Here is a 109,808-nt window from a genome sequence, read left to right on the forward strand (position 1 = left end):
CTTGTGACTTTAATGTTATGCTAATATCAAGGATAGATCAATAAACAGTGGCACTGTGTCAATAGGGTCATTCTACACACCAATCTCCTCAATGGAAGAGGTAAGGCAGAATGTTATCTTCAATCACCATTTGCTTTCATTATATGGATAAAAGATGAAAAGTGAAAGTGTAACAGTGTCTTAAGGCTAACAACTCCTTTTGTGTTCCATGTAAGAAAGAAAGTCATAAGGGTGAGTAAATGATGAGAATTTTCAATTTTGTGTGAACTCGTTTTTAAGTCAATCCCTTACTGGATTGGGTAATTATGATGTAGTTTAGTCATTATTCCTCACATGTGAAGTCTTTCCAATGCAGAATGAATACGGAGGTACCTGAGATGATGACCTCAGAGAAAGACTGAGTGCTGTGTTTAGATAATGTGCATATTTCTCTCAGAGGTCGAGGTGAGCCATCGCAATGTTTCATTTGCAAACCAGTGAAGCGTGTGGAAAAGGGCAAAGTGGCTGTAGAGAAGGAAATGTCACAGATGAGATCCACTTAGGAGGCGCTCAGATGCTTTATATTGCCGATGGAACCGTAAGGTTTCAAAACTCTCACTTGACCCTTTTGCACACTTGAGAGTCATTATTTATCTTTGGCATTATTATTGGTCTTCAGCTGCAAACTGCAGATAACTACTATTTGGATTGATCACAGAAAATCATAAAAAAATATCAAGCTTTGTAGCCTACAGTTAGTGGATGATTTACCAGGGTTAATATACTTTTGAATTTTGTATTTTTTCTTAATATATTATTTTCCATTTGCTCTAACATTGGTAACATTTTACAATAATGTTCTATTTGTTAACGTTAGATAACATGGGGGCCTGTGTAGCTCAGCGAGTATTGATGCTGACTACCACCCCTGGAGTCCTAAGTTCGAATCCAGGGTGTGCTGAGTGACTCCAGCCATGTCTCCTAAGCAATCATATTGGCCTGGTTACTAGGGAGGGTAGAATAACATTGGGTAACCTCCTCGTGGTCGCGATTAGGGGTTCTCACTCTCAATGGTGTGCGTGGTAAGTTGTGCGTGGATCGCAGAGAGAAGCATGAACCTCCACATGCTGGGAGTTTCCTCGGTGTCGTGCACAACGAGCCTCGTGATAAGACGTAATTATAAATAAAATAATGTTTTTTTCACATCAACAGGGTTTCCTTTTCTTTTTTCATGTTTATGACTGGCATATCAGATGGTTTATATTTGGTCAATGTGTAACTCATATAGTGCAATAATGTAAGTATGTCATGTACACATGCAAATTCACTCATATTTAACCACTTGCATATGTACATACGTCATTTTATGTTATATGTCCTATTTATATATATATATATATATATATATATATATATATATATATATATACATATATATTTATATATCTATTACCTTGTTTTATATTCTGTCTAGCTGTAATGAGCATACTTGGCAATAAAGCTCATTCTGATTCTGAAAATGTTGTATAAATATCGGTGGCCAGAACGTAGGTGCATCCCTATTTTTGTCAAGTTTAGTATTTTAGGGTTGACAAAGTTCATGTTTAAGCAGGTATTATTTAAATTTTAAATGATCATAAAAATTCTCAGAGTCGTCCAATAATGTTGACCATGTTGTCACATTTTCATGTTTAATGATGGCGAGTTGTCAAGGTTTCAAATTGTATCAAATACTGTGCATCAGAAACAAATTAATTTGTGGTCATCTTTATTTTATTTTATTTTATTTTAATAGTCATTATTCAATGTATTTTAGTTCAGATTGTTTTTTAAATGTTTTTCTACGTTTTCAATTATTTTTTAACAATAACATTTTGAAGTATTTTTCTCACTCTCTAGTAAGAAATAATGTTCAGATCTTGGTAGATATCACCGATATCCATCACAAAGGGAGACTTTAATTTCCTGTAAATGATGGGAGTAGTTTCTCCAACCAGAAAGCATTTGACTTCCTGCCTTGTGCAAGCAAACCCAACAAAAGTCACCTTCCCACTAAAGTGTTAGAAACTGAGACAGTCCTGTCAGTGGAACACAGACAATCTGAATGATTGATATGCATGTCATTTTTCACAGATACATATGGCAGTCTTTTTAAGGACATGCCCCTAGCTGTGAAACTTCAAAAGTTAGTCATTTTGACTGTCTCTTATTAGTGTCGATTTGTGGTGTGACTATCCTGAATTCTCCATTTCTTGTTTCATGCTGTGACTGTCAGCACGACTTAAGCCGATTATTACGCCTAAAACGGCTATCCTTATAAGCATAAAAAGGCTGTGTTGCAACAAACAACTTCATCATACTTCTGCATACTACACACTTTCAACTGCAAGTTTGGGTTTAGAAAACACGTTCTTTACACTACTGTGCTGTATTATTCTTTAATCTGTATGGTTCTTCAATCACCTCTCCAATAAATACGTAAAACAACAGTGAAAACATTGAAAACATCACAAAATACAGCAAAGACTCCTCTGCAGCAGATGGAGCATCACAAAGCAGTCGTTGGGTGTATCCAACGTCAAAAAGAGCATATTTTGAAAGGCTAGAGGAATTGAGTCTCGACTGTGCACAAAACAAAACAGCAGGCAGAATAAAGAACCATGCCCTAGGTTTAAAAATAAATTTGCCTATACTAATTGTGTCTGCATGGTCCTTATATTCATATATCATCATATGGTAACAGATGCACAGCATTAAATACATAAATATCTTTTTTTTTATGTCTGTGTATAACTTTAAAGCTGAAGTGTGTAATTTCCTCGACTACCATACGGAATTGCTCAAAATAAATCTGTTTTCAAACAGATTCTAGAAAACATCCAGTCGGGCTAAACAGGCCACTCAAATAAACAGAAGAATGTTTTAATAGTGCCACAGAGCCACGCGGTTTACACTTTTAGGTGAAATCAACCTACAAATAGCTTACTTATGTTAACTCGGCATATTAGGATAGGATACAAAGAATTTTTACAAAAATTATACAAATCAGCTTTAAGTGTAAAAAAGAAAGTATGGTTGAATCCCTTTAACCAGTATGCTGCTCCGAGATCAGTGCAGCTGTATGGCATGGTGGACTCTCTTCTCTAGTTGGTCTGCGGTGGGCCTAATATCAGGGTCAGAAGCTAGCATGTCCAGCAGTAGGGCACACAATGCGGGATCTGGAGGTGGCGGCAGTGGCGGAGCACGTCGCGCTCTCAAAGGGATGATCAACTGCAGGTCTGGATTCTGACACAGCGCCTCACCTAACGGAGTGAGCCAGCGGCCACGCATTACATACGCACCTATAAAAACATGGTAGATTCATAAATAGAAAACAAACCTTATGCATAATTAATTTTCAAGCATTTTACAAGTGAAACTGGTCCTTCACTTGTTCCCTTTGTGAAGTGCTTTGATCTCCCAAATGCTTTTAATTTAAATGCAAATTAATTTAAGTGGCAGCAAAACCAGTACTGCACATTTTTTTCAAGGCATTTCACTGTCTAGGAAACGCACATGAATGCATATTCATTATTATTCACAAAAGTGCAAAGCACACCCACCACACAGCAAGGTTAATGAATGAAAAGATGTTAATTGCCCTTATATAAATAGGTTGAGACATTTGACCTTTTTTGTTTGCCTGGTAGCAGTGCACACACTTGACTGGTTAGAGTAATTACGGAGAACAGCCTCAATGGCTTATGCACTCCATCCAAAGCCTGCATCTTCACACCACTTTAGATTGTCTCAGGTATTACACATCAAGTTAATTTTCGCCAATCTTAAGTGGTCGACCTAGTTGGACAAGAGCAACAGAAATAGCCACCAGCCTGCCAATGCTAGTGAAATGAGGCTGGCAAAAGTGACAATTTCTATTCCTGGGCTGTGTGATGTTGCTCTGACAACCACAGGATGGTGGTTTTTAATCAGCCATCACAGGTTCATTCAGTATTATCCTATTGCATAAGTTTCTGTTTCTTTTAAATCATAAAAATAAAAGCATCATGGATCCAAATTGATTAGATGGAATACTAAGACTGCAAGACATTAAAACACATTAATGGGGTAATGCCAAATAAATTAAATAATTTTTTCTTGACTCACCCAGTTGTTCTTGATTGCTGCCATCCTCCAGGAAAGTGATTCTCTCCAGTACGGCCCAAAAAAGCACACCAAGAGAGAAGATGTCAGCCTGTGCTGTATAACTACGGCCTGCCCACACTTCTGGAGCCATGTAGAAGTCTGATCCACAGGTAGAGGAAAGAGCCAATCTACTTTGCACACCATCTGTAGGATTGTCCACCATCTTGCTAAGGCCAAAGTCTGCCACCTGCAATACATTGGGAGGAAATAATAATGTTGCAGAAAATTCTTGCAGATGAGGACCATAACTCAATAGAACTTTTAAAAGAATTGTATTCACAGGGCTTAACAAAAAGGATTTTTTTTACTTGCGTTTTTGTACTTGCTCTGCCAATATATTTAATGGCCACAAGATGACAAATTATATATTTTAATTTAGCAAAATGTTTTTATCATTTCCAGCCCATTCTTATTGATGGTTCCAAGATTATTAACATTAACTTGGTGACAAATCTAAAAAAAGCTAACTTTGCAACATTTGGCTATTCTTCTTTACTGATGAAGCCTGAGATGTGTAATTGTATGCATGTTATATACAACTGTATATATAATTGTAAATAAAGCATTGCGTCATGCCTTATATTTGACAGATATTTAGAGCCCAAATGATCTGTCTCTTCGAAACAGGGCATTTATTGTCTGTACTTGCACTGATACGTTTAAAAACTCATTATTTCAATCTACAGAATAATTTAACCCAATGCAATTTTTTTTATCTGTAAGGTTATTGTTTTACTAGATCCTTTTCATTTGATGCTGAGAGATACCATGTCTCTATTAATTATCAGAAAGAAGAAAAACAGAGCACTGAGCAATAATCTAGATGTATTAAATCATAAACTTTCATGAAAACAAGATCTTGTAAAATCTTCCTTCAATCTTGTTAAATGTTCTCCATACAAGCTAAATTGTTAATAGTGTTTTCGTTACAGGGCTATCAAAGCCTTTGCAGGGGTTTTCCTGCATTTACATTTTTAAAACAAATGTTTTAATATTTGATACTGTAGGCTTATTCTGTTATTCTAGTCAATATGGTCAATAATAACGAATATAGCCTATGTAACATAAAATGCAATTAAGTTATTTATTTTTAATATTAAGTGCAATCAACCAACAATTATGTACTCAACCAATTTTGCATGTATTTGATTGACCATGTGCATAAGCTACCATGTTCAAAAGTACTTTTGCAGTGCTTCTGATGTTATTTATCGGAGCCAAGTCATTACTAGAACACTGGAACAATTTTCATGCCTTCTAATAAAAATTCAATAAAAGAGAATAGGAAAAAAGACAATGTGACTTAAGTTGTATAAGATATTTCAAAAGCAAAATGAAAGCTTGTAAAAGTGCAAATCAGCGCCATGAAAACTGCACTTGGTATGACTAAAATTCCCCTTAAGTCACAGGCATTCTAACCAACATTGTTTGTAGTAGATGCGTGTTTAACACTGTAGTAAAGGGCTGAAATATATGTGAAATTATTTTTGCATCCTTTCTCTGAAAGTACCTTGATGACTGGTCCTGTTTTCGTAAGACAGACAAGAACATTATCAGGCTTAATATCACGGTGCACTATTCCATGCCTGTGCAGGAAAGCAATGGCACTGCTGAGCTGCTGAACTACCATGTGGTTACACTCTGCATCTGGCAGCCTGGACAGAATGTACTGGTTCAAATCCCCTCCCTCACAGTACTCCATCACCAACCAAAGGGCAAAGCAGCACCTGGGGATCTCCTCTGTGCACACCAGTCTCCTCTTTGACCTGGACGAATTTCTTGTTTTACTTTTTGAGTCTTTGTCCACCACTCTCCCTTTGAGAGCACTTTCTACCAGGTCTAAAGGCAGCCTCCCTGATCTCAGGGGCTGGAGTGTCCTCGGCCCTGTCTGTATGTGGCAGTTGTATAGAGCGATGACATTGGGGTGGTTTCGTGCAGTGATTCTCATAGCCCAGAGTTCCTGCAGGTATAGCTCTATACTTTCAGGGCTACAACATGGTAGACGTTTAATGGCCACTGTATCACCCCTATCGCCCCACCAGCCTGTCTCCGACACACGTCCCTTGAATACCACTCCGTAGCTGCCCCGTCCCACCTCTTGCTGCAAAGTGTAGATATAATCCATTTTAGCAGCCTTCTTTGTCCTCTGCATCAAATGGGAAATTTACTGGTAGTTTCTAGTGTTAATTTTTTTTGTTCAATTGTTCTGTTGAGATGTTAAAAACATAATTTAATGTAATCACAAAAATGCACATCAACATTCAAAGCAATATGTGATAATAATAATAAAAAATCTAATCAAACCAAACATAAAAATATATTTAAAAGCTTATTGTACCATCTAAGATTTAAAGGAATATTCTGGGTTCAATACAAGTTGAGCTCAGTCGACAGCATTTGTGGCATAATGTTGGTTAACACAAAAATGTATTTTTACTCCGAAATATCAAGGTTACAGTAAGGCACTTACAATGGAAGTGAATGAGGGCCAAATTTTTAACATTAAAATACTTGTCTTGAACCCGGAATATTTGTTTAAATAAAAACACCACACCCCATTGTTGCTAAATGTTTTTGGCTGCTGAGAGCTGGCGAAGACCTTATTTTGACACAATTTCAACTGTACAAGCAGGCTATACAAGGCTGTAAACTTTACAGCGTTTTTAGGTTTAGGTCTTATTGAACAGTTCCATGATTTGCCTTAGTTAGTATATGCTTATTAATCTTCTCTTATGTAAACAGTCGGATCGAATTACTATCAAACTACTTTAGCATTCCCACTCCTGTTGCTCTTAGTTTTTTTTTGCCAATAATCTAAAAATAAAAATAAACTTACCCATAAAATTGCGGCACGCGGGTATAATCTTGTAATTCAAAAGCGTTTTATTTCTTTCCTCACATAAATCACTATAACGTGATAATAACGTGCGCTCTAAAAACTCATAACGCAAGTCAAATGTAAACAGCATTTCCTTAGTAACACTTCTGGGATTTTTAGATCTTCCCGCTTCAAGTGATGTTCTGCGTTTCTATTGGTCAGATGACGCTTCAGGCGACAGAGTTCACCAATAAGATACGAGAACGCCAATATCTACTCAAAAGTGGCCAGTCAAACTCGCTCATCTACGTTACGTGTAAAGAGAATTGTTGGCCTCAAACTATGAGGAAACGAGAAAAAAAAATAAAAGATAAGAAAATTATTGGAAGAAACGTCAGTGATAAACAGGCTCTGTAAAGTGGAGGCGCAAAGCGTGAGTTTATAGTCCATATATTAGGGGCCGTTCTGTCTCTGCTCTTTTTCTATTTTTTTCTCTGTCGATGTAATCATGTGCTATAGTGATGGTAAGATCTGATCATATTACTGACTAGCATCTTTGAGTCTCATTCAGCAAAATGAACGAATCTTTATTCAAGTCATTTCGTTCATTTAAGCAGAATTAAATTAAAATATTACATTTTCAATAGCCAAATCCCCACCAACATGTCTACTTATGCAAACTTTGATTATAGTACCAATAAGGAAAAATTGATAATGCCAAAGACAAATTCTGAGAAACAGGCAGATTACGTGTCATCGTTATTTTGTCACGTGACAGCCTTATGTGCATAGTGTAAACGCGTGACAAAAGAACTAACGACTCGAATCAGATGACTCCAGAGGTGAACTAATCATTTCTGTTTCCTGTGAGAGCAATGCTTAGCGTATATGGCTGTCACGTGACAAAAGAACGAACAACTCCGACCAAAGACTTGAGATGTGAATGAATCATTTCTGTTTCCTGTGTGAGCAATGCATAGCATATATGGCTCTCAAGTGACAAAAGAACGAATAACTTCGACCAAAAGACTTGAGATGTGAACTAATCATTTCTGTTTCCTGTGTGAGCAGTGCATAGCGTATATGGCTGTCACGTGACAAAAGAACGAACAACTTAGATCAGATGAATCGAGAGGTGAACTAATCAATTCTGTTTCCTGTGTGAGCAATGCATAGCGGATACGGCTGTCACGTGACAAAAGAACGAACAACTCGAACCAAAAGAGTCGACAGGTGAACTAGTCATTTCTGTTTCCTGTACAGAAACAAAACCTATGCGGTTTTCATGTAACATAAGAATGGGGGATGCGCAATGCACATGCGCGGCCAACACAAAATTATCGAATCACTCTCTAAGACTTCTCGTTCTTCTGAATCACATAAAAGATCCATTCAAAATGAACTAATCATTCATTAACAACAGTTGTCAAACGCTTATTTAGAACTAGTAGGGTTACAACCCATCCTGTAAAATACGAGATCGTCCCATGTTTAAAGATAAAATTATGTGTCCCTTATTTAATCAATACGGTATGTGATTTGTCCCGTATGGTCCCGCTGGTCAGAATGTGCAACGGTGAAATTGTTCCAGATCACTAATTTAAGATTTATATAAATTGGAAAATGTGAGTAAAGGACCATCTAAAAAGTGTAAAACAGTTTTTTTTTTTAATATATAAATGTTCAATAAAATCAAACAATGTATACAATCACTGAGTCATAAAGACAAGGCGAAGGAAGAAAAACAAATATGTATAAACCAACCAAAATGTATACATAAATAAGATAAAGGAGACAAACAATTGAAAAGAGAAAAATAAATATATTTTTAACATAAAAAATATGTATTTTTTTTATAAGTCAGGGGTCAAGAAAGTTCTAGTTTCAGCATATAAGAAAGCAGTGGTGGGCCATGCATTAAAAGTGTAGGCCTTCAGTGTGATTCATGCCATTAAGAAAACACAGTTTCACAATGAATAAGACACCCTATGCCTTTGGGCATCATACATTATGTCGCAGCTAACTAATAATACCAATTGACATTTTAAAAACACGCACGAAAGCCAGAACTTGAAATGACACAATGCTAAATCAAACCTAATTTTAACTGCAGCATGACTGTTTTGTGAAATGAACGTCTCCCAAATAGATATTCAAAAATCATAATTTTTCATATGAATCTACCAAGGAGATCTATAATACCTGGAAAAATCTTATCTAATAATATTTGCGATTTAAATGTTGCTTGCAATAAATTTAGTTTCATCAGGGTACACGGTTATGCTGCGTTCCATTCAAGTTGGGTGTGGGATATTCCTTCTTGATATCTCCGACCATAAATGCATTCCATTCCCCGATATTCGGAACTGCAATGCTCCAATTAGCTTAGTAGGGGTTTGACTCTCATTACATGTCTCCTAGCAACCCAACTGATAAACAATGCTGCAGCGGTAGCATTTGTGCTTCAGGTGTACAATTATCAAAAGAGATTATAATGTTTTATACACCTGTTTCTGCAATCGTTAAACAAGCTTTAATATAATTTTTATCGATATTACTTAATAAAGTGAACGTTTATCACTTACTTTATATCTCCCTAACGCCCGTTTCACACATACTCCGTTTGCAGTGCGTATGCGGTGCAGATTTTTTTCCGTACCCATGTTAACAGGTTAGAGCTTTTACACTGCACGCGGATGCAGTTTGTCGATCCGTTCCAGTTGCGGTGCATATACAGCAGTGCTGCGATGGTTTACGGACCGAGTCTATTTTTGCTGTGCTGCACCGCACTGAATTAAGGTGGCAGCGCACTGTTCACATTAAAATAGACATAGATTGTCAAGAAACTGTAATAATTTCATCATATATGCATAATTACAGTTAATGTGTTCTACAGTTACTAAATTACAGGGTCAAGAAAAACCAAAAAGTATGATTATAGTCCCAAAAGTTGCGTCTCATTCTTCTCCTTCTTAGCAACAGATATAGAGCGATAGCCTTCTTCAACTCGAACTACATGTAAAACAAAGAATCACAATGATTAAAATGAATTTTCATATTGTTTCAATGCCTGATTGGCTGATGAATCTGAATATCTGACTTTAGTTGCCCATGTTGAGGGATTCTGTGGAAATTCTGAAGGCCTGAGGGGGTGGAGCTCAAAATCACACGCTGCTTCGGCTAACGGGCTTGGCTTTGGGCATGTGATTTGTGAAACAGTTGTTAAGCTTCGTGTGTAAGCATCAAGGAATACATTCTGACTGGATAAACTTTCAGTTTTTCTCTTTTGTTTTTTAGATTAATTAAGAGTGGAAAGTGATTAAAAATACATAGGAAAAATGGTGATTGAGAATGAAAGGATGAAAAATATGTGTTTATTTATTTGGCAGTTAGGTCAGCAGAGAAGGTTTTGTTGGCCCTGAGAATTCGCCACTGTAAGAAAGGGTATACAGTTTTTTTTAATAATGCATATTAACTCAGTGCATTTATTACTAAATCATTGGAGGATGTGGTTAGGGGCCATGACCCACCCCCTCACTTCAAAAGTGACAACCAAGAACAGCTATATTCCACATCAGAATGATTTGAACACAGTTAGAGCACCAGTAACGCCTCCTCATAATCAAAATCTTTCCAACATTTCAAATTTGATTTAAAATAAAAAAAGACTCACAAGGGGTGGCCCTTTAATTCTCACATAAAGTTACCTAAATGTCAGATGCAAATAAGAAAAACCTTCAGGATAACCCAAGAGTACGTCGGCACTGTCTGAGCAGCCTGTCAGATTTTCACATGACAGAAAATACTCTTAAAAATGTCTTTTTCTTTTCTTTTTTTGCTTCTGTGCTAACTATAGCTGCACCAAAGTCTTAAAAATTTACCAATTAATCTTTCTTTGTTCATCCAATCAGTGAGGTTAGCTGATATATATTCCAGCTCTGTAGTTTCTCTATACAACATTCCCTAGACTTATCTACCAGAAATAGACAATTTGTGTTGCTTTTACCAAAATCTGATCACATAAATGCATAATATGTGAAGAAATCGTTTTCTTCTTTGTTCTCAGTAACCTTGCTTGAAACAAAAGAACTACATTTTAGGTTGAATCCTTCAACATTTGATCTCTCTTACCCACATGGTTCATGTATTGTCTTTGGGTTATTCTGGAAAAAATCAATTAAGAGCCTAGTATTATTAGTCATCATTGAAAATGATTGCCAAGGGCTTCCCATAATACATGGAAGTGTCTCCCACTGGGACATGGACATGCCTCGGTGCTCTTCATCGCCTCATCATATAACAATAAAACTTTGCCCTGAAATGATGAAGGGGATGAAACAACATTGACCAGAGAGGCCTCCAATCATACTGTGTCACAGAGGTGAATAAGCCCACTCATATAATTGCATATTTTGCCGAGAACTGACTTCAATTTTACTCTGAGGTGATAACACACCACAATGCGTTCATGTGTTGGTGCAGCTTCTGTGATTCAGCCACAGCTGTAATATGATGTGGCACATAATCTGATGAGTTTTCTCTGTGCATTTCTGTTTGTGATCTGTATGTATAATACCTAATTCCAGGCTTACTGGAAGGAACAGTATGCAAATGCATGGGACAAGGACTCAGGTGATGGGCTATTTTTGTTTTTGTTGTTTATGATTTAGAAACAAGTTATCAAAGTCTGAATATTGGACCCATCACATTATTAATTTTGATGATTATTGACTCATTTCCTCAGTGACACAAATGCAAGCTTTTTATAATCACTATGTGCATTTGAAGATTAATTACAAATCAGTATTTGTATGTATTTCTGCATCTAATCCTTGTTATTTAACAGTCTCTTTAATTACATGATTAGGAAGATCAAAGCAAGCTATTGTTGCATAAAGCATGGGCCTATCCAGACCCATATTAGCTGGTCTTACCAAATGAGTTTATTAATCAACTGGCTTCTCCCAATGCTGAGGCACTTGAAGTCATTATGTGATTCAAAATAATTACCTGCTGGTACACAATATTACAGTATTTTGATTTAGCTGTGCTTTGGCTCACTGGAGGTAAATCAAATGAAGCCCTTGAACTTACAAATTGAAGAATTCACTTCCACTGTATGTGCCTCATTATAACCCAGATTTTTTATTTATTGTTTTTTTTTTTTTTTTTAAAGGGGGGATATGGCCAATTTTATTTTGTGTTAATCAGCATTATGCCACAAAAGTTGATTGAGCATAACTTGCTTTGAACCTGCAATATTCCTTTAAGATTCTGCTCTATTTCTAGATCACTAATAAAATACATTTGTGAGATTGACCATGTGATTACAAAATGCTTTTTGGAATTTTCTCAAATATTGCTGGGATAACATGATCATCAGGTTTTGCAACTTTTGAATGCTGTCATTAAAACAAAAGGGAGCATACCAAATACCACAATTTTCTGAAATTTGTTAATTAAACTTTTCCCTCAAATTGTTATGCTGATCATATAATTTGCAATGAAAACAAACTGTATTCAATTTGAAAAATAGGAGCATTTTCATAATTGGACATTTGAGCCCCACACCTTTTTAGCATTTCCTAAATGACAAGTTAGTGTTCCCTACTTATTGCTGCAGTTACAATCCTGTCTTTCCTCTGTGGTGGCTGTGAAGTCTCACCATCCACCGAGACTTCCTTTTGCATCTGGGAGTCTTTGTTTGTCTCTTGTATGCACTACTCATCTGTAAATTGCAATTAGTTTTTTCGGGATTTGCAACTCGTGCTCGCAAGTCTGTGCGTTGCTTGTTTAAAAGCACACATTATCGGGGCTACATTTCTGATAATCAATTAAGGGATGGGAACTATGTTTGGACATACAGTCAATACGTTATTGGATAAAACCAATTAATTTCTTGGACCATTACAAGGATAGATATACAAATTGAATCGTGCATATTTTTTGCCTAGGACCTAGGTCATTGCTTTTGGTGTGGGGAACAGGTGACGTTGGTAATATCTTGTACGTCAGCGTTGACTAAGGGTAGTATGGCTGTTCAGGTTGTGCGTAATACTACTCCTTAGTATAGCCCCATCCACAGACACTGAACCAGAGGGAGGGGTGTGTCATTATAAGAGGAGAGAGAAAGAGAACAGGCAAACAGTTGTACAAACCTTGAAGCTAAAGATTGGACGTAACCTCCACACTTCAAGACTGAAAGTGAGAGAGAGAGAGACTGAGAATAACCCCTATTACAGACTGCAGGTAACACAAGTTGACAGTTATTCCTTTCTTGTAATATTGTATTAGATCTAATTTCACAATGACAGGATGCTGATTACACCTGAATTGTGTGTTTTTTGTTTGTTTTTGTTTTGTCTGTTGTGACAAGATTTGTTTTTGTGAGAGAGCTAGTCTATTAATGTTAATTTATATTTGTTTAAGCAAAATGTGCAATTGTAGTTTTGCCGTTCAGTAGTCACAACCTTTATATACATATATATATATATATATATATATATATATATATATATATATATATATATATATATATATGATTGGTGCTGCTCTTTAAATAAATCTGTTTTCCATTAGTCGTGGCTTTTTCCAATGAATCGTCATTTGTACCAATCCACTGACGTAATATCTTTTTTTTTTTTTTTGCTTGTGAATTCTGGCCAAAAAGTTTTCTCTGGAGAAACCAATTTCAATGTTACTGTTTTAGTTTACTTATTTTTTGGCAGCTTATTTAATAATTGCCCTTTTTAAATGTTCTTTATTAGAATAGAATGAAATAAGTTTGATTATGTTTGTTTTGGAGGTTTACTGTTATGGCCTCCCTCAAAAAATTTTGTGCACTTGAAATTAAGTGTGCATACCTGTATAACATTCTAGACTACAGTACAAGAAAAATGTGTTCATTCTGCCTTATTGTCTGTCATTGCCTCGACTTTGATCACAGACACCTGGTTGGTTGTGCTGGGTTCAATGAAGAGAGAGGCAAAGTAATTTATAATTTACATTTACCTCTAATTTCATTGATATGCGGTGATTTTCAGCAGCTGTAATTAAACTAATCTTAATTCAATGCGACCATCTGAGACTCTCTTTAATCAACTACATTATAAGAATTGCAACAAGTGTTCCATTCACTGATAGTACAAATTCACGCTACTCGAATCACAACCCAATTAAATAATAAAATCAAGAAGACTGAAATAAATAATTGTAATAATGTAAATTGTCTACAGTACAGGGGTGGTGCACAGTTTTTTTAATTACCTTTAATCCATACATTCTTCATGAAAATAAAAAGCACAAAGATTAAGCTTCAGCACTGTGGCAATTAATCCAGTGTACATCATACAATACAAAATGTGTGACAGTCATTTAAAAATGAAAAAAATAAAACATGAATAAAATATGTGTGTGATAATCACAATATTATTACCTGTATATGGATGATACATAAATTATGCAAATTGCTGATAGATAAAACTGAATTTCAGAAATGTGTACCAAAATTATTGGGATTAAAAATTCAGTCAAATTAAAAATTATCTTTTTACATTTAAACAATTTCTCTTACATTAAAAATTCTCCAATTCATATTGGACAGATATGCCATTATTTTTACCAGTTGGTCTCTTGCCATGTGTGACAATATTACTGGTCATAATTACATGATATTGTTATAATGTTCCTTATATATTAGACCTTTGACTAATATAAATTCAAGATGTACAATATGTCTAAATCTAAAGTGTTTCAAATTGTGAAGATCATGCATCCCATAAAGGAATTCATTCAACAATCCTCTATGGGATATGAATTCAAACATAAATGCTACTTTTCTAATTTTGTGTAATCATTCAACTTCGTACTGCATTAGGGAGGCTATTTTACATCAGATTAATTACCTTTGCCGTGTTAAATTGATTTTACCCCAAAATCCATTAGAGCAGAAATTTTAAATGCATAATTGCAAACATCTGTTAATTAGGGTTGTACTCGGTTGTACACAGTCAAAAATAAATCTATTATATCAATTAATGCCCTCTGTGGATTTCTCAAAGTTGTCAACATTTAAGCTTGAGCAACTTATTCAATATTAATTGCATTGAAAAACACAATTACAAGCTGCATAGGATCACTGAAACTGAAGCTGTATAAGGTCAATGCTGCCATTTATAATGTTGTGTAATTGATTGCAATGATATATAATTGTGAATTGGATTTTATCTCAAGGGTATTATCAACTGTTCCTATTAATTTAAACCATAACACTATATGTATATCTAGATGGTTTCCATCTGTAGCTTTCCATATCATTGTTCTGAAAACTACTTGGTTCAAGCACTCTGAGACTGTGGACTATGACATGCATTGAAATTTTATACAACGCCTTTGCAGCTCATTGCGAGTGTTGTTCAAGTGCATCTTTCTTCTAAGTCTGAGCCATTTTGATTTTACATTGAAATCATAAACAATGTGAAGAAATTGTGATTTTATTTCAGCCAAGCCATCTAAAATCTATGCATTGGTAACTTTCATCCTTGGTTTTGATTTAAAAGGTGACACTGGCATTTACTGGATTTTCTCTTAGCAAAAATATCTTGTGCCAATAGTCCTTCAAAAAGAAACAAATATATAAACTTTTTGCTCCCTCCCCATTGTATTTATGGTGAATTCTCTGCTCATTGTCATGGCCACGGGGAGAAAAATGCAATGATTGCTGCGCTTTTGCCAGTGAAGAGGCAGTGTGTGTGGAAGGGAGACCATGATCATTTGCAGTGGGGCTGCAGACTCAGAGCCCTCCGGCAATTGTTGTGCTCTCAATTAAAGTAACCATGCGAATCCCTCCATTCCTCAGCTAAAATGGTTATGACAATGAGAAAAGGCAAGATTATTTTGATATGATACTATTGCAAAGGGCAAAATAATAATTGCTAGATGTAGCAAATAGGTGAGACATAATTTATGTGTAATAAATACAGTGCATTCACATTCAGGAGCATATAGGATGATATTAATAGAAATTAAAAAGATGTTGTTCTTCCTTCCTCCTATAAACAAAGTCAAGAAATAATCAGTCAAGAAATTAACCTAATGTAATTTTGACTTGAATCAAACCTGATAATTTAGATATTACCACATAAAACACTTTTTTTTTAGGCTCAAGTGTCTGATAACAAATATGAATAACAGATTGTTATTAATGCTTTAACACACAGTAATAACTAAATAATAAATCACTTATGGTGAACCATCTGCTTCACAAAACTAATACTGCACACAGTCAACAACAAAATAATAATGATTATTATTTAACCAGCTTTATTAGCAATAAACATTTGTTAAAGGTTTTTTAATGAATAAATGCCACTTAAAATGTCTAACTTTTTTGTGGTAAAACTGATATTAAAGAACCAAGTGTAAACATCAGTGAAAAATGTTGGTCTATCCATAAAGAAAAGTAATACTTTTTTTTTGATTGAAGTGAAAAATGTGCAGAATTTGCCTGCCACAATGTAAGTTTAAATCAAACTTTGTGTCTAACTTTATCTGTAAAACCGATATGTGGAAAAATGCAAATACAAATTAAAAATATTGATCTATCTCTAAACAAAAGTAATTCATGATTCTTGACATGTTATGACATAATTGGCCGAAAATAGGACAATACAGAACAAATTTGCCTTCTACCATGTAAGTCCAACCTCATGTCTAACTCAAGGCAAACAGGATATTAGAGAACCAATAACTGATTAAGTGGAAATGTCAGATAAAATATTAGTCTGTCTCAGAACAAAAGTCATTTATATTTGTTAATTCTAGTCAAGTCATGCCATAGTTGACTGAAAAATGAAAAATTACAGAACAGAAAGCAGAGTCCAAGAAAAGCAGCAGGCATGATTTCACGGTATCTGGTGGTGACTCAGTCCAGTCTTCTGCACTGATGCTTCTAAAGCAGTCATTGTACGGGGACAGAATGAAAATGGGGTTTGGTGTTTACTGTGGAGGTGATACAATCAGGTGGCTGCAGGAGAAGGTGAGCAGACTGGTCTAATCGGATTAGACACATTCCCTTAGATTAGTCACTTCATGTGGGTAAAGGCTGCGGACAGAGCATCTCCTCTAAGGGGAAATGGATCACCACAATAAAACTAAGATACCAATAAAAGAGTCTATGTTAAAGGGATATTTCACCCAAAAATTTAAATCATCATTTATCTTGTCACCATTTACCCACCCTCATGGTTTTTAATGTGGAACACAAAACATGTTATACAGAATGCCAGCTTCAGTCACCATTCACTTTCATGTTGTAAATGTTGACTGCGACTAACGGAGTAAATGGTGACTGAGCCATTGCACAGCCTTTATTAAATTGAGGCTATTAAGTATCTTCCCAAAGGGCACAATGGCAGTGGTCAAAAGTATCACCCAGAAACTGCATTATCCTATCCACAAAACAACAAAGGAACAGCATTAGTATTAAAATTGACAGTCGCTGAGTTTGATGGTTAGTTTTCCTTCGTATTTTGCACTTTCCCTCCAGCTGCTTTCTTGATTCCCATTATCTCTGACAAACACTTTTAATAAGAGATTAGCAGGGGATGATCGTAAAAAAGTCACTTTCCAAATTGAACTGTATTAATGATGCAAGGGATTTAATTGGTTGGAAAACTTTTTTTGGTGTATTGGTTTTTGATAGTCTTGTTCCTTAGAGTGCTCTAGACACCCATGTCCACATCAGTGGCTACAATTACTTTTTGATCACTGAGCATTAGACAAATGACAATCTCAAAATGATTTTATTGTCAAATTTTCATCACAACTCTGAAGTTCACTGAAAGAGTTTTGTTGGCTTTCATCAGAGAAACCTTTTAGTGTGTGTGTGTGTGTGTGTGTGTGTGTGTGTGTGTGTGTGTGTGTGTGTGTGAGCGCGCGTTTGCGCTCCTAATGTGGTCGTGACTAATGTGACTAATGGGAATTTGATTCACACTGAGTCTCGGACGTTTGGTCTTGATTGTGATTGTCATGAAGTGATCTTATCAGCAAATGGTCACATCTCTAGCTTTAAGGGGATACAGCACCCAATTCTTTCGTTATCTTTAAAATGCGTCATTATCGGCCCCAATATCTGGGATTAGCAAGAATTCATTTAGCTGATTGATAACAGAAGGGTCAAAGAAGGTGTTACCAGAGCTGATTAGTGACAGGTCATACTGGCCTGGATGCGCACAAAGAGATGAATATCATTGTGAATGGTACTACAGCCATAAAATGAGTGAAAGAACAGGACAAAGCCTAACAAGGTGCAAAAGGCAGATTGCTGGCTGAAACATGTGATCAAAGATGACTCATTTAGAGTCCCTGGCACAGCCACATTGCCTAGTATATTTCATGTCAGGAGTATTTTCTTAATTCATCTGCGAATCACTTCAAATTTGCCACTCTGTAGCTATATGAGACACCATCTTCTCCAATATACTGAGCTTGAGACAGCAACATAATCATACAGTTGTTAAACACACATTTGTACTGCACTGCGTTTGATATCATGTGTTCATCGTATAATAAATATGATGACCAAAAGAATTCTGAATCTTCTGCTTCTCTCTCCCCTTCATTCAGTGAACCCAGTGGCTACTCTGTGTAAGTTTGGTGTGTGTGTTCTGTGAAGAAGTCATGAAGACCCCATTTTGGACCCTGTTACTCTTAAGCTTGAGCGTCACAGGTCATAGTGACTGCCAAGGGGACTGTTTAACCTGTGGACTCCTCCTACCTGAATATCAAGCTTTTAATACATTGGTAGGTGCCACAGAAATTTGCTTGCGATCTCATGGCTTTTTCCAATGAATTGTCATTTGTACCAATCGACTGACATAATATCTGCACCAAACCACCTTATTTTTTGTTAAATTATTTAGCAAAATTGCTTTTTTGCTTGTAAATAGTCCCTTGTGATCATAATTCAATGAGTGTGTTAAAGGCATAATTCACCCAAAAAATTAAAATTCTTTCATCATACTCTATACTTACCCATATGTTGTTCCAAACCAAAACATTCTGCTTAAAATCTCCTTTGGATGGTGAAATCTTAAAAATCTTATGACTTTTACTCCCATATAAAAATAAACAAACCAACAAATGATTACGATTTTTTCCTAAGTTTTACCCCAAACCTAAACCTAACCATAAAGTCTAATCCCTTACCCAAACCTAAACCCTAAACCTAACCATAAAGTCTAATCCCTTACCCAAACCTAAACCCTAAACCTAACCATAAAGTCTAATCCCTTACCCAAACCTAAACCCTAAACCTAAACATAAAGTCTAATCCCTTACCCAAACCTAAACCCTAAACCTAACCATGTTTGTAATCGAAAAAACTACTTTTGTGTACCATGGAAGAAAAACAAATGTGGGTTTGGAATTAGACAACTGATGCGCATCCTTCAATCATTTGTATTGCCTACATAAATATGTAATGAGCAACCACATTTGTTCAGATGTTTCCTTTCTGAAAATAAAGTTTTGGATAGCTAAAATGTAAAGCCTGTATTGTATCAATTTAAAATTCTGCTTGTTTGCTTGCCAGTTGAACCTATTCTCTTGTTATATTATGCACTGACTGTGCAGTTTCATTTGAACTGCTACTACTTCTCAACCATAAATGAAAGACATAATTGTAATCCAGCAAATACGTCTGCAAGAGATCTTGAATCATGAGCAGAACAAGCAATTTTACAGGGAAACTTCAACTTTGTTAAAAGTATCTTGCTGTAATCAAGTTGCTAATGACTGTGCAGACCAAACAGCTGTGACTGGGGTGATTGGGGTAATGTCAGCTCATAATTGGCTGCTGTGGCTCTGTCAGCTGCTGATGCTGTGGGTAGGAATGATTGACACTTGGTGGGGGCGCTCTTACTGTGGCCACATGTGTCCCAGTGGGCTTGGTTTGCCTCTGTGACATGCAATGGCATGAGACCTTAAAATTTCATCAACAGATTCATACAAACGGCAAATTAAGACATATTCACACTCACATACAATGTACAATTTGTGTGTTTTCCAAAGCACACATAACTCAATATTATTTAAAAGAACAGTTCAACAAAAATGAAAATTCGGTCATTATTAACTCACCCTCATGTCATTCCAAACCCATTTGACTTTCTGCGGTACACAAAAATAGATGTAGAAAATACAAAGGGGAGACAGCCACAGTCTCAATTCACTTTCATTGCATCATTTTTTTCTTTCTTTCGTCCATACAATCAAAGTGAATGGTGACTGAGGCTTTTATTTTTTTTTATTAAACGGAAGAAAAAAATACATATGGGTTAAGAACAACATAAGGGTGAGTAAATGATGGCAGATTCACTTTAACTGTCCTGAAATGTATTGTCTTTAATCTCCTTTTGGATATTTCTTCAGAGAGTCATCAGCCATGGTCAATTAATTTCCACACAGGCAACTTTTAGTTCCACTCCATTGCTATATGCTGCTACACCATTTTCTCCCAATAAAACAGGGTATAGCTAAATAATCATCCTCAAACAGACCCAAGCAGGACATTATATGCACATTATTTGGAATGAATCAGCATTTCTCTACAGATGAGCACTGCCGGTCACATTCACAATGAAGATTTGTATCCCATTCTACTCACTCAATTATATTATTTCTTGCAATAATGTCTACATATAATTTCACATTCAAATACACTGTAACCAAGGCAATAGAAATAATTTGAAAAGTAGGGGGTATATCTAGCATACAAAAAGAGGGGGATCAAGCACAGACATTTCAAAAATTCATATGTATTTTTTGTCGTGTTTCACTTCTTAAAGGAAACGTTCACCCAAATATAAAAATTATCTCATTATTTACCCACTCTCATGCCATCCTAGAAGTGCATGTCAAAGTTGTTTAGAAAAATATCTGAGCTCTGTTTGTCCATTCAATGCAAGTGAATGATTATTAAAATTTGCAGCTCCAAAAATCACATGAATGCAGCATAAAATTTATATATTTATATATTTTCATAAATGTAAGGTGCTGTTAACGATTTTTTTCATGGAAAAGTATGCAAAAGTTTTCTACTCCCTTAAAGATATTAATGAAATAAGTGTCCTGAGACATCTCACCGGTCACTGTGACAGCTGTAGACTTTGTAAACAGCAAACAAAAATGTGTCCATGCACCGCGGACATTGATGCTTTTCACCTCATAGTTCACATAGTGTTGTATTTGAAGCGGATCATAGAAGCTACAATTCATAATGTTTGTCAGTTGAGGGCGCTATTGTGTCACTGTTGTATTTGACAGCCACAGGAACAAACAATGCTGCTCTTTTGCTTGGTTTTTGTCTCAAAATTATCTTTGGGGGTGGGGTTTTGGAATGAGAGGGCATGGCTAATTCAATGGCTTAGTCACATGAAAGTTTTAGAACGATAAATCGCTTACAGCACCTTTAAATCCATGTCTTCAAAAGAAATATGATAGGTGTGGTGAGAAACAGATCAGTGTTCTCTTCTCTCCTAAGAGTTCTTCTTGTTTTGTTTTTTGGTAATCGCATTCTTCATGCAAATTACCACGTACTGGGCAGGAAGAAAAAAACTTAAATATTGATCTGTTTCTGACCCACACCTATCATATCACCTTTACAGACATGGATTTAACCACTGGAGTCTTATGGGTTACTATTGTGCTGCCTTTATTTGCTTTTTGGAGCTTCAAGTTCTGGCCACCATTCACTTGAATTGAATGGAAAAACAGAGCCGAGATATTTTTCTATAAGTCTTCATTTGTGTTCTGCAGAAGAAAGACAGACACACATCTGGTATGGCATGAGAGTGAGTAAATGATGAGGGAATTTTTATTTTTCTGTGAAATATTCCTTTAAAATAAGATACATTTACTTTTATTTACTTTACTATACTACTTTAAGATATTAAGACAATATTTGATATTGTTTTCAGAGGGTATATCTTGAATTTATTTAATTTTTTTTACATCCATTTGCAAATGTTTTTTTTCTTGTTTTAAGCATAAACATTACAAAAAAAAATTAAGCTTACAAGAAAAAACAACTTAATGCAAGTTATATTCTCTGAAATCAAGTTTAATAAACAAATTTGGTCTGTCAAGTAAATTTATGTTGTTTTAAGAATATTCAGGGTTCAGTGGCTGCCATAGGACTAATAATATATATAACCCAATCCCTAACCCAACCTATTTCCCTATATATCTGTTTGCAGGTATGCATTTTGGAATGTGAGGCACAAGCATCCCCAGCCTTGACTTGGGATTTGTGTTACCAAGCAGTGGGTCTGAACCAGCTTCCCCTACCATTACAGCAGGAGGAAACTTCAAAGCGCTCTGAGGATGAAGTGGAGCCTCTGGCCACAGTGAGCATAGAGAATGATAATGGTGTGGAGTATACTGATGCTTTGGAACGGTTTCGACATGCAGCGCAAGCTCTCCGCAGCCAGCATCCATCAGAGGAGGAGACCTCACAGAAATTCGGAATTTCATATGACCCAGATCTAGACCAGGAGGAACAGGATGGCGTTGATGTGGTAGAGGAGAAGAGCGGCGAGGCAGCCGTCAGTTTATCCAAACGATTCGGTGGGTTTATGAAAGGCCGCCACGGGTTCCGGAAGTTGGTGAGCTCCGGAAGGCCTTTGCAAAAACGCTATGGTGGTTTCATAGGGATCCGGAAGTCTGCCCGCAAGTGGAACAACCAGAAGCGTGTGAGTCAGTTACTGAGGCAGTACCTGAGCTTGACGGGCCGCTCGGGTCGTTCAGGTCGATCGGGTCACATCAGCAACCTCTCCACCAGAATCCAAAGACAGAATGAAGTGTAGTACAGCCTCTCTGGTCTTTTCACTTACCTCAACTCAACTGCTCATCAGCCATCAGTAACTGTGATCATCTATCATGTACCACAGCCAAGAGCGAGATAAATCTTTGTTTAAATGATCAAACAAGATAAATATTTTGAAGCTTCGGTTTTTATCATTGACATTTCCATGGTGCCGTTCCAGACATAAATCATTATTAGGCTAAATATTGCTGATGAGAACAACTGATTGTGAATTTGAGAAACAATACTTTTAGAATTAACTTGCAACATTGTGGAAAAAATAAATGGCAAAGCAGTGAAACTTGAATTGAGTGCATGAATCAGTTACAGATGAGAGCAGTACGGTTTAGTGGAGTATCAGGTTTTCTTGTTTTGTTTTGGGGATTGACCTTACTGAGAGAAAAGCACTTTATATTTTTACTTTGCACATTATTGTGCTAAAATTGGTTGTTTTGCACAGATGGATTAAAGGCTTAGAGCAATCAGACAGCTGGATGTTTTCTTAAATTCTGTATTTGCTTCTAAATTAATAGCTGATTGTATTGTCCAAAATTAATATATAAAAAGGAATACTTGCAAGTTGGAGAACGGTGTGATGTTCTTCAAGACCTGTTTGGGTGTTTGAGTGCTGCCCCCTAGAGCTCATGTTAGAAATATTTGCTGCTGTAATTTATTTATTTATTTTGAGGCAACATCACGCAGAAAATGACTTCATTTCTTGACAGATATGAGTGAAATAAGTGTATTGAGAAATAACAGTTGTCTCTGTGACAGTCCTAGGCTACAAAAACATGAATAAAAAAATAAAAACCTAGAAAAGTTGAAACCCTGTGAGTAATCAGAAAACCTGTGGGCATTACCTTTACTTCTGCTCATGACATTACGTTATTTTTGCCGCAGGGCTACATGTTTGTTTGAACAATGTTCAGGAAACCTGTCTGAAAACCGTCATTATTTTTGCAAATCCATTTGGTGCCATCTTTAAATGTTTGGTTGCAACTCATTTTCAGACAAGACTGTCAATGAGAATATTTCTATTTAGCATGTGTTCCACCTTTTATGCATTGATTTATGGATGAAAATATTATACAATATTATACAAATGAGTTCAGCATAGTGCTTGTCAGACTCTCTCACATTAACACAAAACTCACATTAATAATAATAAAAAAAAATAATCCAGGTTCAAGTTCAACTCAATTGACAGCTTTTGTGGCATAATATTGCTTACCACAAAAATTAATTTAGACTCGTCCATCATTTTCTTTTAAAAAAGCTAAAATCGAGCTAAGTGAGGAACTTACAGTTGAAGTCAGAAGTTTACATACACTTGGGTTGAAGTCATTAAAACAATTTTTTTTATCCACTCTACAGATTTAATATTAGAAGTCGTCATTTAGGACATCTACTTTGAGCATGACAAAAATAATTTTTCCAAATTGTTTTTACAGACAGTTTGTTTAACTTTTAATTGACTATTACACAATTCCAGTGGGTCAGAAGTTAACATACACTAATTTAACTGTGCCTTTAAGCAGCTAGGAAAATTCCGAAAATTATGACAAGCTTTTAGACAAATAGCCAATTAGCTTCTGAAAGGAGGTGTACCTGTTAATGCATTTTAAGGCCTAACTTCAAAGTCAGTGAATCTTGCTTGACATCATGGGAAAATCTAAATAAATCAGCAGATTCAAAATCCCTCAGAAAAAAATTGTGAACATCCACAAGTCTAGTTCATCCTTGGGCGCAATTTCCAAATACCTGAAGGTACCACGTTCATCTGTACAAATAATTGTATGCAAGTATAAACACCATGGGACCATTCAGCCATCATACCACTCAAGAAGGAGATGCATTCTGTTTCCTAGAGATGAATGTAGTTTGGTGCGAAAATTGCAAATCAATCCCAGAACAACAGCAAAGAATCTTGTGAAGATGCTGAAAGAAGCAGGTATATGTATCTACATCGACAATAAAATGAGCCCTATATCGACTTAACCTGAAATGCTGCTCAGCAAGGAAGAAGGAAATGCTCCAAAATAAAAAAGCCAGACTACAGTTTGGAAGTACACATGGAAAATTTTTTAAATTGTTCTGTGGTCTGATGAAATAAAAAGGAACTTTTTGACTATAATGACCATTGTTATGGTCATTATATCACAAAGCCTGACCTCAATCTAATAGAAAGTTTGGGGGCAGAACTGAAAAAGGAGGTCTTCAAACCTGACTCAGTTACACCAGTTCTGTCTGGAGGAATGGGCCAAAATTCCTGCAACTTATTGTGAGAGGCTTGTGGAAGGCTACCCAAAAAGTTTGACCCAAGTTAAACAATTTAAAGGCAATGCTACCAAATACAAATAAACTGTATGTAAACTTCTGACCCACTCGAAATGTGATGAAATAAATAAAAGCTGAAAGTTTTCTACGATTAAATGTCAGGAATTAAACTGAGTTTAAATGTATTTGGCCAAGGTGTATGTAAACGTCTGACTTCAACTGTACAACAGAAGAGAATGGGCAAATTTTTGGAGGTTCTTAAGGCAGAAATGTGAAGCTTTTAATTTTTATAACAGCCCTTACATTAATTCTTCTGTTAAAACTCATGTATTATTTGAGCTGTAAAGTCATAATTTTGACAGTTTGTTTAGGGCTTATTGACATTACATCGTCTTGGCAACTAAGTTGAAAAATTGGCTATAACTTAACATAAAAGGTTAGTAAGTGATTTTGTTAAATTAAAATCATGTTAACAAGCATATTGTTCATATCTTGTGGCTATACTTTTGAAACAGTGAATATTTTAACATTTACAGTTTGACCCCATTCACTTTCATTGTCTATACAGGACATCAGGGGCGTTGCTAGGATCTTGATACATTGGGGGCTTAGCCCAGTCCCCACCACCCACCCACACCCGCCCGCCTGCCCGCTTTTGGTAACTACTTCTTCTACTCATAGGCTCATAATAATAAGCAATAATAATATAAATGGGGGGTCTGGGGGACCTCCCCCAGGAAATGTTGGCCATTAAACACTTCATTTCCTGCATTCAGGTGCATTTTTTTTAGCATTTTAAATGATAGGTAAAAAGACAGAATGCTTTATTTGTAGAACTGTAACAGCTATTCACAGAAACACAAATAAATAATACATGAATATTAAATAATTAATAATGTATCCTGAATTTTACTTGTAACATTGGATAATGGGAAAAGGTAGAGGTGACTTGTTGAGTCAGTGACATGAATCTAATTATCTATTAATCTAACCAAATTAACCTCAAAAACATGAAGTTTAGTACTGTTTTCCGAGCTCATTCACTTTGGGATTGTAGCCGAGGCCGTTTGCTGGCCTCAGGAGGTGGAGGACTGCCGTCTTGACGGCGCTTAAAAAATTGCCGGATATCCATTTTTACATTAGACGTTTGGGCTAGTGAGTGACGGATGAATCTTGATGCAGTCTGCTGCTTCCTGCTGATTGGTCAACAAGACAGCACGCTGTATATAGCTGGTAGTAGTCAATATCGATGCACGCGCATGGAGCGCATTATGAAAGACTTCGTCTTAGGTTTAAACAACCTATGAAACTATTAATGAACAATATGAAACTAAAACGACATAAGCTTAATTTAAAATGGCTTAGGAACTATCTATTTAGAGGTGGATAAACGCAATTTAGAGGTGGATAAACCCACTTTGGAGGTGGGTAAACGCTATTTCCGAATTTTGGGAGGTGCGTAAACGGCGTTTATGTGCGTTTAGCCTCCACTACATCCCTGAATAACGTTAATTTACACATCGTGTTTCAATTGCCAAATCAGATGTACAGGCTACTTCATCTACATTCCTCACGAGAAACGGATTATGGCTCACAAAATGGATTAGCTATAGGCGAAATAGTAAGGTCCCACGTACTTTATATATACAGTACATGTTCTGCATTAATACCACAGTGAGTAACTTACAGGGCTAGTAAGTTAGACCAGGGTTTGCTTAAGAGCCTTCACCGACCTGAGCTTAATGATGAGGGAACGGCGCCAGTAGATAACTCTTCTTGCCTCCCTCGTATCGTTCATGACTCCTTATTTTACTTTTTAAAAAGTGTCTAATGTCCATAATAGCTACCACCAGAAGCCACAAACAACAATGACAGTCAAGCCCTAAAGCTGTAAGTTAACCGATGACGCTTTCAGGCTCTCTCCTCTGGTGCGCACTCTAAATACAAGCATTCTGTAACCATAGTAACTTTGATCTGCTTGAACACATTTTTATCGTCTTTAATACATGATTCCGAAGGATAGATTAAAATACCCGGTACATTTTTTTAAATAAATACAAAATTATTAAAAAATAATAATAATTATCAATAAATTCAATTTTTTGAGATCCGGGGCTATAAAAAAAAACATAAAGAAGCCCCGGATGCCCATGTCTAACCACGCGCCTGCAGGACATGAGCAAGAGGGCCGCTTCTAGCTATAAGTGGTATAAACGGCCACATGGGTCTCCCGAGCCACCAGGGAGCCCTGCAAAGCAAGATCATTTTTGTATTTTTCTATATACTAAAAGCTGTGAGTAAGACTCATGCAGCTGTTATGGCTCTATCACACAGTTATAAAGGGCCCCCTAGTGGCCTGAGAGGGAAGGGAGAATGTAACAGCAAGGAAAGAATTGTAGCTAAAGCTGACCAGAAAGTGCATGCTCAAGGGGTTTTTATGTCATCATGAAGTGCACCTACAATTAAATTATTGTTAAATATTAGCATTTTTTTTTAAATAAATATATTCCAATTTTAAGATAATATATTCAAATTTGTTGAAGACTGCATTGTGGTGTCATAATTGGGTGGGCATTTGGAGGGCTAGGGGTTGTTGGGGTTCGATGGGGGGCCTCCAAGTAGGATTTAGCTTAGAGCCCCCATATGCTTAGAAAAGGCCCTGGCAAACGATGTCGCATCGCAGCTGCTTGAGGATGTATACACGCATTGAAACGAATGTTTTAAACTGTTTGACTTGTTTGCAGAAGTAGCGCCTGCAGCACAAAATGCTCGTTTACTGCGACGTATCTTTTGGCTTTCAGTGCAGACAGCATCATTATTTATAATAGGAGTGATTTGCTTTTGTCACGCTGTCCCGCTTGCGTCTGGTGTAGACACAGATTTTTTTAGGTTTTTTCAAGACAGGAGGGCAAGTAAAATTTTTGTGGTAATCAGTACAATGCCACAAATGCTGTTTCTTTGAGCTGAACTTGTACCGAACCCAGAATATTCCTTTAAAACCACCAACATGTAAAAAATGAGCAGATAGTCTTTAAGTGTACTTTTGCAGTATTCTACATTTACATGCTATATTGTATCTGTGTAAACATTTTGGCTTTGTGAATAATGTTAATTTCAAACTCATTCTTCAAGCATTTTTGGAAAGCGAGTTTTTCTTTTAATCCTTTCCACTTGTACATGAACTGCACATAAAAGGCCAATAAAATAATTTGAAGATTGTTCATTATTTGTCATGCACAAATAACAAGCCTTAGAAAGTTGCATATTTTATCTTGTGTCTTTTTAATAATACGTAACAATATCTCTCTTTTTTTCAATATGGTGTTACACTTTCAAATCATTTAGATGTTCCCTAGGTTATGATCCAGTATTGTACATGTAAGACTTTAACACTGTTTGGAAGGATGACAAGAAACTTATAAAAGGAGCAAGCCCAAACTGTTCTCAGGGCAGTGTTCAGTCAAACTCCCTTTAGCTTTGCAATAGCACTTTGGTATTCAATCAAAAGTTTATAGCTGCACTTTTATCTCCATCATCAACACACTCTAGCCACTATAATGGCTAACATCGGTCTCATGTTTCACTCAACACCACTTTAGCTTTATATCTGGCAGTTTAGATTGATTAGGAAGCGCTATGGCAAAACAACCTTAGTCAAACCCTGCAAAACTTAAAGTTGTGACTAAATTATTAGTAAATACATAAAAATAAAAAAAAAAGACAAAACATGACATTACACCGTTTCAGCTTCCAGGCTAACAAAACAGCAATACACTGTCCACAGTATACAAATAAATCACTTAAATATCTCAGGTGTGTATGTAGTGCAGGACTGGGGCAGCTAAAAACCTTTTTCAGATTCTGGGTTACACTTTAGTCTTTAGGAGGGGTTGGAATCACACATTCTCGACAACTAGTACCAGCGCTCACTTTGTGGAAAACATAACAAAAACACTTGACTCCGGTAGGAAAGAAAAGGTAGAAAAGTGAAAATAGGGATCCTCTACAGTGCAGAAATTGTTGGAGGAAGAAAAGATAATGGAGATTCTTCCTTGTCTCATTAAGTCTTGTTTTTTTTTTTAGTCTGGGAATCGTTGGCATGCTTTCTTCCAACGACAAGCAGTGCACCACTGGTCCCTGCGTTCCACTCCGTACACTTTTCGGCACTTTTTGGCCTCACCTCGGCCCTTTCTAATGACACACAAAAAGAATGAGTACACAGTAAATGTGAAACTATGCAGTTGTACATTCTGGTCTAGTGCCTTATCTCTCTTGCACTCGATAACTTTTTGTTTGTGTCATCGTGGACTTAAAGTGACACCTAGTGGTCTGGATGCAGCATCATTCAAAATCAATAGTTCTCAGTTCCAGATGCCATTGTAGAAATTCACAATCCATAATAATTTAGGATTAATTTAATCCAAGCGTTAAGTGTCCAATAGCAAGCTGGTCACCAGTGTTGGATGTAATGTATTACTAAGTAATTAATTCCTGTAATTAAATTACATTTTTATAAATAAATAAAAAAGGTAAGGTATTACTCTTAATTTTTCAGTAATTGAATTAGTTACTTCAGATGCAATTGCGTTAAATACTGTATAGACTATAGAGCAATTCTATATAAACAATAGTGAATTTAAAATCGAAATTTAAAGTCTAATGTTAAAATATATGTTTTCTAATTTAAAGCTGCCCCCTTATATTCTTTGGCCAGTTCATGAATAATTTATACATTTTAAATGATTTATTTTAAAGAATTGAAAGAACAGTTTTATGTTTATCCATGTATTTTTCATCTAGTCAAGGTTGATAAGGGTTTTAGAAAGTAATAAGTAATTAAATTATTTTTCGTACAGAGTAATTAGTACAGTAATCTAATTACACTGTTGATATAATTAGCAGTTAGTTATTAATTGCCTTTTTTTAAAGAATAATTTACCCAACACTACTGGTTACGGAGTTTAAGCGAATATTCAGCTGGTCATGTGATTCAAATGGCATTCCCCATGAGGGCACCCCTGCCCCATGTAGAATAAAACAGCTTTTAAAAGGTAACTGACATGACTAAAGTCCTCATCTCATGTAAGTGCTCATGACCTTTTGAATGAGAAAAATAATTACTGAGTGCACCTTTAAAATTACTTTTGTTGGTGTAACCTAATGGGAGTCAGCTTGATTCTGTCATTCATTCAATTTTTTTACATAAAACCAATTAAGTTACCTGGACTTGATACCACATGAAGCCCATTTTAATTTATGGCTCAACAATTTTACATTATGTTTTACAATGTAGGAGATACAATATTAATTTCAATAAAGCATATCGTGCTTATAGTAAAATGTGATTAACATATTCTATTACTTTGATTGAATGCTTATTTGTTAACAACAAAGGACATAATTCAGCTTAGTAGGTCAATGGCAGTCTAATACCTGAAAGAACAGTGCCCTCTGGAGGGAGATTCACTCATGGCCTGTGATCTGGTGGGGGTGCTGTTACGCTGTAGCCACTGCTCTCCAACACTCACTGACCGGCTGCGAGATGCTGGAATCTACAATGGAAAGGTCAACATTACAGCTGTATGATCAAAGACATTCCATTTGGGGAAAAAACAGCGAGACCCAGGTAACAAAGGACTAACACAGTACAGAAAGGGCAGTCACAAATTGATGCTGTCTTGCACTGGAAACCAACGGCTTTTACAGAGATAGACCAACCTGAGGTTTCTGGACATCACCAGGCGGAGTCCAGCTACAAAAGGTGGGTGAGCCTGGAGAGACTGAGATCTGAATGGGTGTGCAGGCCTACAAGAACAAACAAAAAAAAAGGAACTCTTTAACTAAAAACACAGAATTAACAGCAAAAAAAGTCATTTTAGCAAATACAGATTATGCATGTGGCAATCCTGATCACATCTACATTATTAAAACAACATGAATGAGTCTGTTTCACTTGTAACTGCATAACTACCATGTTTAAAAAGTCAGACCTTTACCTGATAGAGATGTTCAGTGTGAATCTGCCACACACTGCTTGGAGCTGATTGGCTGAGAGGGCTTGACTGGACTGGGGTGGATTGGCTTTGTGCAGACCCACAGGGAGTCCAGGCCCCGCTAGAGAATGAGGGAGAAGGAGAAGAAGCATCCTCATCTTCAGAGGAGACCTCTGTGTAGTAGAAGTCTTCCTCTCTATGAGATTGCTCTGAGCCCCTGCTGTTTGATAGAAAAAATATGAGGAGAAGAATAGGAACTATTATTTGTTGCTTATTTGCAGGCAAAGTAATTAATGTGAATTTAATAAGTGGTCTGCATACATGGGAATGCCATCATTCCTGTATAAATATCATCTCAGGTGGAAATCTCAAAACGTTGGTTGAGAGAAAACCCAGAGTGTGCAGAACTGTAATAGGGTGACTAAGGGTAGCTAACGTACGAGGTATTTGTTAAACATTTTGGTCACCAATACATCATTTGTGCTATTCCAATAGTTTTGCTTACTATTATTCTAAAATATGGAAAATATTAGGAGTAGGATTTTTCAAACGTTTGACTGGTAGTGTATATCATTCAGCTACATCACATACCAAACACTGAGAGAAAATTATTAAAGCATCATTCCAGGTTTAATGCAAGTTAAGCTCAGTTGACTGCATTTGTCGCATTATGTCGATTACCACAAAAAATTATTTGGACTTTTTAGGGGAGGACCCGGGTAGCTCAGTGGTAAAGACGCTGGTTTGAATCCCAGGGCGTACTGAGTGACTCCAGCCCGGGTCTCCAGCCTGGGCATCCAAATTGGCCCAGTTGCTAGGGAGGGTAGAGTCACACGGGCTAACCTCCTCGTGATAGCTATAAGGTGGTTTGCTCTCGGTGGGGCACGTGGTGAGTTGGCCGTGGTTGCCGCAGAGTGGGTAGCGTGAAGCCTCCACACGTGCTGTGTGCGCCCAGCGAGCCACGTGATAAGATGTGTGAGTAGACAGTCTCAGACACGGAGGCAGCTGGGATCTCTGCTACCCCGGACTGAGGTGAATCACTGTGCAACCATGAGGACTTAGTGTGTACATTGGGAATTGGACATTCCAAAAATTGGGAGAATAAAACAAAAAACAAATCGAGGTTACAATGAGACACTTACAATGAAAGTGAATGTGGCCAGTTTCTGGAGGGTTTAAAAAGGCAGAAATGTGAAGCTTTTAATTTCATAAATGCACTTACGTGAAACGTTCTGTTAGAATTATTAATTATTTTAGCTGTAAAGTTAAGGCATTACGTCGTCATGGCAACAAAGTTGTAAAATTAGATATATCTTTACAAAGAAAAAAGGTTAATAAACAATTTTATCATGGGGCCTGTGTAGCTCAGAGAGTATTGATGCTGACTATCACCCCCGGAGACGCGAGTTTGAATCCAGGGTATACTGAGTAACTCCAGCCAGGTCTTTTAAGCAACTAAATAGGCCCGGTTGCTAGGGAGGGTAGAGTCACATGTGGTAACCTCCTCATGGTCACGATTAGTGGTTCTCACTCTCAATGGGGTGCGTGGACTGCGGAGAGAGGCATGAGCCTCCACATGCTGTGAGTCTCCGCGGTGTCATGCACAATTAGCCACGTGATAAGATGTGTGAATTGACTGTCTTACAAGCGGCATCAAATGAGACTTGTCCTCCGCCACCCAGATTGAGGCGAATAACTGCACCACCATGTGGACCTACTAAGTAGTGGGAATTGGACATTCCAAATTGGGGAGAAAAGGGGATAAAATATTTTTTAAAAAGCAATTCACACTAAAATCATGTTGATACAAATTGCTTACATCTTTTGACAATACTTTAGAAAAAGTTCAAATGGACTGGCCCCATTCACTTCCATTGTTAGAACCTCATTTTAAACCAGATTGTTGCCTTTTTGTTTTTAAGAAAAGAATGGACAAGTCTAAATTCATTTTTCAGTTAATCAATATTATGCCACAAATGCTATTGATTGAGATGAACTTGTATTGAGCACAGAATATTCATTTAAAGATGCATCGTCATATCATTCCGTTCCATTCGCAGTTGTTCAGTTGTATGATGTTGGTATGTGCAGACAAACTCACCCCAGGTGAAGAATGCGAATGTGTCTTTTCATTCCAAATCGTGATGTTAGCACTTTCCCACAGCCAGGCCACAGACACCTATATGCTCCCCTGCTCAAGCTCTGAGAGGGACAGAGAAAAAGAGTGTGACTTAGACATACGTCATTTTTTTTAAAACATCAGCTCAAAACACTGACCCTCAGGTTCAGCAACCTGACAAGTCGTCATTCTCACCTTGCACCTCCTGGCCTCCAGCTCCTCACATGCAGCTTGGTCCATTTCCATGTGCAGTCCCTCATCTATTGGTTGGCCCGGGCTTCTGTCCATCTCAGTGACCGATGGAGAGGGAGCTGGACTTACACTGCCATGGTCCCAGCTCCAGTAACCGCTACTACCACTGTCAGACAGCTCACCTCCACCACACTCCATGTCCCCTAGAGCCACAGGCAAAGCACACAGAAAGTGAGAATAACATGGATAAACAAGTTCCTAATGAAAATGTTTAAAGAAGCGCTCTCTCTGGTCGTATAGTGGTGCGTAGATCAGTTTTGGTCAATTAGTTAAAAAAGTGGATGTTGATCTGCTTTATACTTTTTATTAGAATCCACTTGGGGACGAAAACCACAAACATTTCAGCATTAGTTCTTCCTCGCTGATAAATTAATTACCTATTTGCAAAACATAGCACTAATAAACCCTGTAATCCGGTAAATGCTGTAACGCTGGTAAATCCCTGATTGTCACACACTCATGTTAGCATGTACAATTTTTTGTCTTGTGGCTATACTTCTAAAAAATATGGTATTTTAACATTATTGGACTGGCCCCGTATACTTAGCTGAATAGACAACTATAGGATGCTCCCTTGCTCCCTATTTAGTGAATGACTTAACCTCCAGTGTGCTGTCTGTCCGCACTGGTATCAAAACAGTTTGAAATGCATTTTATTTTCATCCTAACTCCATATAAAGCCTGCAAGAGCAAAAATGTTTAGCTTTTGGATGAACCCATTGATTTTGATTGTGATAATGCATATTAAATATAGGATTTCTATGGAAAAGTGTTTAGCAAGGTGGCGTTTCGCAATAAATAACACATTTTTTTAAAATGGCATATTGGATGAAACTAGAAACTCTTTTGACTAAAACAGGTTTCAATGTAAAAACTAATTTAGGTTACTTAGTTTTGTTTGCATTTCTCCCAAAGACAAACTCTGCTGTGTTCGGAGCCATGTTGTTTTGTCACATTACGAACTAAGATCAGTCAGTTTAAATATATTTTAATTATGTGCTGTGTATAGCGAAGTCAAAATACAATGTACACGCATGTGTCGGCGGGGTTGCACAAGGTTATGCAACAAATACTCTCGACTGAGCTTAACTTGTATTGAACCAAGAACATTCCTTTAATAAGTAAATAAATATTCAGTAAAATGTTATTTATAAAGTTTATATAAAGAAATTGATTTAAAACAAACTGGCCGTCTCACTTTTTTTTTAAGCATACACTGCTAAGTTTTGGTGTCTGTTTATTTAGATCTAGTTTCCAAAAGAAGCTCAGCTCACCTGGGAGGAGGTCTCTCTGTGGGGGGCTTTGGACCACTGGACTGCAGGACAGACTTGTGAGCACCATTGCAGCCATGATCTCATCCATCTCCACTGACTCGGGACTCCTATAATATGGCATGGAGGAATGCTTTTATAAACACTATATTACACAACAGTTTGGATTATAGGTTCACAAATCATGTACATATGGCATACAAAAAACATATTTCATATTAAAAAAATATCATACGGTTAACTCATCTATAAACATAACATACATTTTCAACAGAGGCCAGTTAATTTAATTCTGCTTAAGTAGAGGGGCCTAGGTAGCTCAGCGAGTATTGCCACTGACTACCACCCCTGGAGTCGTGAGTTTGAATCAAGGGTGTGTTGAGTGACTCCAGCCTGGTCTCCTAAGCAACCAAATTGGCCCGGTTGTTAGGGAGGGTAGAGTCACATGGTGTAACCTCCTCGTGATCACTATTAGTGGTTCTCGCTCTCAATGGGGCACGTGGTAAGTTGTGCGTGGATCGCGGAGAGTAGCATGAGCCACCACATGCTGGGAGTCTCTGTGGTTTCATGCTCAACGAGCCACATGATAAGATGCACAGATTGACTGTCTCAAAAGCAGAGGCAACTGGGACTTTTTCTCCGCTACCCAGATTGAGGTGAGTAACCGCGCCACCACGAGGACCTACGAAGTAGTGGGAATTGGGCATTCCAATTTGGGGAGAAAAGGGGATTAAAAAATAAATAAATAAAATAAAAATTCTGCTTAAGTAGAACTAATCTATAATGGGAAGGGGTGTTATTGCATTATATTTAAACATTCCTGATGTGGTAACAGGCTGTGCAAGACAACCATCTAAAGGGATGATGTGGTTCTGTAAATCACCTGTTAGGTAAATCCACACCGGAAGACCGTGGGAAGGAAAGAAGCTTTGCTTGCTGTGTGTTGGCATTGGTAGACCACTCTCTCCCGGGCCCTTCATTCATCTTCTGTCCACTCACCCCTTCTCCCTGACCACAGCACTGCATGTAGGTCTGTAAAGATTTGCAACAATTTCTCTCTAAATGCATCTATACATCGGTTGTTTTATTTTAAACTCAAGTAATCTGTTCTGTTGTGGTACATACCAATCCGTCCTGCCACTCTGTGCTTGTCTGTACTTCGTCCAGTCCTGCCCTGGATTCCACCGCTGCCATGCTGTGCCCTCTCAGAACTGAGACAGGCTAAACAGTCTGCTTTGGCTCTCCTCACAAAAAGCTGAAAGCAGGGTAATGCATGTTACGACCATGCATACTGGGCTATTTTTAATCTGAACATCAAAATGGCTGAAAATAACGGTCTTTGTGGCCATAAAAAAAAAGCAAAATAAATTTGCAAACAACAACAACTATTTTAAACAAAAGCACCTATTCAACATTTTAAGCTCAAATATAGACAATAAAATGTAAACAACTAAACAGGCAGTAAGGTAATATAAGAGTAAAAACTACCTTTATCGAATACACAGGACAGATTGCTGCGTTTGAACAAACAGCACACTGGAATATTGCACCATGGCTTTACTTTTTTTTTAGGGCAACACACCCCCTGACTATCAGCCTCTCAGATACTTTAATTTCGGATTTGGTACAGAAATCATGGGAGACATCAAAACCCTGTATAGGACTTCAGAACGGATTAAGATGGCACCACACTAGCAGTCTTCAAACATTTATATTTTGGCCAAGGGTGTCACACATGCGGACTGTTTTGCTGAGATCTCGCTCTCTTCAGTTGGAGGTATGACAAACCTGCCGATTAACCCTTAAATGCATCCCTCAGTTCCTCATTCCACCCCCTGTACCTCATCCGTTTTTTGGAGTTGTGCCAACACCTATTTAGTAATCCTCAATCTATCACTTACAAATAATGTAACACACACACATAAATAAGCCAAAATTGTGTATATATATATATATATATATATATATATATATATATATATATATATATATACAAAATGTATAATGGTTACGTACCAAAAGTGTTTAGGGTTATTAAAGACCCAAGGTATGGAAAGGTTATTTTTTTGCACTTCCATGAGTTAAATTTTGTATGATTATTTAATATCTATATTTAAGTTTACTATCACATGATATCTATTTCTTTGTTTTATTACAAGATAAATTAGAACTATATTCATACAAAAAAAATACAATATTAAGTTGACTTTCTGTGCAACAATTAGTTATCAACAATGGTGAATTATCAGTATTCAATATGCATATACACATACATTTTATACATGCAATTTCTTACTCAATGTGGCACTGATGTTTCAGTGATTGACTTGATTTACATTTGACATTGCTATTTGACAAAGAAACAACATCTAAATAAACTATAAAAGTACAACATATGAACAGTATGATATGACTATTACGATTTGGGTGTACTACTGAAATAATACAAGATGTGGATATATTTAGACTCAATAAGTAGCTGAGAAAACACATATGTGGAACTAATGGTTTTTTACATCCATTTTTGATAGATACAAGTGCCGGATCTCTAAAGGCTCAAATCTGTTAAGAGTGTTTTTGGAAAATTACCAAGTAATTAAGAATGTTAAGAATAGTGGAGGGGTGACAGTCAAACCAACTCACCACAAGTGGGTTTAAAAAGTGAGACTCAGCACAGCGACTAGAACAGAATGCGGGTGTCCCGAGACACGTACTTCAAGTTACAAGTCTTACTAGGGGCCATACACACCGAACTCATATTTTTAACAGTTGGAGTTCCGTTTACCCTGACAGTGTCTAAAAAACACAGCACTTCATTGTGAAATAGTAAAAAGAAAAAACAAACAAACAAACAAAAAAGAAAAGGAGACATAGCACTACAGTCAAAGACCAAAAACAACAGAAAAACAGTACGGATGGATGCAAAACGTACCAGTACTTGGCATGAACGGCCCCTTATTTTTAATAATCAAACATTTACATGTCTTCAGTTAATTCAGCCCCAAAAGCTTGACGTACAGGTTCGATTGAAACTTTGTTTTGTAAATACTTTCAGCCTAATGTGTTCTATCTGTGCTATTTTGTAAACTCAAAACTGTTTCAAAATCTGCCACAGAATATAATACACTATTAGGCACTCAAAGTCTAACCTATAGAAATCTAAATCATTCTGAGCTAAATTCCAAAAAAGTTCTTAATTGTATTTGGTCTTTTGTCCTGCTTTAAGGCAGGAAAAAGGCCTGATGCAGCATTTCATTTAAAAATTACTTTTAATACAATCATTTTTCTACATTGCAAGCACTGTTAAATTTCCTTTAGCAAATGCAAATCGAGCTTGTTTATTAGGAACAGCTGAATTAACATTTGTGAAATCCAGTTCCACACTTTGGCTTGGACGCTAATGGGCGTTTACATCGGGCAAAAAACAACCTTCCCACTGTAGTCGGGAAGTGTGTTCTGATTGGTCAAATCGGTTTCTCGAAAGGCACACCCACGCCGAGCAACGTGTTCGTACACGAGTTTCAGCTCGAGCCTCTGTGTTAATGTAAAAATCCAAAAGGCAAAACTGAAAATTGCAATTAAATAAAACATATTTGTGCAAATAATTATCTCAAATGTGCAGACATTATTTGCATTAAATCCACAAACAGACGTACACTAGACTACCAAACTAAGACAATTAATTTAATACAGAGAAACTGATTTTTTTTCTCCAAACAGAATAGCGGCAGGATTAAAATCAGTGCTGTACGATCTAAAAGAGTAAGTCTCTAAACATGCTCTAACCAACATAAATGGTGCTCAGTATCTGCCGTGTCGTCACCAGGAAAACCTGCGGTTTTAAGCATTTTTACCTTCAATGTTTTCGCAGGGATATGCCGCTTCCTGCTGCTCAGTCGTTCCCTATGCCGTCAGTCAGTAAGGGGGTCGTACCACGTCGTGATCGCGCAGTTACGTGCCCTCATGTTGCTCAGATATGCCGTGGACAGTATGGAGGGAACTCCGTGCCAAAACCAAACGTCCCATCGACGACCGAACGCGGGTGAACCACGTGACGAACTGACGTGACGTCAATGTCTTGAAATTAGCTTGTTTTTAACTATGTAAGGGACCAAGCTGTTGTTTAAAGACTATAAAAGGACAATACAGCCACTAGATGTAGATATTTCACATGTAAAACAATCAACCGTTTTTCCAGCATCCTGCTGTACTTCCCTCAGTAAGCATTAAGGTGTTGTAAGTAACCACCTGTCTATCCTGACTTTCTCTGATAATTTTGGATCTAAACAAGGATCTAAAGTTCTGTTTTCATTTTTAAAAGGCAACGTGTGTGTGTGAGTTTGTTTGTGCTTGAGAGTGTGTGTGTTACTTAAAGAGGGCAAACATACTGTGCATACATTCACACATACATACAAAGTCTCAATTCATGCCTTTCTATTTTTTCATATTATTTTATTATTCACACAAATATAATCTTTGTCATCATTTTTCTTTTTTTTTTTTTACTAATTTTTCATATTGTAATTTGTCAAATTGTTTAATTGTATGTTGTGTGTTATATTGTCTCACAGGTTAGAGATAAAGAGTTTCAATTTCAAGGTCGTCAATGTCATGGGACGATGTTGTGAAGAATATTCCCTTGGCATGGTATAATAACACTTGCTGAATTTGTGCTGGTCAGACAAAGTCAGACTGAGCATTGAGAAAGACACAATTAAGATTATTCTATAAACACTGCTCATTTTTACCATCACTTCGTCTCCTGCCTTCTGTATTGCCCCCTGCTGATTCTTGGGCTGGTAAGAGAGTGAGTTAACATAACAAGCTGTTGATGTTGACTGGTTTTGGATATTAGACAGAACTCTGATATATGGATATCTTCTGACGGAGAGAGAGGTCTTGTGAACATTGGCTCTAACATGCATTGTCACTGCCTCATGTTTTCATATTCTAAGCATATAATTGAAAACTGTACATGGCATCACATCCCTGTCTATAGGTTATATACAGAGGCGATGGGTGAACGAATTGTAGGGTAATGGTCCTTAAAATAAAAAAAAATACATTTAAAACAAATACATATTTCCATCTGAATCCATACATTAATTTCAAGATTTTCAAATGGCAGGTACTGCCTACTGTACAATGATCACACTCCAAATAAATAAATGGTTGATTATTGTTATTTGGTACACAGACACCAGTTTTCATATTGACAAATATACATCTCAAATGTCTATCAATCCATCATTCTTTATTCAGTCTCATTATTAGGGCTGGTATCGCAAGGCACCTCATGATATGATACGTATCACCATACATATGCCACGATTCGATATATCACTAGACATCACAATATCATGATTACATTTAGTTATGATTCACAAGCTCTTGATTAAATTCCAATTAATTTGCGTATATTTCAGTTATAATGTTGATATTTGCTCATATATGAAAGAAATGAGGAATGTTGGACATTATATAAATACACAAAAATATCACAATACAATAAGAATATTGACACTGGATCAATACAATAGCATGAGAAAAAGTATCATGATATATTGATATTTGATTGTATTGGCACAGTCCTACTCATTACCCCTTTTTCCAGGAAATCTAGAGAATGTCCAAATGTTGTCATGTGCAGCTTTAAGAGAGCCTTTAGAGCCTTCTTTCACAGTTTTTTGGCCAGACTTTTTTCCCCTTTTCCTGGATCTCTTCCTTCTGAGCCTCCAAAGTTTTGTACATTTCCCCATTATCTGTTGTATATTTATGTTTCCATCATTGGTTACATATATGTAAAACTTTTCTATTCTAAGTATATATTTTATAGTCTAAAACAGGTATATAATAAATAGTTTAAAGCATTCCAAGTTTACTCTTTTATCTTTTGGGATTACACAAAAGAAGCTGCATATGGAAGTATCTTGTTTCACCAACAAAGACTCACTTTTCAAGGTTAGTTCTCTGTTTCAGTATTATTATCCTAGAGGAGTGTGCGTACAGACAGGTTAAACTTAGTAATTAATTAAGATTGCAATTGCTTTAAAATTCCCCATGCTTTAAAAACTCTAAAAGTAAATTGTAGAATAAAATATCCTTAATATTCTAAAATATCTCAAATACTAAATTATGTTAGTTCATTTCCATGTCGGCGATGTACAAACAAAGGTATGTCCAAAACGAATTAGAGTTATTTTAAATAAAATCATATGCAACACATTACATGTGCTTATGCATGGCTAACATGTGCCTATGGGGTCTGGTCGGAAGTGCGTGTAACCGATCATCTTTCCAACGTGTTGTCAAAGTGTGAAGGCATTACACGTTTGTGTTTTTCTTACCTTCATTTAACTTTGTATGCTTTTTGTATCCTTTTGTATTGTATCCTACAACTAGTCCACATTTAATAGTGGCTGATTTAGCTATTTATGTGTAGTATTATTAAATTTATATAAAGTGTAATACTGCAGCCTCTGCTTATTTATAAACAAACCATGGGAATGTTTTGATGGCTAATTTGCTCATAAATTAAATCCTGACCGGACATTTTTATCATCTAAACTCAAGAGGTCTGAATGAGTGAACCACGGCAATGAGCGCTCCGGACATCCCGGCTAAAACACCCACGGGAATGACCGAGCATCCATAGCATAGCACGAGATATTCCCCATTAATCTTCTTCATAAGCATTTAAAAAAAGATTTGTTTTTGGGGCCTAAAGACAAGTAATATTTTCATTAATATGAAGAATCTTCGTAGAAAGACGCTATTCATCTGAACAGAATAAAGATTACTTTAAGACTTTTTGAAATGAAAGCTCCAATTTTTACATCATAATTTTCTGTAAAGCTGCTTTGAGACAATGCATTGTGAAAAGCGCTAAACAATTAAAAATGACATGACTTAAGTTAAAGCATGGCACAGAAATGTATTAAGTAAAATGATATAGGCTGCCTATACCTAAACAGATATGAGCTATCCTCATGAATGAAGCAAGTAGGCCTACTTTGTTTCTCTCTCTCTCTCTCTCTCTCTCTCTCTCTCTCTCTCTCTCTCGCTCTCTCAATTTCAATTTAAAAGTACTTTATAGGCATGATTGTGTTTACATACAATATTGCCAAAGCATTAATACACAAAACAGATAATGATAAGACAAATAAGATTAAGATAGAATTAAAATAAGGTGCCAGGTAATGAATCAAATCAAATAAAAACTATAATAACTATATACACTATACAATATAAAATAAAATATGCATTTAACAGGACATTATAAAGATAAGAAAATAAAAGTACTGTGAATGAAGTACATTAAGGCAGTAATTGGTTTCTGAGGGTGTGCAGCTCAACTGATGCATGGTCCTCCCTCAGTAACACATCGGATCGGTTTCTGCCAAACTGGAAAACTGTGGCATGAGGTTTGAGAGTTTGTGGAGGTATCTCTCTCTCAACTCTGTAAATTTCTCACCGTGAAGGAGAAAGTGTGTCTCTGTCTCGGCCTCACCCGTGTCACAGTGAGCTCAGACTCGTTCTTCCTTTGGAAGCCATGTTTGTCTGTGTCGGCCTTTTTATGTTCAGATTGTGATCACTGAGTCTGTATTTGGTGAGGATCCGTCTCTGTTTTGGATCTCTTACAGTGTGCAGATATTCTGCCAGATTATATGTTCTGTTTAGGGCCCGATAACATTCTAGTTTGCTTTGGTTTTTACTTTCATTTTCCCAATGGTCCAAATATGAATTTTTGCTTTCTTTTATGATTTGGTTTATTCTGATCTGGTTTTGTTCAGCAGTGCTGGTCTGAAACTGGTGTTCTCTCTCTCTCTCTCTCTCTCTCTCTCACACACACACACACACACACACACACACACACACACACACACACACACGCGCGTGTAAATACATTGCATCCCAGCAGAGGCGCCAGTATGGCCGTACGAACTTAGTGTACCATGAGCGCTCCGACTGATACAGCACTGTATAAATTGTGATGTGATGCCACGTATTCAATTATAGGGTTATAAATATATATAAAAATATATATATAAAATTATTATAATCTATATATATATATATATATATATATATATATATATATATATATATATATATATATATATATATATATATATATAAAGATTATAATAATTTTTGGCCTAGCTGTTTCTTCATTTCCTTTTTCGCACAAGATTTAATAGTTGACACTGTAGCAATTATAAATGCTTGTTTGATTGCAGTTAAATAAATAAATTTAAGCAAAATTTCTTATGTATACAACTGCTTGCAGTTTCCAAGGCAGTTTGAGTCATCACCACCTACACAATTTTTCTTATTTGGTCTATTTCCTAAATCTTCGGTAGCTGTGGTTTATTGGCAAACAGACATTTGAAAGGAAACGTCCGTCATGTGATGTCAGGGGATTTTAAGATTTCTTCTGTCGGCCGCCGTAGGCGACAGAGTCCATCCTCCGAAGGGGATTTCAGGTCTGGACAGCACAAGCATGTTGAGTTTCAGTCTCTGAATCCAGTCTGGGCATTGTGTCATGTGACTCCCTTTACATTGACCTAGATTAACCCAGACGGGATGTTCTTGATTTATAGCCTACTGTTTAAAGGGATTATTATTAGATAGTTCACGCAAAAATGAAAGACCTCTTATCACTTACATACCCTCATGCCATGTGTTTGACTTTCTTTCTTCTGCAGAACACAAAATAATGGTTTTTAGAAGAATGGTGGCCAGAACTTTGAATCTCCAAAAAGCACATAAAGGCAGCATAAAAGTAATCCACAAGACTCCAGCGGTTAAATCCATGTCTTCTGAAGAAATATGATAGTGTGGGTAAGAAACAGATAAAGATTTAAGTCCTTTTTTTTACTATAAATCAGCTTTACTTTTACTTCCTTATTCTTTTGTTTTTGGGCAATTTGCATTCGTGGTGTGGCTGGTTAAAAGTGGAGATTTTAAAAGGACTGAAGTATTAATTGTTTCTTACACACACCAATCATATTTCTTCAGAAGACATGGATTAAACCACTGAAGACATATGGATTCCTTATATGCTGCGTTTATGTGCTTTTTGGAGATTCAAACTTCTGGTCACCATTCACTTGCATTGAATGGCCCTACAGAGCTCAGAATATTATTCAAAAAATTGTCATTTGTTTTTTGCAGATTAAAGTCAGTCATAGGTATCTGGGATGGCACGAGGGTGAGTAAATGATGAGAGAATTTTCATTTTTGGGTAAAATATCCCTTTTACAAAAAGTTGCATGTTGCAACTGATATATGTATTACATGTTATGTAACATGCATGTACGATTGGCAAAATCATATAAAACTGGAGAAAAGTACAAAAAAAACAATTATTCACAGTGGTGCCTTTTCCTGATACTTGAAATGCTTCTCTGGAATAGGAGGGAATGCCCCCTCTGCAATATCGGTCATATCAACCACAGCATCTGTATGAAAATAGAATTTCTGTGTTCTTTTGGCTTTTAGATTTCCAGTTCACAGCCGCATAGACAACAGTCGGCTATGTACTAATCAAATGTTGGCCACTCTGAGTGTGAGGTGAAATAATGTTTGGGACTGTGACTGAGTGATTAACAGCAGACCCCACAAGCATTTTCATTGCTGTAGAAGGGCTCTCACTCTCCACATCAGCCTTGTCACATGCAGATTTTCTTCATTCAATTCAACCACCAGAAGAGAGTATGTATGGTCAGTTAAATACTCGGCAGCTCGAATGTAATCATAATTCTGAGATGTAACATTCCCACTGTCCTGCTGATGAAATGAACATCTCAGAGGTTCACTGTGAGCCATGGGATCTGAGGGGAGAGAAGAAAACGGTGGGATTTTAACACATTGTGGACTTGATGTTCCCATAGAAACTCCAGAAATTTGAGAGAGGGTGGAAATCAGTTCCCAGCTGAAATGTGATAGACCTGTAAAGGGAGAAAGTCAAAACTAAATCAAATGAATACCTGCGAAAAGTTTGGACACACTTGACTGAATTTAAGTTTGTCATGATCTTATTATCTACGTTTTGTGTCCGTCTCTTACATTTGGTGGAAATTGTGATGGACTATTCATTTTCTCTCGTCTGTGCAAATGCATGGGTGCTTAAAAAATGTTTAAAAAAATATATATATATATATATATATATATATATATATATATATATATATATATATATATATATATATATATATATATACCCATATGATTGGTCGGATTAAATAAACATGCTCATCCTGAACCTTGTTAATATAACAACATTTGTGGCAAATTCATCAGTAAGGTAAGGTTCATTAGAATTTATCTGAGCAAATGAATATAAATCAAAACTCATCAAACATTTGTAAGAATACTATTTTTTATTTTTTATTGTAAACACATTTCAAATACAATACTAAAGAAAATTTTGTTAAAGAGGCCCTATTACGCTTTTTGGGATTTTACCTTTCCTTCAGTGTGTAATATAGCTCTTTACATTTAAAAGGTCTGCAAAGTTACAAAGCACAAAGTCCACATAAAATTGAGATATTCTCTCCCACAAACAACACTGCTCAAGAACTAAAAGAAACAGCTGGATTGTCCAGCCATTTCTTCAGTAAAGTATCTAAGTCACTATGTAACACATTTGCATAATGCCCACCAAAGGGCTACTTTGGCCCACCCTCAAACAAACTTATTTATAGCAGAGGCTATGAGTTGGTTTAGTGTTGTCGCCATATCGAGAAGATGCTGTTTCACTGAGAAAGCAAAACCTCTTTGTTTGGACTTCCAAAGGCAGATTAACTGAAGAATCAGTGGTTACATTTTATTTTAATTATTTAGCAGTACAGCCACAACCAATTCCGGATTTTCAAGTTGGTTACTCCTGAAAGATGGTGCCCAATTTTTCCTACAGTTGTGTAGAATTATGCAGATAGTTTGTCGTTCTTACTATCATGAACAGTGAACAGGTGTGGAGATGGATTTATATTTACAAACGGTAATTTTACATATGCAATCTACGGTAGTGCTCGGCTAACCTGCTATGTAACGTTATTGTTTTGGTAAGGGTTTACTATACAGCTGTGGGACGGCTTTTACCTAAAACTGTGTAACAAATTGGTCAATCTAAAGAGTCTTATATAATTATATAATTACAAGTTGTAATGTTACAGCCACTATCCAAGGTAGTCCACGGCTAGCTTGCTCACAAACTCTCTAATACCCCCCGGTAATGTCCAACCGGGAGTAAGCCTCTGTCTCGGGCGAAAAATTCGGCTACACCCATTCCAGCAAAAGATGGCTAAATTTGATGCACTACTTGTCTTTTACTTGAAGCTTTGTTAGGATACAATAATCAAAAGTGTACTTGTAAAAAAGCGACAAAATTAAAATGTACCACTGTGAAGCGTCCTGCTCAAGTCATGTTTGCGAATGTGGTTCGGGTCGATAAGCTTGTTCTTCCAAACTTTCCTTATTGGACTCATACTGGTACGGTAAAAACTAACGCCATTTTTACCATAGTTACAATAGTGTTTACAGCTGTTAAGGAAGCCTGAAACTCAGTTATGGTAAGGGGAGTTACATTTCCGACATGCGCTTGACCTATCATAACAGACTGAGCCAGCTGACTAATCAGAGCAGACTGAGATTTTCAGAAAGGGGAGCTTCAAAGAGACAGGAGTTGAATCAGAGAGTTTGAGCCAGATTATGAAGAGAGAGGGAAAGCAATGTACAGTATAAGAAAAAATTATGTGTTTTTTTAACGTTAAAGCATGCAAACCTATTCTAGTAGACCCCAAAATGAAATTATGAACCTGTAAATTAGCATAATATGGGCTCTTTAAAACACAGAGCTCAAGCTGATATTTCTACCTCAACGAGGTAGAATTATTTGACATGAGGTATCAAATACAGTGCATCAGAATTCATGTTAAATACTTAATGTTAAATACTTTATGTGTAAGTCTAGATGCCAACCCAGCACATACCCACATGGAACAACAAGACTTCCGGGAAAAACAACACTCAAACTCTCTCACAAATTAGACCTACACCTGAGAAAACAAAAGACATCACTGTGCGAAAAACCCATCTTAAGAAACATTGTCCACCTGAGTGTTAGGGTTACCTTGTCTTGTTTTACCGTTGCCCCTTTGGTTTCCATTTTTGTCCCTTTTGTTTTCCGTAGTTTTCACTTTTGTCCCTTGTTTAGCTCCACTGTCTCACTAGTCTATTGTTTAAAAGAACTACACTTCCCAGTATCCACCTGTCATCATCACTGCCATTTTGTTCATTGTTCTCACCTGTGTATCATTTGTAATCATCCTGTCCTTGTGTATTTATATCCTGGTTTTTGGTTCAGTCCTTGTCTTTCGTTGAATGTTGTTAGCCCGGTGTGTGTTCCCTGCCTGTGTTTTCTGTGTTATGTTTATTTCCCCATTGAGGGTTTTCCTTTGTGTTTTTGTGTTTCAATAAATTAAAGCTTGCACTTAGATCCGCTCTCCTCGTCTGCCTTCGCTGTCTGCATTCGTAACACTGAGACATCCTGCCATCCACAATCTGCCCCACAAACTCCAGCTGTTCTCTCTCCCCCTTGTCTCCCCCACAAGGCACACACACAGACACACAAAATGTATATGTAAAAATGTAACAAAGAAAAACCACGAAAACAAATAATGTAACTAGGCATGTCTGATATAATTTAAGAGTTCTCTGTGCGACTGGTATGATGACCTTTTTCCCAGTTTTGTAAAACGTAATGACAACAAAGTCATAAGGTCTTTGCCAAATACTGAATAATTCTGGAGGTCTATCCCCTTCCTTGTCTGTCTGTTAATAAGGTTAAAGCCCAGGAAGCCAAGAACCCATTCACCCCCAAATTCTCATTCTTATCTTGATTCTCATCAAGGAAAGCTGGCCCAGATTGGGGTTCTCTGTAGTCAGATGATCCCACACATTCATGTGTGTAACTTTAATAATAGGAATCTGCATTCAGTATCTGTAATTTATGTTTTAAATCCTACATGGCAAATAAATTGTTATTATTTTATTTGTCCTGTATTCCTCCGAAATCATTTAATTACTGGAGTTTTAATATAAGCGGAAGCCATTTAAAGAATTTAAGTTTGAATTTCATTAAAACATTAGAATAGAACTGTACTGGAGCTTTAATATAGGAGAAACTGCCCTGGATATATAGCCTGGCAGGAGAAAGCCATTTAAAGAATTTCAGTTAGAATACAGGAGCTTTAAATAAAGAAAACCACTCAGAACCAGGCAGGACAGCCACCTAGGAGAGCCAAGTCATTTAAAGACTCTGTTTGAATTACAGATCAAAAGGACAATGAATAGAATAGGATTTAGAGTAATCAATAACCTAAAAATTTTATATTAAAAGAATGGTCAGAAAATAATTAGAGCTTTAATCTAAATTAGAGGTCAATTTAAATTGGAGTCAGATAAAATTAATAATGGAATGAATTTGTAAAGTGTAAATTAACAATAATTGCTTCACTTCAGTGCTCAGAAAAGACAGAACAAAGCAGAGATCTTCAAAGGCCAATCTATTCTATTTAAAGTGTTCCACTCTGGACTGATAGGTTTATGAATGTGCCCTTCTTTTGCCTGCCATTTTACAACAGCATACCAGACAACTTAGAACCTGTTTACACCTGGTATTAAGATGCATTATGGGTGATACTGAAAAACCCTGACATACTGTCCCAGACTCCAAACAGTTTTCAAGTAAATAGGCCAGTTATTTAAACCCATACAGTACTGGATCTCAGAGGAATTTTGGCTAAGTGGTAGATTCTCCCACTTATACCTGGCTGCAGCCTGCAGATAGGGGCGGGGCAACACATGTTGCTCTGCCCATAACTTACTCTGATTGGCTCAGATATCTTTCACAAGTCTTAGTGTAGAAAAATTTGGTTTTATTAGAGGGCTTTTGACTCATACAGATAAAGTCAGAAATTAACATATAAGTCATTAAAACTCTTTTTTAACCACTCCACAGATTTAATATTAGCAAACTATATAGCTTTGGCATCTACTTTGTACATGACACAAGTAATTTTTCCAACTATTGTTTACAGACAGGTTGTTTCACTTTTAATTGACTATATCACAATTCCAGTGGGTCAGAAGTTTACATACATTAGTTAACTGTGCCTTTATGCAGCTTGGAAAATTCCAGAAAATTATGTCAAGCCTTTATACAATTAGCCAATTAGCTTTTGATAGGAGGTGTACTGAATTGGAGGTGTACCTGTGGATTTATTTTATGGCCTACCTTCAAACTCAGTGACTTTTTGCTTAACATCATGGGAAAATCTAAAGAAATCAGCGAAGACCTCAGAAAAAAAATTGTGGACCTCCACAAGTCTGGTTCAACCTTGGGAGCAACCAAATGCCTGAAGGTATCACGTTCATCTGTACAAACAATAGTACGCAAGTATGAACACCATGGGACCATGCTGCCATCATACCACTCAGGAAGGAGATGCATCCTGTCTCCTAGAGATGAACATAGTTTGATGCAAAAAGTGCAAATCAATCCCACAACAAAGGACCTTGTGAAGATGCTGGAGGAAACAGGTAGACAAGTATCTATATCCACAGTAAAACGAGTCCTACATCGACATAACCTGAAAGGCTGCTCAGCAAGGAAGAAGCCACTGCTCCAAAACCGCCATAAAAAAGCCAGACTACATTTTTCAAGCGCTCATGGGGAAAAATGTCTTACTTTTTTGAGAAATGTCCTCTGGTCTGATGAAACAAAAATGTAACTGTTTGGCCATAATGACTATCTTTATGTTTGGAGGAAAAAGGGCGAGGCTTGCAAGCCGAAGAACACCATCCCAACCGTGAAGCATGGGGGTGGTAGCATCATGTTGTGGGGGTGCTTTGCTACAGGAGGGACTGGTGCACTTCACAAAATAGATGGCATCATGAGGAAAGACAATTATGTCTTTTTAAGTCATCCCTACTAGTCCTATACCATCCTTTATTTTGGCGCAATGCTGTTGCGTTATCTACTTGTGCTTTTTCTTTAACAGAAATATATAGGCTATATGACTTTTTACACATACCGGAGTTTCCTGGAAAAACAGCACGGGCATAGCCGATGAATTCAGATATCGTCCCTTTGTTTCTTTCAATGGTCTGAAATCCTCAGGGGTCAAATTTTCACTGCACACCCTCCAATATTTAAGAGAATGTAGGGGTGTACTGATATCCAGGTTCAACACGATTTTGATGCACCCTAAATATGCATTTTGGTCCATCAAGAAAATACATTCACTTGCATTGTTTAAAGGAGGAGGCCTAAGATGAAATCCTAAGAATCTTAAATTCTGTTTTGATGAAGAAAGAAACTCTTGGATGGCCTGAGGGTGAGTAAATTATCAGCAAATTTTCATTTTTGGGTGAACTATTCCTTTATATAAAACCAGCAGCAAGCTACCGAGGCCATGAAGTGCAAAATAAAACAACAAATCTAAAAACACAACTGCAAATCCAAAGACAAAATTACAATTCAGAAACACATCAACAAATCAAAAGTCCAAGTCTAAATGGAAAGGGTAGGTATCATAGCTTCTCACCTGATTGGCTGTGTGAATGAGACCTAGTCCTTTCTTCAGTACTGATTATATCAAAATCCATGCCAAAAGGTCACTGACTGAAAAACTAAATCATTTGGAATGTTTTCTCTCTCTAAAACAGTAACAGTAAACTCAGAGAGTAAAAACAGTGAGCGAGTTAGTTTTAGGTATGATGTTCACTTAGGGTCTCATCGATCATCTAGTGCATAAGGGTCCATCTTAAAGTCCACAAACTGCGCTATAACCTTGGTGATGTTCAAGCATTCATTCAGTTTGCATGCTCTAACTTAAAAAAAACTGTTGTTTAAAGAAAATCTTTTAATCTAAATTATAAAGGTTCCAGTTGCTGCCAATGGATAGATTTTCCAAGTATATGTAATTATATGGATTAAATATTCAATTATTTTAGAAAAAACATTACTATATGACAAAGTTTCATCAAGATGTAATTTTTACATTACGAGGGTTGTAGCAATGGGCTGCCAATGGTGTGAATGACTAAATTATTTAGCAGCCATATCACCCTGTAGCTCAAGACCGGTTGCCCCCTGAAACTAAGCAGGGTTGAGCCTGGCCAATACCTGGATGGGAGACCTTTTGGAGAAAGCTAAGATTGTTGCTAGAAGAGGTATTTGGGAAGCCAGAAGGGGGTGCTCACCCTGCAGTCTGTGGGGGTCCTAATGCCCCAGTATAGTGATGGGGCCACTATGCTGTAAAAAGGCACTGTCCTTCGGATGAGATGTTAATCTGAGGTCCTGACTCTCTGTTGTCATTAAAAATCCCAGGGCACTTCTCATAAAGAGTAGGCGTGTAACACCTGTTTCCTGGCCAAAATCCCCCCATTGACATTTCTCAATCATGGCCTTCTAATAATCCCCATCCATTAATTGGCTCTATAAATCTACTCTCTCCTCTCCACCAATAGCTGGTGTGTGGTAAGTGTACTGGTGCACTATGGCTGCCATCACATCATCCAGGTGGAAGCTGCACACTGGTGGTGGTTGAGGAGAGTCCCGTTCACTATGTAAAGCGCTTTGAGTGCAGTGTCAGAAAAGTGCTCTATAAATATAAAATTCATTACATTGTTTAATATTATTATTTTAAAATAATTGAATAGTGTATATGTATAATTCCACATCCTGGGAAAATATCACCTAGCGTAAGTCAGCATATCTAATAACAGCCTTCTACAACCTTTACAATATGATTATAATATCTTGGTTGAAAATAATTCTTAAATAATTGAATACTGTACACATAATTGGACATGTTGTCTTCAAATGTAGAAAGTGAGCCATCACATCACATTATGCAGCCTTTATAATAAGAATTTTTATTCTTATTTTATTTTTAATAACAGTGTTTGTTATGTTAGAATATGCAAATCAATTGAATGAACGCCTGGACACCGGCGTTTTAGCGCAGTTTGTGGAATTTTTAGATGGTCCCTTACAAACCATAGCCAAACCTAGTAGCTAAAACTTTTCCCGCTCGCTGTTTTTGCTGTCTTTGTTCTAAAGTGTTGCATTACTGTTTTGCTGAGTGACAACCCACTCACAATTTTCAATAACTGAGCATTTGGAATTAATTTGGAAAAAATCACGCAAGTGGGCAGAGAACTAGTACTGAGGAAAGAACTCTCCACACAGCCAATCGGGTTAGAAGCTATATTACCTACCCTTTCCGTTTTCACTGAATTGCTGTTGTGTCTTCTGTCTTGCCGTTGTGTATTCTGAGTTGCTGTTGTGTTTTCTAATTTGTTGTTGTGTTTTCTGTTTTGCTCTTTATTTTCTTATTTTAAAGGGTAACTAAACACCTGCTCAGAGTCTGACTCCACCCACTAGAAATATTTGAAAATGCTGGAAAAGTGGGCGGGGACTTTTTTTCATGAACTAAAAAAAGTTGGTTTAGGGTTTAGTTACCCTTTAATTATTATTTTAAAATTTTTATTGCAGAACTTATATACATACATACATATAAGATCAGGGAAATGAAGCATGGTTGGATCTTTTACAATGAACAATCATAACAACATAAACAGAAAACAAAAAATATGAAATTATATACACAGAAAAAAAGAGAAAAGCATGCATTAGCAAGCAAATATCAAATCAGACTTTATTGTCATCCAAACAGCTCAAGTCATACAGGACACCATGTTCTCAGACTGCTACTGTATATTGTGTTGTGTAACAAGATGCGTAAACTCTGTTATGTCTGTGTTATATGTAATTGTCATACTGCTATGTTGCTTGGAACTGCAGCCAAGACTTTCACCCACTGTTGCACTTGTGTATATGGTTGGAGTGACAATAAAGGGATTTGATTTTTATTTGATTTGGTTTAGATCAAACAAACAATATTCAAGGGGAGGTAACATTCATATAAATTATACAGCCTTTGGGCAAATTGATTAATTACTGCAAAATAACTTATACAAAGATTTAAAATGTACAGGTGCAACACTTGTTCACTTTGATAAAAAAAAAAAAAAAAGTATATTGCAGTACAAAGTAATTTAAATATATCTATTTTTCTGTAAATCACACATTGGTTTTTAAAGTTTTTTTTTTAATTGTGTTTTTTTATTTATCCGTCAACTGTACCATGCATAACAACAATTCAAAGTGATTGCAGCCTCACACAGGTGGGTTAGACATTGGTTGAAAAACACCACCCCAACACACACACTAACACTGGCACATGAAGCAGCAGTCTGGGTCCTCGATTCATTCATAAAATCCTTTCAGGCAACCACGCTTCCCTTACCAAAGTAACCAGAGCAGAACTGAATAACGTGTCACATTTAGGGAACTCTTTAGTAATATATAAAACTACTAATAACAATAAAAGGCACTTGCATTTCAGTCTTGGCTGATTTGGGCCATTTTTTCCAGTTCACAACACCTGTAGTAAAATACAAAAACAATTAAAAAAAACATGTATGCTTCCTGGCTGAATGTACTGCTGTACAAAGGATCAAGAAATAAATTGTAATGCTTTCTTGGCTTCATAATCTGTGAAGTATGTCACAATATGTTCACCAACGAATTGGTAATCTGACAAATGTGTACACCTGCTAATGAACATTTCAGCTAAGGAGCTGCTTAAGACACTGAAGTAATTGGAGCACAAAATGCTTAAGACTGATTTTATACCTGTGACTTTGCTATAGTTTCCACCACTTTAAGGCAACGGTTCAGAACCTGTAAGTAAACAGAGTAACTATAAAAATATTCAGACCACTGGAAGTTGTGTTTCCTGGCAAACATAATGTCTGTTAATTGCATACCATTGCCTCAAATTCATCTTCCCATCCCAGATGGCACACGTCTGATTGTGTCAGCATTGTGTTGTACACAGTAGCCAAATGCTCATCTGGATGCTTTCTGATATCCAAAACATTGCTCAGCTAAAATTCAGGCAAAGTTACATAAATGCACAGGCTGGTGCACACAGCAAATTGCAAACAGATCTCAAAACTCACTTACCAACTGCTGTTGCCCCTCATTTGGCATGCTACCCCAGAATGCCCTTTTTTCTTTTACACAGCTAAGACTTATCACATTGTTATCACCATGTGGATGATGTGGGTCACGCAGTGCCTGGACAGCTGCATAGAATTAAAATTTACAGACCATATGCATATCACTTCATATTATCCTTAGCATAAATTTAAAACAGGCCCCACCTGAAAGAGGATTGATTTAAATCGTATTCATAGTTGGACTTGCATTTGCAACTTTTGGTCCACCTTTGTTTCTTCTATGCATAAGGTATAAATGTATAGTCAGAACAATTATTGGAATATAATACATTGAGAGTGTATAAATTACCAAGCATACATTTCCCACTGCAATCCAACAGCAATTCACAATTGCTGTGGACATTCTCATAAAGTGTTCTATCTTTTTTCTATTCCGTGCCAGGTTCCGATAGTGAAGGATGTTTCGAGCCAGAAATATGTGTGCAGATGGTGTTAGCATATTCATGAAGTAATTATTTCTCTTTGCTTCAGAGAACAGCTGCTCCACATGCTGGATATTGATTTTTCCAGCCAGCTCCAGGTACAAGACCAATAGCGCATAGCACATCTCTCTCATCCTGTTCTTTTGGTGAAAGACATCACATAGAGCATAGTGCTTTGAGGACCCCATCAATGGCTGGCAGTCAGGATCCTCGGGTTCTTTCCAGAGAATCAGCCAGGGGAAATTAACCTTCAACTTCACTTCTTTTGCATTTTGTAGGTTTTCTTGGGAGGAATTTTGTACTCTGCTCTCAAAAGGGTGGAAAGTTGGGTGACGTGGCATTTGTTTGATTGTGTGAGCCACTAGTCCTCTTGGATAATCATAAATTGTAACATTTAGTGTTTCCAAATGTTTCCAAGACAGGAGGATGTCAGCAAAGTCACGAGAACTCCCCGCTCTCAAGTTAAACTTTTGATTCATGTCCATTTTACAGTGCCGCTATAGCATGACACACCATTGAAAAAGTTAGCATTAAAATGCAAGAGGGTTATGCAGTTAAGTCATGGAGCCAGGAAACATGACTTACCAGAGGCACCCCAGACATTTTCAAACACCTTATTGTATGTTAACCTGTTTGACATTTTCTCATGCAATTCGAGTGCAAGATCCATTTTGGAACCAGCGTCACCAACTCCATACTGTTGACACAGCTTTTTCAGGTCTCCAATCTGATCAGACATTCAAATTTGTGAATAGGTTTGAGAAAAAAAAATGACAGATATGTCCTCAAGATATAAACTATGAGGGAAAACCAATCTTTGTGGAGAGCCCTTGTACAGACCATGCTGTGAAGCCAACAGTGTAATAATAGCAGCATGTGGTACACCAATAACCTTCTGAATAACTTAAACAACCACTTACTCTGAGGTGGAGCAGTTCGTCAGCCAGCCTTTCCTCAGTCAGAGGCACATCAACATCACCAGGGCTTAAAGTATTCCGGCCGGGGGCCGGATTTCCGGCTTGAGGGCAGGTCCGGCCTCCAGCGCAGGCAAAATTTATTAATCAGGCTGCAAATTACAGTCGGACGCACTTTCGGCGCGGACGCGCTTGGAAAAAACGAGTGCGCCGCTTCCATTATGAGCGCGCATACCGCGCGGCTGCATTTGAAACTGGGAACTTGAATGCGGTTTAATATTTTCGAGTCAATTGATTTCACCTACCAATCATATGAGAGGAGCGCAGCTCTAACTAACGTCACAAGCCTATCAGAAGCAGAGCAGGGCGGGTCCTGGCAACAGTGTGACTGAGATCCATACCTCTTAGCGTCGTCGGTGAAAGCATGGAGCGCAGAACTCCAGAAACAACATTAGGTGACTTAATGTCATCATGGATGAAAAGAAAGGAGATGTGAGTTGGTTGATTTCGTAAATTAGCTCAGGTCAGCATAATCATATTTTCTGTCTACACCTTTTGATGTTAGCCTTACGTTGACTGAGCTAACATTAACATACACTGCTGCTAGGTAACTTCAGACTGTTAGTTAAATATTTAATGTAGAACATTCTGTGTAGCTTACTAAAAAAAACATTATGTGTAGGCCTACCATGAAAACGAGTCCACTTTAAACCGCTTTATTTTCTGTCAGCAATGTATGACAAGTAACGTTGCAGTGTGTACGCACCTTTAGTGCTGTTAACGTATGCGATTTCTTTTTTTTTTGTCCAGCTTTAATGTTTTAAAATATTTAACACAATTAACGCTGCATCCGTTCTTTGTCATTCTTTAGCTCTTATTAGTTATTAGTTTGTCCACCAAATGCTTTAAACCATTAATGTGCGACAAGACAAAAGAGAACGCACTTCAGTAAATGTCCTCCTCACACACACACACACACACACACACACACACACACACACACACACACACACACACACACGAGGCACAAAAAGTCGCGAACCAGTATCGAATTCTCTTTCGCGCTTGAACGAACAATAACACACACATTTATGCCAAAATGTCCGTTTTGTCGAGTATCCTCACAAGAATCAATCATTATTAACTTTAAATGAGTTAAATAAAATCTTAAATGGAAGTAAAGAGTAGTGAGAAAATGAGACGCGTGAGATCCTGTCACCAGCTGTAGATCTTAAAGTGACAGTAGCCACTAATTCTGTCTGTCAGTAAAGTTAACCAAAGAACAAAGGGAACAGAGAAAACTACTAACTACTCTTTGACTAAAGAACGCTTGTAGCTTTAATAAGGATTAATCGAATTTAATTTATAATTTATGCATTAGTGGACTATTTTATAACCCTAAAATTTAGTATACTAAATAAAATATCAGTGATACTGGCCTTCATTAATAAAAAGATGCCATTAAGATACAGCCGTAATACTTAAAAATAAATGGTTCCATTTGAAGATAAGTCCGTCTCTGCAAAACAACCCCCCTCCCCCCCCAAAAAAAGTTCAGGCTCAGCAATTTTTTTCACTTTAAGCCCTGCATCACTCACTCCTTCTGAAGGATGAACCATTGTACTTTCCGTATTTAGTACTGCTGACAATTGTCTTGTTTTAGGACCTATCCATGGGGACCAGTAGTGGCTTTCTTTGCCACCTCAAGAATACAAAAAACATTTAACATTTAACTCAACACACTAAAATAGAACACGTAAGACAGAAATTTTTATTAAACTTACTTGGGTTAAACTGTAGTGTCCACTGACACTGCATCCCCCACAATTTCTCAATGTCAACATGCCTATCATAAGACTCAGGTGGAGACTGGATTTCACTCACTGTTGATGTAAAAATAACTGACTTCAAAGCAATAAACTCTGTAAATGATTACATCATTAATTATAAAAGGAACAAAGGCAACCAAAAATCCTTTATACTTACCTGGGATGCTGAATACCCCTTTTTTATGAAGGTCCATGATCATGGCGCTTGAATGGAGTAAATGTAATCCAAATCACACAAAGCCTCAAAATGCATATACTGTATGCCTACATGATCAGATAACTTTTGGAAATGACTCTCCCTCAGTTGCTGCATTTATATGCACAACCCTCCTTGCTTAAATTGTGATTCTAGAAGCACAACACAAAAGCAAAAAAATAAAATAAAAAAGCAACAAAGAGAATTAAAATTATACTACTACTACTACTAATAAAAATGAGATCTCCCTCAGAAAATCAGTTTCTAGTCATTTGAAGACCAACCCAAGCTCATTCTCGAAGGAATGAGCGTTACACCAAGGCCTGTACTTTGGAGCGGGATCGATTTGGAGGTGGAGGGTACATCGTGGTCTGGGACGGTGTGTCTCGGCATCATAGGACTGAGCTTGTTGTCATTGCAGGCAATTTCAATGCTGTGCTTTACAGGGAAGACATCCTCCTCTACCAGCCATACTGCTCATTCTGTGTGTCATTTCCTGCAAGTCAGGAATGTCAGTGTTCTGCAATGGCCAGCAAAGAGCCCAGATCGCAATCCCATTGAGCACGTCTGGGACCTGTTGGATCAGAGGGTGAGGGCTAGGGCCAATCCCTCCAGAACTTGCAAGTGCATTGGTGGAAGAATGGAGTAACATCTCACAGCAAGAACTGGGAAATCTGGTGCAGTCCATGAGGAGGAGATGCACTGCAATACTTAATACTTAACCAGATACTGACTATTACCCATCCCCACACCCCATTTCTTCAGGGACACATTATTCCATTTCTGTTAGTCACATGACTGTGAAACTTGTTCAGATTATGTCTTAGTTATTGAATGTCCACAGGAATTTTTTGATATTCCAGGATATATTTCATCATCCTTCTAACAGTAGGAAAACAGCAAGGAATTTTTTAGCAATTTATGTTTATGTTATTGTGACAAGGAGGAGGGTGTGGCCAGGCCGTGATGGAGCATGGCCGGTGCTGAATGAGCTGATCAGCGGGAGAGCGAGATAAGGTGCAGCTGGAGACGCCGGTTAGAGAGAGAGAGAGACGCACGTGGCCACGTTGCATGTGTGTCTGTGTCCTTATGTTTTATGTTGTTTTAAGTTAATTTATATCATTAAAGTTTATGCTTATAGTTCAGCCGGTTCCCGCCTCCTCCTTGCCCATCCTTAGACTGTTACAGTTATTTACTATCTAAAATTGTGTGATATATCGGCATTGTATCAGCCTACCAGCCACACTGCTCTCTGGATATCTGCATTGGCCATTAAAAAACCCATATCGGTCGACAAATCAAATAAATGTCATAATAAACAAACTTCACAAAAATAAATAAATCTGTTCATATCTGATTATGATGATATCTGAACACAGTTTATGATTTATTAACAAGCCAATATGTATTATATTTCTGGTAACATTTTACAATAAGGTTCTATTAGCTAATATTATAGTAGCTGGCCTATTATAAATTAAAATATAGCATGATTATATTGCTACCTTATGGAATGCTTTTACTAATGTTAACAAATAGAACTACTGTATATTGTAAAGTGTAACCACATTTTTTCATTTTATATATGATTAAATATCTCTGCTTGGTACTGTATATCTAAGTATACAGGCATTGTTAATTCCTTTCTAAAAAAAAATGTTTTGTCAGAAACTTTTTTTCTTTAGCTGCTTTTGCACTGTGCCTCTCATAAGAATTGCACTCAGAACACAGCACAACACCAAGATGAAGACCCTCCAGCTAATAAGATGAAGTGTTCTCCATGCACCTCTACAACAGACTGCTGGTGCTATAGAAAGTCTCGAAACAGTGCTTCCAGCTGGCACAGAGTACACATGGCCAGAAAGATGTGTAAGATCTTATGGCCATGGTCCCACAATGTCACATCTTCCTGGAAAGAATTGCTCTGGAATAAGGCAAGAGAAAAACAGTGCTGCTAACATGAAGAACACAAGGGTATGGAACATTAAAGTCAGCTCGTCCCAAGATCTGGTTGCCAGATGATGCGCTACAGGGCTGATGTCAAGCCTGTGTACCAGGCTGGTTGGAAAGATCTGACAGATCTTCCTACAGAGGGGGTACGGATGCCAGTAATGGAATTTGCCAAAGCAGCAGCTGGCACAGGACAGCCATGCTAGCACCACAGCACTGAGCAGGAACACAATGCCCACCAGGCTTTGTGTCCATACAGGCTCAGAACAATAAAACTAATGATAAAAAAGAAAAGTGGAATAGAACGGCAGGGATTGCCAGCAGGTGTGTCTACACATTGAGCTCAGATAGATTTAACAATAACACTAAAGTTTAAAGTTACAGTGACCTTGGGTTAATAGGCTCTTTGTGGCATTGGAAGAGGCTACAGAGGTAGCTCCGCCATTCCTGATTCACCGGTCGGTAGCCAGAAAGGATCTAGAGCCTATGGAAAAGGCTGGGCATGTCAGAGGCAAGCACGGTGGCCTGAGGTGAAGGGAGAGAAGGTAACCAGTTTAACGGACAAAACTCTGCTTGACATTGTGAAACTCAGGATGATAATGACACAAAAATGAACAGGCATCAAATATGCTGCAAAGAGAAGCAGAAAACAGCATGAGGGTAGATTATATTTATTTACAAAACAGCATGGTATGATTCAGGCAGAGAGCCAGACAAAGAGCCTGTTCTTGCTAACAAAATTTCTTACAGCTGATTAGTTTATAACTGCCCCTGCTGCATTGTTCATTGTGTTTACTGAGCACTCACATTGCTTTCTGCAATATATTGCTGTATACCTCAAGACCAAACCAACAATCTTTCAATTCTGAAACACTTGCTGTGTCTAGTGTCTAATATCTAGTGTGCTGCCAAGACAGCATGATTTTGGGTGTATGGATACGTTCGAATGTTCTAAAATGCCCATATTGCTGAATGCATGTAGGCTGCTCACTTGAAATTTGAGATATCATAATATCTATGCATGTAGACACCATCTGAATACTATTTACACTACTGCTGCTACCACACCTTAACCAACCCCGTAGCAGAAGAAGTTAAGTTACACCCTGTTATCTCGCATTTAAACTCGGTATGGACAAAAGTGAGTTCCAGAGAGTTTAATTCTGACATTTATTTAAATGTTGCCTCAAGCAAATGGCTGAAACACAAATTATGTTTTGATAAGTATGCTTTCTGCTGGTCAGAGTGGATTGTGAGGGGGGGTTACTACACTTGGTGACCTATATGAGAGTGGAGTTTTGAGATTGCATACAATAGTGCAACATAACAGTGCAGTTCAACAGTAAATTGTCTGGTATTTCGGTAGTATGTAGCTGTATATGTGTATCAGTATGCTATGGTAGATGATAAGTAGTTTTAGATTAGTCTCAAAGTTTGTAGTGTAACAATCATAACTGTGTAATTTTAATTATGCTACCTCATCTGTCAGCATGATGCCGGTGAATCATGTTCAGTCACTTTGTACCTTATATCATTGTTTTGGCTGATGCTCGCTTGCTCGTGTCCCTATGAAGTGTGTGCACGAGCACGAGCACGAGCATAAGCAACAGGTAGCTTAATATTCATGGGTGTAATTAATAACAAGGGTTTCTGAATCTCATACTACACCTTTAAATCAAGTTCACATGTTTCATATTGGACTGAAAGTGATATCTACAATATAAAGGGAATGTGGGAACTACGCTGTTAATTAATTGTCATTGGCAGAGTTCAGCCACTTGGTGGGCTCAGATAAAAAAATGTTTTTTTCTTTTTTTCAAGAAACAAACAGACACATATATTACACAACTTTGGGATACTAAATAGATCTTTCCATTTTGCTTCCAAATATTAGTCACAATTAAAAAAAAAATGCTTGTTCAATTTTCACAATTTATTTGTCAAAATAAATGTTTTTAATGTAAAAAAAAACCAAAAAACATTAAATTATAGAAATTACTTTATTCACTAAAAGTGAGGTTTTAGTTGATTTCTTATTTCTGGTCAATGTATTCAGTGAGTCATAAAACATTTTCAAACCTATACAAAATAACTTAAAACAGATCTTAATAGACATTACCTTAGCTTTGTATAAGCATTTCCAAAGAAGGGTTATTCATTTTAGTGTCTTCAATGAATGGGAGAGCCCGTGTTACAGTCCAAGAACAGGATGTTGGAGTCATCTATAGCAATTATTTTATGAAATGCATAAAAGATTTGCATAGATACCTGGGTCCAGAAGCCTTAAGAGTATCTACAGGTGCAAAATAAATGTATAAAATTTTCAAGTTCAAGATTACAAAAAGAACATTGTGGTGAGATGTCTTACAATCTTAAACATTTTAAGAAAAGCATTGCAAGGATAATATCTATGCAACACTTTAAAATGAATTTCCTTTACCTTATTGGGCAGTAAAAAATTATTAATCTCAGACCAGAGCTTATCAGTGGAAAGCATAGGAATGTGTTGTTTCCATTTCACAATTGTATTTGGGGAACAACTCAAGTCTTGTGTGAGACTATATCTGATGTAAAAATGACTACATTTCTTATCCAAGATGTTAATACCTCAGAAATACAAAGTTTTGGAATCTGCCCAACTACTGCATTGTACATGAAATAGAGGTGCAGATAATTGTATACGTTTATTTTTATTAAATAGCCGTTTATTCTATTTTTCCAGTTTATTTCGAAGTACATTCCTGTCTTAGTAGTGGTTTCAATGCCTTAAGAAAAAAATTAGCACAGGGGGACGGAATGTAAATGTCGTTAAGTTTGTTGCCCACAACAATCATTATTTAGTGATACCACAACACTTCCTTCTGCTACCTCTGGACCATGCGCAGCACTGCTACACTTTTCGCGGGAAACGCTGAAATGGGCTGGGCGAAATTTCTTTGCTGTGGATTTGATTGGACTTTGCCATCCAAGATACAGAATTTTCTGATGACTCACTGGTGTATAGACCAATCAGCGCTCAGCTTCCCCTGCGAGAGGACACCGACTGGCGCGAAAAAGTCACATCAGTTGTGCTGCCGACACGAATTGTTTTGCACTCTGTATTTCTTAACGTTTTTGAAAGCTTTATACAAAAAATGGCTGCTGAAGTTGTGGACGACCAAGAAATGAGGGAGGCCCAGAGGGAATATCTGGATTTTCTTGACGATGATGTGAGTATAACGCATTTACTATAGGCTTATTATCTGTTAAAGAACGGAAAGTTGCTTTGGTGGATTGGAACAAAGCCCCACGCCATTATGTTACTTGCTTCAGTGCCTTTCCTGTGTTTTGTGCTCGAGTGTGTTGAGAATGTTTTCTCCCACTTTTCCAGCAAGACCAGGGCATCTATCAGAGCAAAGTGCGACAGATGATTAGCGACAACAAATCCAGACTCAGTGTTAACATCAACGACCTGCGTCGCCGCAACGAAACGCGAGCAGCCAAGTATGTGTTTATATATTATATGTGTTCAAGTACACTTTATAGTTCACGTTACACATGCAAATATAATTAATTACAATAATATTAATAATAGCAAAGTGTATATACAAGCAGCTTCACCAAATTATCCTATTACCTACAATGCACACGTAATTCCTGTTATTCCCAAGCAAACTCTGAACATTCCCCTAACGTTGGTGTACGTATGGTTCTTATTTGGTTATTTTTTTTGGGCACCAACTCCTTAGGTTTTAGAAACGCTCTGGGGTTTAAATGTTTTTATAACCATAAAATAACGTTCCCAGAACTTTCTGGGAACCAACATTTTTTATTAGGGTCTCTGTAATTACTGTGTACTCACATACATTTTCTCATTGTAACGTAAAGTCACCATATTATCTCTAAAATGAAAACTCTCTGTTGCCCAGGTTGCTGAATAATGCTTTTGAAGAGCTCTTGGCATTCCAGCGTGCCCTGAAAGACCTAGTGGCTTCAGTAGATGCCACTTATGCCAAGCAGCATGAGGAGTTCTTTGTTGGCCTTGAGGGCAGCTTTGGCAGCAAGCATGTCTCCCCCCGAACCCTGACCTCTCGCCTGCTTGGCAGCATGGTGTGTTTGGAGGGCATCACCACTAAATGTACGTCCAAGCCTGTTTAGAAGCATATTGGTCTTTTTACCCCTTAAATGAATATTCCAGGTTCAATACAAGTTAAGCTCAATTTGTCCCTCCTTTATAAAAAGCAAAATCAAGGTTACAGTGAGGCACTTACAATGGAAGTGAGTGGGGCCAATTTTTTGGAGGGTTTCAAGAAAGAAATGTGAAGCTTATAATTTTATAAAAGCACTTGCATTAATTCTTCTGTTAAAACTCATGTATTACTTGAACTGAAAAGTTGTTTAAATAGTACATTTTACAGTCATTTTATTTATTTTTTAAATGTATTTATATTGTGTAAAATTTGTTTCCCCTTTTCTCCAAATTTGGAATGCCCAATTCCCACTACTTAGTAGGTCCTCATGGTGCCGCGGTTACTCTCCTCAATCCGGGTGGCAGAGGACAAATCTCAGTTGCCTCCGCTTCTGAGACAGTCAATCCTCGCATTTTATCACATCGCTCATTGTGCATGACTCCACTGAGAATCCGTATGTGGAGACTCATGCTACCCTCTGCGATCCATACACAACTTACCACGTGCCCCATTGAGAGCGAGAACCACTAATCTCAACCGTGAGGAGGTTACCCCATGTGACTCTACCCTGCCTAGCAACTGGGCCAATTTGGTTACTTAGGGGACTGGCTGGAGTCACTCAACACACCCTGAATTCGAACTCGTTACTCCAGGGGTGGTAGTAAGCATCAGTATTCGCTGAGCTACCCAGGCCCCCCTTTTTGGGGTTTGTTGACAATTATATTACATCGTCATGGAAGCAAAGTTGTAAAATTGGCTATTTTTTCACACAGAAAAGGTTAGTAAATGGTTTTATCACACTAAAATCATGTTTATGCACATTGTTTACATCTTGTTGCTATACTTTTGAAAAATGTGAGCATTTGTACGTAAAAAACCATTGTAAGTGCCTCACTGTAACCCAGATTTTTGCTTTTTTTTTAAAGAAAAGGTGGGGCAAGTCAAAAAAAATTCTTGTAGTAATCAATATTACGCCACAAATGCTGTCGATTAAACTTAACTAGTTTTTAAAGGAAATAATCCTTTAAAGTCTATATTTCTGACATGTTTAGGACAAGTTTATCTGTAGATTTTACTCTGCAGTAATATGCAATATGTGAATGTTAATGGTTTTCTTGTATTCTCAGGCTCTTTGGTGCGTCCCAAGGTAGTGCGCAGTGTACATTACTGTCCAGCCACTAAAAAGACCATGGAGCGCAAATACACAGACCTGACCTCTCTGGATGCCTTCCCTTCAAGTGCCATCTATCCCACCAAGGTACTGTTGCATGTCCGACACTTCAATTATTTATAGAGGAATAACCTAATGATAAATAACCTAATGCATCTCTTTTTCATCTTTTGATCCATTCAGGATGAAGAAAACAATCCTCTGGAGACTGAGTTCGGTCTGTCCATCTATAAGGACCACCAGACCATCACAGTGCAGGAGATGCCAGAGAAAGCCCCAGCTGGTCAGCTGCCCCGCTCTGTGGACATTATCCTGGACAATGACCTGGTGGACGCTGTTAAGCCTGGGGATCGGGTTCAGGTGATTGGCACCTACCGCTGCCTGCCCAGTAAGAAAGGCGGGTTCACCTCTGGCACCTTCAGGTAGAGCTGCACCATCTTCAGTTTCATCCTTTAAAAGAGAAGCATATTATAACTAGTATAAAAACAGTTGTATTTTTTTAAGAGATAGTTCCCTCCTCCTTCCCGGGTTGTGGAACCAGTGTAACACAGTTCAATGGAAAGGAGGAGGCGAGAATAATATAGCTTGATAATATAAATTATATTTTAATAATAAACGTAACCAAAAGACAAATACACACAGGTGTCGGGCAGCTGACCGTAACTCTCTCTCTCTGTCGCACTGTCGTCTCCGGTCGCCTTTATCCCTCTCAGGCTTCATCGGCCTAATTAGGGGCCGGGTGTGCGGAATCACGACCCGCCCTCCGCCCTGCCACAATCTGCTAAAGCCCTCTCACAATATCAACATGAAAACAATCATGTCATACAAACAAGTCATAGAGAAATGTTTACTTAAGAATACATTTAAATTACATTTTCTTTTTGAAAAATAAAATGCTCTTTAATTTTCTCTATTAATTATCATCCTATTCAGTGAGGGGAAAATTATTCCAGCAGATAATCATTGGGAAAAGAAGAACAAACTGAGTTGATGCTGTTCATGTTAAATGGTTGACTCACAGCTGTATGTAGAATCAAATATAATCTGGATATTTGCAGGTTCATTTCCACATTATCACTTTTTGACGAGACTCTGTAAAGATGAGACACACCCGTTTAGCGCTTAAAGAATAGTGAATAAAAGCAAACTTTTCAGCACGTTTTCTATGAACATTCGGTTTTCATCATCTATTTATCTTTTGTTGCCTTAGATGTGCATAAGTGCTGACAACTTTTATGTAACAACTGCGGTGATAATATTTTACATTTGTAGATGTGACCGCACTCAACACAACTAAGCAATTGATATAAATACATTTGATTGCAAAATACGCAATCGAATGCTCACCTAAACAGTGCAATCCATGTTTAGCAAAGCAGTGTAACTAAACTACTACCAGAAAAGCATAAACATGCACTCTGGTTTGGAAAACTGATGACTGCTGAATGCTGTTGCATTCGCCATTGAGCGTTGTTAAACTCACCGCTGATTGCTGAGACGCGCCTATGAACTGCGAGAGCGCACTGGTATTTCAGATGGCAAGGCATTTTGGTCAAATATCAGTTGGAGGGCCTGAAAAAGATGATTGGCTGGCCGGATTTGGCCTGCGGACCGAAAGATGATTAGCCCTGGTATATACAGTACATCTTTTTTAGGCTACACAACCAGCTGGTCAAACATACTCCACAAGAAAACATGCATATTTACACACAAACAGATGAAAACAACAGTCATAGCAATGGTAGTAGCATATTAAAGTATCTTATTCAGTCTAGTATTTCTTTACAAAGTGCTTTATGCAACCAGTTTACATATTCTATCCATCATAACATTATCATTCTAACAAACTCTAGACTACTGTCAAACGCAATTCCTCACATGACGTTTCATCACACGTAAAACATTTCATCACACACGTAAAACATTCAGTCATTGAACAGGATAGTTCATACTGTAGCAAAGAGGATTACAAATATATCCACAGATAGACCGTCGCTAACATTAATGAATGAATAGAGTACAACAGGCACACTATTGTACTCACAGACTAAAAGCTGTTTATTTGTGCAAAGCATAGATTTACAACAGATGTGGCTTATTTGTTGCATTTTGTTTTTTCATGAAACATAAACAGAATATGAAAAGCTGTTACACACGATTACTTTGAGCAAATACTCCGGTAATTTAATACCGATTAAAATATGCTGTGATACGATGCATACATGCTGAGGTAATCTTCGCACTGGAGTGGGTCTGACATGCCGCTGAAGGGAAGCCGGTCCTAATGCCTGCCACATGCACCCTCTGTCAGTGCGTCTTATGCACAGATGTAACCTATTTGAGTTTTTTTTTTTTCTCTCATGACCTGATGAGACTTATATTAAGGTGTGACTTTATTTCTGGAAAATATGGTAATAAAGGATTAGAACAACATAATGTTATTGAGTAAATGATGACATGATTTTCATTTTTGGGTGAACTAATAACTGCACCATCATATGTGCTGTCATGATAATCACTTACATTTATGCATTTGGTAGATGCTTTTATCCAAAGCGACTTACAGTGCATTCAGTGTATAACGTTTTTTCACAAAAGGGGTTATAGTAAGGAATTATATTTGTTATAAACATTAAATCCATGGGATGGGTAACCTGTCTCTGCTTTGGTATAGTCACATTCATTCTGAGTTAATGCTTCTTTTTCCCCCATTTGTGTCTGTTTGCTCAGGACCATCATGATCGCTTGCCATGTCAAGCAGATGAGCAAAGAAGTTTCTCCCTTTTTCTCTGCAGATGATGTGGTCAAGATCAAGAGCTTCTGTAGGTCTCACTCTAAGGTAAGAGGATGGAAATAAACCTCTAAATGAATGTGTTTGTAAAGATAATACCTGAAAGATGACTGTTTTGTGCAGGAATTGCATGCATATGTTCCCATTGTATGAACGCCTTTGTCTTTCTACTACATTAGAATTTGTTTGATCAGTTGGCTCGCTCCCTGGCTCCCAGTATTCATGGTCATGAGTACATAAAGAAGGCGATCCTGTGTATGCTTCTAGGAGGGGTGGAGAAAGTTTTAGACAATGGCTCACGTATTAGAGGAGACATCAATGTGCTTCTCATAGGTATGTATTCCACTGAGCTTTGCACATATGGATCAGATTTGCAAACTGCTTTAATTCCCATAAGAGATTTTACCTTAGAATGCAAAAGAAAATGTTGTTGTTAAAAGTGCATAATTTAATTTACTCCATAATATTTCCTGTTCCAGTTTATGTTGTTAGTCTAAACAAAGACAAGTTAAAGAAATACTTTTGTTAGTATCGGTTGTTCTCTCTATATTTTTCAGGCAGTGCTAAATATGTAAATTTTTATTAAAGATTAATTTTCAAGGGTGTTTTTACATTTATGAGGGCATATGTATCTAACCATATTTTTTTCTCAGGTGACCCCTCAGTTGCTAAATCTCAGTTGCTCCGTTACGTTCTGCACACTGCTCCTCGTGCCATTCCAACAACAGGCCGAGGCTCTTCGGGTGTGGGTCTGACTGCAGCCGTCACCACTGACCAAGAGACAGGTACTGCTATTTAAAGGAACAGTCGGATTTACTCACAAACAATAGATATGTTATGTCTACATTGTAAAAACTGGTAAGCTGCAATCATTACCATGAGGAGGTACGATATTTATACCAAGGGCATAGCCAGGAAATTACTTTTGGGTGGGCCTCAATTAAAAGTGTTTTTGCCTTAACAGAGAAGTGGTGCATTCAAAGATTTTTTACACTTTCAGAATGCAGAATTTATTAAATTATTTTGTTATCTATTTTATAAATATATATTTGAAGTCAAATAATAATCTCTAATATTCTGGGTAGTCCTAGGTCTAATTTGCCCACCCTTGGCTACGCTTTTGATTTACACATGATCTATATTAGTTTTGTTGGTGTAAGCTATTGCAATCAAACTGACTTAGTGATGTTAAATATATTTTTTGATTTGAATAAAACCAGTTAATTCAGCACATTTTTAGGTAAAAATATTTCTCCATGTGGTAAATCAAAAATGTTATTTAATCTGAAAGACAAAAGGTACCTGACAAATTAGGTTACACCAACAAAATTAATTTTTATGTGTTAGATCAAGTAGTCCTTGGGGTAACAATGGCAGGTGACCACTTTTTTCAGTGTAAACACTTGTGTTTGATCTCAGTCTTTACATCAAGTTGTGTATGTCTATCAGGTGAGCGTCGTCTGGAGGCTGGTGCCATGGTTTTGGGGGACAGAGGAGTGGTCTGCATTGATGAGTTTGATAAAATGTCAGACATGGACCGTACTGCTATCCATGAGGTCATGGAACAGGGCCGTGTCACCATCGCCAAGGCTGGTATCCATGCACGGCTGAATGCCCGATGCAGCGTCCTGGCAGCTGCCAACCCTGTCTATGGCAGGGTAAGTTCTTCATATGACCATCTCAGAAATTATTCTCAAGATCAGAGTCTTAATCTGTATGTGAAATAGTGCTTGCATCTTATAATTGTGTAATTCTCAATTCAGAGTTCAGGAAACCAGGAACAAAGAACTGAAGTATACAAACAATTCAAAATGAATCACATGCTGTGTGCCTTCTTAAAAATGATTTGAAAGTGACACTTCACCTCAGCAGGATTGATCTATTTCTTTAGAAAATGTAAATAGGCTTTGTTCCAACAGGCAGCAAAACATAAATATAGTTTTGGCATATTCTCAGTAGTTGTTTCATTTTTAACTCTTTCCCCGCCAAACACGGAATTTTCCGGGTTTCCGTGTTTTAGGTGTTATACGGTAAGGAAGATCCCTGCGCATGTTTTGAAAGAGGACGCAACTCTTTGATCAAAGAAACAGACTGCGATCGTCTCAAACATGAAGAAGTGGAGTATTGAGAAGCTCAAAATATCAGACATAAACATGCCTTTTTCTCAGCTTTTTGTCTGAAATGTTGTTTTTTGACAAAACCTACCTCTGTTCAAGTCGCAATAAAAAAGAACAAATGAAGATAAAATAAAATCGTTTTTTTTGCCTAAAAGCAGAGGCTCAGATCTTTATTGTGATATATAGCATCTTCATATATTCATGGAAGAAAATATTCTGCGGGCCATTCAATTTTAGCGAAAATCGTCAAAAACCCTGGCGGTGGCTGGCAACGTTTTTTAAAAACGCTTGCGGGGAAAGAGTTAAGTAATCTGAACAACTAGAAACATAAAATAATTACAAAATGACAGTGTGTATAGTCAGTCCTAAACATCAGATTTAAAAATAGGAAATCAAAGTGTATGCATATGAAGTGTGAACAAAATCATAAAAACCCTATGTTTTTTAATTTGTGTGTGTAAATTCTGTCTATATCATACTGTGTGTGCAGTACGATCAATATAAGACCCCCATGGAGAACATCGGGCTGCAGGACTCCCTGCTGTCTCGTTTCGATTTGCTCTTCATCATGCTGGATCAGATGGACCCTGAGCATGACCGTGAGATCTCAGAACATGTGCTGCGCATGCACCGCTACAGGGACCCCCGTGAGCAGGAAGGAGCTGGTAAGGGCTGATAGATAGTAACAAAGAGGACCTGAATACCAAACTTTGATATCAAAACTGAAAATTGCTTTATGTTCTAGTGTGGACTCAGTTGACTATCTATGTTACAGCTCTAGCTATGGGTGGTGCAGTAGAAGCATTGGCCACTGAGGATCCTGATGCAGTTCAGGAGGAAGAGGAGGAACTACAGGTTTATGAGAAACACAATCCACTCCTCCATGGCAGCAAAAAACTCAAGTATGAAAAAGTGCCCACTTTGCTTTCTTCTGCAATGCAAATCACAAACTTGACTAATTCAGCTATGATTCTGTTTAGCTACATCACCACATGTGTAACCTGGTTTTTGAAGGGTTTGTTGTGTTTTGCTTTACTAAAATACTTAAAAAAAAAAAAAAGAAGATGTTTTTATTAATTAAGCATGAAAATACACACTGATCTTTTCATTTCTAATCTTAAAGTAGCATATACAAAAATCTTATTATTACTAGGGATGGGCATTTTGGACAAATGTTTTTTTAGTTGAATACTCTAACCCACAAAAAACAAGTACCCAATTACAATTACTATAAATTAAAATGCATGTTACCTATGACATGTACTATGACATGACAAATGCTACCAAGAATGGTTTCAAAATAAGATAACGTTTAAAAACTCTACTTTTCTCTTGGGAAAATGTTTTATGAACAATTTGCATTAATTAAAAATATTTTAAAATAACAGTAAAAAATATTTGCATTTAACTGGAGCATACATAGAAACAAATTCTGACTGCATCAGGGTAATGCATATATGTACACTGTGTCTACATAAAGGCTATCACATTTTTATAATTTCACATGTTATTATTCAGAAAAACAAGTGGGGAAAATTAGCTTCTTATAAAATGTGCTCTGGCTATGTTTAGAGATTTAACACACAGACACACAAATACTGATCTGATCAACAGCAGATGCTCGGGGGGCCTGGGTAGCTCAGTGAGTATTGATGTTGACTACCACTCGTGTAGTCGCAAGTTTGAATCCAGGGCATGCTGAGTGACTCCAGCCAGGTCTCCTAAGCAAACAAATTGGCCTGGTTGCTAGGGAGGGTTCAGTCACATGGGGTAACCTCCTTGTGGTCGTGATTAGGGGTTCTCGCACTCAATGGGGCACGTGGTAAGCTGTGCATGGATTGCAGGGAGTAGCATGAGCCTCCCATGCTATGAGCCTCAGTGGTGTCATGCACAGCGAGCCACATGATAAAATGCGTGGATTGACTGTCTCAAGAGGCTACTGAGACTTGTCCTCCACCACCTGGATTGAGGTGAGTAACCGCGCCACCATGAGGACCAATTAAGTAGTGGGAATAGGGCATTACAAATTGGGAGATTTGAAAAAAATAAAAAAGCAGATCCTCCTCCATTGGTTTGCATGACTCAACAAAAAACAAATACAAATAGAGTAGAACTAAATACGAATCAAAATATTACAAGTATAGCCACACATTGCTTTGAAATACACAGACGCCATGATATCTTCTTGAGCTTTTTTCATCCAAAACTGTAATTACACAGATCCACAGTGTTCCTTAGTTTACTCAATTGTAACTGCATGATTTGGTGAGAGATTCAGAGGGAAAACAGTGTAATTCAGTGTACTGCTCATGGCAGGGAAATGCGGTAAGGAAAATGTATTTGTGATATTCGTTTTAGTGTTTTTACTTTAATACTCGAGTAGCTGGTGCAGAACCTGCACTTGATAACTCGAGCACATCCCTAATTATTACACAGCTAAATGTTATTTTGTGGACTTTTTAGGGGCAGAGTGGTGAGTAAGGAGTTCATGAGGAAGTACATCCACGTTGCCAAGGTTCTGTCTCCTGTTCTGACCCAAGGGGCAGCCGATCATATCGCAGAAGAGTATTCACGACTGCGCAATCAGGAACAACTTGGTTCTGACATTGCACGGGTACATACTCCAAAACTGCATGTCCAAACTCCTTCAAGCTTTTGAAATAGTTTCATGGTCACATATGGGTAGATATATATCTAATCCTTATAGACGTAAAGTTTGTTGCAGCTGTGCTTTATTCTGCTCCTCAGACATCACCTGTCACTGCTAGGACCCTGGAAACTTTGATCCGTCTGTCCACAGCTCACGCCAAAGCACGCATGAGCAAAGTCGTGGAGCTGGTGGACACAGAAGTTGCTGTAGAGCTTGTGCAGTTCGCCTATTTCAAGAAGGTCTGTGTGTCTTACTATATTCTAGCTCTTTTCAGTCACAATTACTGTATATAGCTCCTTTTTTCAGCTTTAATAGTTAAACGTTTTAAATATCTTTGTTGTTTTTAGCATTATAACAAGCCATTTGAAGATACATAGTGCTTGATACAGTTAATTTTTTCCAAGACGGTGTTTGATTTACTGTAAATCCAATAGAAAGTTCCCATCAATTATATGAACATCTTCCCAATCTTGTCTTTACTGTTTCTAGGTTCTGGAGAAGGTACGAAAGCGCTCTAGAAATGGTGAGCAGGACACAGCCTCAGAGGATGAGGAGGAGGAGGCACAAGACACACCCCGACCACAGAGAAAAAGGTCTAATGTTCAACCTCATTAAAAATGCAATGAAATTTCTTCCCTGATAGTATCATCAACAGTAATAATTGTAATTGGATTGTGGTATTTGTTGCCTTCTAAATTATGCTTAAGGCCCCCTAGTGGCCAGGGGCCGGTTGCACCAGCTATACGTAAGTTAAAGCTTAGCCTAGTTGTGGCGTAAATAGGCACTAAGTCACAATTTATGCACCATTAAACTAAGGTAGGATGTAACCCTACGTATAAACTAAATTTTTAAGGCAGACTCCGACCAGGAGTAACTGTCGGAATAAAAAATCAGATATATATTTTATGACATCAATGAGTTCATGTTTTGCGTGACAGACTTCAGTCTTTTCAACATACATTATGATGTATGATATTTTAACACATTTATAATATATTTAGGATATTAAAATGAATAAATGTCTATTTTTCCAGCCTGTTGTATTAGTTTATTTATTTGTTTATTTTTGATACAGTTCCTATATATTGTTATTTACACAGGGCAAATATACTATTTATCAAATCTACTTTTATTACATATCATATTTTAATGGGGATATAATTTATTATAGTTGACAGTTACGTGAGCAAACAAGGTTTGAACATCAACCGTAACAAGTTGAAACTAAAATGCACAACTTTTTTAACACTTCTGTGTACAAATTTGAAGCCTGTTTATTGGATCAATACAGATAAGTGTCATATTATGTGACTGCATTACTTTACGGAGAGCTTACGAACTACAAGTAAAGTCGTTCCCTAAAAACAGGTGGTGCAACCAAATTAAGCACTGACTTATTTCAAAAGTAGTTACTAAGCCCTTAGTGTGAACTTTATGTCCCAGTTTACGTAAGACAGCAGGTGCAACCCTAACCAGCTGAGTGAATCAAATTGCCCAATGAAAATGTGTTATTTGTTCTTAAGGAGGCGCAATTCTGAGCGCAGGCCATCTCAGGATAGTGAGCCATATGATCCCTATGACTTTAGTACTGAGACCGATATACCACAAAGTAAGTTGAACCACTACAAATATATTTTATGTGAATGAAATGGGGATTATAAATGTATCTCAAAGGAATAGTTTACACAAAAATGAAAATTGTTTAATTTCCCTCATATCATTCCAAATGCATATGCTGTTTTTTCTTTTTTTAGTACTCTATGGAACACAAAATGAGACATTTCACCATAGAGGCCATGTTGACCACATCACAAAGTTTTTTTATTTTTTTATTTGACAGATATTATCACTGAACTGTTGGTAAATGGAAAAGAGCTGCGTGATTCCTTTTTTGTTCTATGGAAAAAATAACATCAATCATGTTAAAATAACATGGTTAAATATTGACAGAATTTTCCATTTTGGGTAAACTATGCCTTAAATAATGTTTTTTGTTATCTTGCTAATTTTCTGTAAGACCATCTTGCACTAAGTGTAAATGTAAAATATTTGCTTATTTTCTCAGTTCAGTCCCCAGCTCCTGCAAGGCAGGGTGAGGAGCTCATGGACACACCTGTTCAGAATGGGCACACAGAATTGTCTGCTGACAGGTGGGCATTTTATATTTGACTGCTGAGGTTTTCTAGATCATTTACACTCAGCATTTTTAAAGGACTGCCACATTCTTGTAAAGTGTCTTTTCTGATTAAGTTATAAATTGAAACCGCATTGGCTGGTATGTCTCACGTACTGTTTGTATTTGCTTTAGGCTGAAGGAGTTCAAAGGTGCATTGCTGGAGGTGTTCCACTCTGCTCACGCTCAGTCAGTGGGCATGATCGCTCTGATGGAGGGCATCAACAAGAGTTGCCCTTCGCCATTTAATGAAATGGAGATCCGTGCCGCCCTTGCCCGCATGCAGGATGACAACCAGGTTATGGTGGCCGACGACATCATCTTCCTTATATAAAGAATCTGTTTCAGATTATTTGCAGTATGTGTGTAATGTTTATTTTAATATGTTTGTACATGCTTATAAAGGCATATATTTCTTAAAAAAAAAAAAAAAAAAAATCTAATTCATTCCAAGGTGTTTTCTTACATTTGTCTGTTTTTATCGTAAATGTATTCATGATTATTCAGGATATATTGTTCTGTTTTTTTTTATTATTATTATATTAGATTGGATCAGTGACTACAGTTTTGTTTTCCTCCACATGACAACTTGTAAATACTAGCTTATTGTAAAAAAAAAAAAAAAGATTTTACTTTTGAGTTTGGCATACCACTGACTAGATAAAAATAAACTCATATCAAACAATCTTCTATAATATGATTACTTTGATATACTCATAATTCAGTTGTTCTATTGTAGCCGTGGCCTAGTGCTCTTGACACATTAAGCAGTGCTGCCCTACAAAATAATAATGCAGTGATACAGCCAACACTAAAACTAAGAAACAGCCAAATGTGTTGTACATACACGTGGTAATGCATTGATTATCCATCAAAAATTAATTGCCGCATGACCCCAAAAATACATGCATTTGTATTACCTCAACTAAGCATAATTTAAAGACAAAATGAGTTGAATGCCATTTCATCACATTTATTTTAGTTTTTCTCTTCAGAGGTAGGAGTACAATTTTGTTATTGAATTTATATAGATACAGTGAGGAAAATAAGTATTTGAACACCCTGCTATTTTGCAAGTTCTCCCACTTAGAAATCATGGAGGGGTCTGAAATTGTCATCGTAGGTGCATGTCCACTGTGAGAGACATAATCTAAAAAAAAAAATCCAGAAATCACAATGTATGATTTTTTAACTATTTATTTGTATGATACAGCTGCAAATAAGTATTTGAACACCTGAGAAAATCAATGTTAATATTTGGTACAGTAGCCTTTGTTTGCAATTACAGAGGTCAATCGTTTCCTTTAGTTTTTCACCAGGTTTGCACACACTGCAGGAGGGATTTTGGCCCACTCCTCCACACAGATCTTCTCTAGATCAGTCAGGTTTCTGGGCTGTCGCTGAGAAACACGGAGTTTGAGCTCCCTCCAAAGATTCTCTATTGGGTTTAGGTCTGGAGACTGGCTAGGCCACGCCAGAACCTTGATATGCTTCTTACAGAGCCACTCCTTGGTTATCCTGGCTGTGTGCTTCGGGTCATTGTCATGTTGGAAGACCCAGCCTCGACCCATCTTCAATGCTCTAACTGAGGGAAGGAGGTTGTTCCCCAAAATCTCGCAATACATGGCCCCGGTCATCCTCTCCTTAATACAGTGCAGTCAGCCCTGTCCCATGTGCAGAAAAACACCCCCAAAGCATGATGCTACCACCCCCATGCTTCACAGTAGGGATGGTGTTCTTGGGATGGTACTCATCATTCTTCTTCCTCCAAACACGGTTAGTGGAATTATGACCAAAAAGTTCTATTTTGGTCTCATCTGACCACATGACTTTCTCCCATGACTCCTCTGGATCATCCAAATGTTCATTGGCAAACTTAAGACGGGCCTTGACATGTGCTGGTTTAAGCAGGGGAACCTTCTGTGCCATGCATGATTTCAAACCATGACGTCTTAGTGTATTACCAACAGTAACCTTGGAAGCGGTGATCCCAGCTCTTTTCAGGTCATTGACCAGCTCCTCCCGTGTAGTTCGGGCTGATTTCTCACCTTTCTTAGGATCATTGAGACCCCACGAGGTGAGATCTTGCATGGAGCCCCAGTCCGAGGAGATTGACAGTCATGTTTAGCTTCTTCCATTTTCTAATGATTGCTCCAACAGTGGACCTTTTCACCAAGCTGCTTGGCAATTTCCCGTAGCCCTTTCCAGCCTTGTGGAGGTGTACAATTTTGTCTATAGTGTCTTTGGACAGCTCTTTGGTCTTGGCCATGTTAGTAGTTGGATTCTTACTGATTGTATGGGGTGGACAGGTGTCTTTATGCAGCTAACGACCTCAAACAAGTGCATATAATTTAGGATAATAAATGGAGTGGAGGTGGACATTTTAAAGGCAGACTAACAGGTCTTTGAGGGTCAGAATTCTAGCTGATTGACAGGTGTTCAAATACTTATTTGCAGCTGTATCATACAAATAAATAGTTAAAAAATCATATATTGTGATTTCTGGATTTTTTTTTAGATTATGTCTCTCACAGTGGACATGCACCTACGATGACAATTTCAGACCCCTCCATGATTTCCAAGTGGGAGAACTTGCAAAATAGCAGGGTGTTCAAATACTTATTTTCCTCACTGTATATGCACAACATTTCCAGACCAAATGGCATTTATTTGAAGAAACATAAAGAAATATAGCACAAACATATTTACAGTAAAACACTTTATAGAACGAAGTGTGGTAGGTTTCAACATATAAAACAATAGATATATTGTTCAAAATTCCTTTGGATGCTTTTTTGTCAATATTTGGATTGGAATAAAGTTCATGTGATGAACTACACGTGTGGTTACTCTGCAAGAGTATTAATTCTGAGAAAATGTCTAGCATAGTTTATTTGCAAGTTTGGTAATTTGTTCTCTAAATTAATGCAATTAGATTCATTTGTTTGTGTGGCTAAACTTTTTGAGCTCACTGTATGCTTGACTAAGTGTAGTAGCAGTGAAACAAAATTATGGCAGACATCAATATATAAATAAAACAACATTGTTGATATTTAAATATCAATGGTAGACGTCAACTATATGTAAACAATATAACATACATAACGCGCATACAAATTTTTTGAGACAATACTTCTGTATGGGCCATTAAGATAATATACTAGAAAATGTAAACAAGAAAATGTTGTCTAGTTTGTAGGCAAAGTTTTTGTAAAATATAATTGACCTGCATTGTAGGATCAGTCATCAAAGAAATATGATAGTTTTAAAAATGCATGCAAAATACAATTAAACATGCTGCACCAGGAAATGTGAACCATTGTTCATAGAGGGTTCCAACAGCAACAGATGTGGTTGGAACTAATTTACATTAATGTAGCGTTAATAATAATACTAATCTCAACAATTGTAATAATATTACACTCACCTTTAGATTAAACACTAATACACAGAATTGTATGAATAATAATTTTTATTAACATTTTTTATTTTATATTACTGACTTCAGCAGTATTACATTCAGCAATAAACAATTTTTTTGAATATGCAGTTTGAATGTGTCCATAATGCTAAATATATATTTTTTTTACTTTCAATACATTTCAATAAAAAGAAAAATTACTTAAAAAAAAAAAAGTACTATGTCAAAGTCGAGGGCATTGATGTACTTTTTGGGGGGCCGATATACTCTGGATGGACATACGCTGATGTCACCTATTCAGCATCCCTTCCAGCAGATCCTTTTCTTCTTTAACATCATCTTTTTGCCAAGCTTGGCAAATGTCTCGTGATAGGCCAGTATGCGCTTTGTGAGAGCGCCCATCTTCACTCCTGGCATTCACGGCAGCCTTTCTGGAGGTCAACACAATGGATGGGAACCTGTTTCAGATTTACTACTACATCCAGTTGGTAATGACGCTTGAATTTGTTGGCTCTTATTTGTGCTCCCACTTTTTACATGTAGGGCAGTCTGACAGCACACACCCCATGCTTGCTACTGTTGGCCAGCCTTCCCGTGGATATCTTTCTTGAATTTCTCCTCCTCACCCAGTTTTGTGAAGCTTATATTCATGTCTCTGATGGCTTTTCTGTAGGTTTCATATGAACAGGGGGTGGTACTTTTGCTTTTAAAATCTTTATACATCTTCATAATGCTTACACTGCTCGGTAAATGTCTTCTGTTTGGGGTATGTGCACTGACTGTAGGATTGAAAGATTCAATGTGTTCACGAATAAGGGATAGATCCAATTTATTGGCAGGTGGATGTCGTCCTCTGCGATCTTGAGGTGGATGGGTAGCGGATGGGTTGCCAATCACACTGATGATCACTCTGTCATTTTTTGGGTGGTAGCCTAATGTTGTTAAATAGAATGGTTTGCACACATCTTGTGGTTCCCCAAGGCTATTATTTAGATGATACTGAAATGTTTTGCTACGCCTGCTGGGACCATCTGTTGTGAGACGCTTCTTCAATGACTGAGTAACAGTGTGGGATACAAAAGTCCACTTTTCGCTGTGTGACATGTCCTGATATATGTCAAATATTTCTTTTCTTCTAACATATGGGATCTTCTCTGAACACTTCTTTCCACACCTAGGACCACAGGGGGACATCTGTGGCCCCCATAGACTCCCTATTTTTATCGGACAAATCTCATCACCATCCTCCTCACAGCCATCCTTGATGGACCACTGCGCAGTGCAGTTTTTCTGTTCAGATGCCAATGAATTGTTTAAATCTAGTGACTGTGTTGGTGACTCTGGCCGTGCTGGAATATTAGACTCATTTAGTGTGGGGTTTTCTGAAAATAAAAATAAAAATAAATGCTATAAAAATGCCAAGAAAGGGGTAAAACAAAAAAAGCCCTTGTAAGGAATTCTTCTGGTTTTTATATTTATTTGTAACAGCATTTGTGGCATATTTTTTTGATTTCGTAAAAAAAATACAAATAATAAAAAAACATTGATGTGAATGGGGCCAGTCCATAAATGCTAAAATACACATAGTTTCAAAAGTATGGCCACAAGAAGCAAACAATATGTGTGTTAGCATCATTTAATAATCTAACTAACCTTAACTTTGTAAAGTTGTATACAATTTAAAACTTTGTTGTCATTGCAACAAAACCCTGAAATCACATTATTGAGTACAATTTCACACAGATAAGCTTTGTAAGCAATTTTATTACACTAAAATCATCTTAATATGTATATTTACATCTGGTAAGCATTCATGGACTGGCCCCATTCACTTCGATTTTTATTGCCTTAGTGTAATGGCTTCATGTTTCTTCTTCTTTTAAATAAACGAGAGGTGAATCAAAATGAGTTTGTGTTAAATCAACATCATGTCATTAATTGATGCTGTTAATTGAGCTTCACTTGAACAGCACCCAAAATATTCCTTTAATTCATTTATTAAATTATGTATACGACATGAGCAGATGAGACACTGTTTATGTTTTAAATATTAATATAGTCTTCAGTTAGGTGAAAAAAAAGCCCCTCAAAATCAAATCAAGGGGGCAAATATTGCTCCTTAATGTAAACGCTTGTTCTTTAATGTATAAAAGTCTAGGCCATTTATAAATACAATTTATAACAAGACATTATACATCAATATTTATTATTGTTATTCTATTTGAAATAGTATTTACAATTGTCATATGTTCAGTCATTTGTCAACAAATATTTGTGCGTTAGCCTAACGCACAAATATTTGTTGTCTTGGTTATGCGAAGAAGCAGAAGCATTTCATTTTACCCGGTACACAACAGTACACTTCTGTGAACATGTCAATATAGCTCTGACTTGACTAAAGCTTTGAATTGACAATGGGATCAATTATTTTAAGGGAGCATAAAGGCAGTTCCATATCATTTGCCACAAAGTTCGCTAGACGGATAACTACAGTACCCAACTAGAAAAGCTGTGCAAGCTGCTGACGAAGAGCACAGCTAGCCACCGGCTAATCTGTTCATTTATTGTGTAAGCAGTCTGCCTTACCATCATCAGATGGATATTCGCGTTTCAGTTCCAGCTCGACCGTCACTTTCCCTCTGGATTGTGCCATATTTAATATATGTATTGTGTTGCTCGCTTAAATGAAGCTAGGTTCAACACCGAAGCTTCGAAGCTTGTATAAAAAATAAATAAATAAACATTTCACATTGAAGTACAGGATCGGAGCTTGTGATTCGTTTTGCCATAAACACGTGATCTATGACATAGGAAGTATCTTTGCTAACTTTTATTACTTACATACATTTGTACTCACGTTAAATGTTAAAATCACTGTTTAATTGATAACTAATAACTTTAGAGAACAATACACATAACGTCATAATAGCTTTGATAACTTTTCTTGCTTGCAAAATCAAATGACGCGTCAAGGCACACAAACCAGTTGTAACAGCAGCTCTGTAGGTGATCCTTTTGACCATCAGATGGCAGTACAGAAAAGCGTGTTGAAAAGAAAGACTCGTCTCTGAAAACTTCATTTTGCCACCTCTTGCTTGTTTATGAGAACATAGAAATAATGTTATGATCTCAAAAGCCTGTTCGAATCCTAATAGTATCCAGAAGCTCTAATTAGAATATGGTGACCAAGTGCAGATATAACACTTTTTGCTACACTGCACAAACATACTGTAAAAATACAAATAAACATGTCATTTTATTTTACATGAAGTGTCTTTATCTGTCTACCAACAAAATATATGTCAAGAATCTGCATGCATTGTTCTTATATTCCACAATTGTGTGTGAAGACAATGTTGCTATCACACGTCTGTCTGTCTGTCCATCTATCTATAGGATAGGCTATGGCAGAGGCTGTTTGCACTACGTGAAATTAGCAACAAATATAATTTTGCACTAAGTGCACAACTATTTGCAACCCAAATTAAATACTAACATACAGTAGACGCAGAGTCCCACAGATCAACCTACTCCTAAGCCTAACCCTAACCTTCCTGTACAAAAAATAACCTTGGTTTTACTACAGTAACCATAGCATCACCATGTTTTTTGTAGTAAAATCAATGGTTACTGTATTAACACAATATTAGTGTAGTAGCACCGTTGTAACTGCATAAAAATTACTTGTTTTTAAAAACAAAAACAACAACATGGTTACTGCACTATTACTATAGTAAACCATGATTCATTTTACCTGGATCAACTCTTTCTCTCAACTCCCCTACCTTTACGATGATCAAATCACTGAGGACAACAACCTTTCTATTCAATTTTATTATAATTAGTTGTAGTATTAAATGAAATATTAAGAGTGGAGACAGGAAACAGGATGGGAAAAGGTATGACAAAAGGTAAAATTGAACCCAGGTCTTCCGCATGGGAAAAGTATATCCACACCTTCATTACACCCCATGCAACTGTAGCGACACTAGTGGAACAGTTTGTCTTAAATTTCTTTAATTCCACCATTACACCAAGTGCAAATAATACTCAGATAATTTATAACTGTCTAGCTGGCTTTCAGGTCATTCATTTATGCTTTGGCTACCATGTTTCTTTTGCAGCAGGATCAGTTCTAACAGTGTTATTAATTACCTTGAATGTTTGTCTGATTTTCTCCGCAATCTTACATCCTACCATGTCCAAAAATATGTTAATTTTATATGAGACAAATCAGTTATTAATTACAACTAGGAAAGTTTCCTTTCCCCCTTGTGGCCCGAGAGGAAAGGGACAATGTAACTGCAAGGAGAGAGATGTTGTTGGATGTGACAGACATGTGCACGCTTGAGTTTTTTGTCCTCATGAAGCGCACGTACAAGTCGGGAGCAGAAAAAAGAAAAAGGAATAGGAGGAGAAATGCAGCCAAACTTCTGTAAAGAAAAGAATGTAAGCCAGCTACCTGGCTAAATGGTGTTTGTTCGTTGTCATGCATTAAATTGCAAGTAGGAATTCGCTGAGTGCCCCATATTCTCAGAAATGGCCCAGGTTACAGCTGTACTCTGTGACAACTGGACTCTACCCTACCACTAAGAACAACATTATCTGCATGAAAACACAGCGGTGCCGAGACAGAGCTATAACTTCACTTAATGTGGTTTGTCTTGGTTTTAATTTGAATTTTGTCATTACTGCATTTTGAACACTCTGTCTGAATCTCTGTCTGAATGTAAGAATAGCCGAGCCAAACCCATCATAGGGCAGATCGCACTCTAAAGTGTCCAATAACCACCAGTCATAACGCAATTTTTGGCAAAACAATTAGGCTACTGAGATTTGCAAAGCACAATCTGGTTTGACTTTAGTCTGGCTATTAAAAATTGGGAAATTCGCTAAAACAGAACAAAAAAATATATATACACTGGCGGCCAAAATTTTGAATAATGTACAGATTTTGTTGTTTTGGAAGGAAATTGGTTTAATTCACCAAAGTGGCCAATTGATCACAAAGTATAGCCAGGACAAAACAGCACCATCACTATTTGAAAAAAGTAATTTTTGATTAAATCTAGAAAGGCCCCATTTCCATCACAATCACTCCAACACCCTATCCTTGAGTAATCATGATAACTTGCTAATTTGGTACTAGAAAATCACTTATTTGTGTATACTGTATATTGTATATTAGTAGGTGTATGTTGTATATTGTGCTGTGTAACAAGATGTGTAAACTGTGTTAATTGTAAATCAGTTGTTTATTGTAATTGTCATACTGCTATGTTGCTTGGAACTGCACCTAAGTCTTTTACCCACTGTTGCACTTGTGCGTATGGTTGTGACAATAAAGAGATCTGAACACAGTTGAAAGCTATTTGGTTGTTAAGTGAAGCTTAACTTTGTCTTTGTGTTTGTTTCTGAGCCACAGTATGCAATAGACTGGCATGTCTTAAGGTCAATATTAGGTAAAAAGAAATAGCTTTCTCTAAAAATTCGTCAGTCTATCATTGTTTTGAGGAATGAAGGCAATGCAATGCTTGAAATTTCAAAAAAACTAAAGATTTTATACAAAGATGTATACTACAGTCTTCACTGACAACTGGCTCAAACAAGGAATGAAAGAGATGTGGAAGGCAAGATATACAACTAAACAAGAGGATAAGTACATCAGAGTCTCTAGTTTGAGAAATAGATGCCTCACATGTCCTCAGCTGACAGCTTCATTGAATTCTACCCACTCAACACCAGTTTCATGTACAACAGTAAAGAGAAGACTCAGGTGTGCAGGCCTTATGGGAAGAATTGCAAAGAAAAAGCCACTTTTAAACAGAAAAATCAAAAGAAAAGGTTAGAGTGGACAAAGAAACACAAACATTGGACAACAGATAATATGAAAAGAGTGTTATGGATCTAAACCCCATTGAGCTTTTGTGGGATCAGCTAGACTGTAAGGTGTGTGAGAAGTGCCCGACAAGACAGTCACATCTGTGGCAAGTGCTACAGGAAGCGTGGGGTGAAATGTCACCTGAGTATCTGGACAAACAGATAGAATGCAAAGGATCTGCAAAGCTGTCATTGCTGCACGTTGAGGATTTTTTTATGAGAACTCTTTGAAGTTTTTTAAGAAGTTCTGATATTTTTTTTCAAATTATAATAGTAACATTTTATGTTATTAATGTCCTGACTATACATTGTGATAAGATGAATGCAACTTTGGTAAATAAAAGTTTCTTTCCATAAGAGCAAAATCTGTACATTATTCCAAACTTTTGGCCACCAGTGTATGTGTATGTGTTCACGATTTAAGAATAAACTAATGAAATAGATACAAATAAATGAAAAAGATACAAATCTTACATAATATAAATCTCTGCTCTTTTGTGTTACACCAGAAAGCCACATAAACCTCAAACAAGTCATGGTTCAGACATCTACAATCATTATAGCTACTCTCTACCTTCATTGCTCTTTCTGTCTACCGTGGGCAGAGTCTGTCTGAACCATTATGACTGGATTGTCTCATTGATGCCACATGCAGAGCAAATGATGATTTAAAAGCAAAGTGCAGTGAATCATTTATACACTTTTCTGCTTTAGCATGCACATATTTTAAGATCCTAGCTTCCCAGCTTTTTAGAACTGGCTGTCACATTATTTTTGGTACATGCTTTGCAATAAGGTGCTCCACAACACACACACACACACACACACACTTGTTAAAAAAGCAGTATTGTTATGTATAAAATGCAAAAAAGATCAATCATTTCAGACTTTTTGCACATTTAATGTAAAAATTACAATATATGCAATGCCACTAAAAACCAAAGTGACACATTTCAGAGAAAAATAAATAAATAAATACATTTAGAATAACTTAACTGCATAAGTGTGCACATCCCTGAACTAATACTTAGTTGAAGCAACCTTTAATTTTATTACAGCACTCAGTCTAAAACCAAACCTTTGGTTTTCAGTTGCATTGCATATGTTGTTTTTACATTAAAGGTGCACATATACTGATATCATTTATCTTTAACTTTTTGTATCACAAAAACCTGCTATTTTAACATGGGTGTGTAGACTTTTTATATCCACTACATATATATATATACACTACCATTCAAAAGTTTAGGGTCACTTACTTGTTATTATTATAAAAAAAAAATCTTCACATTTTAGAATAATTGTAAAGTCATAACAACTACAGAATAATAGAAATGGAAATATGGGAATTATGTTGTGACTAAAATAAATCCTAATTATATCAAAACTATGTTATAGTTTAGCATCTTCAAAGTGGCCACACTTTGCCTAGATTGTGCAGAAATGTACTCGTGGCATTTTCTCAACCAACTTCTTGAGTTATCACCCTGGGATGCTTTTTAAACAGGACTGAAGGATCATCAGCCATCTATATGCTGGGTACTTAATGGAGGCTTTTCTTAATTAGTTGATCCAAGTCAACAATTTCAAAAATGTTTTATTTTTAAATAACATCTTATATTTTTTATTAAATTAATATATTGATTGATTTAATAAATAAATAAAAAATTCAAACATTTAAGAATATGCCTTCTGTTCAAAAGGTTTTTAAGATCATGAGAAATATTTCAGGCAAGTGACCCCAAACTAGTAGTGTGTGTGTGTGTGTGTGTGTGTGTTTTTTTTTTTTTTTTTTTTTTTAATCCCATTGTCAAACATGCAATATGACAGCTACATATTGTTCATTATTCTCATTATGGTATATCCCATAACCACGTCTGTCTCAACTCCATGGAGCTCAATGTTTACCAGGATACAATATTTCATGCTGCTAGTTCTTTCTTATACAACCTTTAACACCATTTTGTTTTCTTGTCTGCTTGTGATGTCATTTCTAAGAATGACTCAGGAGATGCTTTCATAGGCTTGTGGTTGTGCTTTATGTTGGCTGTTGGAACTTGCAGTGTTTCAAGAACCAAATCAGCACTTTAGTGACCTAAATTGTATTTTTAGCCGGTGAGAATGTTGCATGTAAAAGAATCTAGATGTAGCTGCTTTTAGGAGACTTGATCAATACATTAGAGTGACAGAGTGATAGAATGCCAGAGCTCGTATGTAATCAGAGAGAATTTTGTGATATGCAACTGACTGATAGGGCTCCTGAATGCAAGTATCAGTGGGTTTAATACACATTCCACTGGATTTATTGCATACTTGGATGAATATAACAATGATTGGTCAACTATAACACTTTCAAGTGCTCTGATACCACAAGAGGTTACGGTGGCAAAGTGTTACCACTGTGATACCAGATGCTACTCTAAAGTGATTCTAATTACGATAGATTTGATATTTATGATATTCCAAATTTATATGACTTTCTTCAGTGGAACACAAATTGAGGTGCTAGCCAGAATGTAAGGAACTGACAGGCTTAGTCACCATTCACTTTCATTGCATCTTTTTCCATTCTATGAAAGTGAATGGAATTGAGGCTCCCAATGTAGGCAAAATAGACACTGTTTTAAGAGTTAACACAACTCTAACAACTGTTAGCTCAGATCTTTGAATCCAACAGACATCTGAGACTTTGCTATAGGTTCTTGTGGGGGATGGCCACAATCAGGATGACTGACATGCATTTGTGTTTTTTCAACTTTACATCTCATGGGCCACTTTATCACATTGATATTATCAGCGTGTTGCTGTCCAGGCGAAAATTGTCTTGGTTACTGTTGTAACCTCCGTTCCCTGATGGAGGATAGGAGATGTAGTGTCGATGTAGTGATGCTCTTGGGAGCCCCAAACACCTCTGATCTTTGAGAAAAGGACATTTCAGCGGGTACTATGGGGGTGGGTGGGGGGTGTTGGGGGAGAGACGTATCTACTATACTATACTACAGCCGCACGTGGAAGAGGCCCCTTGGTAGGTCCTACCCGGAGGGGAGGAGATCTACAATCGCGGCGACCGGTGGCAAAGGGAGCTCTGCCCAAGGGAGACACGGATCTACCGACAGGGAAACTGTACCGTGGATAATACATCACAGGGGGTTACCACCACGTGTGGAGCACCTACCCCAGTACAAGGCATCCTGCCGCATTTACCTGGCCCGCCTATGAAATCCTCTGTCGAATTTGCCAGCCACAGGGCTAGGGAGGAAGGACATCCAGGGTCCACCATCTTGTGAACTCGCATGGGGGAAAAACGCACACTTCTTCCCCTCCTGGAGGGGAAAGGCACTGTACGCAAGTGGTACGCCCATCCAGTTGCCCTGCATACTTACCTGTTCATACCTGACAACACACGGGACAAAACTGGCTCAAATTCCACTGGCCTTTTCTCAAAGATCAGAGGTGTTTGGGGCTCCCGAGGGCAACCCCTGGTGTCACTACATTGACACAACATTGAGTGAGTGACAGATTGGGAACCTGCAATATAAGACATTCAGAACCTATTCATAGCATCCTGTCAAAGCTCTTGACCCATATAAAGTGCATGCTTTGTATCACTGATCTGGAAATTATTCATACAAATGTTTGCTGATGTTACATTGAATATGACAATTTATTAATTGATATTGCAGAAGAGAGGAGTTTACAAGTGGCGTTCAGTGTCACTGAGTGTAATGACAACAATCAGTCTCTCAGATGACTTTTCTTAATCTACGTCAAGATCAGGAAGATTAAAACAAGCTTCACCAGCTTATATAAACAGCAGCAGTTTAGAAGCAGGGCTCTCAAACACTCACTGTCCTGCGTGGGCTGTTAAGTGCTTTGACAAGATCTGAAGCACAACAAGGGCACTTGCATTTTTACTCTGAAGATGCAGCCCAGACTGGTGAGTATGTCAAATCCAATGGTAATTAATTAAACTCTCTTCTTTTATAGCAACGATTAGTTTATCTGAATGTTGTTATTGTTCATTTGAGAGGAGCTTAAGAAATCATGTGATTTCTTAAATCAAGTTCCTACACCATGGAAAACCTGGAAATATCAGTATCTTAAAGTCTTAACTAATTAATAAAAGTCGTGGAATTTTTTGCTAGTAAAGGTATACTCAGGTCTAACATTTTTAACTGTCTCTTTGTAAGTACAATTTCTATAAAATGCTTCACAAATTGTTCATTGGTCAAAAGAATGGGAACCCTGTGCACACATGGTTTACTCCTACTTTATTTGTTGGAAGTGACCTGGACAGAATTTTGCAGAGCTTTTTCGTGGTTGATTCAGATTCATATATTACTATACTGTCAAAATATCTTAAGATATTTTAATCTATATACTTTTTAAAATACAAAGATAATATTATCTTTATATATTTTGTTTTTTGGTCCTTCTTAAAAATTGGACCAAAAAGAAGCCTTAAGCAAAAGTTAGGGTTTTGCAAGGCATTTGTAGTACATTGCGCAGAATAATATACCAACAACATGCTGCAACTCTTCTGTCTTAATTTCAGGTTCTCAGTGCTGTGCTGCTGCTGTACTTGCTTGCCCTTTTACAAGATGCAGATTCTTCTTTGAGGAGATGTAAAAAACAAGAAATATCCAAGTGTTTGGGCACTAAATCTACTAAAATGTGGGTCATCCTGGATCCAACTCTGAACATCTCAACTTTTGCCTCCCCGTCTCCAAACAGGTCTTTGTCACCATGGACATACGAGTGAGTTTTTGTTTTGATAAATCATTGTATATGTTTGTCCGTTTTTATTTGCTGTTACATGTGTGATATGTGGTATTCTTGTGGATGAAATATCTGGGCATTGCATGGGATCCTCTTCTTAATGGAAACAACTTTACAATAGTCAAGAAGTGTTACTAATGTGTAAATAATGTCAGTTTATAATAACTATTTCTTATAAAACCAGATACAATGTGTTTTACTGAGAGCTGTTCTGTGAGGTTGTATAAATGTTTCTTACTTTCTTATCCTCTCTTTTAATTTAGGACTTCCTATGACTCCTCACAAATTCCATTTAAAATTTCTGAGGCAAAATGTGATAAAAGAGGCTGTTTAAATGAAAATGGGGAGGAAGACTTAGGACTGGAGTCTAAGCCTATTTTCTACCAGATCCATGTCCTGAGAAGAGTCAAGGGCAAAAACAAGCGCTATGCACTTAAACTGGAAAGTAAAATCATCAGTGTGGGCTGTACATGTGTTTTTCCTATTGTTGTTCCTCAGATATAGTGTTACACTCTTCTATTGTGTATTGTTATATCCTTGTAATAATCTCTAACCTTTAGCAGCATTACTTTAATCATCTTCGTATTTATTGTAATATGTCCTTGTTTAAGAAACTGCACTCATGGTTCTTGCTTCAAAACGTGTAGCATGTTTCTGAAGAACAACTCATCTTTATCTGAAGCAGTTCACAAATGCCGCTCACAATGGCCCTTAAACTCATTGCTGATGGTCACTTGTTTCATTTTGACTTTGTATTGTTAATTTCAGTACAAACCTGAAACGAACCAGACATTTATAAATCCTTCTATCGTTAACAGAAGTATTTTATTTTTTACTTTGTTAAACCAGATAATTTAGTCATCTGGGCATTACGAACAGATAGAGCATGATAATTTATCTCACATGATCTGATCATTGCAAATACAATAACTAATTTTTTATCTTGCAGCCAACATCAGCAACTCCTATGTTCTCTGTACAGAACAAGTAAAATAAATGAAAACCAATAGAAGAATGCTCAGTGACATGCCAAAGCAAAGTGCACCTTTCATGAACCTAAACATTCACACTCCTCACTACTACTTCCTAAATTGAATCAGTATGTTTATTTGTAAGCCATACTCTCACACCAGAATAGATCCTCTATTTGTTTCTGAGATGCCATTATATGTTTTTCTGATTACCACGATACACATATAATGAACGAAAAGCTTAATGTGCTTTCGAGTTGTGCTTAAAGTGTCACTGTGCTCCACTTTTGCTTCACAAGGGGGTTTGAAGTTTCAGATTTATAGGCATCTAGAATGTTCTAGTCTAATATTCACATTTTCACCTCATTTTGTCACAGCAGGAAATGTAAAATTGTGAGTAATTCCAACCATCCCTGGATTACAGATGCATTGCTTAATAATAATGACTGGGCAATAATATGCATTATGTAGGCATGCTTGAGGTTCTGTGAAACCCTTGTAATTATTGAAGATTAACCTTAAACTATGATTACATATGGATGTATATCCACAATATCAGTAGATTGCTCATTTTCACATTTTTTAAACATGAAGGATGACTTTGTAAGACGTTGTTTTTGGTTGTTTTTGGGTTAACACAATCATCTGAACTAGTTATGGAGGTTATAAAAGCATATCTTCATCCAGTTCAGTTTAACATTATTCTTTCATCTGCTCCAAGCAACTTCTGTCCTCCACCGAGCAACATAACTTTAGAACACCTTGCATTGCCACCCAGACAATAATTTTGATTTAAAATAAAAAATAAAAAAAAAGTTTTTTTAATAACAATAAGTAGTTTTGGCCTTGTTAAACCCCACAAAAGCTTATTGTGTTGCGAATTGTCTTTAACAATGTCCAAAATGTCCCCTTTATTGAGAATTATTAGATACCATTTGCTTTGTTTTTTTGGGTTTTTTTTTTTCGTTTCTCCGGTTAATGTCAGTGTATTTCTTTTCCCCTTGACTAGCCAAAGCAGTCCTGTGCAGCAAGCACTCCTCTACCGGCAGGCCTCCTCTTTCAGCTCTTTGTTCTTCCTTACCTCCTCTGCGTGTTTGTCCTAAATAGACACAAAAGAAAACTTGCTCGTTCTGTGTTCATGCATATATAAGTGTGCCTGCGGGATGCCAAAGAAAGCAACATAAACAAAGTGTTGAAAAAATCCACCCCGTTCTAATGTAATATTCATACTGATTCTAAAGTTAGACTGGGAGATGGACCTCAGCTGCATAAAAAGGAAAGGATCCCAAATAGTATATTCAAATTCAAAATTTCCATTTTTTACAGTTGACATTTTTGAAGTTTTTAATTTTTGAAATTGTATAAATCTATTTGAAGAAATTAAAGAAATTGCATTTCCCACTGAAAAGACTATCTTAAACCAGCATGAATTTCTCTGCTAGTCCAAGCAGGTCAATACTGGTTATTGCTGGTTTGGCTGATGGACTACACAACTTTCTGTAATTTTATACATGTTTGCAAAAGTTGATGGTCTCTTCTGTCTTTTTACTCAAACATTTTTATCTCATATACTTCTATACTACTTATTCTTCTCACTGCTGTCATTCAGTTCAGTTAGTTTGTACCTTTTCCTGTAGTCTCTCCAGCATGGCTGCAAGCAATGCCTCGCGGTTCTCTTTGTTGACCTCCATCTTCTGCTCCAGCTTCTCTTTGGCATTCTTGATGAAGTTGTTGTTCTCCTCAAAGGCCTTCTGGATGACCTCTTTCTCATGCTCCCGCTTCTCAGCAAGATGCTTTAACATCTCAGCCTCCTGACACTGGAGAGAGGAACACAGTCTTTTATCTTCTTGGATCAAGTCAGGTCAAAGTGAAAGTTTTGTATATGTGAGTGTAAATTCCAACCTTCCGCCTCTCCTCAGCTGCTTCCAACTTCTTCTGGATCTCCTCCAAAGAAGGATCCTTACGCTGGGGCATGGATGTGTTGAGTTCAGGTATGCCATCAAATGAGGGGGGCTTCAGGATGACCTCAAATGCCTGGCCTGAGGTCCGCTTGTTCAACTCAATGACCTCCATATCTTTGATCACACACCATTTGAGATCCACTGCATCTTTCAAAAAGATCACATATTCTAGTTTTACTGAGAGTGTAATGTTTTTATGCCTTCAACTAACTACATGCAATAATTATTATTGTACTGTAGTGGTACATGTTTAGACATGTTAAACATACGTCTATAAAAGGTCATTCTGCTGCTCAGTAATATTTTATTTACCCTTGGCCTTGTATGTGGGATTGTCTGCAGGGTTTGAGTAGATGCAGGAGCACAGAAATGACACTAGAGGAAGCTCCTTCACCTTATCTCGATATGCTGTGTGGCAAAATGTATGACAAAGGTTATTTCCTCAAATAAACAAAAATACATTTTTAAAAGTACTTTTAAAAATGTTGACACTGCTGTGAGTGATTGAAAAAAATACACACAAATTGTCTATACTACGTCACAGATATCACTCAAATAGTCTTTGTGACAATCATAAGTAATGTAAACAGAAAAATTAATCTGACCGCAGTCTGCACACTCATGTCTAATCAGAAATCTTTGAGGGGGCTCTTTGCAAGTCTCAACCAATGGTGTAAGTTTATTGCAAGACTAGACAAGACATGTTGCAAGACACGTTTTGCTATGAAGATGGGTGAATGCATGAGAAATATTTTTGGAAACAATCATTATTTTTGTAGTTCAGTGGTGCCATACTTACAACAGCTTTTAGGGACTGGCAGTTGGACTATTTAAGCTTACCTGCCAAGGTCATGTTTATGCTTTATTGTGTGAAGGCTAAAACCTTTCACTCTGTCCTGTTTAGAGAAAGAAAGAGAGAGAGAGAGAGAGAGAGAGAGAGAGAGAGAGAGAGAGAGAGAGAGAGAGAGAGAGAGTTATTCAGTTTACTGCTCACAGGGGTTAAAAATCCATTCAGCCCTCCTATTGTCTTAAGAAAACACACCCTTCTTTTGTCCTTCGGGTCATTTTTGACCAGTACTGAAAACCATTCAAGTGTGAAACTGCACTAAAGAACCCCCTTAATGAAAAAACTGTTTTATTGTGGCCCCAAAGAGAATAAATATAGGGAAAAAATAGATATATTTGGAATATTAATGAAATACAATATTTTTTAAAACTTGGCAAACATTGGCCAAGGATGTCTCAAATTACGTCTTTTTTAGTCACTTTTGGCATTTTATAATATCTCACTGTTGAGTTTCTACAAGCAGAAAATCAACAGTGAGATATTTTAAAATGTAAAAAGTGTACATTTTATATTAGATTTTTTTTTGTGCATGCCTATTTCACAAACGAATCTCTATTGCCTTTTCCAGCTGTCAAAATGGTACCACTTGTCACATCCATTGCAACAAATTTATTGCAGTGTTTATATGAAATAGGTCTTTTACCATTGACGGGACTTTAGCCCCATTGTAACCTATCATATAAAATCATGTTAGTAAATGAAAGATGCAAAAAAAATGTGCAGTACCCAGTGAAGCATGTTGGGAAGCTAGAGAACAGTATGGGGCTAGGTGCTAAATTTAAGATAATTTTAAATATTTTTAGGTCCAGATTTATTTATAGATGTACAAAAAATACTTAAAGCTTTGAAACATCCAGAAATTCAAAAGGTGAAAGATCACAACTGATTCATCCCATTCAGATCAGAAGTGACCTGAAAAATGAACAATTCTTAAACAATTATATGCAAAAAGATTTTTGTTTTGATTGCCTTGACAAATTCACAACATTTGGTTTCAGTACCAAAAACTATGCAGTATTTATAATGTATTCTTTACCTCTTATGGGTCAAAATAAATAAATAAAATAAAATAAAATTAGGTTGTGCAAACCAATCAGGCCTCAACTCAAGGAAAAGTAAATGTTCTAAAATGTTAGAAATATTACTTGGGAAGAAATGATTTCCAATGTAATATTACTTCTCATACTTCAACTCAGTGAAATGCTGATCCATTGTAAATGAGATGTGTCTGAGAGGCACTGGTTGTATTGTAATGTTTCGGGACACTTGGAGGGAGAGCAGCGTGAATTCAGATGAGGAGCAGCAGGGAGTGTCATGTACAATATCTGTATTGTTACTCTGCCATCATTGTGTCTGAAAGTTGCTACTTGCCACCATTCAACAAAGCAATTCAGAAAAGCAATAAAAACATGCATACACATCCACCTAAAAATCTAGAATACATTTAATTTTTAATATGTTCTAAAATGAAGGGGTATGATCTTTAATACTCCTTATGAGATCTGCCTAAATGACATTTCACAGCAGGTATAAGAGATTACTGAAAGGGCACAGTGATGGCTTGTTTGACTTGTGCAGCTGGGCAAAACTCTTTGTTATAACATCAAGAGATTGTCGCCTGGTTGGTCAACTGGTCAATGCCTGTTTTACCATATAATCATGAGCAACAATGACATGTACCCCCACAGAGAGAGACCAATGGGTGTGGAGCACTGCCCTGCCCTGTTCACATAAACTCACACACATTTACCACTATTCCCATACATACAAACAATCTAACATTTTAGATCAATTACCACTTCCCGACTACCTACAGTAGATGTTTATTTACACTTTTTCAGTTGTAATGGAGGCAACGTGAGGATACAATGTCAAAGGCTCCCGACTGACCATATCTTAGGTCATCTACAATATTTATATCATTGTCTTTGGCACTATATTAATGCATCACAAACAAAAGCATTCATTCACATTGATGCGACCACATTACATAATGATTAACTGTTTCCCCAAATGTCATATATGTGCTTGTTGGCGGTTGTTTACTGACTCTCGCCTTGGGATCCTGGTATGACAAACTTACTGATGTTCTCCTTAATTATATTGTCTTTTAAGACATCAGCATATAACTATACAAATATGAGCACTTTCAACAATCCAATCTTATTTTCAAGCATACAAAAGTTGCATTGCATACATTATTCATGGCAGACACAGCATGTTGTGTTCCCGCTAGATGTCTGGTGTGGCACATCCAATCCATGTGCCAAAGGTAACCTTTTTCTAAGTTATAAATATAAGTCAAATAGCAAAACATCAGGTCTCAGTCCATCTCAACTCATTTGATTTTGTGGAGCCCACACTTACCTTCAATTCTTGATTAGGTGTTGTCCCTATATCCCCCCTCTGATATCTTCTTTTTTGCCTCACTCTCTTTTGCTCCGTGGCTGCAGCTCCTCGGATACAAGAGCTCAGCAGCATCAGCAACAACACCCCTCCTACTGAATGACATCACCTTCCAGGGCTTCCATTGGATGAGGTGTGTGTGTGTGTGTGTATGTGTGTGTTAACTGTTTGTGCCTTACTGCAGGTATCCATGCAAAATACATGGGGTGCTGCCTAATGCACATATGACTAAAAGAGACACAGTTTTTCTGGGCTTCTTGAAGAGGCCTGAGACATTTTTATTATTCTTTTTTAATTCTCATGTGCATTCCTTGAGAATTTAATCCAAAGATAATGGGACACAATATTAATACAACAAAATTACAATAATAATAATTACAGCAATGATAATAATTATACTTATTACTAGCATTATACATATGTTCTTTAAATACATCAGCACCAATAATAACAACAAAACAAAAGTAATAACAAAAGAATAATAACAGCCACCCTATATATATGATCATTATGTATTAAACATTTATAAAAAATGTATTTAGTTTTTTAAATTGCTCTACTAGAAGTCCACTGTTCTCTGAGATATGTTGTATTTTCATGTACACTGTATGGCTATGTCTGTCACATTTGTGGACCTACGTAAACAAACCAACGCCCCTATCTCAACTGCTTCAGAACTCCACATGCATCACCTTCAAGATGTCACTGAGATTTTCTGTCCACAGGGGCAGCACATGGCACAAGAATAGAAGGGAGGGAGCAAAAAAGAAGAAGGGGTGTCAGGAAGCCTGAAGGTAGGTCTAGCACATTTTTTATGGAGTCATGTACTCATGTACCGCACTGCAAAATTTTATTATTCTGATAACAGGAAAGGTTTTTGGTCAGTTACTGCTCATGCTGTAATGATATTGACTGGAAAAGAGAGCGAGAGAGACATCATCACAAATTAAGATGAGATGATGGCATCATAGCCAATAATAGACATTACAATCTATCCTGGATGTGAAGCATAGCCTGATGTTTTTCTCAACATAGAGTGGGATCCAAAAGTCATATCGAAAGCATCCTTGCACTAAAAAACGGCAGACACAGCGCAGATCATAGAACAGAACGCAGGTGTCCCGAGACACATTTTTAAAGGTTCAGCTCCTATGTGAGATGCTGAAAAACGACTTGGTTACTAACGTAACCTCGGTTCCCTGAGAGGAGGGAACGAGTATTGCGTAAGTAGCTTACGCTATGGGAAAACTCCGTTTCTCGAGAAATATTGAAGTCTTTATGTAAAACGCATTGCAGCTGCACAGCAGACAGCAATGAGCGAGGTAGCTCGGTCATTGGCTGTGCTGCAGCAACTTGCTCGAACCAATGACGGGGCGACTCTGAACGCGCGACCAATGGGCGCGTGCTTCGCGCTCGTGCGCTCAGGGCCCGCCAAGATGGGCGTGGCTTAGGGCTATATATTAGGCGCCCTGTCATGAGAGTTCTTTAGGTTCAATCGACTGAAGCGAACTGACCAAGCACTAGCACGGCAGCTTACGCAATACTCGTTCCCTCCTCTCAGGGAACCGAGGTTACGTTAGTAACCGAGTCGTTCCATATCGAGAGGTCCCTCCTATTGCATAAGTAGCTTACGCTATGGGAACACCATGCAAAACGCTGTGCGTGCTGACTTCGCTCTATAAAGCCAGAGGCAGATACCTGAGCCTTAAAGCAAAGTGATTATTCCACGAGCCGGCCAACGGCGAGCTACATAATGGGATAGTATAGAGCGCCTTCCAAGGTGGTCCATGGTGGGGTGCTCATAGTACAAACACAAGCACATATCTTATGTACTGAGTTTTTTATGTACTGATATGCATAAAAAAATCCTTTAAGTCAGTCAGAGACGGACCTATAAGGGAGGAGATAATGCTCAGCATATACATACTCCAGTCCATTCTATAGTCAGACTGATAGAATGTTGGAATGCAATGAGGGGACCTGTAGGTTATAAAACCTGATAAATGTCGAAGGTGAGGCCCAGCCTGCCGCCGCACAAATATCTTCAATGGGTATCCCACTCGACCACGCCCACAAGGAGGCCATGCTCCTCGTAGAGTGAGCTCTGACGCCTAAGGGGCATTGAAGGCCCTTGGCTTCATAAGCCAGCGCTATAGCATCCACTATCCAGCGCGATATTCTTTGCTTTGAAACTGCGAGACCTTTAGTGCGGCCGCCAAAGCATATGAATAATTGTTCCGTCTGTCTGAACAGGGCAGAACGTTCCAAATATACTCTGAGCGCCCTGACCGGGCAGAGTAAATTAGCGTCGCTTTCGTCTGCTGGGGACGATAGCGCTGCCAGAGATATCACCTGTACTCTGAAGGGTGTGGAGAGCACTTTAGGAATATACCCGTGCTTTGGCCTAAGGACAACTCTGCAGTCGTTAGGTCCAAATTCCAGGCAAGCAGCGCTTGATGACAGCGCGTGCAGGTCGCCCACTCTCTTGACTGAGGCGAGCGCCAGCAAGAGCGCAGTTTTGAGCGAGAGCTGTTTAAGGTGCACGGTTCGGAGAGGTTCGAACGGGCACTCTTGAGTGCGTCCAGGACCGTGGCCAGGTCCCAGATCGGCACCGAGGGGGGGCGAGGAGGGTTCATCCTCCTAGCGCCTCTTAGGAAACGAATGATTAGGTTGTTTTTCCCTAATGAACGTCCTTTATCAGGATTGTGTGACGCCGCTGTGGCAGCCACATAGACTTTGAGCGTGGGCCCGCCTCCAGCAGCTCTTGCAAAAAAAGGCGAGTACACTTGGTATCTCGCACGATTTGGGGTTCAAGCTCTTGGTATCACACCAGTCACTGAACACTTTCCACTTTTGGGCATATAAGCGCCTCATAGAGGGCGCTCGCGCCTCAGTGATGGTTCTCAAAACTCCACTGGGGAGGTTCTCGGGAACCCGTTGAGGGGCCATGCATGGAGGGCCCACAGATCGGGGCGGGGATGAAGAATCATACAAAAAAAAGCATACAAGGGGAAAAGCATACAAGGGGCGGCTCGGCCAGACTTGGGCCCAAGTCTGGCCAAGCCGCCTCTTGTATGCTTTTCCCCCGATCGCGATGCTACCTCAGGTCATCAGTCGGATCAGGGAAGTGAAATGTGCAGTGCTCCTGGTAGCCCCACTACCAGGAGCACTGTGCTCTTTGAGAAGAAAAGGGGGCAGTGCGCATTTTCCCTGGAGGCGAAGAGGTCGACCTCTGCCTCGCCAAAGGTTTGCCATAAGCACTGAACCGTCAGGGGGTGGAGAGACCATTTTCCTGGGAGAACCTTGTCTCTGGACAGCATGTCCGCTCCCTGGTTCAGGGCGCCTGGCACATGCGCTGCTCTCAGCGAGCGCAGGTGGTGCTGTGACCATAAGATGAGCTCCCTGGCCATAGAGTGCAGGGAGCTCGACCTGAGTCCACCCTGGCGATTTATATACTGAAACTACCGTCATGTTGTCCGTTCGGACCAGGACGTGTTAATTTTTCAGGTATGGAAGCAGGGCTCTGAGACCGCTTTCATTTCCAGACAGTTTATATGTAGACGCTTTTCCGGGTTTGACCAAAAGCCGGAGACAGGCCTGCCCTCGTAAAGGGCCCCCCCATCCTATTTTGGAGGCATCTATCGTGATCATTTTTCTCCGCGTATTCATGCCCAGACTCACGCTGGTTTGATACCAGTTGATGGCTTTCCAGGGCGTCAGGGCTTTTATACAGCCGTGATTCGCTCTGATCAAAAAGTGGCCCGAGCACCATGCGTGAGTGGGGACACGGCTCTTGAGCCAGCGCTGGAGAGGACGCATGTGCAACAATCCTAGCTGGAGTACAGCTGATGCTGAGGTCATGAGACCGAGCATTCTTTGAAATCGTTTGCCGGGGGCGCGCACGCCCATTCTGAATGATGTTGCAAGGCGTCGAATAGAGAGCGCGCGCTCTGATGAGAGGCACGCTGTCATCTGCACTGAGTCTAGCACTATTCTCAGAAAAGAGATATTCTGGCTGGGGGATAGCACGCTCTTTGCAAAATTGATTCTCAGACCCAGGCATTCTAGATGGCTGATAATCCAAGATCTGTGCGTCGTTAACTGACCCTCTGATTGTGCTATGATTAGCCAATCATCGAGGTAATTCAGTATTCGCACTCCCGCTGTCTCAGGGGGAAAGTGCCGCGTCCATACATTTCGTGAATGTACAGGGGCCAATGATAGGCCGAATGGTAGTACTGTGTACTGGTATGACTGTCCCTCAAAGCTGAATCTCAGAAAAGGCCTGTGATGAGGCGCCATCGAATGTGAAAGTAAGCGTCTTTCAAATCCACTGATAGAAACCAATCCCGGGCGAACTTGTGCGAGGATATGTTTGGTTGTTAACATTCTGAACGAGCTGAATCATTAAAGCTTTGTTCAGATGTCTGAGATCTAGGATGGGGCGGAGGCCACCGTCCTTTTCGGACGAGAAAATAGCGGCTGTAAAACCCGCCTCAGCTCATAGAGGGAGGAACAGTTTCTATAGAGCTCTTCTCTATCAGTTTGTGCACCTCAGTGCGTAGAACATGTGACACATCTTTCCTCACGTTCGTCTCGACCACCGCTGAAAAGCGGGGTGGTCTGCGAGCGAATTGAAGTGAGTAACCGTGTTTTATTATGTTCAAAACCCATTTCGGCATGTCGGGGATTTTTTCCCAGGCTTTTGCTCGCACAGATATGGGCTGAATGCTGGCTGGGGGCATGTCGCAGTGACGTATGGGCCCCACCGGCAAATTGCCTTGTGCTAACACTGAGTTTACAGCTCTCAGAGGCGCAGGTGCGCGCTGAGCAGCCGTGTTGAGTGCCGAGTGCAGGGGTGCGTGTGAGAGTACAGGCACGCGCGCTATCTCCGAAATGCTTGCAGCATGAGTCGGAGAAATGCTTGAAACTGTATGGACAGAGTTTTCGGGTGGGGGTGCATACATCGAAATAGGCACGCGCGCCACATTCATAAAGCTTCCCGCTCTTAGCGGAGTCTCTTGGCTCGTGCGTCACATCTGTGATGTTTTCGGCATGAGACAGAGAACTGTTTGAAACTGTATGGGCAGCGCTTATGGGTGGGGGTGCATATACTGTAGTAGGCACGCGCGCCACTTTCATAAAGTCTTCCGCTCGCGGCGGGGTTTTTTTTTTTTTTTTGGCTATGCATACAGTGTTTGTGTGTGGGTGGTTCTTCAACTACAGGCACTTTTAGCCTTGTGAACTTGAGGGGGAAAAAAGTGTTCAAATCAAAATTTTCACAATCTAACAATTAAATATGACTAGTCTAGTTTAATGGTCCATAAGAGAACACACTTACATTATAAGACAAATTGGTGTTTTTTGACATGTTTTCCGATCCGCACTGAACAAATGTCATTTCCATCACATGTAAATATTTGATTATTATTTACAAATATTATGATATACATAATTTCTTAACAGTGTAAGACCACTTTCACACATAGTTTTACCAGTTTATACCTATATTGCAATTACCATAGATTTGTGGATTAAGTAAATTAATTGTCATGAGGCCCAAACACAAAGCTTACATCCACCACAACCTGAAATATAATATTGGATTGGTTAGATACATTTCAGAAAAATAACTACTTGTGTTATTACATTAAGTGGACCATTAGCCCATAAACTATGCAGAAGTTTTTAATGAGTGATTAGAGTTTTGTAAATATTTTCAAAAAACATACAAGGTGGTGGAAATGACTGGGTGGTGTGGAAATGACAATGAATGGACGTCCATGTAGAAAAACAGAAAGACATTTATTTGAAACCTTCTGAAGCAGACAATTCCAACAAATCTTTAGTCTCATTAGTCTGTTTGGTTCCATAACCAGATGAACATTTACAGTCTTACTGTAAACAACTTTAACCACAAATAGTCACATGAAAAATGTAAGTTACACATAACTTGTGATTGTAAAATTGTAACATTGTAACATTCTAATTGGTTAGATGAACAGTTTTGAATTTTGGAATTCTTAAAAAAAAAAAAACTAAACTTTAGTCATGCCAATGCATTGTAACATGAACTATAAAGCATCTTGAGCATGCACACACTGTGTGTGAGTGAGTTTGGTATTGTAAAATTCTAATCAGTCTCTTAGATGAACACTGTTCTGAAGAGAACATTTAAAAGACACCTTAAACTATACCATAACATGAACTGTAAAGCATCTTGATCACAAGGGCTGTGTGTGCATGAGAGATTGAGAGAGAGAGAGAGAGAGAGAGAGAGAGAGAGAGAGAGGTAAGCATGGAGGTTTGTCCAGAGGGCAATTATGGTGACCAGACGATATGTGTGTGAGAGATAATGTGCATGAAAATGAGGTAGTGTGTGTGTGTGTGTGTGTGAGAGAGAGAGACAGTTTATGAGAGAGGGAGTGAGTGTGTGTGTGTGTGAGAGAGAGAGAGAGAGGAGAGAGAGAGAGAGAGAGAGAGAGAGAGAGAGAGAGAGAGTGGCAATGTGATTCAAGGCCAAATCTTGCAGATTTCTTTCCAAACTTCCGTCTTAATCTCCTTGTGCCATTTTGTCACTGGTACGGGCTCAGGGATGAGGCCTATTATATCCATGGGTTGGTACCAGATGACATCATCTCTCAGTGGCCAATAAAAGCGATTGATCCCAATACTGGTCATTGTTTTCACTTGAGCACCACTGTATAACTCAACATCCTGAATAATACCTGGGTACACGTCTCCATCATACACCACTGCACACCACTGACCGATAAAACCCTCATGCAAGTCCAAAATTGGTTTTCATATCTGTCTCTCAGCTCAGCAAGAAGAGCATTATGGAAAACCAAAGTTCTTCTTAGAGTGTGTGGTGGTGTTGTCATCTGCTTTTTTGACTTGGCATTTGGGGAGTCAGCCTGCTTCACTTTCTTCATTAATCGGTCATACCGTTTGCGGTACCTCTCGACCTTCTGCAGAGCCTTCCCAAGCTTAGCATTGCTTTTATACAATGCTGCATAAACTTTTGAACGGTTTCTTAGAACCTTTTTCCTTCCCCTTTGTTTCTGACTTAAACGTTGGGGTGAAGGTGGTGTGGCAGGTGGATCAACATCATGTTCTGGCTGCACAAAATCTGGAGAGTTTGGTGGTGTAGTGGTAGAAAGGTAGGCCTGTACCTTATGAGCTTTGTTCATCTTCTCCCGATAATTCCTTTGATTTGTTCTCCATTGTCTCCTTCTTTTGCGTTGTTCTCGCTTTGACAAATCTGCAATTGGCTTTACAACCCCTCTTTCTTTTTTCCTCATGTATCTCTCCCTGTCTCTCTTCAGTCGCTCTTCATATTTGACAGGGTCCTCTTTTAGTCTGTCCCTATAGGACTGAGACCTTTCAGCAATTGACTTCCACGGCATCTTAAAAATAGATGAAAAGGCATTTCAACAAATATATATTTGAATAAATACATTAGCATTGTAAATTTCAATAAATAAAATATACATATGTAGCCACACAATCTATGAATTGCAGCTTGTAAGCATAAATGTCATTTCCACCTCACCTTTGTCATTTCCACCCAAGAAGGTAATGTGTTGGAAATGACGGTGGTGGAAATGACAATCCTGCAGTATTTTGTAAAAAATCCAAGCTAGTATTACAGATTAGCTATGAATTGATAGCTAGCATTGCATGCATGCAAAATACATCTATTTATGTTAAAAAATCTATTTATTTACAAACTCAGTTGATGTTACGCCATGTTTGGAAATGACATACAATAAAAATATTTTCATTTCAAGCAATATTTACCTTGAGTTTTCTTCTTCAAGTTGGTGAAGAAATTCAAAATCTCCTCCATGTCAGACATGTGCTGTGATGTCATTGTTCATCTCCATAGAAACTACCCAAACAATCTTTCAAAAAACTTTTTAAAGGGACATTACAGCGTTGTGGTGGAAATGACGGCAATACTGTGGGACAACTACATTTTGTATATAAAATCACATTAATAGTTGTCTGACCTTAAATACCACAATTATGTTTTGATTATTTTACTGATACTTTATTCAGTCATATTTTAAAAAAATAGATAAATAATTTTTTACACTTCTTTTCATTATTGAAGATCAGAAGTCTGGGTGTGGGACAAGCACAAAACAGCAATATTTGCATCTATAATGATGTTTAAAAAGGTGAAAAAATCATCGTAGACTACCGGTAAAAAGTTCCTAACGTACTTTCATTGTAAAGTTAACTATGAAAGTGTGAATTTTTCAAAATTAAATGTTTTTTATAAAATATGATCAAAGGACATGAAAGTGCCCATAGTCTAAGAATTGCCCGTGTAGGGGTGCATGCATGGCAGCAGGCACGCGCGCTACTTTTATAGTATTTTCCGCTTTTACTGGGGAAGTGTTTATAACTGTGGGAACAGTGCTTGTGTAGTGGTGCATACATGACAATAGGCACACGATCTACATTTATGGAGCGTCCAGCTGAGCTGGGGAAGTATTTGGCACTGTTTGGACAGTATTGATATGTGGGAATGCGCACTTTAGTGTGGACACGTGACCCCTTAGTGACACAGGCAGAAACTGTGATTTCTGTGTGTTGCTGTTAAAACAGCGTTTGATTGCAGGTGAGCGAGTTCTGTGACTGGCCCATTGACTGCTGTACAGATATTTCCAGCCGCCTGTAAGGGGACTGGGTAATATTTTACACGTTTTGGAGACGGGAGGCGCCGCCCTGGCTCGCTGCTGCTGCTGAGGCGGTCTCTGGCGGCTCTGTGACGAGCTGGAGCGTTTGGGCAGGAAGTGACGCATAGCCTGCGAATCCTTCCGAGCTTCAGTGAAGCGTTCAGTGAACTCGCTTACCGTTTTAGACAGGATGCGGACGATCTCTGAGTCCATGCTGGTGCCCGTGCTCGTGTCCGCTAATGTCGACGGCGCGGGGTCGAAGGCCGAACCCGCCAGTCGCCGGATGCAGCGCCAATGGAAAGGCTGTCATCCTTTTCACCGTCGCCCCTGACGCCCGAACGAGACGAGACCCACCGCTCTGTAGGAGGGGTGCTGGTCCGCCTGGCGCTGAAATGGACTGGCGGCGGGAGTTCTCGGTAGTGGTGAAGCACGCGGGACTGGCCCGGCGTGATGTCACTGAAGTCCGCGATGCTCTGGCGAAGGCCGAGCCCGGCCAGTCGCCAGATGCAGCGTCAATGGAAAGGCTGTCATCCTTTTCACCGTCGTCCCCTGACGCCCGAACGAGACGAGACCCACCGCTCTGTTGGAGGGGTGCTGGTCCGCCTGCGTCGAAATGGACTGGCGGCGGGAGTTCTCGGTAGTGGTGAAGCACGCGGGACTGGCCCGGCGTGACGTCACTGAAGTCCGCTCTGGCGGCCTCCGTGAGCGGCGCTTTTCTTGCGCTGGCTCGAACAGAGGGACGGCAGCACGGTGGTAGCAGGCTCGCTCGCGGCGAAGGCGGCAAAGCGAGCGCGCAGCTCGGTGAGGCCCAGGGAGTCACATTCGGGGCATCCGCCTCGAGTGAGAGCAGCTTCTGCGTGGTCAGGTCCCAGGCAGCAAGTGCAAATGATGTGACGATCCCCGTCAGGAAGAGGGCCTCTGCACGAGGCGCAGGCTGAAGGCATTTGCAACAACGCCTTGAAAAATTACTCTTTACTCAATCAAAAGCGCCGCAGAGGCGAAGCTTGCAGTAAAAGGATATAGCGATGTGCGCCGGATGGCGTAGCAGAAGGCTTCGAAGGTGGCTGAAGGCGCCGGCGTCCTCTTAGTGGTCCTGCTGTAGGCTTTTCGACGGCGGGCGAAAGACTCCAACAATCCGGAGGATCCAGCGAAGAGAAGGTCTTTGCTGAAGGAGATTAAATCTAAAGAACTCTCATGACGGGCGACTAATATATAGCCCTAAGCCACGCCATCTTGGCGGGCTCTGAGCGTGCGAGCGTAAGCACGCGCCATTGGTCGCGCGCTCAGAGTCGCCCGTCATTGGTTCGAGCAAGTTGCTGCAGCACAGCCAATGACCGAGCTGCCTCGGCTCATTGCTGTCTGCCGTGCAGCTGCAATGCGTTTTACATAAAGACTTCAATATTTCTCGAGAAACGGAGTTTTCCCATAGCATAAGCTACTTACGCAATAGGAGAGACCTCTCGATAGGGAACAGCGAGACATGGCATAATGGTCAAAGACATCTAGTGAATGTTTACATAGAAGAAAAATAGAAAGACTGTGTGGTTGAATGTAAAACTTGGATATTGAAAAACTGGAATTTTATTAATTGAAACCAGGAAAAAAATTAAAGTTGTAATATTGAAAACAGATAAAATTTATGTTGTAAAATAAAGAAGAAATATTTAAGATTCTGTACAAAGCAAATTTGTGACATTGACCATATTAGATCATTTGTCCAATAGGTCAAATTTCCATTGAAGCACACTGAAGATGCTTTTTGGAGCGTTTGAAAATCATGGATTTGTCATATCAGTTCAAGCTTATGGTGTCATTAATGAACAAGTAGGCACATTCTAAGTAATTCAATATATATATATTTTTTAATGAATCTTTTGGACCTCACTGCATATCTTTAATATTCTCAACATGCCAAGCCATTTAAAATTAGGGTCCCTGTGGTTCTGATTAGTAAGGAGCACATGTGATTCTTCGGATGTTGCCTGGTGCTGTCTTTGCATTGATCTTGAGGGTGGTATTGTGGAAGCATAATGTTTAAGAACCCCAATTAAACCTCTGCAAGGTAAGATAGAAATTTTACAGTTATTGGGTGACAGCTATTATGCTAGCTCTATCAGCAATGTGCCCCTGCACTTAAAGTATCAAAGGGATAGTTCACACAATAATGAAAATTATTTCTTCATATACTCACCCTCATGCCATCCCAGATGTGTATGACTTTCTTTCTTCTGCAGAACACAAATGAAGATTTTTAGAAGAATATCTCAGCTCTGTAGGTCCATACAATGCAAGTGAATGGTGGCCAGAAATGTAAATCTTCAAAATTCTCATTAAGACAGCATAAAAGTTATCCATACGACTCCAGTAGATAAATACATGTCTAATGAAGTGATTTGATCAGTGAAATCAATCCAGATCAATACTTAAATCCTTTTTTAACTATAAATCTCCTCTTTCACTTCCACATTCTTCTTTTTTGCTTTTGGTGAATCACATTATTTGTTCATATCGCCACCTATTGGTTGGGGCTGGTCAAAGGTGAAGATTTACAGTAAAAAAGGATGTAAATATTGATCTGTTTCTCACCCACAATTATCATATTGATTCAGAAGTCATGGATTTAACCACTGGAGTCATATGGATTATGTGTCTGCCTTTATGTGCTTTTTGGAGCTTCAAAGTTCTGGCCACCATTCACTTGCTCTGTATGGACCTACAGAGCTCAGCATGTTATTCTAAAAATCTAAATTTGTGTTCTTCAGAAGAAAGAAAGTCACACATCTGAGATAGCATGAAGGTGAATAAATGATGAATAATTGAAATTTTGGGTGAACTATGCATTTAAAGTATTATTTGGTATGAAAAACACCTGCAGTTTGCCTTGTAAATACAGGACACACTCATATCGGCTTTGGTTTATCATGTTTATAATTTCAGCTTTATGACAAACATATAAACTCAAGCTGCTTATGATTGCCTACTCAATACATGATGCACACATAGTATGACTCACTCAGGTAGAGCTGCGAATATGAGCAATGCAATCTGACATCCCGTGTCTTACGATGACTTCACCCACACAGATATTGATTCTGCTTAACTAAAAGCATTGCATCTTTAAATCCTATTAAAATGGTTTTCAGTTTCTCTTTCTCAGCCATACCAAGTCACTCTGACAAAGAGAGAGATAGAGAGATAGAGAGAGAGAGAGAGGCAGGCAGGAAGGAAGGCAGGAATAGAAGACACGATTAAAGGGCAGGAAATATATTTGTATTACTATTGGAGGTTTGTAATTAAGATTGGGGATGTTATTGAATCCTGAATGTGACTTTTCTTTTGATCTTCACACAAAGATAGACAGAAACTGGAGACTATGGTGGAGGTGAGTATTTGCTAAACTTTTTGTTCTCAAATAATCAAACTACAGCAGATTCTGGGACTCTAAGGAATGTTTACACTACTTGCTACTAACCCCCCAGCATCCCTCGTTTACCACTCTTGGACCTGTTGACATGCCAGATGCTCTCCTTTCTACTCAGGCTGTTGCCATGGTCACAGTCTTGCACCATCTACAACTGTCTGGAAATATTGACAGTTTTGGTTTATTGGTAGCTATGCTACAGTTTCAATACTTGAATTAATTTTAGGGCCAGTGAAAACATTATCCTGTTTATTACCATTGCCATTAAATCTTATGTTACAATGAATACAAAGAAATCTGATAAAAAGAGGTCATATATAAGGCCTGCCTTTATTAAAATCAATCTGTTTACTTTATAAGTGCTTAACCTCAGGGAATGTGATATTATTTTCTTTTCCTACTATCCCTATTCTCTATTAAAGATCATTTCTGTGACTTAGAGCAGACTTTCCATTAAAAAAAGAAACATCTGTTAGCATTCCCAGTTTCACAGATTTCATATTTAGAAATAAAGATGTTCTATTTAACTTTTCACAGCTCAGGAAAGGAACCAAATGCAATGTGATATTTTCTCATATGGTCTCACTAAACGTTTTCCAGATGTTCAGTATTACTTCCTCCTGCCAGTGACCTTAACTGGTAAAACACCCGAAGGTGGTCAGGAAAATCACTGCCACTCACAATAAATAGCAAACAGGGGAATTTAGATTTTTATGCATCACTGCTGCAAGGTCGTGGCTAATGGGTAAATCGAATTTCATTCAAGAACTGTTTATGGCAGCATCGCTCACGTTCCTCCAAATGTCCCCTGATCTTTTTTAATTTGACTAACAATGGCCTCACACCTAATCCAATTTTACAATTTAAATTTCTTGCATTTCAAAGGTATTTTTTTGCTCAGTATGCACAGAACTGAAAATGTTTTGTTTGAAGAGTTCCAGTAATAGAGGATGGTGGATAATTCAGCAGCTTGTGTTTCATTTCGCCATCATGTCAGGACACCAGACGAGCAGGAGATTTGCAGATTGCAGGCATCATCATGTGCAGTCCAGGCCTAAATGTTGCCAATCTGCCAGTTTGGATTGCAGTTCCTCTTTCTCACTCTCTCTTTCTCTCTGATAAACATGCATGCACCGCGACTTGCACATTATCATATATAAATAAATATGAATAGGTTAAAATAAAGAAAAAAAGCAGGGCTATTAATTGATTAAAAGTGTAATCAAATTAATAACATGACATGGTGATTAATTAAAAGCAATTTATGGTATATAAGATTTTCAATATTTACTTAGAAAAGCCCACAAATGAAGATAATTGAATGGCATATTTATGGCACACGAGTAAAGTATTGAATAGCAATGTTGGGTAAGTCATTCAAGTAAAGTAATTCACTACAAATGACTATTCTACTCTAAAATTGTAATTAGACTACTGACTTCACTGATTACTTTATATACATTTGTTTGTGTTTTATGAGAGCTAAAGATGATTTAAAACTTATTTCATTACTAGTTACTTTCTAAATTCTTATCACAGAAAAGCTTTTTTTCCACTCATCAAATGCAAAATAACATCTATATTTCCTCATTGTTCATTGATTCGTAAAGCGACACATTAATGCAATTCATATTTTAAATGAATTCAGCATATATAATATTATTTTAGAAACATGTTTAACCCAAGTAAAGTAATAAAAAATAATTAACTCAATTGAAAGTCAGTAACTGTAATTGAATATAACAATTTCATATGTAGTGTGCTAAACTTCTTTTTAAACTAAAAATTTAATTACAGTAATTTATTACTTTGTAATTAGATGACATCCAAGACTTTTTTAATACTCATTACATAAAGGGTCTTTAGAAATCAAATTATTATTTGTGTTAATTAATAAGAAATGACCTATAACAGTCATCATCATCACTGACTGGCAATAGAGTTGGCCAATCTGATTCATTCTGTTCTGTAAAGACATTTACAGGTATAAACATATCAATCACTCAAATACATAGTTATAAATGTATACATATCAACAATGGATATACTGTGATCTTGTATTGTAGAACAGTGTTGGGGGCATTTCCACAATATGTATGTGAGGTGTTCCACTGAGCATCTTCAGTATGGAACAGAATGAAAAATCTGACACCCTCTTGTGGAGGAAAATGAACGTGTAAGTGTATTGACTACTGCTAAGCCTATCCAATGGTTTTCAAAGTTTTCAAAAATGTTCAACACATTCATTGCATACCCTTCTCGGAGTATGTAATGAAGTCACCATACAGATTTGGATTTGTTCCCCCTTATTTGATCTTATTTTATTTTAAATCAGCTTTTCAACAGTAAAACAAAAGGTAAAGAACTCCAACAAAGAGCAGTGTGGTACCAATGAAAGTGGGAGAGGTGAAGTATACAACCCAAGTGAATGCACCGTAGGCTTCCATAGAGTCTGAGCTGAAAAGTCATCAAGGCCACCGCAGTGGGTGATTGTGGACAATGAACCACCCTGTGACACCACTCTCAGTGGACTTGTCTTGTCAATATACTCTAATCAGCAGGGTGTAAGGTATTGGTCTTACCAATGGTATTACCCACATTGGGCCCATACAGTCTCTGCACCTACAGAATTCCAAAGATTTATTTCACAATGTTCTATACATCCTTTGCCCCTTGTATGTTTGTTTATTAAATACTTAATTAAAAACCTTAATTGGATTATGCTTTCAGCTACAAATAAGAATGTAGCACTTTGAGTTCTGTTTAACACATTTGACCATATTTAAATCTACTCCACACATTTTCACCTTAAAGTGAAGAAAATATGAATTCTATAGATTTTATCTGGGCCTTTCCATAAATGTATGCCATGTCCACTATCTGTTTAAGTTTGAAACCTCTGTTTTCAGTTTCCTAGCACCATCACTTTTCAAAGTGCAGAGTGTTTCAAACAAAGTGGAGAGCTTTCAAACGAAAATAGATAGTGGACATGGCATTGCTGTATCATCAGAGCTCAATTCAGATTGTAGCACCTGCCTTTCTCCTCTATATTAGCTAGTGTCTAAATTCACAGCACATTTTCTTGATATTTTGTGCTAATAGAAAGCATCACAGCTAATCTTGACTTGCC

General features: G+C 37.8%; 7 protein-coding genes, 1 long non-coding RNA gene and 1 pseudogene across 11 annotated transcripts; 3 read left to right on the forward strand and 6 right to left on the reverse strand.

The window, feature by feature from the left end:
- Positions 1 to 2,421: 2,421 nt before the first annotated feature.
- LOC127623793 (serine/threonine-protein kinase pdik1l-B-like) lies at positions 2,422 to 7,138 on the reverse strand. The gene is made up of 4 exons (XM_052098310.1): positions 7,001 to 7,138; positions 5,675 to 6,370; positions 4,126 to 4,351; positions 2,422 to 3,320 (listed from the first exon to the last, which is right to left on the reverse strand). The coding sequence occupies exons 2-4, from the start codon at positions 6,314 to 6,316 to the stop codon at positions 3,088 to 3,090; spliced, it is 1,101 nt and encodes a 366-aa protein (XP_051954270.1). The 5' UTR covers positions 6,317 to 6,370; positions 7,001 to 7,138; the 3' UTR covers positions 2,422 to 3,087.
- Positions 7,139 to 13,141: 6,003 nt separating this feature from the next.
- LOC127623795 (prepronociceptin-like) lies at positions 13,142 to 23,667 on the forward strand. The gene is made up of 3 exons (XM_052098313.1): positions 13,142 to 13,231; positions 18,608 to 18,784; positions 22,240 to 23,667. The coding sequence occupies exons 2-3, from the start codon at positions 18,662 to 18,664 to the stop codon at positions 22,846 to 22,848; spliced, it is 732 nt and encodes a 243-aa protein (XP_051954273.1). The 5' UTR covers positions 13,142 to 13,231; positions 18,608 to 18,661; the 3' UTR covers positions 22,849 to 23,667.
- A 4,727-nt stretch (positions 23,668 to 28,394) lies between these two features.
- On the reverse strand, positions 28,395 to 38,783 carry LOC127624156 (zinc finger protein 395-like). 3 transcript variants are annotated; one of them, XM_052098842.1, is made up of 10 exons: positions 38,614 to 38,783; positions 35,885 to 36,014; positions 35,643 to 35,791; positions 34,763 to 34,869; positions 33,432 to 33,631; positions 33,219 to 33,319; positions 31,121 to 31,334; positions 30,843 to 30,929; positions 30,558 to 30,676; positions 28,395 to 29,315 (listed from the first exon to the last, which is right to left on the reverse strand). In XM_052098842.1, exons 2-10 carry the CDS (start codon positions 35,951 to 35,953, stop codon positions 29,204 to 29,206), a joined length of 1,158 nt encoding a protein of 385 aa, XP_051954802.1. In that variant the 5' UTR covers positions 35,954 to 36,014; positions 38,614 to 38,783; the 3' UTR covers positions 28,395 to 29,203. The 3 variants fall into 3 exon arrangements, with proteins under 3 accessions (XP_051954802.1, XP_051954800.1, XP_051954801.1); XM_052098840.1 differs by having other exon boundaries at positions 31,121 to 31,337; positions 38,614 to 38,781; XM_052098841.1 differs by lacking the exon at positions 38,614 to 38,783 and adding an exon at positions 36,248 to 36,347 and having other exon boundaries at positions 31,121 to 31,337.
- A 14,272-nt stretch (positions 38,784 to 53,055) lies between these two features.
- Positions 53,056 to 53,890, reverse strand: LOC127623753 (uncharacterized). Its single transcript, XR_007968091.1, has 3 exons — positions 53,666 to 53,890; positions 53,532 to 53,579; positions 53,056 to 53,280 (listed from the first exon to the last, which is right to left on the reverse strand). It is a non-coding gene; the product is annotated as an uncharacterized LOC127623753 (long non-coding RNA).
- A 5,055-nt stretch (positions 53,891 to 58,945) lies between these two features.
- Positions 58,946 to 59,811, reverse strand: LOC127623937 (membrane progestin receptor beta-like; annotated as a pseudogene).
- Positions 59,812 to 62,180: 2,369 nt separating this feature from the next.
- LOC127624200 (zygotic DNA replication licensing factor mcm3-like) lies at positions 62,181 to 75,369 on the forward strand. Its single transcript, XM_052098917.1, has 17 exons — positions 62,181 to 62,440; positions 62,602 to 62,714; positions 63,140 to 63,348; positions 64,528 to 64,658; positions 64,755 to 64,993; positions 67,302 to 67,410; positions 67,542 to 67,695; positions 68,016 to 68,147; positions 68,812 to 69,020; positions 69,970 to 70,144; positions 70,255 to 70,381; positions 71,943 to 72,093; positions 72,228 to 72,368; positions 72,619 to 72,722; positions 73,653 to 73,738; positions 74,195 to 74,279; positions 74,438 to 75,369. Exons 1-17 carry the CDS (start codon positions 62,366 to 62,368, stop codon positions 74,634 to 74,636), a joined length of 2,439 nt encoding a protein of 812 aa, XP_051954877.1. The 5' UTR covers positions 62,181 to 62,365; the 3' UTR covers positions 74,637 to 75,369.
- A 2,459-nt stretch (positions 75,370 to 77,828) lies between these two features.
- On the reverse strand, positions 77,829 to 80,486 carry LOC127624403 (uncharacterized). The gene is made up of 2 exons (XM_052099221.1): positions 80,310 to 80,486; positions 77,829 to 79,105 (listed from the first exon to the last, which is right to left on the reverse strand). The coding sequence occupies exons 1-2, from the start codon at positions 80,374 to 80,376 to the stop codon at positions 78,297 to 78,299; spliced, it is 876 nt and encodes a 291-aa protein (XP_051955181.1). The 5' UTR covers positions 80,377 to 80,486; the 3' UTR covers positions 77,829 to 78,296.
- Positions 80,487 to 87,293: 6,807 nt separating this feature from the next.
- Positions 87,294 to 89,042, forward strand: LOC127623696 (interleukin-17F-like). The gene is made up of 3 exons (XM_052098150.1): positions 87,294 to 87,540; positions 88,159 to 88,361; positions 88,646 to 89,042. Exons 1-3 carry the CDS (start codon positions 87,526 to 87,528, stop codon positions 88,884 to 88,886), a joined length of 459 nt encoding a protein of 152 aa, XP_051954110.1. The 5' UTR covers positions 87,294 to 87,525; the 3' UTR covers positions 88,887 to 89,042.
- A 189-nt stretch (positions 89,043 to 89,231) lies between these two features.
- On the reverse strand, positions 89,232 to 94,656 carry LOC127624098 (stathmin-4-like). Of its 2 annotated transcripts, none has more exons than XM_052098757.1 (6): positions 94,529 to 94,656; positions 92,155 to 92,210; positions 91,627 to 91,722; positions 91,256 to 91,455; positions 90,979 to 91,170; positions 89,232 to 90,452 (listed from the first exon to the last, which is right to left on the reverse strand). In XM_052098757.1, the coding sequence occupies exons 2-6, from the start codon at positions 92,165 to 92,167 to the stop codon at positions 90,393 to 90,395; spliced, it is 561 nt and encodes a 186-aa protein (XP_051954717.1). In that variant the 5' UTR covers positions 92,168 to 92,210; positions 94,529 to 94,656; the 3' UTR covers positions 89,232 to 90,392. The 2 variants fall into 2 exon arrangements, with proteins under 2 accessions (XP_051954717.1, XP_051954716.1); XM_052098756.1 differs by having other exon boundaries at positions 89,239 to 90,452; positions 91,256 to 91,461; positions 94,529 to 94,643.
- Between the last annotated feature and the right edge of the window lie 15,152 nt (positions 94,657 to 109,808).

The sequence above is a fragment of the Xyrauchen texanus genome, chromosome 30 (genome assembly GCF_025860055.1).
Source record: "Xyrauchen texanus isolate HMW12.3.18 chromosome 30, RBS_HiC_50CHRs, whole genome shotgun sequence".
In the NCBI taxonomy this organism is placed as follows: domain Eukaryota; kingdom Metazoa; phylum Chordata; class Actinopteri; order Cypriniformes; family Catostomidae; genus Xyrauchen; species Xyrauchen texanus.

What these genes read in the sequence shown, in the direction of transcription:
- LOC127624403 (XM_052099221.1), bottom strand. Translation starts at nt 80,376, where the DNA reads ATGGCACAATCCAGAGGGAAAGTGACGGTCGAGCTGGAACTGAAACGC. An exon ending in CGAATATCCATCTGATGATG is followed by an intron (nt 79,106 to 80,309) that starts GTAAGGCAGACT and finishes TTTTATTTTCAG; the next exon opens with AAAACCCCACACTAAATGAG.
- LOC127624156 (XM_052098840.1), bottom strand. Translation starts at nt 35,953, where the DNA reads ATGGCAGCGGTGGAATCCAGGGCAGGACTGGACGAAGTACAGACAAGC. An exon ending in ATTCGCATTCTTCACCTGGG is followed by an intron (nt 31,338 to 33,218) that starts GTGAGTTTGTCT and finishes TCTATCAAACAG; the next exon opens with CAGGGGCTCAGAGCAATCTC. An exon ending in AGAGGGCACTGTTCTTTCAG is followed by an intron (nt 29,316 to 30,557) that starts GTATTAGACTGC and finishes GTGTGTCATTAG; the next exon opens with AAAGGGCCGAGGTGAGGCCA.
- LOC127624098 (XM_052098756.1), bottom strand. An exon ending in TCCCACATACAAGGCCAAGG is followed by an intron (nt 91,462 to 91,626) that starts GTAAATAAAATA and finishes TCTTTTTGAAAG; the next exon opens with ATGCAGTGGATCTCAAATGG. An exon ending in TGGAGAGACTACAGGAAAAG is followed by an intron (nt 90,453 to 90,978) that starts GTACAAACTAAC and finishes GTGTCTATTTAG; the next exon opens with GACAAACACGCAGAGGAGGT.
- LOC127623793 (XM_052098310.1), bottom strand. Translation starts at nt 6,316, where the DNA reads ATGCAGAGGACAAAGAAGGCTGCTAAAATGGATTATATCTACACTTTG. An exon ending in AAACAGGACCAGTCATCAAG is followed by an intron (nt 4,352 to 5,674) that starts GTACTTTCAGAG and finishes AATGTATTGCAG; the next exon opens with GTGGCAGACTTTGGCCTTAG. An exon ending in CAGCAATCAAGAACAACTGG is followed by an intron (nt 3,321 to 4,125) that starts GTGAGTCAAGAA and finishes ATGTTTTTATAG; the next exon opens with GTGCGTATGTAATGCGTGGC.
- LOC127623795 (XM_052098313.1), top strand. Translation starts at nt 18,662, where the DNA reads ATGAAGACCCCATTTTGGACCCTGTTACTCTTAAGCTTGAGCGTCACA. An exon ending in ATCAAGCTTTTAATACATTG is followed by an intron (nt 18,785 to 22,239) that starts GTAGGTGCCACA and finishes ATCTGTTTGCAG; the next exon opens with GTATGCATTTTGGAATGTGA.
- LOC127623696 (XM_052098150.1), top strand. An exon ending in TTGTCACCATGGACATACGA is followed by an intron (nt 88,362 to 88,645) that starts GTGAGTTTTTGT and finishes CTTTTAATTTAG; the next exon opens with GACTTCCTATGACTCCTCAC.
- LOC127624200 (XM_052098917.1), top strand. Translation starts at nt 62,366, where the DNA reads ATGGCTGCTGAAGTTGTGGACGACCAAGAAATGAGGGAGGCCCAGAGG. An exon ending in CATGGCAGCAAAAAACTCAA is followed by an intron (nt 70,382 to 71,942) that starts GTATGAAAAAGT and finishes TGGACTTTTTAG; the next exon opens with GGGCAGAGTGGTGAGTAAGG. An exon ending in TTGGTTCTGACATTGCACGG is followed by an intron (nt 72,094 to 72,227) that starts GTACATACTCCA and finishes TCTGCTCCTCAG; the next exon opens with ACATCACCTGTCACTGCTAG.